This window comes from Tiliqua scincoides, chromosome 1 (assembly GCF_035046505.1).
Source record: "Tiliqua scincoides isolate rTilSci1 chromosome 1, rTilSci1.hap2, whole genome shotgun sequence".
NCBI classification, from domain to species: Eukaryota; Metazoa; Chordata; class Lepidosauria; order Squamata; family Scincidae; genus Tiliqua; species Tiliqua scincoides.
This window is the reverse complement of record NC_089821.1, coordinates 226,031,761-226,175,939: the sequence shown is the minus strand read 5'-3', so window position 1 is coordinate 226,175,939 and position 144,179 is coordinate 226,031,761. Positions and strand designations below refer to the sequence as shown.

The 144,179-nt window shown below is 44.4% G+C and overlaps 2 protein-coding genes and 1 pseudogene across 2 annotated transcripts; 1 reads left to right on the top strand and 2 right to left on the bottom strand.

Annotated features, from left to right (window-relative positions):
* Positions 1-42,489: 42,489 nt before the first annotated feature.
* FAM120B (family with sequence similarity 120 member B) lies at positions 42,490-76,492 on the bottom strand. The gene is made up of 10 exons (XM_066611385.1): positions 75,460-76,492; positions 74,928-75,111; positions 73,253-73,348; positions 66,218-66,390; positions 63,129-63,221; positions 50,495-50,701; positions 49,107-49,215; positions 48,300-48,434; positions 44,687-44,747; positions 42,490-43,555 (listed from the first exon to the last, which is right to left on the bottom strand). Exons 1-10 carry the CDS (start codon positions 76,468-76,470, stop codon positions 43,543-43,545), a joined length of 2,082 nt encoding a protein of 693 aa, XP_066467482.1. The 5' UTR covers positions 76,471-76,492; the 3' UTR covers positions 42,490-43,542.
* A 3,124-nt stretch (positions 76,493-79,616) lies between these two features.
* LOC136637191 (5S ribosomal RNA) lies at positions 79,617-79,736 on the bottom strand (annotated as a pseudogene).
* Positions 79,737-99,441: 19,705 nt separating this feature from the next.
* Positions 99,442-113,735, top strand: DLL1 (delta like canonical Notch ligand 1). Its single transcript, XM_066611384.1, has 11 exons — positions 99,442-99,611; positions 100,232-100,576; positions 102,188-102,248; positions 102,566-102,823; positions 106,035-106,095; positions 107,593-107,723; positions 107,834-108,003; positions 108,120-108,336; positions 111,289-112,081; positions 112,211-112,325; positions 113,297-113,735. The coding sequence occupies exons 1-11, from the start codon at positions 99,549-99,551 to the stop codon at positions 113,300-113,302; spliced, it is 2,220 nt and encodes a 739-aa protein (XP_066467481.1). The 5' UTR covers positions 99,442-99,548; the 3' UTR covers positions 113,303-113,735.
* Positions 113,736-144,179: the final 30,444 nt, after the last annotated feature.

Below are 144,179 nucleotides of genomic sequence, written 5' to 3'. Positions count from 1 at the left end.
TATCCATATCCCACATGGGTGCTAAATCCCATCAGTAGCGGAGTCAGGGAGGTGGGGGGAAAGGCAGATCTTTTGATCTCCAAAGACTCTTTCATGGGTCATTTGAGAGGTGATAGTAGTAGAAGGTGGAAGATTCCCAGTTCATCAGCAGCAATGTGTTGATGGTCTTCAGATAGTCTGGGAACATAATAGAAGGAAAATATTTACGAAACAAAGACCTGCACAGCATTAACATTGCTAATGGGCTCTGGGAAGGGTTGATGTGTAAATATATGTATATTCTACCTGGTTTTTTTTCAGAAATACCTGCCTGGTTCTTCAATAGAGAGAAGGATGACAATATTCGCTTATTTTTTTAACTCTCTAATGTTAGAATACACCTGGCAAGAATGTCAAGCAAAATGCCATTTTTATCAATGTGCCTTTTTATTTACTATAGGCTTAGTTCTCTGGGGACTTTTCTAGGTCCTCTCTTGCTCACTGCAGTAGGCTTGCAGGGAAGGGATTGCGCCCTGTGAATATCTTCTATAACAGTCACAAATCTGAGACATCCTTTGGCCCTTTTATGAGGTCAGTATAAGGGAATACCCCTGTCAGCAAGGCTCTGTCCCTGTGGCCTGAATCATGTGGAGACACTTGATATGTCTTCCTGTTTTGCCCCTTGCACAAGCCTCATCGCCAGAAATATCTTATGCCAATTTTGGTGCGTCTCCAGGGATGGGCTGAGGCAGATGTGCTGGGAGCCCTTTTGTCAGCAGAGGAAGGAGAAACTCTAGATCAGTGATTTTCAACCTTTTTCATCTCACGGCACACTGACAAGGCACTAAAATTGTCACTCCCAAATCAGCCTTTTCAGCCACACTAGACACTGTTCCAGAACCACCACTCAGAGCGCAATACCATAGTCTTCCGAGACTGAAGGTTGCCAACAAATGTCATGATAAAAGTCTCTCATCTCATCTCAAATCTGAGACACAGAACACAGTTTAACAATAATCAGGATATTGGGTCCCAATGAAGATGTTGATGTTTTCCAGCTTTGGTGGTGATTTTTGTGTCTTAAAGTCATACTTTGTTTTGAGTTTGTATGAGGTTTGTGCTCTTGGAACCTGTTCAGATTCATGCCTCCACCATCACCTAGGGAAGATGCTTACAGCTCAGCTAGTTGCAAATGAGGAACGTTCATGATTGTTCTAGAAGTTTCATTTTGTTTTTTAATTTCAAAGCAGTGCCTGTGGTCGATAACATGATCTGAAAAATGGTGCAGGGAAGATTGTGTTAAACCTTCAAGACACCACCACCTCGTTCCCACCTCATTTTGTTGCTTGTGCAGACCTGACCTCACTGAAGTGAATTTTAGTTAACAGAGAAGTGGTTTCAAAGAATTCTGCTCTTAGGGAGTTGCCATTCTTTGGACTGAAGCTCGGGCAGAAGAACGTTTTAAAAAAAACAAACAGCCAAGACTATGTTTTCATTGAAAAGAAAACTTTCTCATACATTTTTATATAAAAGAATAGCAAAAATGTAGAAGAACCACATAAAAAAGCCACAGATAGTTTATCACTATAATGGGACTTGTAAAATTCATTGGAGGTTTTCCAGTATACACTGGCTGGTTGCCTGTCGCGGTATTGAACCATTGCCCACACTTGCTAAGTGTTAGACTAGATGACTTCAAAGATCTCTTCCAGCTCTAACATTCTATGATGCTACGATTACAGCCCAATCCTAAGAATACCTGCATTGTGATGCACCCCTGCATGGTGAAGCTGGCACAGATTCCTCTTCATCCTGTAGGTGATTTTCAGCTGTTGGAGGTCCGTTCAGGGGTAAGGCGACATTTGTCCACATTGCTCCATGCAGCAGATCAGGGCTGGTCCCAGCACCAACACTTGTAGGAACATGAGCGGGCAAGTCCCCTCTGAAGCATCAGATACTGACTTGAGGGCTTTAGTTTTCTCATAAGCAATGGATTTGGTGAATTGCACATATATTTACACTTGAGACATGGCATACAGGTTTTTTTGGGGGGGAGGCCAAGATGTGAATGTTTTTCCAATGAAATGGTGATATTCAAGAGAATTAGGTAGTTGAAGACAGAATAATACTGCTATAACTAAAATATAAGGGCATGACCCAGCCCAAATTAAGCATGTCTGAAGTCTAATTGATTGAATATAGTGTTTCTCAAACTCTGGGTTGGGAACCACTAGATGGGGTCTAGTTCCAGTGGGTCCCCATTTGTTTCAATGTGTATTTTATTTTTGATAGACTTGATGCTACCATGGTATATGACTGCATTTGGGGAAATGTTACAGATCTTTTAAATGTTACAGTACTTTTAACAGGCTCCTATGTATATGCTTTTAACAATGACAGTCAATGGGGCTTACTCTTGGGTAAGTGTGGATAGAATTGCAGCCTTTGGGATGTTCAGGGTTTTTTTTTAAACAGGTCAGCAACTGCTTGGGAGGGTTAGGAGGGCTCATCTTTATTTTAAATAAAATTTTGAACACATACTTTTTGTAAACTTTTAATTTACTTAGAGCCCAATCCTATCCAATTTTCCAGTGCTAGGGCTGCTGTACCAATGAGGTATGCACTTCTTCCTGTGTTGGGAAGGCAGTTTCAGAGACCTCCTCAAGGTATGGGAACATTTGTTTCCTTACTTTGGGGCTGCATTGTGTCTGCAGCGGTGCTGGAAAGTTGGATAGAATTGGGCCCTTAATTGATTGATCGATTTGATTTTGTCGCATCCCCTGCTTGATTATGTCACTTCTGGCCATGACATCACTTTCAGTGGGTCCCAAAAGATTGTCACTCTAAAAAGTGGGTCCCGGTGCAAAAAAGTTTAAGAACCATTAATACATACTTATATTGTCCTAGTAAAACTGGTGGGATTTTAAAATGTTCAACTTTGGCTGAATCATGTAATCAAAATTTAATATTCCATTTCTTTTGAATGTCGCTTACAATAATAACATATTCAAGCTACAGCCCCCCTCCCCCCTCTCTGGTGGAATATGTGTGAGGACTGGCCAGGATTTTAAAATGTCCTAATCTCTGATTTTCCCAGCTCTCTACTGCTTGCTTGTCCTCATCTGGCAGGACCTCTCTCTCCTCCCCCTCCCCACCTTTGAATAAAATCCTATGGCAATTCCCTGTGTTTCATCAGATGAAATTATGCAAATTCCTCAGATTAAACTGCTGAACACCAGTTCTCCAGCTTTTCATGACAGTCTGCCATTCGATGTACAGGATTTGTATATGCTTAATCGTTTTATGTTTAATTGTTCTTTGCTTAAGAGGCTTATGAGAAGATTCACTGACTAGTATAGTTTCATTCAAGTCAAGAGAGTGAAAACATGGTCAATGGTTACTGTTATGGCACTACTAGATGACTCAAGTTTGGACTGACATGTTTAATGGGGTTTCATTTTTCATTATAACTGCATACTGTTTTCAACCTCTCTATGTCTGAAGGATATTTTAGGGAATCTACTTTAGTTGTAGATATATTAATAAGTTGTCAACATTCGGAATATACAGGACCCTACACCCTCACCTGATTCACAAGAACTTCAGAAAAAAACCTGAAAAATAAACGCTGATTGGCTCTTGAACTGTCAGCCCACAAACCTTCCCTAGCTATTAACTGAGCTGCTATAATTTCATAGCAGCCTGGAAGCCTCGACAGCAACTGTTACCCTCCACATGTCCGATCTTGTCTGATCTCGGAAGCTATGCAGGGTCAGGCCTGGTTAGTACTTGGATGGGAGACCACCTGGGAATACCGGGTGCTGTAGGCTTATACCACAGTCTTTCGAGACTGAAGGTTGCCAACCAACCAACCAACCAACCTGGAAGCCTCAGTTATTCAAACAAATGAGCATGCAACTTCTAAGCATGGCCATTCAAAGTAAAACTGGAGAGTCCTCAGGTGAGGACTAGGAATGGAATAGAGGAAAAAAAATGAAACGGTAAATTCAGGGCTGGCCCAAGACCTCATGAGGCAGCATCCTGACCTGATGATGAGCCAGCCTATGCTCCTCCCATTCTCCAATGATGTGCTCCCATTCTCAGCATTCTCCTCCTCACTGCATTTCCTCTTCGTCTGGTCCCCTGTTCCTTTTCCAATCCAGGGAGTGGAAGGGGCAGGACTCCTCTGTTTTCCAGTTTTTTGCCAATAACTTTTGATAGAAAAGAGATAGTTCACTCTGGCTTTTTTCACTGCATTCTGCTGGAAATTCCGCATCCAACAGTAGATAGCACGGTGGGGTTATTCCTAACCACCGCAATATTAGCGTGACAGCCCCCAGTGCGCATCACCCCCCTTGCGTGTCACCTGGTGCGGCCCACACCACCCGCACCCCCTTAGTGACTTTACGGGGCAGGAGGAAGAGTGGAAGCAAGTAGGACAACAAAAATTGCTCACCAATAAGCTGCCTGAGGCAACTACTTCCATTGGCCTCGTGAATGGGCCAGCCCTGTGCTAATCAATAGATACAGTTGTAGTAACTGTAAACAGTAAAAAAGAAAGCTCTCTTCTCATGGCCTGTGCAATATAATAGGCAAACGCTGATAAGCAGATAAGATTGTAAGCATTTATTAATGACAATTGTATCAAACCTCTCTTTCAGGAAGGAGCTGTACACAGCATGCATTTAGTTCCTAAGCAGTTTCTCATGCCAGCGTTGATCAGCCCTGGACCAGCTTGGCTTCAGCAAGGTATTCATACCAAGTGCCTTCAACCAGATCCTGGCATAGGACAGACTACTTTCTGTTAACTTAATAGACTCAAATTGTGAGTCATACGCAGTACATGTTGGTTTTGTATTGAGACCCATTTCTCATTGGAGGCCTTCGTAATAATAGTTCTTAGCATGTGTATAACTCTGAGGGTGCAAATTGTAGCCCTCTCCTGCTCTTGTTCCCCAATGACTGAGTTCTGTTCTTTGTGCTCAGGTTCTATTTGTGTTCAGGCTCCCATTCATTGTGCTCAGGGCAGTTGCTGCTTTTCCATCAAATGCTTCCTACATCTTGTTGTGTGCTCAGCTCCCACTTGGAAATATAGGAAGCTACACCCTGAGCTGCACATGGAATCCCATGTGGCTCATTCCTAAATCAGACACTCTGGGTGGAATCAGAGCAAGATACATCAGACCTTCTTGGCGAAATCATCATGTGAAACATACTGCTCTCTCCCCCCCCCCAACACTTTTCCTTCTGCCTCTTTTACTCTCTCTAGTTATCTGCTCTATTGTCATCATTGGCCTTTCTCAGAGGTGCTCTGAGAACTTTTCACATCCTTGTTAAATGCTCTGGGCCACAAAGCCTGCTCTGAATTCCCTTGATCATGTCATTGCTATGGTGTAAAATTGAATTACTTTTACAATGCAAGCTGTAACCAGCAAAGTGAGGATTTTTCCCACACTTAACAGAGGCAGAGGAGGAAGGCATGAGAAATAGATGCATATGTTTGAGGAGGGTGTCTTTGAAAAGGAAGAAAAATTGAGATTTTGAAAAGACAGATAGCTTGAAGTGGAAGAGTATGCTCCATTTCCTAACAAACAACACTAGTGCCATCTCACCCCCTCCAGAAACTCCTCCTTGAGTAGACTCTAAGCAGTTTGGGTCATTTGTTGCTGAATGAACAATCCCTGCATCTATGAGTATTAAGATCTAAAAACAGTTCTCAGAATGAGAGACAATTTACGTTGTCCATGGTCAATTGTGCATCCCATCCTCCTCCCCTACCTCTTCTTTCAGTCTGACTTGGAGATGGTTGAAGAAGTTGTCCAACAGTTGACAACCTTTTCAGCACTGTTCAGCACTTGGTGTGCTGTTCTGACCAAACCAAACCTGTGTCCAAGAAGCCGCCGTGGCAGATTGCTGTTTCTCCAGTTGTACTGAGCCACTTTTTCCCCATTGGCCCTCAGAGAGATGCTCAAACACTGTTTTTACATTGGCTAAGATCAGGGGTCTCTAAACTTTTAGACCAGAGGGCCACATCAAATATCTGGCATGGTGTCAAGGGCTGGAAAAATAAATTTTAAATATAAAATTTAAATAAATACATTACAAAGCCTAAGGTTTTCAGGAAAACCAGGAAGTTATGTTTTTAGGCCTTTAGAAGACATTCTGAGGGGAGGCGCATGGCCTCGCTGGTCTCAGAACACCCTCCAGACGCAATTGGAGCACAGCTCTAATTTCGTTCAGTTGAGCAGGCCAGAGGCTTACCACAGGCTGGATAGAAGCTTGTCGTGGGCCGCATCTGGCCCCAGGGCCAGGGTTTGGAGACCCCTGGCTAAGACTATCACTAGGGCTTAATAAAGTTTACTGTGTTTATGATGCTCTTCAGTGATTCCCAATCTGTAGGTAGTTTTTTGATTTTTGGTGGATTACCTAATTTTTCTGGACCTGATCTTTGGTGGATCACCAAAGGGTGATGGAATGATCAGATAACAAATTACCCTGAGACTATTGAAAAATCAGATACTGTAGCTGCTAACTGCCCTGCAAAGAGCTCAGCTCCAGCAGTTCGCAAGCTTGTGTAAATATAGAGAGATAAAATTTGACAAACTTTTCTCTGGTCATTATTACTTATAAATAAACAAATAAAATATTATTTCTTTCTAGATTCGTTTTTTTAAAAAGTCTGGTAAACCTAGTTTGGTCCCGATAGAGTGGTGTTTAAAAATGTGGGTTCTGGTGCTAAAATGTTTGGGAACCACCACTCAAATATTTTCGGGTTGAAACTGTGATAGGAAGGGGGGCCTGAGGCCAAAGTAAACCTGTATTTATTCTGCTGACGATATTCTGCTGTCCAAGAATGCAGAAGAACATGGTGGATCTTGAGGCCAGGCAAGCCAAACGGAGTTCCCATAAGATCTTGACCAGACCAAGAATTTGTATTTGTATTGGCAACCTTCAGTCTCGAAAGACTATGGTATTGCGCTCTGAAAGGTGGTTCTGGCACAGCCTCTAGTGTGGCTGAAAAGGCCAATCCGGGAGTGACAATCCCTTCCACACCGGGAGCAAGTGCAGTCTGTCCCTGGTCTGTCTCCCTGGCTATGGGCCTTCCTTCTTTGCCTCTTTGCCTCAGACTGCTGGCAAAGTGTCTCTTCAAACTGGGAAAGGCCATGCTGCACAGCCTGCCTCCAAGCGGACCGCAAGAATTAAGGGATTAATTTCAAGAAAGGGGCACCTGGAGTGTAGTCTAAGCAAGCACATAGAGAAACAGAGATGCATGCAGTGTTGAGGTGCAGTGGCATAGCTAAGGGGGTGCAGGGGGTAGCAATCTCACCAGGCATCAGGCTTTAGGGGGCAACAAGCTGAGCTTGACACTAGTGGCCAAAATGGTGAAATCTTGGTATATATGATTAATACCATCATGTTATATATCATTGGAAAGGTAATTTAATGCAGAATGCAATGAAACAAACAGCACTGGAATATCTGTTTTATATCAAAAGTCATGGCCAATTGACCAGAAAATGAAAACACAACCGCCTTATGGAACAAAAAGTGGATTTTCTTATCTCAGAACTGCCTTATGAGACTGATTGTTCTGAGAGTCAGTGACATATTATCATGTTATTGACATGTTGCAATGACATGTTATCATGATACAGCATGGAACCAACAAGGTGTTAATATGAGTCAGCTCTCACTTCCATGTATCATAGTACAGTGACCCCTGCTAACTGGGTAAAAGGCACTTTTTCAAGTGGTACCCCTCTTATATTTAGCAGGGGGAGAATAACCATCCGTCTTCACCCCAGCACAGTGTCTCGAACCTATTAGGGGCACACTTCTTATTTATTTACGTAATTAATTTGATTTTGTCTGGGCGGGGCTACAAATCTTCTTTCACCCCAGGTAGCAGATAGGTGCCTTAGCTATGCCACTGACTGGGGGGAGGCAGCAGAGCAATTAGGTGACAAGCTGCTGGGGGGAGGAGGTGGGTTTCTCCCAGTTTTTACTTTTTGAAAAGACTGGGTGTGACGTTACTTCCAGTTGTGACGTCACTTCTGGGGCACTATTATGAGCTTGGCACCAGGCTACATGATAATTAGCTATGCCACTGTTGGGGTGGGGACCTTATATAAGGTTTTGGGCCAGAGTCTGGGTCAACTTTGGCTCTGGACAGCTATGTAATGTCAACCCTATGTCCCCAGCTCTGCAGGGCTTTGGTAGTCTTAACTATTTCAGCTTGGGGTCTGCCCAGAGCAGCTGTTCAACTTAGGGATGCCTTAATACAGGCAGCTCACGAGGAATCTAGGAAGGATATTTTCTTGTACTGGGAAATGGTAGTGCACCTGAGGCCTAGAAAGATGGATGCTGATAGGTCAGAGCAGGTCAAGGTAGAAAGCAAAAAGAGAGACTTTTGAACCAGGAATGGCCAGGCTCAGCCCCTGTGGCACAACAATAGATAGCCTTGGAGCTTGTTTTTGCCAATTAGAACAAAAGGTCAATCAAGGCAATCAATCAAATGAAGCAATCAGGAGTGGATGGCTGAGAAGACTGGTGTGAGACTGGGTAGGGACCCAGGGCAGGTAACAAAATTCCCAAAGGCTTCCAGCCTCCCTTGATTGAATTAGCAAAGGCCGTGGGCTGCCTGTTTACACCTGGCTCTGTTGTCTTCTGGACTCATCCATTCACTGGGCTAAGGCAAGGCATTAATACAGTGGTTCTTAAACTTTTTTGACTCGTAACTCCCTTGGCCTACTGGGCCATTGGCCACAGCCTCCCATTAGGGCTACAATCCTATATATTGTGTAGAGTGATGGGTTTTCTCAAGGACTTCATGGCTCTCCTGGCTGATTTTCATGGCTCCCCGGGGTGCCACAGCTCAGTTTGGGAACCACTGCGTTAACCTAAAAACTCACTGAAGCTTTCAGTACGTGGCCTGCTCCATTGAAGCAGAAGTCTCTGCTACAAATACAGGCCTTGTGTCCATTTCATATGCACACTTCCAATGTGGAGCCAGCGTGGCCTCAAAGGTTGTGACTGGGTTGTGATTTGTGACAATATGGTTCTTTTCTCATTATTGATCATACTACTTCACTGTTGTTTTAAATCCAATGTACTTTGTATACATAATTTCAGTAGTCCTAAACTTCTTGGATCCTGGGTATGTTAGGCATTGGCCACACTAGGCACATTAGGTCGAGGGCCCACATGCTCCTGCGGGTCTCCAGCTGACCACTGACACCCTCAAGTTTGAAAAACTAGAGTTGCATTTTGACTCTAGATCAGGGGTGTCCAAACTTTTTGGTAAGGAGGGCCACATCATCTCTTTGACACTGTGTCGGGGGCCGGGGGGGGGGAAAATCAATTTACATTGCAAATTTGAATAAATTTACATAAATTTACATACATGACAATATTCGAGATGGAACTTACATGAATGAATGAAGGCCTTGCAATAACTCAGGCCCTATAAAAGACCTAGCACAAAGAAAGGCCAGCCTTTCCTTCATGCCCGCTGCTGTATCACAGATATAAAACAGCAAGCAGTGGAGGGAGCCCTCGTCCTGCAGCTCACACAAGAGGTTGAACAGTCACCCTCATGCTGAGAGCAGTTGCGGTGGGCCAGAGTGGGCTCCAGCAAGTTTCTGGAGGGCTCTTTGGAGACTGGGGGCTCCCCACAGGCAGGATTGTGAGTCCTCGAGAGCCACAAGCGGCCCTAGGGCTGGAATTTGGGCACCCCTGCTCTAAATGTTCACTTATAATTTTGAATATACAGAGTCAATACCCCACACTAGATTTTTGGAAGGAGTTGTTCCTAGGAACCCTTAACAGAGGCCCACAGGGAACAATCCTAGTTGGTCTCTGGGGGAAGGAGATCACTGCAGTCAGGGATGCTCCCAAGTCACAGGGCTTCTGCGGTTTGGGAACATCCAGTTGGTCTCTGTGGCAGGGAGGAATGAAGATGTGTCTGCCCAGTCACTTCCTCTTCCTCCTGTAGAGGCCAACGCAGCTGGACTGGGCCAGAAGTTGGAAGGGAAGGAATACCCACCAGCCAGCTGGATCACTGACACCCACCCCACTTGTGATCCAGCAGAGGTAGGCAGCTGCAAGGCATGGTGATGACAAAACAGGGGACTGGCCAAACTTTGTTTCCTCTGTCCCCTACACTTCCATTTGCTGTCCCATTCTCTCCCCAGCCCCAATAAGCAGCAGTGGGGAGCAGTGACGGTGCATGCACACGTATGGGACCCAGGACACCATGGCATCGCCACTACTTCCACAGGTTGTTCATTTGGCTCCCACACAGATGCCATTAGAAAGAGAGGTGAAGATAATTCTTCTGTTTTGGTTAGTGGATTCCTGCCAGTTCTGTTCATTTTGCTTGTAGCTGTATTTCTGTTATTGATCCTTTTGTTGCTGGACACTTTTAATAGTTTCTTTCATTTCTTTTTATGGGTTTTCTTTTTTAAAAAAAATTGTGTCCAGCTTTGGGAATATTGCTTGGAAAACAATGCCCATCTTTTGTAAACAGAAATAGCTTTACACGCTAGCAAGGTGCCTTATTTTCATCCTCACATTGCAGAACCTCCTGAATCTGTGACTGAGACAAGATTTGAACATAGAACTTTGGAGCTCACATTTTCAACTGCAGCACCAGCTCTCCCCAGAGGTGGATGCATAGAAAGAGATCAGAAGGAGCAGAGGTGCAAAGTTGCTCTGTGCCCCTTCAAACATTTTTCTCACCTTCTGCCTTCATTAAGAAATGGAGAACAATGAAACCTTTTAACTGGCACCTTTTGTAGTATTCTTGTCTTCCCTCCTCCTCCCCCACAAATCCCCTTTGGTTTTTCCAAGGAGAGCTGTGAATCCTGAAGTGTCATCAGCCTTCTCTCACCTCCAGGCTTTGCAGGTGAGAGGGTGTTACTTATTCACACTGGTATGAGAACAGCCCCACAGCAGGGAGCCAAGGCTCTTTAGAAAGTCATGATAAAGTTATAATGCACCCACACCTCTGTCTGTTTGCATCCCTCCTTCTCATGTCACTTCAAGAAGAATTGATGAAAGTGTGTTAAACTTCATTAGGCACTGAAAGGGGTGAAGCTGCCCCTATCAGGCCAGCATGAGGCTGCTTTAACTAAATTTAGCCTTGCTTGTGCTCTTTATAGTGGCACTGCATTATGCAGTGTTGGAGGGCCAGTTGCCTCTCATCAGTTTCTTTCCAGCTCCTGTACAAACTTTCACTAGAAAAACAGGTAGCTGAAACAGGTAAGAAAAGAAACCAGTGACCTGATACGATGTAAGACAGTACAGGTCTCACCTGGAAAGATGTGAAGCAGTTGCTTTGAGCAGCAGATCCGAGATGGAACATCATCTCGTCATTGATCATCTCGTCATTTAAAAAATTGAAATCTTGTCCAGAATGGAAAGTGTGTGCGTGAAAAGTATGTGTGTGTGCTTCTTCCGTTATGTTATGAAGCAAATACATTAACAATAGAGAAGAGATTGCTCTTCAGTATATATGTTATGCTATCTTACACACACACACACACACACACACACACACACACCCCATCATTGGCATCCTTCAGTCTCGGAAGACTATGGTATTGCGCTCTGAATGGTGGTTCTGGAACAGTGTCCTCTAAAGTAGATATGGAGGATAGACTGTTTCCCATGCAGCAAATCCCCCCTCTCCACGTCACTGAAATGGTCCAATGGAAAGGTAGAGGCCAATATGGTTGGTTCCAGCAGCGTCGCAGGAGTTGCCAGAACGTGACTGTGTTCAGCCATGAACTGCCTCAGGGACTCCAACTCTGGATTTTGCCTCGAGGTTGACTCCTGAAGCCTTTTCCATAACTGGATGTAGCCACAAGCCACAAGGTTTGGGATCAGAGTTTTCCTTCTCTCAGATGAGCTGCGTTCCCAGGCTAACACACACACACACACAAGCACAGTTAAAAGTGAATGAGTTTTGGAGATATATAAAGAACAGAATCTCCCCTACAATGAGATATCAGATGTGTAAGTTCCAGATGCAGCTGGAAGTCACAGACAATGGGGAAAATGCACCAGTTCCCACTTTACACACCACACAAGAAGCCCATGTGGGTCCCCCGTCCGTCCGTCCGTCCCCTCGTTGCCCTTCTTAGTATGTCCAAAGGCACTTATGGAAAGGAATATTAACAGTGGGTTTGATTTTCAGGGAAGCCGATTGGGTTACACATGGGCAGGGAGGGGACCTCCTCATAGAAGCAGCACTGATCAGCAAACCAAGCTGCTTAGGATAGTATCTTCTTCCATGGCAATTTTGGAGAAAGGTGTCCACAGCCTGCATCTGCTACAGATACAGAGCCTGCCTTAGGGTTATGACAGGGGGTTGGCCTGGATGGTCCTTTGGCCTGCTTCCTGCTCTAGAATTCTGTTCCACTTCCCATGTGTTGCGCTGAGCTCTCAACCAGCTCTGACTAGCAAAGGAAATTATAGCCAGAGGTGTGCGATTCAGTTCTGCTCTGTCACTTTTGCATTCTCTCTTTTGACTTCCACTGATCTACTTGCCATGTGTGTGATAGGAGGGGAAAGTGGGAGCATTTCAAAGTCTCGGAAGCCCCCTGCTTCATTGATGGGAACTTGGAGGAGAGAGAAGTCATCAGCACAAGAATGTTATCCTGACACCTTCCAACAATGGCGGTCAGCACCACAAATGTTTTGTCAGAGGCCAAGGATTGACCTGCGGATGTTGTGCTTTACGTTTTAACTTTCCCAAGTGTGAAAGGTGGGCAAGGGAGGCCCTTTACACCCTAAGTTTGTCTCCTGATTTAATGCACCTGAAAAATCAGAAAAAAGACAATTTCGCATTGGTTTTGTTTGTGAATGAGCAGTGGGTGCATATTTTAGGGATTAAGAGTGCTGGTTCATATATTCCAGTTCCTGTATTTTGTATGCTGTCTGTCCTCAAAGAAGCTCAGTACTGCATTTTAAGACTCACAGAAACTCCATGATATTGGTTTGGCTGATTTGCCAAACCAGCATGGCTACAGTCATTCATGCCATAGTAACTTCCAGATTAGATTGCTGTACATAGATTACCCAATATGGAACAGACTTTGAAGGATGGTTCAGAAACTTCAGATAGTACCAAAACGTGACTGCCTGATTCATGACCAGAGAAAGCCACCGCAAATATATTTTGCAGGATTTAAAATACTTCTTTGGGAATCAGCTTGCTTCTGAACCCAACTGAATGCGAAAATGTTAATTTTTAAAACCCTGAACAGTCTGAAGGCATTCTTGGAAAGGAATTTTAGCAATGGGTTTGAATTACAGGTTCTAGTTCTAGGTTATTTCAGAGACCTCTTTTTCTCATCAGTCCCCACCACAGTTTTAGCATTAGACAATGAGTCCTTGCTCTATCCTTGATGAATACCCAGTCATCAGCCTCCAGGTGCAGGACCATCCCATCCATGAGAATGATTTACGTGGCTGCCTCACACAGCAGATAGCAGGGGATGCCCACCTCCATCTGCTAGTCATATCTGCTGCTGCTGCTTTTCCTCCCATGGATTGGAAAAGGAAGAGGAGGGGGGTGGAGCCGAAGAGGAAGTTTGGAGGAGACTGGTGGGCTGCGCAGTATCCTCTCTTCCACACTTCCTTTCTTCCTTTTCCAATTCAGGAAGTGGGAGGAGCAAAGGTTGGCACATCACCATGTATAGATCTTCAGCATTTGGCACACAACCCCAGATGCCAGGTGGTTTTGGGAGAGCTGAATGCCAGGAGCCCAGGAATGTTCTCTGTAGTTCTGACATTCTGGAATCCAATGGAAGAGCCCATGTTCCTGGGCTCCTGGCACTGCGCTACTCCAAAACCTCCTTCCCCTTTGTTTCTTTCCCTTTGGAAACAAGTGACAATATTCTTACTTTGTGGTGCTTTGAGAGCTGAATGTTAATTTTTTTCTGCTGATGATACTTGGTTTTGTTTTTTGGGAGGGGGTTGTATTAATGTTTTTAATTATAGCTTTATTCTGAAAACCGCTTTAAGAACTCTTGTTGCTTTAATATATATGATATCAACAAACACAATAAATGACCTCCCCCCCACACACCTGTTCCTAGTAGTTTCCACAGTTGTCGTCCTGCTGAACCTTACCAGTTTGTGAAGACGTACCACATTTCCAGTCTAAACATGGCTCCCCGATTGCACATACTATTAAATATAACAGTATGGGGCAAAGTGGAAAGAATGGCCCACATGATGATTTCACCAAAATGACCCTCCAAAGCCAACATGGTAGACGGTTCGCTCAGCTGGCTGCTTGTCAGTGCAAAGAACTCTGCAATTACATTTTCTAATGCCATGTAAATGAGGCCGTCGTGTTGCGATACATCAATTAAGCTCTTTGAATAAATTAATCAGAAAATTCTCTGAGGATGTTTCTTTGCTTGGGGATTAGCACAAAACCAAAACAAAGCAAAACAACCTCAACCCAACCTCTTTTTAGGGCCTATTTTTGTGGTTTGTTTTCCTCGGAAGCTAATTCAGGGGTTGAAAATCTTTCCTGCGTATACATTGTCACGTGCAAATAAGGCATCAAAAGCTTCACCATTTTGTTTGAAAGGCCTTAAAACACTTCTCATAATTTAACTTAATAGACTTCAGCAATGTGCCAGCAAATCAAAGTGCCATGTGCAGATTGAGAGCAAGGAGCCCTCTGCAGCTGACTGACTCTGGCTTCATTATTTCTCTTGATTACATATTCATCCCGCCTAGCGGAGCAGCTTTGCCTCTGAGTCCGGTGAAAACTATTTGCGCTGTGCCAAGAGGAGCAGCTCTTCTGCAGCCTCCAAACCCCCATTTGAAGCGTGACTATAGGACCATACTGAGACGCAGAATGAAAATGGGCAGCTCCCTTCCCCCAAAGTGTATTGGAAATGAATGGGTGGAACGTATGTCACGTCATGTGATTAATCTGTGGCAGGCAGATCTGGACCTGCTCTCTGAATATCCGATATGGGCACAATCATAAATCCGGGTCCAGTTCTTATTATGTTCTTCATTACCAAACAGCTATTTTGCATTATACTTACCTCTGTGATGGATATTCCCTTCTTGTAAAGGTCATCTCATGTTTGTGTCTGGATAGCACAACCTCTCCCTCAAATCACATGAAAAGTCTCTCTCTCTCTCTCTCTCTCCCCCTCTCCCCCCCCCCTCTCTCTCTCTCTCTCTCTCTCTCTCTCTCTCTCTCTGTGTGTGTGTGTGTGTGTGTGTGTGTTCAGTTACATCTATAGCTATATATGGTGGGTCAAACCGGAATAAATGTGATGTAAGATAAAACTTGATTAAACTTCCTGGTTTCAGCAGTAACTTAATATAATTGGGCAGCTAAAAGAGATGGAGCAGGACATCCCCAGGTCTTGCTTCTGCCATGAACCCACCAGTTGGTAGCTCCAAGCAGCCTGTTTTTCAACCTCAGCATCTACATCTGCAAAACAGCCACAGCAATGCTTAGGACTGCAATATAGCCATTGTTGTATTACTGAGAACATTTGCGTGTGAAATGTTTTGAATACAAGTACTGTACAAATGCGATTACAACTTATAATTGAATACACTTTCCAAAAGATTCGGAACCTCCCTTGAATGCTAGGCTACTTATGTCCCAATCCTATCCCCTGCCAGCCCACAGTGTGTGGTGCTGCTGACAGAGTATGTGCTACATGGTATGGGGGGGGGGCAACCAGATGGCCTGGGAGAGGAAAGTAAAAAATTTCACTTACCTCCCCATAGGTTGCCTGGCCTCCAGTGGGTCTCCTTGGATCTACACCAGCTGGCATAGGTCTGAGGAGTCTCAGGGGGTGTATTAGGCCAGGAAAAGGGATTGAAGATCTTGGCATGCACCACTGCCACTGAAATCCTCCTCTGAATCGCCCCTCCTTTTGGTCTGCTCCCCGCCCCACTTCTCCTCAAACTACTCCCACCATCACCGTGCTCTGGTGGGAGGTGCACTGGGCGTCTGGACTATTTGTGCTGGTGGCTCCAAAGTCTACAAAGGTGGCACAGTTTTCATTCCACTGGAATGGGGCTTATGCTGAGGGATCACAGGTTATCTCAGTGTAAGCCCAGCATTGGACTGGGCTGTTAGTTGGCTTTTATATATATGCTAAATGTGCATAGAAAGGCAGCCTATACTTCATATTTCATTTCCTATTGCAGCAACACACCAAAACCAAAAGAGCCTCAGAAACTAAGCAAGTATGCCTTGGACTCTCAATCCTGCTTATTAAAATTTGCTTTCACGGATTAAAATTTGACCAGCTACAATTGTAGTACACTACACCTATTCTTGGATGGAGCTGTCCATCCCCACTGGCACCAGGAGCATCCACACAATTCAGTGCATGAGCATTGCAATTTGCCTTGCTTCAGCTGCACATGCAGGTTGCTGGCTGGACCAGGGTGTTTATATTTCATATATGCCGGCGCACTCAAGACACAATGGAACATATTCATTCTTTGGGAAAAGAATCACTACAAAGATTAATTGCCAAAAAAAAAACTCTTAACACATGAAAGGTTCCCTCTGGTACTGTGGCTCTGCAACACATTCTGGCAAAATAATAAGCATGAACATTCAGAAACAATGCGCGCTTTGGAGGAAAGGGTGGTGGCAGCAAAAGGGAGGTTGGTAAATATTGCAGACCAATTATTCAAATACCCTATTCACAGTTCGTTATTAAAGCCAGACTAAATTAGCAGGTCACCTCCCCACTCAAGTCATGTCTGTTTACTCTCAGTAATGACAAAACGTAGACAACTGTCTGCTAGGACTGGAGTAACATTGGCACATGCATCCCAGACAAGCAGAATGTTGTGGGAAACAGAGATGGAAGCATCTTGATATACGAGAAACAATTGTCATGGGAATTGTTGTTGCTCAATGCAACAGCTATAATAAATAGTTGCCATATGCTAAGCACAGATGCCTCTTTGAAAAGCATCTCGGGGACAGCACAGCCCATGTTCTCCGGAGTCTGGAGCCTTTTATCAAGTGATTGGCTTCTTGCAATCTGAGCTAGCGCCCCCGAGGAAAGGGATCGGGGGTGTCTTGAAAAGGCTCCAGCTATGCCCGAGTCAGTAGCAGCTTTGTGTGGTCATATTCTGTGGGATTTGTGGGGGAATTTGAAACCAAACCCCTTCCGCAAGGTAAGGGATGTCATATTACCAGGCTGAGAAAATGATCCTCTGATCTCTTGACAGTTTTTTGAGATAATTCTGAGAGACGCAACAGAAAAAACAGCTCAGCCTGGCACACTTTTTTTTCTTTTTGAATCCTGCCTGCTCCCAGTATATGGGAGAAGGAAATGTTGTTTACTTTCAGAACAAAATAATGAACTACAAACTCACATTTGCTTTCAGATTATGGAGGATGGAATAGTCAAGGAAAAAAGAGAGGCGGGGGGGAAGACCACATGTATTTAAGTCTAATGAAGGGTCTGAGAACACTCAGCGTCACATGATCCTACAAAAATACAGAAGTCAAGAGCAAGCACAGTTTACATGCAGAGGAATCCATTCCCAGCATCTCCAGGGAAATGGATCTGGGGTGGCAGAGCTAGAAACAGTCATTTCATGATACCCTAAAGAGTAGGAGGAAGATACCATCAGAGGAGACCATGGAGATGGATCAATCACCTGACTCTGTCAAAGACAGCTTCATATTTTCACATGATGGGAAAAGGTGGGAAACCACATTCCTGCATGGGTGGGAAACCACAGTGAGCCCTGTGTAAGCTTCTTTGAGATTTATAAACAAAGAGTGGGATATATGAATATCCGACAATACTGCAATATTGACAACCTGATCTCAAGTCGTGAAGTCCAATGGAACTTCACACCTTAAACCAGGGGCGTCAAACTCATTTCATGCAGTGGGCCAAATATCATTCATGCAGCCTGCTGAAGGCAGGAAGTGATGTTGTTACACAGGAAGTGATGTTATTAAGGTCCTAACCAAAAATAAGTGCTTTTTCTCACTTAGGAACTCATTAGCTGCAAATGACCAAAAAGAAAATATGCAAACCTTGATTATATTTCCAGTTATGGAGAATCCAATTTTCACGTGGGCTGCCTTTTCAGCAGTAACGCCTCAGCACTGCACCCCCGGGCTTTATTTTTGACACCCCTGTTGGAGACACCATTAGTCAAGTCAAGTCAACCTTTATTAGGCATAAACATTTGGTAGGTGAAGACTCTGTACGGAAACGATAGAGAGAATATAAACCTAGTAGTACACAAATATATGTATATGTGCACACCTACATGTACACACAGATACAAACGTAAAATACATTTTACATACAAACATGTATTATGGAGACACCATTAGTTGTGTTTCCAAAAGGCTGAGTCTCTGGACTTGATACAGAGGTTAATGCAAGACCAGGTGTGTGGGTTATAGTCTCTGAAGCTGATCTACAGATGTAGATGTAGAATATCTTTTCATATCTGCCAAGGAGCTCCTGTGCTTTAGTCATGGAACTCCAGTACACTGCAGAAGATTTTGAGATATGTTTTAGGATGAATAGTCAAGTTATGCCGGCTGCTGGCCAAGCATATTTGAACCTCATTGTATCCTAATGTAAACTGTTCCCAACACACCCTATACTATCATGTGCCTAAGCATTATAAGGAACAGCTGTATGGGATAAACATGCTTTTAGGATAACATGACCTATTTCATCCTGATTAATTTCCAATGAATCACATCGTTCCCCCAGATGTCGAACAGTTGAAAACTTCTGTTCTGAGGGTCCAGCAGGCATTTGTGGTGCCCTGACAACAATCAGTAGTACCAAATGTAGAGCCTCTATTTATTTAGAGAAGGTGTGAAGCTGAACCTCAGCAACAACTCCCTAGCCAAAGACGCTGGGAATAATGAACCAACCCAGAATTGGTGTTCCTATTTAGTAAAGGGCATAAAGCAGTGTTTCTCAAACTGTGGGTCTGGACCCGCTAGGTGGGTCGTGAGCCGATTTCTGGTGGGTCCCCATTTATTTAAATAATTTATTTTTAATATATTAGACTTGATGCTGCCATGGCATGTGACTGCATTTGAGGAAATGTTATAGATCTGTACTTTTAACAGGCCACTCTGTATATGCTTTTAACAATGATAGTCAATGGGACTTAAGTGTAGGTAGGATTGCAGCCTAGGATTGTGAAAAATTTTCCTGCTTGATAATATCACTTCCGGTCATGACATCATTTCTGATGGGTCCTGACAGATTCTCATTCTAAAAAGTGAGTCCCAGTGCTAAAAGTTTGCCAACCACTGGCATAAAGGACTTGGTAAAATGTGATTTATCGCATAGATATCCATGGAAAATGCTTGTATTTTTTAAATAAATTTCTGGTTTGCATTCTGTTCATGCCTTGAAGGTAGCCTGTACAATACCAGCTTCCTAGATAGACTTAAGTGACATACACAGGGGTTCCTTTTCAGAAAATCTCTGCAGATGTAAACATTTTAGCTTTCATAATGCCAATATGCCTATTTGACAGAGAACATGTACCCAGTGGTACATAATCTGCTAGAAATCTCTAGACCAGTGTTTCTCTGTGTTTGTCCTCTGCCATATCACTTCAAATTTATTTATTCACTTATCCATTTATCCACTTACTTTAAGTACCACTGGAAGTAACTGGTGATGACATCATTGCCAGTTACTTCTGGGCTGGGAGGCCAGATGCAACGTGACAAACACCAGTAAGAGGCTCAAGGTAGACAGGAGAGCTTTTTTAAGCATGGAAGAACATGCTTTGGACCTCCTCCTACTGCTCTTTGTTGTGTTGTGTTCTTGGATCTGTTAGGCGGCAGGTCCAGGGGTCCTGAGAGTACCACCAGACACCACCTCAAATACCACTGGCGGTACCTGTACCACTGGTTGAGAAACACTGTTCTAGACAAAGTTAAGTGGGGTCAAGAAAACGGTTACATAGCAGAGATAAGTCGATGTTAGAAAAAGGAGACACGCAGATGCAAGTACACATTCTGCATCACAAATACCAAGAGGTGTTGTGCAACAGATATTGCCTGGACACCCCATACCTTAATTCATGGACATGGCCTAAAGAAAGCTGCGATACAAGGACATCTGCAAGAGGGATCTGAAGGCCTTAGGGATGGACCTCAACAAGTGGGAAACCCTGGCCTCTGAGCGGCCCGCTTGGAGGCAGGCTGTGCAGCATGGCCTTTCCCAGTTTGAAGAGACACTTGGCCAACAGTCGGAGGCTAAGAGGCAAAGAAGGAAGGCCCATAGCCAGGGAGACAGACCAGGGACAGACTGCACTTGCTCCCAGTGTGGAAGGGATTGTCACTCCCGGATTGGCCTTTTCAGCCACACTAGACGCTGTGCCAGAACCACCTTTCAGAGTGCGATACCATAGTCTTTCAAGACTGAAGGTTGCCAATACCTGCACTAAAGAAGAAAATTATTGGCAACTCAAGGTAAAGGAGCCTGCTCTGTTTGTTTTTAACATTTAGAGAGCAAGCCAAGTTGATGAAACCTTAACCCAAATATCTTCTATTTCAATCTTCATTCAGAATATAGAAAGCAGAAATCTTTTCCTCAATAATCTTTTTTGGCCTCTCATATAACCATGTACTGGATAACATTTTCTCCTTTTGAAAATAAAATACTACCTGTGTGCTTTCTGGTTTCTGCAATCAAAATACATCTCCTGAGGCTATTCTACAAATGAGGGAAGGTGGTACCCTTTCTTAGGTGGTGGGATTTTGGGGAGGGGGGTTGCTTTTTGCTCAGTGGCATCCCATGAGCTGAATCTTTGCCCATTGTTTGCTTGCGGTGTCAGCCAGTCCATGCACACTGGCCATTTCTGGTCATTCTGGTCAGTCCATGCACACTGGTCATTTTCACTAGTGTGCTTGGCTCGCAGAATAGTGGAGCAGCCTTTGTGCCATTGGCCCAAGACTTATGGTAGAGGATCACAAGATCTGCCCCCCTTAAGACATGGATAGGATTGGGCTGTTAATTACATTAGTAAGAACAATGCATTCAAGAGCTGCTTTGTTACATGGCATTTTTGGCAGTCTTTCAGCCTTCATCCATAATGCTGTCCTACTCTGACAGTACATCTCTATGATGCTCAGTTCAGGAATTTTCACAGTTCACATGAATGGCTGATTTTACCTGATGTTCTTGAATGTATTTGTTCATTCCATTTATACCCCACCCTCCTTCCTTGACGGAGCTCAAGGCATTGACCGGATCTAGACCAACTTGGCTTCAGCAAGATGGCTACATCATGGACCTTTAGACCATATCCTGAGACCAGTGTAGACTATACAGTCTGCACAACTGATTGGTGATCCTGGTGTCCATGCAAAGATTCTGTGAAAAATAAGTTAATTCAACAGTTAACAGTTAACGGGCATCCTGAGCTGCCCTGCATGTGGGGCTGCAGCAGCACCGAAAATGGATGCCGCTGCATACTGTGTGCTTTGCAGGTACCGCCGGTGGTTTCTCAGAAGGGAACTTTTGTCCCCTTCCCCCAAGTAAGCTGAATATCCCCACAATGGGGCTACTTGACCCTTGGGTCAGCATAGAATTTTGTGCCTCCATATTGAACCCGCGGCCTGAAATGGGGGCTCAGGATCTGGTGGAGTAAAGCTCCACCTATCCTGCCTCCCTCCTACCCCACTCCCTCCCCCTGGCACGCCTCCTTCCTGCCCTCTCCTCACCCTCCCTCCGCCTCCCCCCTTCCCCTTCTTGAAGCACCTCCACCTACCTCACCGCTGCCCCATGGTCTGCGTGACCGCCAAGCGGCGGAGCCCCGGCGCTCGCCCAGTGCTGGGCTACCACCAGCAGAGCACCGGCATGCCGAGCTCAGGATTGGGCTCTCAGCAGTTAACAATTAACTCAACTGTTAACTCAAGATGATGGTCAGGTCTTGTCATTCCATCATATGTTGCAGCCAGCGTAACTAAATGTAGCAATTGGACTTGCAGATTTGCCGGAAGACATAAAGGAATGTCAGCTGTAGGAGAATGTAAAGACCTAATAGTCTGAATTAGGCCGAAAAAGTAGAGCTAATACTTCCACTGCTGTGAAAAGTGTCTTAAAAGTCTCTTGTAACAAATGGCCCAGACCACACCTCTCTTTTCAAGAAGGAATTAGAGTCATAGCTTGGTTCAAGAATAACAAAGATATTGAAGTTAAAGTGCGGTCAGGATGGCTAACGGAGAAATTAATTAGATTTCTGCTTGAAGTCTAATTTTTTGTCCCAGTGTGGAAATGACTGTACATTTTTAGCACATGCATACGTATGGGTAATGTCAAGCACACAACCCCAGATAGATTTGTGGCAGAGCGCTCTCTGTCATGTAGCTAAACAATTAGTGTGCATTGTTCCAGGTAAGTCTGGAATAATTTAGTGCTGATGGAGTTCACATCAGGATAATGGCAAAGCATCTGTGCAAGAGATGAGTTATGAATAGAGTCCCCCCCTTCCCCCGCTTCTCTTTGGAATTGACCAGATGGCACTGAATGGCCGATAGATTTGTTTTTGTGTTTTTTAAAAATTCTCTCAGATAGGCTTCATCTACTCTCATTCTCACCATCAGCAAGTTTGAATGTTATTTCTTTCTCTGTTTATAACATCTGAATCGAAGGCCAATTTCCGTGGACATTTTATATCAGAACATTCTGTGGACATTTTTATCAGAAGCTATTTTTGCTGTTAAGCTGTAATGTAAAAGAACAGCTATAATCTGGCTCACAGATACTTCCACTAATGGACATGGCATACTCATGACTTCAGGGTGAAAGCTTCAACACAGCATTGATACGGAGTTTTTACAATAAGTGACATATTAATCTTCATTTTAGGTTACAGATACCCATGTTGGGGGGGGGGTGGAAAGGAGGAAAGGCAGGGTTAAAAAAATATTTCAGATATATGGCAGGATTGGGCTTTAAATCTTAGGGCACACTTTCTCAAACTGTGGGTTGGGACCCACTACGTGGGTCGCGAACCAATTTCAGATGAGTCCCCATTCATTTCAATATTTTATTTTTAGTATATTAGACTTGATGCCACCATGGTACGTGACTGCATTTGAGAAGATCTGTACTATTAACAGGCTACTCTGCATATGCTTTTAACAATGATAGCGGGACTTATTCCTGGGTAAGTGTGGATAGGATTGCAGCCTAGGGTTGTTAAAAATTTTTCCTGCTTGATGATGTCACTTCCGGCCGTGACATCACTTCCAGTGGGTTCCGACAGATTGTCATTCTAAAATGTGGGTCCTGGGCTAAAAAGTTTGAGAACTACTGTCTTAGAGGGTGATCAGCAGTGCTGCACACACCGTATCCTTTCCCCCTTCCTAGGCCTGATCTGCCAACATGGATCAATGCAGGCTTGTGCCAAGGATATCGCTGGTGCAGGCCCAAGTTCACCTGTTGTAGCAGCTGGGCCTTATCCCAGGGCAAGGGGACAAATATCTCCTTACCCCAAGGAGAGCTCCAGCAGCAGAAATTCCCCTGTGGAATGCAGCCATTGCCACTTCATTGGGGCAGAGAAATGTCATTAGAATTGGGTTGTTAGTTCAGCCAGATAGACAGCATTATCACCTAATGATTGCCATACTTATCTCATGCACAAGAATAGTCACCAGCTTTCTTTCTCACATTGCATGGCCATGTGGTCTCTTCTTTCACAAGTCTGGATCCACCTCTGTGTGCTCTAACAGGAAACTATTGTTCCTGCCACAATACCCCAGTCAATGAACTTGGGGCAGCCAGGCAGGCTACTGTATCTGCTGTTACAGTTGTTGTGAATAATCATTGTGTTTTACATAACAATGATCATAGGTTGTAACGTATAAGAGCCTTTCAACCTAGCATTTCACAATGTCTCTTCTCCCCCTTCCCCAGCCCTGTGGCATTTGATGGTGTGAATAGTAGAACAGAAAAGCTTATGCTGAAATGCACTGGTCAGTCTTTAAGGTGTTACCTAAGAAAAGCTCTGCTGGATCAGGCCAAAGGCTGATCTAGTCCCCCATTCTTTTCCCTGCAGGGGCCCACTAGCTGCCCCTGGGAAGCCACAAACAGGAGAGAAAGGCATACTTCTTTCCTGCCATTTCTCCCCTGCAACTGGTATTCAGAGACATACTGCTGCTGACCAACAAGATTCTGCATTCAGTTTGGGCCCTAATGGTCATTTTCTCAGATTGTCTGACAGACTGGACATCAGTGGAGGCCACACTTCTTGCTCAGTATTGTATGTCATGGAAGTTTCAAATGTCAAGGTGCTATGCACACTAAGGACGCAATCCTATCCTGTGCTGGAAGAGGCAAGCCAAGAGGCTTGTGCTGTTTCCAGCACAGGATAGATGCCCAAAGTAGCTCCTGAATTGGTACAAGTCTGAGGACAGCAGAGCGACTTGAAGCCGCTCCAAACTCCCCAGGAATGGGGGTTGGGATCCAGCATAACTTCCAGATCCTAGCCCCGCCTTTTGCTCACCCACCCCCCCACCCTCTCCCCGCCCACCCCAGAGTCTTGTGTTGGCCGAGCTTGGCCAACGCAAGACTCTGAGCCTCTGTCAGCGCAGAGGCTTATTCCAGCCTCCACAGGCCAGTGTGCCTCCATGCGCTGGCCTAGCCAACTCAAGAGGAGGCACAAATGTGCCTTACAACACGTTTGCGACCCCCTGGGCCAGCGCAAGGGACTTGTGCTGGTCCAAGTGTAGCTCAGGATTGCATTTTAAGTTAGATTGTGCCTGGTCCCAAGAGTGTTTTCATGGGTGAATTGTACTTCAGTCATCTGGAAATTTTGATGCCCAGCTCATTTGGGTCAAATTTGTACATGAAATTTGTACATGAAATGGCGCCTTGATGGTCAGTTGCAGCACAACCCAAATTGTTAAATGATCAAAAACATGGAGGGAAGCAATGATAAGCCTTTGAATTCTATAGGTTGGTCTCAGAAGGTTGGGAGCGGTTGTGCTTTGCACCAGTTAGATATTATGGAAATTTGGTTTCATCCAGCTCTTTGGTTAGTAATAGGAAATGCATTTTTTTCTCCCATGATTTTTAAGTTTGTACTGCAAGCAATTTCAAAAATGGGTCCCTTTTTTAAAATAGACGAAGGAAGACATTTATTTATTATTTAAAATTTTCTATCCCACCTTTCTGGTTGAAAACACATCTGATAAACCTATCAGAGTAAGCATCTGCTCACCAATGGCAATTTGTCTTATTGCAGGATCATGAAAATGACATTCAAATCATGTTAACTACAGACACCAGCCTACGCAGTTTGCCTGTGTTCCCAAATTATGATGCATTTCATATGCGATGACCTCTCTGATGCAATAAGTCTGATAAGTCATTTGCCCTTATATCTGCCTGTTTCAATGTTATATGAAGTGGGCACAGTGTATCTAGGGGAGGGTGGGGGGAGAACATGAGCATACTGGCTAGCTCTGTCCCCATGTTGATGTGGTCTGTAGTCCCCTCACAACTCTCCTAAAGTACAGTGTGCGTCTGCAGCGGTAAACGCTATACTACCTGGGTGTTTCAAATTAAGGGGAAGAAATTCACCCTGGGCTCAGTGCTTACCTCTGCAGACAGACCTCTGTATTTTTTGGAAAGTCACAGCTGTGGCTACACAAACCAGTACACTCCTTTCCTCCCTGTACTTGGCTATACTGTACCCAGTTTGTATAATGTCTATACAGGGGGCCAGGCGAAGGTGGGAAATAAACAGAATCAAGGAGGCAGCAAACCAGATTGATTTGCAGGCTATACAAGATTCTAAATATACCCTTCCATTGCCGTGTCAAAGCAAAGGTATAGTTTTCAAACTGACTTGAGCAACTTTAAGGCCAGCAAGGCTTTCGCTGTTCTGTGCTGGATGCCCTGTTACCTAGTAGGCTATTCTTTGTGTGAGTACTTTAGAGGGAAATGTCATCTGATATTATATGGATCTTAGGCCACAGGAATCAACAACAAAAGTAATGTATTGCGATTAAATGGGGGTGATCCGCATGTCATATATAAAGATGCTTTCTGTCTTACAGGAGATACTGAATATCTTGGGATACCAGTCTGTGAAGGAGGATTAGAGAAGGTACAATGTGTTAGACTTAGGTCACAATCTTGGACACACTTTCCTGGGAGTAAGCCCCACTGAGTACAGTGGGTTTTATTTTTGAGTAGATGTGCATAGGATTGTGCTGTTATTTGTATAAGCACTGGCCATATATCAATATTAGCAGGCCATTTGTTTTAACAGTGAACATGACTTAGCAAAAACCTGGTTTATTAATACAGGTTGAGCATCCCTAATCTGAAAATCTGAAACGCTCCAAAATTTGAAACTTTTTGAACACTGGCATGACAACACAAGTTCCCTACAGGAATTTTCCACTTGTGGAAATTTTAAGCTATAAAATAAGGGTTTTTAAGGTAAAAAATTACCTTCAAGCTATGTGTATAAGGGATATATGAAAAATAAATGAATTTCAAGTTTAGAAAAAGTTCCTTTCTCCCGAGATGCCACCTGTGGTTGTCCGAGGCGTGCAGGATCTGGCGGCAGCCGTTCTCGGTACCGCCGAGGTTGGGCGCCCTGGGCAGCTCAGGATTGGGCTGTCAGTCTCTTACAGCAGAATCCTATGCATGTGTACTTGGAAGTTGGTCACATTGTGTTCAGCAGGGTTTACATAAGAAAACTGGGTTTAGAATGGCAGCATATACTACAGTCTATACTACTCCAGCTCTCAGAAATCTGTCTTGAAATATGAGATTATTTGCTCTCCTCTGAATTTCAAATGAATTATCTCTGTTCTTTGTAAAGTCCTTTTTAATAACTTTTTTATTACTCCTTTATAGTTCTTTTCAAAACTATGCAGACTGTTCATTTGCCAAGTCTCATCATATTAGCATGTGCTGAATTTAGGTATAGCACCATATTTAAGAAGCCATTTATATGGGATATGTGGCCCCAACCCAGTCCAGTTTAGGCTGGGCAAACCAATTCAAGCCATATCATTCTGCCCTTCAATGGCAAATTGGCATTTTCTTCAAAATAAATAATAATGTTTAATATTATTTAACAATAACATGCACATAATGGCATACATATCGAAGGATTGGGGGGCTGGGGGGTGAATCAGATGCAGTCTTTATCCTGAAGGATTCATTGGGGATTGTTTTGACATAAGTTGAAAACTGAGTTATTTGAGTTATTTGAGAACTGGAAGCTTCATGGAAGCTACATACATGCTGTAGCTTTGGTTTTTGGTGATGGGAATGAAAGGACACAGCTTTTGTTTAAAAGTGGGATATACAGAGACTATGTATGAACCTTACCTGGATGGGGTGGGGGAAAGAGACCTGCAAGAGGATGGCAGTATGAAAGGACAAAAAGCCAACAGACTGAAGGGCACCGAGCTAATAAGTGGCTCCATTATCAGTTAAAAGCTGAAGGTCTCTTTCAGCCTTGTACACCCAAGCCATTCATGCTCCCTATAATACTTACAGCCCATGTTCATACAGAAGCACATCTCCTTGTGTTCAGTATGGCTCACTTCCAGGAAAGTGCGTATAGGATTGCAGCCTTAGGGGTTTCTCTATTAAAAGGAAAAACCATTTTTTCAGACCAACCACTACTTCTGTGATCATACATAAATAACACAACAGTGTCCAGTTCATTCCTTTTAACTTTTGTGGTAGTTCTGCTGTGACCCAATATAAAGGATCATTAGTGCTAAGTGATTCCTAACCCTTAAATTCTAATCTGCAGTCTTTGGAAAGTAACCCCCTAGAATTGCACTGGGTGATCACTTACACACTGTTTCAGCTGTCCTGCTGGAGGTGCAGAGTCTAGCAGGGCATCCCACAGCATCCACCCAGAAGAGGGTCTAGTGGCAAATGGTGTTGCCTTTATGGGGGGAGACGGGGATGACAGACTAGGAATAACATTGAGCACCTAATGTGTGAAGGCAGCTTGAGAAGCCAGCAAGCCATTCGCAAAAAAGAAGCACGAAGGAAAGAGATTCCCCATAAAGTGGTTTCAGGAAAGATAATCAGAGCAGCCAAGGTCGCACAAAGGGCAGGAGTGAGATAGAGAAAGGACTGTGTTCATGAGGAGAACCACTGGAGAGTCAATGGAAAATATCTTCTAGCAGGTTCTGCGCGATCACCTGGGTCAATAAGCAAGACATGCTCCTTTTTCACATTGACACATACAGCAACTGTTACCCTGCACATGTCTGATCTCATCTGATCTCTGAAGCTAAGCAGGGTCAGTCCTGGTTAGCACTTGGATGGGAGACCACCTGGGAATACCGGCTTATACCATAGTCTTTCGAGACTGAAGGTTGCCAACCAGATATTGAGTCAACTAAGGACCCAATCCTATCCAACTTTCCAGCACCTATGCAGCTACCATTTGACCCTGAGGAAAGAGAACAAGTGTTCCCTTACCTGGAAGAGGCTGCCCCCTACCACAGGATGCAGTGTACGCCCAGTTGGCACGGCTGTACCAGCACTGGATTTGGCTCTAAGATGTCAATCCTATCTTTCCTGAGAGTAAGCCTCATTGAACAAAATAGGACTTACTTCTGAGTAGACCTGGTTAGGATTGTGCCCTTACTGCCGAGCAGGCATACATAAGATTGTGTTGTAAGGAGGACAAACTATTTCATATGCTTTAAGAACCCCTTTGGTTAAGTTTTAATCATAGGGAAAATTATTTGTGTCACTCTTATAACTACTGGTCTATTGATACACTGAACTCGACTGATACCTTCACAGCAATAAGAATGATAATAATTGATTCAACGCATGAGATGGCAAACAGTTAAGTCACCAGTCCTAAACCATCATTATAATAATGTGGTGCTGTATTTATAAACCGTTATTAATTATTTTTTTCATTTATAACATTGAGACTGGTGTATAATAAATAAACACCTACCCCTCTTATGGTGGAACTGAGTACAATGGTGATGGTCCCATTACTTCAAACTAGGGTTGTTGCACAGATCTGTAAAGCAACGGGGTGTGTGTGGGAGGGGGAGGAATTTCAAACAGTAGATGCTGAAAGGAATTTTAAACCCTTTTCTTGAACATAACATAAGAAGAGCCCTACTGGATCAGGCCATAGGCCCATCTAGTCCAGCTTCCTGTATCTCACAGCGGCCCACCAAATGCCCCAGGGAGCACGCCAGATAAACACACACTTGCCTTTGGCTTCCTCTCCTCAATAGGGCAGCAAAGGACTGGACTGTGGATTCTCTATACAGAAGAGATTATTGCCTGTGGGGCCATTCACATGTTTTATATGCACCAGTATAGAAGCCTACACATATACTCGTTTTTCTGTGAAAAGTCATTCACAATTCATTCTGAAAGTTCATTCTGAAAGTCAACCCAATGATTAGACCCCTTGAAATGGCAGAGTACTGATCATGTGTCCTGCTGTATGCATACTGAACATAAGGTGTGAACAACTGTGCACATGTTAACCGTACAGATCAACCATCATATGCAGTGTACATAAGTGGTATGCATGCTGAAAGCAGGGATGGTCTAGCCATGACACTGACTGAAGCACTGACTTTGAGTGGTGAGTTGGGGGGGGAGCATAGAACTGATGAGGGTTGTCCCCCATGTCTACCTGCTTCCCCTCTCCAGTCTACCACCCACCAAGCTTCAACCAGCCTCCAGTCTTCATCTTGCTTGCTGAGAGTGAACAGGAAGAGAGTTGGGGGCAAAGGCAGCCCACAGTGCAGTTCCTCCAGCACTGTTGGGGAGGAGGAAAACAGGGAAAGCCTTTGGGTGGGCAAGGAGAAGGGGAGTGCAGCAATCTGGAGCCTGCCCTTCATAAACAGGGAAAGTGGGTCATCCCACTATGCTTCACTTACCCCAGTTGTTTCAAACAGGACCACACAGAGGGAAGAGGCGGTGCTGGGGCTGAAGGTAAGGGGCCCGGGTACCATCCAGATCCCTGCACCTTGCTTCTCTCCTGGTTGCTTTCTTAAGGAGCCAGGTGGACAAGGCAACAGCAGCACCAACGGTGGTGTGATAGTGGGATATGCTTGCGTTTTGGGGGTGCATATTAGCAGGGGCAGCAGCCTTGCCCCAATTCAAACAGCAGATCTGTTCAGGCAGCTCCTGGCTGAAAGTAACACACCCAAGGCTACTGTTGGCCCTGTTCAGGGAGAAGTGGTGGTTTATAAGAGGAGCAGGTGCACCATATCCACACGTCAAGAAAGTGGATTTGGGCATTCCCCCCCCCCTCCCCAGTCTTTTGCACATGTGAACTGGAGTCCAGAAAACTGGTTTCTCAGAAAGCCCAGTTCCATGGAGGGAATAACATGCCTGAGTTATCATAGCAAATGATTCCAAATGACTGGACTGCATCTCAAGTGATTGCAACTACTGCCTGCTAACACCAGGAAACACCTCTCCCTCCCGCCCCTTTTAGATACCAAATGTTTTGCTACATCATCCTCACTCTCAGTGGCCCTTCCAAGCATATAACTCAAGGCACAATCCTAGGTGTGCATTACTCGGGACAAAGTCCCGGTGAGTTCCACGGAGCTAACTCCCAGGGAGGTGCACCTAGGATTGCATCCTTACATTCTTGCCCTTGTACCTATTTTGACCCCGGATCTGGACGAGGCGATGGCGGTGGACGGCCTGGGCAGTGTGTAATGCACACCACCCCTGCTCTTTCCTGCCATTCCTAAGCAGGGGAGAAAAGCGAAACCCAAGCAGAAAACGTTGGTGGTGCCACGAACAATTGCGGGTTCCGTTGCCACAGTAACCGGAACACTTCATCAGCTCAGCTAACAGATGGCCAGTGAGCAACAGGCAGCATATGTTCCAATAAGCACTGTCATCAGCCCAGATGGAGGGTGGGCAGGAGGCTGGCCCTGAAACATAACCTGACATTTCCTTCTCACTTGGTGCTGCATTGTTGTAGCTCACACAGGAAGATTAGCAGGGAAAAGTGAATGGCATTAGGGAATCTGCTCAAGAACCAATTACTAACACTTCAGTGCAGTTTTAGATTTTTCCTTAACCAGAGTGCAACATTGTTAACAACAGTCAGTCGCACAAAAGGAAATACAGGGAGTTTAAGCGGCAGGGGCTTTATTTTCATCCCAGGCAGGTTTTCCCAAGAACACTAATTAACAGTCCTAGATGTCCTGAGCTCTCCTGTTTTATTGATTACTCTTTTAAAACATTTTATTTGTCCACATATTGCCGCTCTCTGCTTAATTTTTTTCTCTCGTAACTAACAACAAAACAAAACTCAGCCACATTTATGGAAATCAGAGTTTGGAAGTGGCTTTGGCGGCTCATATTATTTTATACAGAAGGCAGCTGTAATTTGGTTTTCATTTTCCTGATATTAGGTCATGAAAATCCTCAACATGAATCCCTGATGATGATGATAATCTTTCTCTTAAGAGGAGGGCAATCAGAAACTTCCTTAGGATCAACAAAAACTTCACAAGTATTCCGAGAAGATTTAATTTATAATTGTGGCTCTTTGAACTTTATGTATAGGAAAAGATGTAAACAATTCAGATTTTTTATAACTAAAGTTCTCAAACCACCCAGCACAAAGCTGCAGAGAACCACACACAACATTACATGTTCCTTGATATTGGGAGACATCACTTGAAATGGGACAGACATTTTGGAAACTAATAAAATCTTGTATTTTAATGTGCAATTCTGAAATTCCAAAGCCTCGTTGAATGACGGGGCAGGTTGCCAACCTGACCAGCACTTTTTCTTTTTCCTTCCCAACATTGATCTAGATGCAAGCAACAGTTATGAAAATTCACACACTGATGCCCTGTGATGTGCTATAATAGGTACACAGTGCCTTTCCCCCAAAGATGCGTGGGAGATTTTCACAGGCACTTCTCTCTGATGCTAATGAGACTTCTATCTCCATCCATCTTCTGTATGTCAGTAGGAGAACAGACTTAAGGCACTTTCACACAGCTGAGTAATGGGCCAATGTGGGGCCAACTTGGGGTGAGTTCACTAGTGGCATGGTTAATAAAAGCAAAAGAGTCCATGGCTATGGGGGAGCAGTCTGCAAAAATCAAGCATGACTGTCCATACCTGTGCATCAGACAATTCTCATCTTATTCAGAAGTAACTTAACAAACACCAAACAGGCTGACTGCGTTGAGCCGATATTGATAATCCAAAAATAGCTAGCCAAACCGAAATTGTTTTAATGAGAAAAGAGAATCTGGTCTTGCAAACGCTGTTCAGAGAGACTGACAAATGCTTCCCCAGAAGCACCTGTCGTACCTATTCATAAAGTTGATAAAGGAGTGGGATGTTAAAGGCAGTGGAAGCTCTCCATTGTTAGTGTGGGTTCTGTGGCCTTGGTGAGAAAGGTCAACTTGGGGCAGAGAGAACACCTTACATTTCTTCTCCTCTTATTAGACAGGGCATTCTATTGGTTCGTTTTGTTTTTACAACCACAATATCTAGCCTACGGCTTATCTTCAGTCCTTTGGTCAGACCCTGATCTATAGACAATGGTAAGAAAGACCTTGCCAAATTCCAACAGATTTATAAAGAACTACAGAACCCCAGGGTGCCATTCAGCTATGAAAATGTTCATTGCACATTAAAATGTGCTCTTTCGGACTCAGTTCCAGCACCAGGCAGATTACAGAGGCATCAGACTGAATGCATCTCTTGAAGCTTAATGGAAAAGAAATGTGAATAGGTTTCCCTTCCAACTTGTATCCCCACAGGGATATACTTCCAAATGTATACCCACAGGGTGAGGTTCTCAGCTAGAGCATCCCACATCCAGTCTTTGATTCCTTTCCTCCTGGGCCATGAGTAAGCCAAGGCTATCTGGGTCAAGGGGGACCATTGGAATGCAAGGCCAATCTCAATATTGTTACTTGACCCCACAGGCCAATCTGGATCCACCAGACTCCAGGAAGTCCTGACTTTTGAGCTAGCTTCTCACTGTGAGCAACTTCATAATAGGTGCAAGAGTGAGGAGATGGGGTGGGAGGAGGGCAAAATCCCGACACCTGGGATTCCAGGGGGCCCAGGCCATGACAAAACAAACTGCTATATACAGTACAAAACAAATTTATTACAAAATAAATGTGGGTATTTCAATCTCAGCCTATCCAGGGCTGCATTTCCACTACTGTGCTCATGCTCATGCAAAGTTAAAACTGTCAAAAACTTGTTTTTAAAAAGGGACATCTGGTTTGTAGGAAAGTTTAGGAAGGGGGAAGCCCAATCAAACAACTTACCCCAGGGCCAATGCTAGCTCTCAGTAGACCTGAGTAAGGGTAGCCATAAGAACATAAGAACATAAGAACCGTCCTGCTGGATCAGGCCATAGGCCCATCTAGTCCAGCTTCCTGTATCTCACAGCGGCCCACCAAATGCCCCAGGGAGCACACCAGATAACAAGAGACCTCATCCTGGTGCCCTCCCTTGCATCTGGCATTCTGACATAACCCATTTCTAAAATCAGGAGGTTGCGCATACACATCATGGCCTGTACCCCGTAATGGATTTTTCCTCCAGAAACTTATCCAATCCCTTTTTAAAGGCGTCCAGGCCAGATGCCGTCACCACATCCTGTGGCAAGGAGTTCCACAGACCAACCACACGCTGTGTAAAGAAATATTTTCTCTTGTCTCTTCTAACTCTCCCAATACTCAATTTTAGTGGATGTCCCCTGGTTCTGGTGTTATGTGAGAGTGTAAAGAGCATCTCCCTATCCACTCTGTCCATCCCCTGCATAATTTTGTATGTCTCAATCATGTCCCCCCTCAAGCGTCTCTTTTCTAGGCTGAAGAGGCCCAAACGCCTCTTTGCCAAAGCAGACCCCTCCTCACTCCTGGCTCCTTGGGTCCAATCCACTCCTTCATTGGCCTCAACCTCATCCATTTAAACTATGATTTTTGTCTTGGGAGCTAAAGCGATCTCTGCTGAGGCCAAGCACCAAAGCTAGTGGACAGGCAGTCTTGCACAGAGACTCTGATTATATGAACTGGGGCATTTGGTGGGCCTCTGTGAGATACAGGAAGCTGGACTAGATGGGCCTATGGCCTGATCCAGTGGGGCTGTTCTTATGTACCACAGGCCAGTGGCAGACCTGCCATGAAATGCACAGGGCAAATGCCCTGGGCGCGGAGCCTTGTGCACCTCTAGGACCACACAGAAACCTCCCTCAGGCTCCCGACATGGCCGGAAGCTGTACTTCCGGTTTGCCAAAAGCAATTTAAAACGTCAAGGAAGCTTCAGGAAGCTTCCCCAAGGTGTCTTGGAGTCGCACACGGATCTGTGAGCTCCGTGTAAGTGGGGGCGGATTTGCATGCAGGGGGTGGCATCCCATGGGGGTGGACCTTTGCCCCAGGACTTGGGGCTGGGGAGGTTCATTACTGCCAAGGCAGCCCTCAGTGGAAATCAAGATCAATGTATCTTCTAAACGTGGATCTTCCATAGCTCATATGGAGCTTGAACTGGTTCATTTTTATTTCAGTCCTTTTTAACTGCAGTGCTATAGGGGTCATATTCCAAAATGTGATGAAAAAGAAATTATTCAGACAGTGAGTGGTATATTTTGCTTTCAAATGGTAGGCAACATTGATCTTAAGAAGATCAATTCCCTTTCCCTCATAAAAACACCTTCATTGAGGTTTTGCTGCATGCACACTCACGTATGCATGCACGTTTATCTACAATTGATTATTTAACAACCAAGAAATTGGAAACTTTGCTGGTTTGTTGATTAAAAAAATATAGGTTGCTTGACAGACCAGTGGTGTAGCTAGCGTGTTTTGCAGTGAGACTCAGTGCGGCCTGCAAGTGGCCCCTGCCCCTCCCCTTTGGAGCCATTTTGGGTGGGGGTAGCAAAAAGGAGGCGTAGGCCTCCTCATTTAACCCCTGAGGCGCTGGGCAGCCAAGTCTCAAAATCCACCAGGCTTCTTTAGTTATGGGGGGGGGGTGCAAAAAGGTTTTACCCTCACCATGATCCGGATGTGCTAGGATTCTGAAATTTTATACAGTTATAGGTGGGGACCTTTGTAATAGGCACACCATTTTTTGGCGCCACAGGTCTTGCTAAACTGGAGTTCGAACCATAAGAGTAGGAGAAGGTGTAATACTGGACAAAATGGAGTATCGAGCTGTGATTACAGTTCCTCCATCTTCAAAGGAAATCTGCGCAAAAAATCCATGAAGAGATGTCAGCTCTGTATGGTGAGAAATCTTCATCATATGAGACTGCCAAATGATGGAAACACCAGTCTACAGGATGACCCAAGAGAAGGCTGTCTATCAACAGCCAAAGAGGGTGGAAAAGGTTGAGCAGCTAGTGCTTGAAGACAGATATGCGATTGGTAATTTCTTAGCTGGGGAGGTGAACATTAGTCAGGGGTCAGTCTGCAACAGGGGTGCCCAAACCCCGGCCCTGGGGCCACTTGCAGCCCTCAAGGACTCCCAATGCGGCCCTCAGGGAGCCCCCAGTCTCTAATGAGCCTCTGGCCCCCCAAAGACTTGCTGGACACACTGGCCCAATGCAACTGGTTTCAGCATGAAGGCGACAGTTTGACCTCTCACGTGAGCTGTGGAATGAGGGCTCCCTCCCCTGCTTGAAGTGCAAGGCCTTTTATAGGCCATGAGCTATTGCAAGACCTTCATTCATTCATTAAGTTCATCTTTAGTATATTCATTTATGTAAACTATGTAAATTTATTCAAATTTTAAATGAAAATTAATTCTTTTTTTCCCCAGCCCCCGACACAGTGTCTGAGAGATGATGTGGCCCTCCTGCCAAAAACTTTGGACACCCCCAGTCTACAATACATTGCATGACATCTTACGCATGAGCAAGATGGCTGCACTGTGGGTTCCCAGGTTGCTGACGCCTTTCCCAAAAAAACAAAGCATGGAACGTGCACAAAGCATTTTGGACCTGTACCACAAGAATGAGGAGGACTTTTTAGACCGACTAGTGACCATGGATGAATGCTGGGTAAACCTATAAGACCCGAAAACCAAAGAAATGAGCAACATGTGGAAACATGCCTCATCTCCCACCCCCAAAAAGGCTAGGGTGTAAAGGTCAATGAGCAAGGTCATGTTGTCTGTGTTTTGAGACAACACAGGTATAATATTGACCCTTTTAGTAAGTAAAGGGTCAACAATAGCAGGGGCATACGACAGGAACTTGCTACAAAAGTTATGGGGTGTTATCAAGGAATAAAGATGTGGCTTGCTGTCAAAAGGTGTGTTGCTGCGAGCTGACAATGCACCTGCACACCAAGCTGCAGAAACAGTCACTTTTGTGAGCAGTTGTCTTGTCCTGTTGAACCTCTGCCCCATCCTCCATATTCTCTTGTCGTGGCACCTGGCACTTCTTCCTGTTTCCAAATATGAAGAAACAATTGCGGGGAAGAGGTTTCCATAATGATAAGGGGTCATTACTGCTGTGGAGAGTTGGTTTGCCTCCAAATCCGAAGACTTCCATGACTGTGGTACCTATGGGCTGCTTGGATCTGCGCCACCTCAAGAGGTGGCACAGATCTGAATGGCCCCATTGGGGCTGCTGCAGCTTTACACAGGGACACGATTCCCCTTGCTCTTGGCTGAACCGCTTTTGTCCCCAACTCTGCTCTGGATGCAGGACAGGCCTCCCAGCCTGCCTGCTCCAGGGCAGGTTAGGATTGGGCTGTCCATCTCACTCTTGTGGCTTAGTGCCCCTTTGATTTACCTGTTATATCTGCTGCCATTGCTGTGATTTTTTTTGTTCGGTATTATTGCTGGTTTAGACACAGAATACCATTCACGTACATGATGTTTCACAAAGGAGAGAGAGAAGGACTCTGTCCCAGAGAGCTTACAAACCAGTCATAGCTTGTGGAAGGGGAGAGAAATAGTGGAGCAAACAGGAGAAGAAGTGATTGCTCCCATTTCCTGCACTAAGTATAATCTCCCACCTAAAAAAAAAAAAATTATTTTGATTTGGGCTGAATGTTGCAAATTGCCCATCTTAAATTTGAAGGTGCTCATTTTTTTGACACAGGGAGGATCATCATGAGCTACCTCCCGAAAAATTTTGTGCAATAAAACACAGTACAGGGCACCTTGGAGACTTAGAGACTGCCAACGTAACAGAACTCAGTGCAAGCAGCCGAAGGAGCACATTTTGCTTTGCCTTTAAGGCTTTTGCCAGCATTGCAGGTGTCTGAAAGCAGCAGGGGCAACAACCCCCCCCCCCCACACACACACACACACACACACGCCCTTTACTGTAGTTGTAGGGCTAAGAGACTGAATGCTTTGTAATGAAGGTATATTGTAACATTTCTCACCAGGTGGTACTTTGTTAGCAACAATTAGATCCTGATTGATCTTTGAAGGGCTAATTCTTACATGTTTTGCAAGGGTCCTAGAAGGAGCAAGTGTTGAATGGGAGCACTTTAAGAGTATTAGTGGGGGGAGGGGGGAAAATAGAGCCTGAAGACATTTGCAATACAATGACCCTCTCTCCTTTGCACCCCCTTAGCAAGCATTAGTTAGCGCAGTAATTTGCTCTTACTCCCGTTATTATCCCCTCGGGCACTAATGGTCACTTTATTAATTAGCTGAAAATTGTATTCTAGGTCAAATGGCAGCTTTGTTCCTCCATTGTTGCAAATTGCTACTGGTGGGCCCGGATAAGTGGGAGCCAGGCCGCAAAATGGGAATGATCCTTTGCTTTTCAGGATAAAGGCCGTGGGCCAGCTGCATGCCCCTCAAATACGGAGGAGATTTCAGCATTTCTAAGCATTCCCAAGACTGGTTTTGAAGCAGTCACGGACACTTTGTTGGTAGAATCTCTAATCACAGTCTGATCATGTTATTGTAAGTGCTGGTTTGTCACAAAGCAAGCTTTCTCAGAGGCATTGCTGCTCTCCCTGCTCCTTGGTGACTGGGGGCTGGGTTGGCAAATCAACACAAAATTACATGTTTCTTCAAGGCACCGATACAAGTTCATGATTGGCTCCGACTCTGTAAGTGTTCATGTCAATTTTCACAGGGAGACATCAATTGCCTTCCCCCATCTTGCTTACAATCCAAGTTGGCCTTTCACAAAACGCTTCCTACCTCACAGTTTGAGTATACCATATTAACGTGACTCTTGTTGGCCTTGTTTGAAAGCATTCATATAGCAATTACACAGACTTTATAATTTCCACCGGCAAACTGAGGTATAATAATAATCTCCATTCAGAATCTGCAATAGCAATCTGTGATCCTGCCCTTTGCTTCAAGGCTGTGACGAGGCATCGTAGTGCATGAGCTCGGGACTCATGAATGCAGCCTTTTGTAAGCGACTGCATGTACAAATGGATATGCATTCTACCCTTTTTCGGGTGATCTTCCTTTGGGAGATGTGGAAGGCTCATTCATTTCATGCAAATTGCATATATGTTAATTTTCTTGCCTCACACAAGTCCTTGTTCATGTGAATCTGGACATGCATACTCCTGCAATCTGGTCCCAGCCAGAGGACATTTCAGGGCTCTGAGCCCAGAATGCATTTATTTTTATTTATTTCTTTCACGTTTTTTTACTGCCCAGCCTTCAAGGATCTTAGGGTAGTGTACATGGTTCCTTACCCCATTTTGTCTTCACAACAACTCTATGAGGTAGGTGAGACTCAGAGATAGTGACTGGCCCAGTCACCCAGGAAGGCTCATGGCAAAAAGCTTGCAAAAGCAAGCACAAAACATAACTAATTTCCTCTGAAGGAACCTGATTTTGTAAAGTGCTTTTAACTGTTTAACATGGAATCCCTAGACTGTCCAGAGGATAAATGAATATTTGTAGAAATAGCATATCCAGTTAAAAAGATTCAAAATGAGCACTTAGGACAACTACACTTTTGATGTTAGATCAGAGTAGACATAGGAAATTATTGTCCTGATGCACTCCAAGTTTCATGAGGGAAATCAGTTTCTGCAAGGGCTCACTATGACAATGACAATAGGAATGTTTTGAGTTTTTGTTTAGTTGTGGCTGCAATCCTATACACACACTTTCCTGGGAGTAAGCTCCCTGGAATACAATGGGATTTACTTCTGAGTAGACACGCATAGGCTTGCACTCTGTGCTATTCAGGTCAACGCATTTAAAGGATTACTCAAAGAATACAAATTGGACCTTATCGGACAAGTATTACAACTAATGTATCTTTACAAACTATGTCATCAGGTTTCTTCTCTTTATCCAAACAAAGAGTGAAGACTTCACTATCTCAGGAGGAACATTTGTGGTTGAAATGGTTATTTCAGAAAAACATAAACCAATTCCATCTCTCATAATAATTTTGTTTCTTCTCCCTTACTTCTTTCCTTGTATGAAACCTAACCAAGTGACTAGTTTAATCATGGGCCAGGTATTGCAGACTGTCCAGATCTTTTCAATTTTTGTGCTTTCGTCTTGCATTAATTATCAGATCTGTAACAGTTTCACGATGTTCCCTTTTCACGAAATCCTCCATATATCCAGTATAAGATGCATTAGTGAGATTGGTAACAATTAGGAGCTTATTTACCTAATAGTTCCAATCACATCTTTCCAGTATTTATGCGCTTTCCCACAACTCCACCACATGCGCATATCATTTGTGCTGGCTTGCTGACAACCCCAGCATAGATCAGATACTCTGCTATTACACTTATGTAATCTAATCGGAGTGAGGTAACACTTAAAAAGAACTTTACAGAGGCTCTCTCTTAAATGAGTTGAAACAGACTATCTGGCTGTTTGTTTTACAAAAATACATTTCCATTTATTTTCTGCTCTCTCCATTCCGGTCATCTTCCATGCATCTTTTAACCCATGAAAATTTTCCTTCTCCTACCTAGATCTGCCTGAAATAAAATGTCATAAATCTGGGATCATTACCCACTATTAAATGTGAGATACAACAGCTTTTCAAAATCAGACAAATTGCTTATACTATATGGATTTAATAGGATAAGGATGCCTTATTCAGAAATAGTGAAATAATGGAAATCAATTCCCTCCTATCAGCTAAATGCCATCAGTGTGTTTTGCCATTCAAGGTGCTAATTATTACCTATAAAGCCCTCCATGGCTTGGGATCTGGGTACCTGAACAGTCATCTTCTCTCATATGAACCTACTTATACTCTGTATTCACCATCAAAGACTCTGCTTCATGTCCTGCCACTGACTGAGGTATGGGTGGTGGGGACTTAGGATAGGGCCTTTCTGGCAGAGGCCCCCCAGTTATGGAACTCCCCCCCCACTAGCAGATTCTTATAGTCTTGTTCTCATTTCAACTGGCTGTTCCTTGAATCTTGGTTACTGTCTGTTCTGTTACTGCCATTTCTGTTTATTATTATTATTAACATCAAAATGACAACACAGCTGATAATGATTGTATATACACAAAAACCACAACATTTATCAGCTGGTAAATCCTCATCCACATGGGCATCTGCCTGACATCTAGGTGTTGATGAGGTACCAATGAAGGATGGACACTGTGCCAATTATGGCGGTCTTCTGTAATTCGACTGGTGTTATTGCAGGGCGTTCAGTTGTGCAAAGTACTCGTTAAATTGTGCTGATATTGTCCCTAGTGCACCAGTTACTATTGGCAGCCCTTTTACATGCTTCATCCAGATTTGTGTCAATTCTATGCAAAGGTCATGGTATTTGGATACTTTCTCCTGTTCTTCCTCCAAAATTCGCAAGTCGCCAGGAACAGCAACATCTATGATTAACACGTGCCTGGCTTCTATGCTGGTAATATCTGGAGTACTGGCCTCCAGTATTGGTCTGTCAGTTTGTATCCAAAAGTCCCACAGGATTCTGACCTCTTCATTTTCTACTACCCGTTCTACCTGGTGTTGCCACAGCTTTTCTGATGCGGGTATGTTGTACTGTTTACATAAGGCCCAGTGAACTAATTTAGCCACATTATTGTACTGTTCTTTGTAATCAGTGTTGGCTATTTTGGGACATTCGCAAATGAGATGATTGATTGTTTCGTCCCTATTATTATTATTATTATTGTGCTGCTCTGGTATTTTAAATTGTCTTAATACAATATTGTTTTTATCCAATGCTGTGAGTTGCCTCGGTGGCCCTTTCAATGGGGCTGAAAGACAGCATAGAATATTTTAAAGAACTGAGTGTTATGGATGCATCCAATAAACAACATACATATACAAGAGAATATAAAAAGAGAATCAAATATTCATTTAAATCCATACTAAATACAAACATGAAATGTATAGAGAATATAAAACAGCCAGCTGAGACACTGGCCACAAAGACTTAGAGCAAAAGGGCTTTTGATTAGATAACATTAATTACAACCTAGTTACCTTCAATTCAACCTACTGTGCCCAACATAGGAAAACAGTTTCTTAGTTCAGTTTCATTTTATTTTTTTAAAATCTACTTTTATATAAGCATAAAGATTCATCTAATAAAGTGAAAGAAAGAGCACATGTCATGCTTACATTCTAATGCTAGGGTACAATATACCAGGGAATGTTTCCTGCACAATCTCTACTGAAGCGGCATTCTGCAACAGTACAGCCAGAATAGGCAAGAAGGAAAATATGGCAGTAGAACGAAAAAGCGAAAAAGTGGCAGCTGCTCTTAATGTGTGCAACGGAGGAGTTGATGGCAGCATGGTGTATTACCTGGGAGCACTTTTCTCTGCTGACCCCGGCCACCCCGGTACACCAGTGGTTACTTGGGAGAATGCTACTGTGAACTCCGTGGGACTTACTGCTGAGTATAGGGTCAGCCTTTCAAGTGTTGCTGTGTATGAGCCCGCTGTATCCAATGGGGGGCATGTGTGTGCAGAATGGGAGGCTTTAAAGGGGAAAAGAGGTTCAGAACCCCTTAGCCCTCCATAAGCCTCTCACTCCACAATGGGTTTCTGCAGACTTGCAACAGCTCTTTAGCTGGCGCAAGTCCAAGGAAAGAAAGGGGGCAGGAAGGATAGGATCCAGCATGCACCATTGCTGAAAGATTCACCCATTCTGCAGCCTCCCTGCCCCCTGTTCTGTCTCCTCCTTGCATCCCTTGGGACCATTAGAAAAGGTATTGAGAACAAATGGCTAATATTATAATGCCGTTGTACAAATTGATGGTAAGGCCACACCTGGAGTATTGCGTCCAGTTCTGGTCGCCGCATCTCAAAAAAGACATAGTGGAAATGGAAAAGGTGCAAAAGAGAGCGACTAAGATGATTACTGGGCTGGGGCACTTTCCTTATGAGGAAAGGCTATGGCATTTGGGCCTCTTCAGCCTAGAAAAGAGGTGCCTGAGGGGGGACATGATTGAGACATACAAAATTATGCATGGGAAGGATAAAGTGGATAGAGAGATGCTCTTTACACTCTCACATAACACCAGAACCAGGGGACATCCACTCAAATTGAGTGTTGGGAGAGTTAGGACAGACAAAAGAAAATATTTCTTTACTCAGCGTGTGGTTGGTCTGTGGAACTCCTTGCCACAGGATGTGGTGACGGCATCTGGCCTGGATGCCTTTAAAGGAGGATTGGACAAGTTTCTGGAGGAAAAATTCATTATGGGTTACAAGACATGATGTGTATGTGCAACCTCCTGATTTTAGAAATGGGCTATGTATCAGAATGCCAGTTGCAAGGGAGGGCACCAGGATGCAGGTCTGGTGTGCTCCCTGGGGTATTTGGTGGGCCGCTGTGAGATACAGGAAGCTGGACTAGATGGGCCTATGGCCTGATCCAGTGGGGCTTTTCTTATGTTCTTATCACAGGCAGCCTAGTAATGTCCTGAGAGAGAGCACCATATCTCAGCAGGCTGAAAACCTATCTGTGTTGTAGTTGATCACATCACTAGTGGCTTCTCTCTTTAACGTATACTGATTGTTCAAAGCATCTGGTGCCTTAACTGGCAGTCATAAAATCAAAAAAGGAAAAGAAAACAAGGAACTGAGATAAATGGCAGTCTCTAGCTTGTCTTTCTCATTATAGGATATACACTAACAGGTGCACAGGTGACTGATACCTAGTTGTAGGTTTAAGCCATTTCTGCCCAACGTTGCATATACGCAACAGAGATCAAGTGCGTACACATGTCGGCTGTGAACAAATTTGCTAAGAAAACATTCCACTGTTTCATTAGTGTAAATACTGAATTATCCCTATAAAACACCAGTTATCCTGTCCTTTGACCAACTGCTATTTTTTGATTGCTGCTTTCCAAACACATTTGTACTTGCCTTAAGGGAGCATCTTCTAATTCATCTTCTAATTCCTGAGAATATATGTATATATATATATTGTGCAACAGCTGTCATTTCAAAAAGATTTATTGTTCTAAATTGCTCTTTCCACAATGTGAAACAGCAAACTAATTCTGAGGGTTAATCTGTCATACGTTATCAGAACATCTTGTCTGCTCATGCACTTTCCATTCAGTTCAGCTCAGAAGAAGAGTCATCGGGGCCATCTAAAAGAACAAAGAACAAACTGTGATGAGGCTAAAGTGAACAACCCATCAATATATACACAGAAAAAAGTCTTTGAAATGTTACACAAAATCAAATAAATTACATGGATTCATTTTAATCCAGCTTCACGCTTTGTTTGGGCATAGAAAGAGCCTGCCTTGTTTACCCCAATGGATGACCACTGAAAGGAAGGGGAAGTGCAATGCTACTAATTCTCTTGGACCTCTCAGTGGCTTTCAATACCATCTCTCATGGGATACTTATGAAAAGAACTCTGCAAGCAATGCAACAAAGGTATAGTGTCTTGGTGGCTCCACTCCTAGATGGAATGCCAGTTCTATCGTGTGGTGCTGAAGAACTACTTGGGCGTGTAGCATTTATGCCACACCACAGGATTCCATCTTGTCCTCTCTGCTTTTTAACATCTACATGAAACTGCTGGAAAAGGTCATTTGGGATTTGGACTATTCTCTTTTTCATCCAAGTCAGGTGAGGCAATGGAATCGCTGAACTGATGTCAGGTCACTAATGGGTTGATGAAGGACTGCCTTTCCCCCCTCCCCCCAATAGCTGCACCCAAGGCAGCTTACAACATTTTAAAAGCTCTATAAAAGCAATAAATACAATACAGGTATACAGCACAATGACAGGATTACATTCTAGTAACCCCATCTTTAAGTGATGTTGTTGTTAAATGAAAAATGTGTAAGAATGTACCTTAGGAGGCCTTCCAGTTTTTAGAACAGCTTCTGGTGGCTTCTGTGGGCTTAGAAGGCCTCTGGGGCCTTTTAAGGACACCATCAACAACAAGGTAAAGAATTTACCTTGATTTACAACTGCTTTACAGTAAACCAGCAACAGACCATTGTATATGCAGACTGTCGTTGGTCGGAACAGTGCTAAGCAACACCTGTACACTAACTCACAAAAGCAGCAGACAGAAAGAGTTAAAAATAATAAACAGTAAGCAGTAAAATAATAATAAAATCAGCAACATAAAAGTAAGAAAAAAATCTAATAAGAACAGAAAGAAACAAACAAAATCTCAAAGACAAAGGGAAAATCGTAACAAAACATGGACAAACAGAAATGGGGGGGGGGAAGCCAGACGAAAATGGTTCTTTATTTACCGAGGAGCAAGCCGAAATCCACGCTCCCTTCGAGGCTGGTGTTCAAAGGCGTATCCTGAACCTGAGGGAAACAGATTGCCTTTTAATATTCAGAGAACTGGAGAAAACTACCACAGTATTTGAGAATTATCTAACCTGTTTTGAAAATATAGTGTTTCACCAATCCTTACCCTGTTTCTTTCATATGTACCCAAACAAACTTTGTTGCATATCACAACACAACACAGGAATCTAATGGTAAGAGCAAAGAATACCTATGTGGTCTTTATCATTAACATCCAGTGGTTATAAAGCGTCATTTGATCCAGGGCCTGATGCTTAGGTGCCCACAGAGAGGAAGAAGCAGCATCCAGAAGGGGAGCCATGTTAGGGCCCAATTCTAAACTGGCCCACTGCTCAGTGCCCTTGCGCCGGTGCTAGGTGCTGTAAATGCACATTTATGGCACCTGGTGAGCAGGAGCACTGGCACTAGGCCCAGCACTGGCAGGGAGAGGATGCTTCGCCACCAGGGGTAAGTGCAACTGCCAGATGGCGGTGTGGTCTCTTGGGGGGGGCGGGGAGAGGGTGGAACAAGGGCAGAGGGAGGAAGGAACTGGGACGGGATCAGCAGAGCTCTGCTCCAGCATAGACTTGAGAAGCCCCATTGCGAACCCATTCCCCCAAGGTGACCTCTGGTTGTTTTCCGGTGCTCGCTGGATACAATGGTAGACAGTTTGGCACCGCTGTTCCAGCGGGCGCCAGGAAGCTTAGGATAGGGCTGCCTGTCTCTTGCAGCAAAAACAATGGAGAGTCTTGTAGCACATTAAACACTAACTTGTAAGGGGGGAGAGTTGTAAAAGGTGTAAACCTTTACAACAAAAAGTTAAATAACTCAGAATTACATCTCACTGAATTCAGTTGGACTTAATCCCAGAAAAGTATGATTGGACTGCAGCCTTAGTTCAGCAAAAAAAACACAAAAAAACACCTGTATTATCAATGATGGCAATGATCACTGTATGTATCTTATGTATGTATTTCATGCACAAGAACAGTCACCCACATGTGCAGCAGTTGTGGCTAGGCTGTGCAACAGGTTAGGATGAGAAACAGCCGCTTGCCAAGGCCACCTAACAAGTGTCATATAAACTCGTTAGGAAATCAAGGCCCAAATCCTAATTAACTTTCCAGCTCTGATATAGCTGTGCCAATGGAGCATGTACTGCATCCTGCAATTGGGTGGCAGTCACTGAGGCCTCTTCAAGGTAAGGGAATGTTTGTTCCCTTACCTCGAAGCTGCATTGCCTTTCCCTTGATGCTGGAAAGTTGGTTAGGACTGTGCCCTAACTTACCTTTAAGAAACTGACTGTAGGAAATTTCAGCAACATGCTTTCTCCGAGTACCTTATTATGATATCACCGTTTTAACACACTCCCCTCTCATAGCTCTTAGATATTTCCTCTCCATTTATTACAAAAAATTGTAACCAACTGCTACAAAAGCGTGAAGAAAGGCCCTACTACTGGCTGGGCTTTCTATTGGTCTGCCTTGATTAGCAGCGCAGGGATTAAAATGTGCAATAAGTTGTGAAATTCAACACCACCGTGGAGTGACAAAACGGGGAGCAGACAACTCACACCTTTGCTGCTATTTGTCTGTAGACATAAATTCTGAACTGCTGCCTCAAAAAGATGCAAAAGAAATGCGCGAAAAGAAAAGAATGGCAAAACAACAACATTGACATTTAAAACAAAAAGAGAATTCTGATTAATGCAGAGAAGAAGTGGAATAAAAAGCATCATGAACATCCAATAGCAGTGTCTTAGATGTTTGTTTACACACAAACAGAGCTATGAATTATCTAGCAATAAGGGTTTATTCATATCATCTTCAGGAATTTCAGAGGCATTTTAGATTTATAGCAAGGACATAACCAACCACTGCACAGAAGCCCAGATCTGGGTTCAAATGTGCATCCAAATGTTAAAACATTGCCATGCATTTGTGGAAGGTCAGAAAGAGATAAGGAAACTGGCCAGATTCTCCAAGGGAGTGGAAGATTAAATATTAGCCAACAGTGAACTGGAAGTCATCACATTTTCAATTAGTATCCAACCCCCCCCCCCCCGCCCAGGGCTGGACTAATCACAAGGTGGAGTGAAACTGGTGTTGTGTAGAGAACTAGCTGCAAATCGGAATTTTCCCTGCTTCAAATCTCACCATTTCTGTGAGCTCAGTAGGTGAACTCAGACAAGCCAACTCCCTCCCAGCCTCTGCTCCCCAGGAGCAATGTGGCAATAATGATTCACCTTGCAGGGTTTTTGTATGGACTACATCAGGACAACACATGTGAAGTGCTTATTATTACAGCGTGTGAATGAACTGGGTGGGAACTCTGTACACCCCCCCCCCAGCGCCTCTGTCCCAGGACAGAAGAATGTGAAGCAGCTTCAACTTCTTCCTGTTAGAAGATCAAACACTTCCCTCATTTAGAGGGTTCTAGTCAGCAGAGGGAGTGGGAGGCCCAATCCTCTGAGCAAATTTTCTGCACTGTTTGCTTCCTTCATGGGCAGAAGGCACCATCAGAAGACATTGAACTTCCTCTGAAATCTGCCTCTATCACTTCATCCAGAGGAGAAAGAGCAAAGAGAAGTTCAGGGCTCCCAGGAAGGAAGGAAGCAGCTCATGGCACAATCCTAACCAGGTCTACTCAGAAGTAAGTCATATTGTGTTCAATGGGACTTACTCCCAGGAAAGTGAGGTTAAGATTGCAGCTTTAGTCTCCCGTCTATCAGGAGCTTCAGTTAATGTAACAGATTGCTTGTGCAGGCCTTTACACTTCATGCAATGCTTCACCAACCTGCTTTCTCACCCTGCTCTGTTACAGTCCTCTAAATTATCCGAGCACGGACTGCATGGAGAAAGAAAAATGCTAGAAACACAGTTGTTTCAAATGGCAAAGTCAACTTTTCTCGTTTCAGCTGATAAATTAATAGATGCTCCAAGCTTGATGTTTACAGGAGGACTAATATAGGGCTGCCAAGCTGCGGTTGTAAGATGGAGGAAAATTACAGGCGATTAAGTGTGATATTTTAATTGTCTCATTGAAACACTGAATAAAAACTCAGGCCTGAAAGGGGAAAAACCTTCACTGCGATTGTCAGCTCACTTTCAAGTATGTCCAAGAACCATTAAAAAAGGATCTTGCACAAAAGATCAATCATGCCTTATGGAACTGAGGAACAAATTAGAATCTGAAACCACAGGCAATCAGCAGACATGCCAGTGAAATTCCTTAAGAAACTGACACAAAGTAAATATAGAACGCTTCTGCTCAAACAGGAAAATCTGGTGTGTGTGTGTTGTGTGTCTGTGGTGAGAGAGAGAGAGAGAAAGAATGGAAGGTGATATTGTAATTACATCTTTCTGTCACTGTTGCATAATTAAAATGAGCCTACACCTCTTCTACACTTGCATTTCATTGCATAAGTACTCTAGTTTGCCAGGGGTTAAAAACAAGTCCTTAATAAATACTTCACATTAAAAAAAAACACAAAAAACTGTGAGAGGATTTATAAGCAAGTCATTTCAGAATTACTGCCAATGGCTCATCAATAACATGAGTTCTTTGTACCTGAAGACTGGGATTCAGCCCAATATGCAGGTGGCTGGGGGCTTCTCCAGTGGCCTCCCCTGTTCTGATGATAACTTTGAGACTGAATTCTGTTCGGGTTCTGAAAGTGAGGATGCCCTCCTCTTTCGCGTCTCTCTGAAAAGGAAATGTATTTCTCTTGTTACTGAACGTGCACTCACAAAAAGGCAACTTGAATGTCTTATTTCCCACTTCCACAGCCGCTGAAAATATTTATATACAAATGACTATGCAGTGTTGGCTCACAAAGCCATCACTATTCTAGAGCCACAGGAAAATACTGAGGCATCTAATTACTACGGTACAGGTTTTTAAAAGCACAGAAGCAATTAAGATTGTGGTTACCATGGATATGCTTAGAGAAGATTCACATTTGATGAGTTTTCCACACAGACATTGCTCACATGTAGGAAATTATATATACCTGTATGTATGCTGTCATGTGCAAAGAGCCACATGAATTGCCAATCGAGGCTTCCTACGCGCATGCAGGGCACTTGCAATTTATAACATAGAAATAATACTTGCGTAGACCCATCATTGGCAATGCCTTTTTGTTTCTTGTGTCAACATGCAGTTTATATAGACACCATATTGCACTAGGTTCTCCCAAAAATGTAACTGTTGAACTTTCCATAATTTGTAAGCTTTTGTGACACACATACACCCAGCAGTTTCTCCCTGCACTCACTGCTTTGGCAAAGTACCAGAGGATGTTTTAGACCCACTTAGAGGTGATGAATACTGTCAACACAATGCAGTTCCTGGCAGAACCAACACGATGCCTACCTGTCATAAATCTGTTATCTCGCCGTCTGCTCTGAATTATTCTACCTTTCGCTGAGCATGCATTGCGTATAATGGACATCAGACTCTGAAATTTTGCAATCCAAGATTCCTGCAGAGAAGAAACAATGAAAACAAAGGCAATACTTTCTTTTTTCGACAAGCCTCACTGAAATGCTTAGCATAAGTAATTGAGCTTAAGTTCAATTCAGGCATAAAGGAAAACCATAATGCAAACTAACCATAGTTCAAAATCTAAACCCCTGAGAGGTTATATCCCACCCACAATGAACACTATGGCCTGGCTCCAGCATTGATCAGGAAATTCAGCAGTTGTGGCAAGCTTGCCACCCACTCTGCTCCAATTGCCAGATGCCCAGGGAATGGAAAAGTGAGTGGAAGCATCCTCTACCACTGCCCAGAGTACTGTCCCAATCCTATCTGGTCCAGCACTGGCTCTACACTTGTACTTCCAGCTCTAGTTATTGCAAATGTGCCTTAAGGCATGTCTGTGGCACCCAGTGAGGAGGGGCTGCCAGCGCTGGGCCCAGTGCCAGAAGAGGATGCTTCAGGAACAGCTGGTGTTAAGTTCTGCCGCCACCTGGCACTGAGATGTTTCAGGGCAGGGGAGGGTGGAAATGGGCAGGGGGAGGGGAGGATCTGGCCCTCCCTCCTGAACCAGGCAGCCAGGCTTGAGCCTCATCAACTCTGCACCCACTCAAAGGCAGGTGAAGAAGCGAGTAGACCCATTGGCACCACGGCAGCCTTACCCAGGGAAAGGGAACAAATGATCCCTTCTTCCAAGGAGACTCCCAGAGCTAGCCTGGTGCCAACAGCATCTAGCGGTAGCCCATCTTCATTCCAGGGATGCTTCCACACTAGAGACGTTTAGCATTTCTAGGACATTATTCTTTTACAATTAGCTGGAAGTGGAATTCAAACAGAGGTTCCATACAGCACTTAATGTAGCTCTTTATTATCCAGTAATGCCAGTCACAATTGTTAAGATATTCCTACAATATTAATTCAGAAATAAGTTCCATTCAGGAAAAGCTCTTTCCAATGCATTCCCTTTGAAGTGTCAGCTGATTTTACTGCTTCTCTATTCAGTGTCTGATATGCCCCTTGCACAGCACTTCTATGGCATGCATCAGGATGCCAGTGCATCCATGGCACAGCATCACTTCTACTTTGGCAAGATTTACTTCCCATTGAGCAAGATGTATTTAAAGAAAATTTTATTATTTGCCTTGATGTTTAGCCATACACTTCTCATATTGTTTTTCTGCATCTCTTTCTGTCAGCTTGCATTTATTTTGCGTTCAGAGTTTGTGTTCTCTTTGGTTCTCTTCATCTGGGCAAGTCTTTCAATTTTGACATGTCGTACTCACATTGCCTTCCAAGAGTTCATGCAAAGGGCATTTCCCATGGATCTGCTGGTATTTTTCTTGAAAAAGATTTCCATCAAACAAGTACCACGGCATTAAGTCTTCCATTTTAAAGGGGAAGCCACAAGCGCTGTTGGCCATAACCAAAGTGGCCAGGCCACGAATGAAGAGGGAGCCAAGCTGTACAGCTCTTGAATCAATTTGGGAAAGCTGTTCAAATAAAATACACGTATCAAAATTAGTAACTGTTTGTGCTTAACAATACAAACATGGTATAGGTGAAGAAGTTTCTAGAACATTTTTCCCCCCCACAGAGACTCTTTTCTGGCTCTAATATCTCTAATTCTGGAACAATTTCAGTGGCTGTCATGGGAATAAATATTACAATGACTCCACATCCACCAAATTGAGCTGGAAGGAAAATGAATCAGAGATGTGGTCACCTGTGTTGGTGGCTCTATCTATCTCGCAGGGGTCTGCTACTATTGCCACACTATACAGGAGAAGGAAGAGGAAAAAATCCTTCTAATCCTCACAAAGGTGTGGACAAGTACATCTTGAGTATATGACCCAGAAATGGAATTACAAGGTCAATGGAAGGGGAAAATAATCCATGCAGCAGAATTCTAAGATTCCACACCTAGCAAGCCTGTAGTCATACGTTTAGCAATGGTGGGGAGAGCCTAAGGATATACTGGAAGGAGGAGGGAGGCCAGATAGAGCAAACACTTATAGGTCTAACAGTGCTTTCCATAATGTATTAAATACCTTTAACAAAACTTTAGAGTTGATCATTTTTAACAAGCAAGTTCTTGTCCACCAGTATTTTTGCACTCAAAACCCTGAAAGGGGATCAGATTACACTATATTGAGCAACTAGATTGAATGACACTTGTGTCTTCTTGGTATCTTTGTAACGAAAGAACTAAACTTTCCTGAAATCAGAAAATGCACAAAAAAGACTGATTATCATGAGGTCGTCAAAGTCCACCCTCCCCCCCACAGCTATGGCCATGTTGTTAGTTCACAGGATCAGCCACACCAAACATGTGCAACATGGAGGACCTGCTCAGTGTGTGGCTGCCTACTTGAGGAGGCTGTGCGGTGCCAGCTGCAGTGGCCTCCCAAGAGAACAGAAAAGAAGACAAGGAACTGGGGGTGAAGGGAGTGGCAGTGACAGAGGCATCCTACCACCTATATGCAAGCTGCTTTTGCTGGAATACTTTTGAACGGTGTCTCATGTAGCCCATGGCAGTATGAGAGCCAAGATGCAGTCCCACCTGGCAGCTCTTGCTGTGAGGTGTTTTCCTTTTGTCTTTGATGGATGACTTCATTACTAATGACCGACAGTCCCATTAATTTTAGGTGCCACTCCTGCAGTGCAGATACCAATGAAGTGGATGGTTCTCAACTTTCTGCTTTTATAGCCAAGAGAAGTCGACTGCTTTTGTTAGGCAGGAGGGAAAATTAATATACGTATTTTTCTACACAAGGGTGTAAAAAGCATACTGCCTGTTACCCTGTGATTAATTCAAATAGGCTAAATATGATTAGATTTTTCTTTTTTTTCTTTTCAAGCTTAGTACGTTGAAAACTGAACTTATCTTGCCCCCCTCCGCACACTCTTTTCTTATCTACTGACAATATCACAATGTCTATGTCATCCACCCTTTGGAACAACTCAAAGCACCAGTTTCATCTTTGATTCCTCTTTTTTTTTTTTAGGGGGGTCCCCATGTTCAGTCTGTCATCAAATTATGCCACTTCGCCCTGCACAATACACCAAGAATGAAGCCTTTCCTCATCTGTCACCTGGTTATTCACACTCTGGCCATCTCTCTCCTTGTCTACTGCAACCTCTCTCTCACTGGTCTTCCACTGAATCATTTTAGCCACTCTAGTACCATGTCCTGATTGTAAGTTTAAATAAATGTACAGTATTTCAAAACAATTGAATGTACTTCCGTCGTTTGGCTCTCCTGTCATCCTGCTTCCTATTCCAGTTTTCCCCTTTGTGTCATTATCCAGACTGTAAGACGCTTGGGGCAGGGACCTGTATTTTCACTCTACAGAAAGTACCGTGTTCAGCAATGACATTATAAATAATTATAATCATGACACTGCCCTTTTGGGGTTGAGGTGGTAATAGAACCCTAGGTTCAAGTGTATGTAGGGCATACAGTCAAATTTTAATCTCCCTCTTGGCAAAATATAAAGTTTCAATTATTCACTTTGGTATGGCTGGTGTACTTCATTTTTTTCCGTGAGGTGATCCCACGTAGCAAGGGCCTGTGTCTGAATGATGCAGCCACTTGAATAGGGCCAATTGCATGGGACTTTCCCAAAGAATTGTCTTATGGTGCTGACTCAGGGCCCAATCCTATCCAATTTTCCAGTGCTGGTACTGCTGTGCCAATAGGGTGTACGCTGCATCCTGCGGTGTAGGTGCAGTCCTGAGGCCTCTTCAAGGTATTTGAACATTTGTTCTCTTACATCGAGGCTGCATTGTGGTTGCACTGGTGCTGGAAAGGTGAATAGGACTGGGCTCTCAGTGGGAAAGACTCGTGATTGCTTGAGTCACTTGATAACAGGTATCCCTTGAGCCAAGGGTGCATAGGCAGTTATGGTCATGAGGCCATATAGAGAGCTACAAGTGAATGATGAATGAGAGCTACAAGTGAATCCATGGTTTTTGGGAATGGGCTATGATCACTGGTAACAAGTTTACTAATAACTGAACACTTATGAAGTATATAATCTCTTTAATTTTTGGTGGAAAACGATAACCATAGTGAGCATCACCATTTAAATAACTTAAAAAACTTAAGATAGTTAAAAACAGAAAGTGTAATGAGTGCTTTCTAATAAACACATGACTCAGCAGACTGATAGCGACACCAAGGTGCTTAAGGAACTTACTGGGTTAAGGCAGCGGCCTACAAGAAAAAACATCTGGCTTTTGATCACGAAGTTTGGAAGCATTTTAGATTTTTAATGCGCTCTTGAATTATCTTCTTGTCCCTTTGTGCAAGAGGACACATGGGCAACATCTGCCAACAAAGAAATGGAGGCAAGTTCTGGGTGGGATTAACTCTGGTCTGAGAGCAGTGCTTCTGAATTGCCCCTTCCCTTCCTCATATTCTCTACTTTTTGCATGCGCTTAATGCTTCTTGTGCGCCTTGTGCTCTCTCAATCTTCTCACCTCAAAAATCTAAAGAAACAAACTGACACTCTGCTTTTAAAGATGATGCAATAATAAATGTTTAATAATTTCAATATTACTATGAAATTATGGATATTTATACATAAATGTGTATAAATATAATTATAAATAACCCCTGTCTGGGTAAGAGGCACTTTTCCAGGAGTGGGTGCTCCTCTTTTATTTAGCAAGGGGAGAGTAACTGGCCCTCTTCACCCCAGCAGTGTCTTTTCTAGTGGCTGTCTGCTGCTGTTCTTTTGCATCTTTTTAAGATTGTGAGACTTTTGGGGACAGGGAGCCATTAGCTATTTGATTTTTCTCTGTAAAATGCTTTGTGACCTTTCCATTGAAAAATGGTATATAAATACTGATGATGATGATAATAATGATAATTTTAAAAAAGTTTCTGTTTTGCATTATCCCTTCCTTTTTCCAGACTTGGTTCTTGGTTACACTCCCTAAAAGCAGCTACCAGTGGTGCTGGTATCATGAGAAGTCAGACTGACAAACAACATAATCCTGCTGTTTGGGGGACGTGCTATAGTGCTGAGGTGAGACTTAATGGACATTCATATTTTGCATTTTTGGTAAGGGCTACTTTATTTTGCTTCTCAGAATTAAGATGCACTTACTAATGGTATGTTCATAGTAAAAGTAGTTAGCACCACCCATGTGCAAGCTGCAGCAAAAACAAGAAATAAGGTGGCCGCTTATGAAGAAGAAGCTTTCCTGGATTAGAGCCCACTTCCTCAGAGGAATGAGGTGATGCGTCTGATGAAATGGGCTCCAGGCCACAGAAGCTTTTGATTCAATAAATGTGTTTGTCTTTAAGGGTGCCACAAGACTGTTTAGCTTGTGTCCTAAGGTATTATGGAACGCTGCTCCATCATCAGAAGTGCCTTCTGTTCCCGGAAAGCACATTTGGAGCTTTCAATGATGGTGCAGCACTCCATGAAACTTTCGCTCCAAGTTGGCTTTTAGGCCACAGACAAACACGACAATCCCTCTGAAAGCTGACAGACTGTGTTTCATTTTAGGCCTCCCTTCAATAGGAATTGTCAAGGGCGTTAACCGCAATTCAAGCACTCAAACAGTCTAATGAAATATGAAAACAAGCAATTTTAAGAACAGCAAAACAAAAGTAGAACAAAGTTACAAAGCACTATAATCCATTAGTTCAGGAATGAGTTGTCTTTTTTCACTGGCCAAAAGAAGTACCACATATGTAGAATATTTATATTTTGTATATATTCCCACTGCTAATGATATTTCTTGAAGTGACTATCAATGTATTCAATGTACACTAAAAAAATAAATATGTCATCAATTGTCTTGAACTAAGACGGTAGTCAGAGTGGAAAGTTGCAGCATGTTGATAAACCTTAGTTCAAATAGCCCCTCACAGAGGTGGAAACTTCAGTTGATACACCAGAGACTATGGAACAATGACAGCGTTGCCCACTTTCTCAGCTGGCCAAAATGCAAAGTGTCATTTATTTTGAAAACACACTTAAGATGTATTCTGGGGGAAAAAGTCAAAAGCTTAAGCTAAGCCCTTCCTGCTTAGCCAAAGTAGGAGCAAAGGTAGCACAGCTGAAAGGAGGGAGGTTCTTACCCACTTGGGCATCTGCTGGGAGAACAAAACTAGAATAACCAGTTCTTAAATGTCTCTAATGCTTCACAGTAAATATTTAACAGTAAACAGCTCAGTGGTTTGGGGTTGATATGCTCAGAAAGGTTTATTTGCTGTGCTTTGCAGGCAGATTTGTGTAAAGTGATACTTCTGTTGAACAAAACTGATATTTACTGTAAGCCAAGGCTCTGGAGTGAAGCTAAACAAGGATCCCCCCTATCGCTTTACAATTTTGTGTCCTCCTGAAAATCAAAACAGAGGAAGGAACTCACTACAAATACAGCCATGTTTATTAATCAAACCCAAGCCAGTCAAATTCACTTCTGGAGTTCAAATGGGCACATCCACAGAGCAGTTTCCCGCGCTCCTGTTTCAGCACTGAGTAGTGCACAGTGGGGCGTGTGAGAATGATCCCAGGAAAAGGTGAAAGCCAACCGTTCAGGCTGCATAAGCTGCCATGCGGATGAGTACGAGCATGGCGTGAAAACATCCGGCCCGTGAGAACTATCAGGATCAGATATGCTTTCCATCTGATCCCCTAATTAGAACTACATGGACATGTCTTTAGGCCAGGGATTCCCTTTTTGTACTTGGGTGTCCATACCGAGGAACAAAAAGAAAAAATAAGGCTGGTCTTTAGACTTTTGGGACTTCTGCTCACAAAATATCCTTTATGAAATGTTCTTAGCAAGACAAAGAATATATATTGTCAAGTAGTTTTGCCTTGGAACTGCAGATGGTTTTTGCTGGTACAGGGAACACCTGATTAAGAGTAGTGTACTTGCTACATAATGAACATGTATCTGCACTTGCAGGGAAAAAAAGCTTCCTCAGATCTGTTCTGAAGTTAGAGCTAGAGGGAACACCACTCTATCTCCTATTAAACATCCATAAAACACTCATAAACTCTCAAAAGTTATCCCGAGCAAGGTGACCATCTACTCAGGTATGACATACCTGCACACCTTACACAATGAGGTCAATTCTATTTTATATTTTACATCTATTTTAAGGTCAATTCTATTTTACATTTTATAATGACTTGCTAATGCACACGATACTGTACTTTTTGACTCAGGAAACATTACAAAGGGGGCAGCATTCCTAGAAAGGAGTCTGAACTAGTAAAGCAGCCATCAGGCTGAGAATTTCAAATCACTCTAGTCATGTCATAAGGTGGGTTTCAGATACATTTTCTAAATAGATATTCTAAGTATTAGTCCGGTCCTAATTATTGTCAGTCCCGCTAGACCTCTCAGCTGCCTGCAACAACATCAAGCATGGTATCCTAGACCGACAGGCTGTGTTAGGGGTTGAAGGAACTGTTTTGCAATGGTTCTGCTCCTTCCTGACAGATCAGACCCAAATGGTGAGACTGAGGGACACCTGTTCGGATCCCTAGACATTGACCTGTGGGGAGCCTCAGAGATCTATTTGTCCCCCATGTTGTTTAACATATACATGAAGCCACTGGAAGAGATCATCTGGGGATTTGAAGTTGGGTGTCACCAATAAGCAAATTACACTCAGCTCTGTCTTTTCTACCAGGTTCCAAGGGGGCTGCTGAAGTTCTGTCTAAGAGCAATTGGGGCCTGGATGAGGGCTAATAAACTGAAATTAAATCTGGACAAGACATATATTCTGCAGATCACCTGCGGTTATCAGAAAGGGCCCTTCTTAGGATACCGCCACCATCTGAAGCCAGGGGGAGGGGGTGGCGGCAGGGTGTAGGGCCTTCTTGGTTGTGGCACCACACCTCAGCAACCAGCTTCCAGAAGATCTGAGGGCAGCCTCCTCAGTATATGGTTCCAGGCGGAGTTTGAAGACCCTTTGCTTTGCCTGGCCTTTGGTGAGAAAGATACTCCCTAGGGACCCCTTTTTAACTTTTATATGGTTTTACATTTTATATGCTAACCTGCTCTTTTATTGTTAATTTTAAAATTGTTTTAAGGGTTTTTAGTTTAACATTTTATCCCACTGTTTATCTCTATGCGTTTATGCTTTTGTTGTACACCACTTTGGGTTTTTAGAAAAGCGGTATAGAAATCATTTGGATAAAATAAAATAAAAAATAAATTATCTAAATAAATATTGCCATATTAGATATAAAAATACTTGGACCAGAGGAAAAAAAAAGATGTAAAATATTTTGTCACCTAGCCAATGACAGACAAGAACAAACAAGCATTTTGGTTCCCATGAATCTTTCTACCCTTAAGCATTAACTGAGTGATATCAGCACAGGGTGACTTAATTTATAGGTCTGAAAACTTTAATCGGCTTAATCAATCTAGTAATCAGCTAAAGCTTTAGGTGATAAATCATTAAGACAAAATTAATCAGTGATGGCAAGTTTTAGCTAGCAGGGTTGGGAATTAAGGACAAATGTTTTTAGTTTTGTTTGTTTAACTGATTTTGCTTTGGTATGATACTGCAAAAAGGAATGAAAATGAAATTATGAAATACAGGCTTTCCTTCTAATAACAGGTGGCGGCTTTTCCTTACAACACTGTACAACTACAGGTCCCCCCCAAAATCTCAAAAACTCACCAATATGTAAATTTTAGTAAGATACAAATTTATTTAAATTTAATTGATTAATTTGCTTGAAGGCAAGTACTTTTTCACATGGTGACCAAATTGAGATGACTGCCTAAAAGGTTCTGCGTCAGCTGCTGCCTGTATAACCAGTAAGAACACTTAACCAGGAGATTTAAAATCAAAATAATCTGCAAATCATGACTCCTTCACTGCCTTTTCTCTGCATCTACCCCAGATGACTTGTCAGAATGGCCCACAAATATGCTTGGTTTTCCTGTTATTTTGCCACCTGCCTTCTTCCTGAAAGCCGAGGCAGATGTGAAAATGTGCATTCCAGCCCTGCATAATGACAAAGGGCATGCAGACAGGTGTAGGGGAGGGGGAAGGGGCAAAAGCAGGTGACAGGCAGGTGCAGGTGCCGAGGCTTCCTTATTGCACGTTCCCTTCCCCTGGTTCACAGCCTAGCCTAGGCAGCCTCTTCCACTTACGGGTGCAGGCTGCCTCTGAAACAGGCCAGAGTTTAGAAGGATATAATTAGAAAACATGATCTTCTTTCTCCATACATTTCTTGCCCCTTTAAATTATTTGCTTTTCTTTTAGATTATCCTAAACAAAAAACACTTTTCAGACTTTCTATTACATGTCAGTTTTATCTTCAAAGCTAGCCATTGTACACCAGTCTGTTCACATCAGAAGTTAACACTTCTAGTCTCCGTTCAATATTATCCCAACTATTCTGCAATTGCTCGTTCCTCCCTTCTTGTGTTCTGTATCATAGTCTTCTGGTGCTCTCATTTCTAATATTTTCTTCATATCATTTGGCAGCAGCAAAATTGTCCTTATTTTAAATATTGACGTGACACAACCTTACATTCTTAACAATACATAGCGCACATCGTTTTTCAAACATTATTCAATCAGAAAGATCCCTTTCTCCATTGTTAAGATAAAAGAAAGGACAAGATACAATGAGACATCATAATAGTGTATCCAAGGCCTCATGTATGTCTTTTTATAGCCCAATCCTATGCTTCTCCCCCTCCCACCATGCAAATGTGTAAAATGGTCCACACTGCATCTTGAGGAGGGGGGAAATTCCGAGAGTCTCCTCTGGGTAAGGGAACGTTTGTTATGTTCTGAAGATACTCTGAAATTCCTTGAGTCACTATAATTAGTGCGTATATAGTGATTTTCTACATAATTTATTATGGTCTGCCCAGTCAAATAATTTGTAATTTTCTGGCTAGAAGTGTGGGGAGGTTGGAAGGAACAGGGAAGCTGAGATATGCTGGAGTAAAGATACTAGATACTCACTGTATTTGCACAATCATTTGGAACTACTTTGGTATATCTGACTAGTACCCTATCTATTTTTGAGTGCAGTCCAAGAACAGTAAGGCACATTTAAGTCCTCGTACAATCAATGAAAGCAAAGCACTTCAGTTCCATCTATTTTTATGGGATTTAGGAGCATTTGTCATTTTTGTCTGAGTTTGGTCAGTGACATCCAGTTTCTATTTGTGAAAAGCAATAATTTTATGAGACGTAGTTATGGCTGTTTTCTACTTGGCCTCACCTGCTTCTCCACAATACCAATACTGAACTAAGGAGGTCCTGATTCTCAGCTCCATCACTCAGGACTAGACTTCGGGACAAGGGACAATCAACAAAAACACTCACAGTGTTTATTTTCTCACAGGGAAAATTTTCTAATTTTTCTTTTTAATGCTGTAGTTGATTCAGTGGCTTCTTAGAGTTGATCAAAAACATGTGAATGATCAGTCATGATAGATGACATTTAAATAAGTCAAAGACCATGCGAGTTCTGGTATGTACAGAGTTGATTCCCCCCACTTGCTTTCTTGTTCTAGCTTGCTGGGAAGGGAAAAGCAGAGCAGAACTAAAATAATCCTGTGCTTTGCGATACTTCTATCTGTTATTTTAAACCAAGTCAGTCATTTTTATATGGGGATTTAATGGGCTTTATCTACAAAACAGAAATTTTTTGCAATTAAAACTGAATATACAACACTTTTTACAGTGCATTGAAAACAGGAGCGTTTTAGTCATATTTCTGGGCACCAGTTGGGATGTGACAGCCGTGCAAGTGCAGACCTGTGTGAGCATGAGAGCAGCCACACGAGGAGACCCTAGAGTGGAATCTTGGCAATCGTTCCTTCATTTTTGTTTCAGAAATGCACAATAATTCCTGCAATCCCCCATCTAACTCAGCAAAGGAGGAGATTATGTTTAGCAGGGGAGAGCAACTGTCCCTGTTTAGTCCAGAATAGTGTTTCTCCTTGTGGGAGCTACTCTGGTGACTCCTTTAAGAGCATGAGCCTCTTTGGGTGAGGATATCATCTTGTTATTACTTTTTTGCTAGGGAAGTTGCTTCAAGAACTTTTTCAACCATTGTGCCACGGCATATTGGTGTGCGGCGGATGGTCTGCAGGTGTGTTGTGGAAGTTTGAGGGTGGGCCATATATTAGTCCCTTAGGGAACATGAGCCTCCTGCCAGTAGCAGACAATCTTGCCAATTGTCAAAAACCTGGTGGTGTGCCTTGACAATTTTATCATCTTCTCAGTGTGCCATGAGATGAAAAAGACTGAAAATTGCCATGCTAAATAAAGAATGATCATAATAAGCATAATAGCACAAAAACAGTTTTTTCCCTTTAATTCTGACCGAAATGGGCAGCATCATCCAGAATGTAGAGAATACAGAAACATTCATTAAGATAAATATTGCTTCAAAGTAGCTCACAAACCTGCCTAAATCTGCTCATAAACACGCCCATAAAATATGTCCATGTTTCATGTTCAGGCTCTGTTTGTTTGCTTTACATCTTTTAAAACGGCTCTAAACGCAGGCACTCAAATGGTCACAAATGTAAAATCCTGTGCTATGTGTCACATGCATCATTTTTCTACTAAGACAAACATTTTCTTTTCGTTATGAGCCACAATGATTTAATTACAGTGTTTTCTTTTCTGCCTGACACCATGCAGATGCAATGCTAATTCTGTAGGGCACTAAAATTCTTTGATGAACCCAGCAGCCGTGAATATCAAAAAAGAAAGGTCATTTTTTTCAGCTGTGGGGGGAACAAGGCAGGTACAAACAGGACACAGAGGGCAGATCAAGCATGCTTGAAATTCCAGTGTAAAATACGCCAAGGAACAATGGCAAATGGCGCAGACACACGACTTGCAAGTGCCTCATTTACCTTGTTTATCAAGAGGTGAAGTATTCAGAATAAAGCAGGGGTCTGTTCAAAGAAACCCGACATTCCATAAGGACAGATTGTAGGGAGAGAAGCCCCACCCACTTCCAAAACTTTCTTCCCCAATCTGCAGCTTATGCCTGAAGCCGCTAAATCTGCAGACATCAAAACACACCCTGTTTATCACAAAATAAAATCATGTGCCCTGGGCAAACACTAAATAATTCTGGCACAGACTGCGTCCCAAGTGAAAACTGCTTCATCAAATCCTATACATAATCCTTAAAAGTTAGCTCTTGCTACAACAAGGTGATCTTCCATTGAAGACTATAACTAACTAAAGGTAAATTGTTCTTGCATATGCTGAGAAGAAGAAAAAATTAACTACTGATGGTTTTGATGAAAATGACACGATGAGTTCAAGTTATCAGTAAAGCACTACTAGGATATAAAAGTTCTACATAGAAAATACTACAAATGTAGGTATTTGTAAAGTTATACTTTACACTTTAGTAAGTCTTCTACCCTAGAAATTATTTGCACGTATTTGTGTATTTGCTCAGAACAGTCATGTTCTGAGCCACAGAAGTAGCCCATCAGCATGGCAATTTCGTACAGAAGTGGAGTGACCCCTTTAAGAACTTACAAAGTTGTGTGGGAGGGGAGGAGTGTGAATGGAATCCTAGGTTTTCAGCAGCAAATTTGTATGCCAGGTATATTGCACTAATATTGCAGAGCACGCAATGCTCCTCGTTCACAGTAAACCAACAAACACCAGCACAGATTACCCAGAAAATGAAATATACCACATGGTGTGTTAGATATATTTTGCCTTGCATTACAAGACTTGGAAAGTCCATGGACAGAGATTTTCTCTATGAAGAAATAAGACCATTTGTGACCCAGCTCACAGATTTGCACAGGGAAGATCCAGGACCGGTATTCAAATGTTGCGTGCCTGAGACAAAAGTAGAGCAGGATGGGGGAGTGAACCACCAAGCATATCCATCCCAGCTGCTATACCAAATCCTTTGGTGAAAGCTCTTTTGCTTCAGAGGTAAGGGTGTGAGTGTAAGAGAAAAAAAGAAGTATGCTTCACTCAGGGCGCAATCCTAACCCACTTTCCAGCACCGACTTAATGCAACTCCAAGGTAAGGGAACAAACATTCCCTTACCTTGAGGAGGTCTCCATGACTGCCCCCCAACTGCAGGATGCAGCACATGCCTCACTGGCACAGCTATGCCAGTGCTGAAAATTTGGTTAGGATTGCACTCTCATTCTCGAAAAAGGGGCTGTGGCAAGCAGCTTCTCTCCAGTCTGGTGGTCATAGATCACAATGGGTAACCATCTGCCTCTGCTCGGCAGAAGTCTATGCCTAAGCTAGGAAGGGCCAGGGCAGGGCTTGTGCCTCTTCCAACAACCACCCATTAAACTTTGAGTAGGCCACTGTCAACCCACTGACAACCAAGGATATAAGGAATTTGTGGGTGAATTAGTAACTTAATTTTCAAAACCCAGCTCCAGTATGCCATACACGACTGACCTTTCTTCATTCCATTAAGACTGTAGGGAAAAGATTCAGTACAATGGATTGCTAGACATTACCAGATCATCCTAAGGGGATGTTTAGGCAAGTGATGCCCAAGGCAGAAAGAAAATGAAGCTGTCTGGACCTTCCATAGCCCTCAAATTTGGTTGCAAAAGGAAGATGGGCGGGCAGATAGCCACAAAAAACTAGGAGATCCAAGGCTGAATTAGATCCTGGCTGAGTGGACAGACAGATAATATGCAATTACACCTGGGTGGCAGACATTGCTACAGCCAAGTCTGGGCTCCAGTGGGACCTACCCCTGGAATTTATTGCCAAATTGAAGTAGGACTCCTAATAAAATCAGGATAATCAAATTACGTATCTGGACTCTCAAATCTAATCTCTGGAATACCTTTGAGTGAGGGAAAAGGTCAAAGCAAAAGCCATCTGTCGTTCACTTGGGGTTACCACTGGCATTAAGTTAGTAGATGAGTCATGTCTGTACCTGCACGTTTGCAAGCTGAGTAGCTGACTTCCCCTCAAGGCACAGTGTCTGAGCTATGAATGCAGTCAAGTCTTCCAAAGAGAAGCTGTCCGCCTACGAGAGATTTTTTTTTAAAAGACACTTAGCTCAGAGCCACAAAAAGAAGTTCATACTTTTCTCCATTATCTAAATTCCTTGTTACCTGAATGTCAGTCTTGCACCATTCATGCATATTTGTTCAAAACTCAATCAGCAAAAATAGGGGCTCTCACAACTCTATCTCCTTTACCCTATTTCCATTGCCTACACCATTCCCCACTCAATATTCCATTTAAATTTCCCTTTATACAAGCTTAATAAGGAACTGTGCCAGAACATCCACAAGTAATCCCAACGCCTGCTGTTCTCCCGTAACAATGTATTATCTCCTTCATATATTACGTGTATTTGAGGAGACACAGGATTTACACACACGTTGAAAGAGCTTATTGAGGTGTGATCCAGGAACTTGGCTAGTCAGTTACACTAGTGACTATGGAGCAGCAACAGGACTGCAGTTGGTAGGAAATCAGTATGGCACATTCTTCTTAACCAACAGATATGTGACAATGTTCCAAATAAGAAGATATTGATGCGAAAAGTGGTTGAGATGTTCCTCAACTGACTTGCTAAGTTCTTGGTGATTTCTGGAAATAGTGAAGAGATGACATGCTTGCTAGCTGTAACGTGCTTTAAGCACTCTAGGTGCAATCTATCAAACTGCTCCTCAAATGTACTATTGCAAAGCAAAGGGTTGCTTCTTAGCTCTTTGTTACCCAAGGCTGTTTTTTGTGCAAGTTGGGGGGGGGAGGAGTCTTACTCTTTTTTTAATAACTTCCTTAATGTTTCAGAAAGAATAACTGGATAAAAAAGTAATGCAACTAAAGCAATCTGTCTGAATGAAGGGTACAAAGGCAGGAACAAAGACTTGTGTCGCAGCAATTTCCTCAAGTTGCCTCTCTTGCTGCAGGCTATGGGAATTTATACTGTTAGAAAATATCTTTGACTTTTTCTCTGTTTCTTTTCATGTTACCACTTAGTTTACAATTTAAAAAAAAAAACCGAAGAGGACTTCAGTTCTGCATGAGCTGTCTTCAATATTATAGAATCTGAGGTTCTTGCAGAGCTTCAGGTATGCATTGGATAATCTCATCAACCTCTGCCCCTGCCAAAGTGTTCACTGGAGCCAGGAAATTATGGCTTATAGTGACCTAAGGAAACAGTCCAGTCCAGTACATCAATAATTCCAGGTCCACAACAGGATGTTCAAACAGCAGCTGTTATACAATAATCTGCTTTTAAAATGTAAGGGAGTTTCATCTCAAGTAGCTCCCTAAAAATCCAGATCTTGCAATAAAACGGAAGCTTAAGAGGGGAAGGGGAACCCTCAGATAATATTTCTGCTAATCTTTCTTAAAAATTATTGCTATGATATATTTATCACATAAACATTTCATTATAAGATACAGGCACACTTGGTATCTCTTTCCAATCATATTTGGCTACAGCAGTGCCCTTTGCCACTTAGGCTGCAATCCTATACACACTTTCCTGGGAGTAAGAACCACTGAAGGCAATGGGATACATCCCTTTGCTCCAAAATTAGAGCCTTATCGGAAGAGCAGATGAGGGGGAAAGGTAGCCTGATAATGCCTTTCAATACAAGGAAATGTCAATCCCTCCTTCCAATGTTTATACAGCATTCTTTTAGCTACCAGAGGTGGCTTCTTTTACCAAGCACATGTCAAAAGCAGTCTCTGCCACTGCCCTGGCAAGGAATTTTGAACTTGTAATGAAATATCCAGCAGCAGAAACAAAATGTGTGGCAGTATATCCATCTTCAATGTTGCAAATCTAGTAATTTATTATGATTGTAAGATATGACCAGATCCTTTATGTTCTGAATAATTCAAATTCTAAAGTTGTTTTTGTGGAGCATCAGTCCAACATTTTTGCTATTTTTCATTAAGAATTTTGTTCCAGAAATCTAAAATCTCTTTCCACAGCAGTTTAACTATTAAAATAATTAACAGCCCAATCCTATTGGGTTGCCCTGCTGGTGGAACTAACATCCTGCCAGCACAGACTGCTTTATGGTAGTTGCAAAGCTCACTCCAACAGCAAGTGGAGGTGTGCACTGTTGGAAGGAGGGCTAGAGTCTTCCCACAAGTGCCAGCGGATCCCCCAGGACCCGCTGACAGAAGTAAGTTGGTGGGGGAGATGCAGGTCTGCGTAGGACACCCCTGAGCCATGGAGGCTTACCCCCAGATAAGCGAACACCCCTTCCCAAGAGGAACCTTCTGCAACTCTTCCACCCCACCTCCCCCGCAGGACGCAGTGGTAGCCATTTCAACACTCCTGCGATGGCAAGGGGGTGGATTGGGCCCTAAGGCTGCAAACCCCAATGAACTCAGTGGGACTTACTTCTGAATAGACATGCCTAGGATTACAGTTAATGAGCAAAACAACCTAGATCAGTGGTTCTCAAACTTTTAGGGAGCATTACTCCCCAAGTAAGTCTTTATGGGGGAGAGGCGAGGGCAGAGACATGATCCCCAGGATCGCATCACTAAGTGGGGGGGCAAGGGGACTGCTTTTACTTACTGCGGGCTTCTGCAAGTAGCAGGAGGTGCAGGGAGCCCCACACAGCCCTCCACAGGGCTCCCCAAGGCTTGGACTGTTGAGAAATAGCATGCACAAACCATCTCCTGGTTGCAACGTGAAACTGGAAGTGGTTCTCATGTGCGGTTTCTCTACATTCCAAGACTCGGGGAGCCCTGAGGCAGGGGCTACGCGGGGCTCCCCACACCTCTTGCTTCTTGCAGAAGCCCACAGTAAGTAAAAGCACCCCCCTCGCCCCCCCTTAGAGACACAATCCTGGGGATCACATTGCTGCCTCCCCCTTCCCCACCCCTCAAAGGGATAGGGGAAGCTTTACACAAACTGGTGGGTTGCAATCCACCAGTCTGATAACCACTGACCTAGATATTTGTAAAGAGAGACAAAATCCATACAAATCTGCAGCAGGTACAAACAATAAGAGAGAGTTACAAAATTGGGGTTTTCTTTACTTGCAGAATGATGTATAGTAACAAGGAGCAGGCAGCTGCAAGAGAAGCGTCCAAAGCCTGGAGCTCCTCTGCTACGTCCTGAAGTTGAAAGCAAGCCAGAAATGTGCAACGGCGTTGTTGGTCCGCCTCTGCTCCCCTGCTGAGCCACAATGTTCTCAAACTAGGAGTGCCACCTAGAAAAGAAACCCACGCTTTTAATTGCTGCAGAAGCAAGATGTGACAAGTGAGCTTCAACAGGAAACAGCTGCTCACCTCCATACATGTTCCATACAGTAACTAGGACATAAATACCCATTGAGCTCGTGTCCGGTTTAAGAAATATAAAGACACTGCTTCCCTGGTCCTAAACAACTTTCCTGGCTCTTTGTAACATTTCATACACAGAATGAAAACAAAATGACACATCACAGCAATACAGGACTACACTGCTGAAAGGTAGTGCAACGTGTAGTGGGTTTGCACATTTCACAAAGATCAAGAGGATGAGAGGCCTGACCCTTTCAGATCCTTCTCATAAACATTTGGAGCTGTAATCAAACCACTTACTCGGCCATTCTCAAAAGGCCCAGTTTAATCTCTCTTCCCCAATGTTCAGTTCTGGGTGCTTGCAGCTACACTGAGCATGCTGCAATTCAGCAGGCCAGACTCTACAGGCCCTTAGGTGTCTCACACGGCAACATCCAACATCCTGTTCTTGCCCAGACCCCTGCCTACATCTCTTTTCCTGCCAATCATAGAGGCAGCACTGCAGGGAACAATAGATGACACTGAACGCTTATGAGAGTTGGCTCTGTAATCTGCTCATGCACAGTATAGAACTGCAGCCAACTGAGGCATTTGAGGAGTGCCATCATATGTATCTTATTAAAAACAACAGTCTTTGTGGCACCTTAAAGATTAATCAATTCACTGAAACACAAGCACATATTACAATAAATTTCAGAGTCTTTGAGGTGCCACAAGATTCTGTTTTGCCACTTGAAACACAAGTACAACTCTGGAAGTTGTGATCACATGGTCTAATTCAGAAAAATTTGCTAGCTGCTTACCTTTTCTTTACTCAACTGCTAATACCAAGTGGGAAGTGCAAGAAAAACACTGAAAAAGCTATGACTGAAACTAGTCCTTAGATACTTCTCTTGCTGGAAAATTACTTTGCCTTTGTCTTTCAGGTAAACAGAGATGCCAATTTTAAGAAAAGATGGATTAAGTTGCATTTGGTAACACATCTTTCTCTTTAAAAAAAATATTACAAGACTGAGCAGCATTCCTTAGCGTGAGCCACTTGGCTACCTTAAATCATTATAGTGTTGAGGTGTCAAACAGTGGGTGAAAGAAGTGTTTATTTGGAAGAAAAGAAAAGAAAAAACCTCATCAACCAAATGGTACTTTTGCCCATGGAGACAAAACAGAAAATATTTTGCCTATCACCCTAAAGAAGCTTTCGTCCGTATACTGTCGGTATGATGCTTCCTTATATTTGTAGAGACTGAAAGAGCAAGAAAAGACTGCTCTCTTGACAAAGAGTTAGTTACTTTACAAACTAAATAGTTGACCAAATTTTTTCGTGGGGGTTGTCCTTGTTGTAGTTTTTTTTTTTGAGCCATCCTTACTGGATCCTTAAATCATATTGGATTATTACTCAAATAATATTAAGTAATAATATTACTTAAGAGGAAAGTGTTGTTTGCAAAGCCCTATTGTGTGCTGTACAAGAACAAGCTTATATTTAAGGAGAACCAAGATGGCCTCCCTTCACAAACTCTTCATATGACAAGTTCTGCAATAGTTCGGAATTACTCTCACAGATAAATAGCTGATTCACAAAAGAAGAGACGAAAGAGGAACAGCATGTTATACTCACATTCTACTTATCTTCCCAGAATCCAAGTTAATGAATCATGGCATTTTTAATGTTAGAAGTGGTAATAACCCCTCCAAATCTCAGAATGTTGATCCTCTTTCATCAAAAAGTAGAGGTGGGTGAAAATATTTCAGTTTCAACTGTATTTAATTCCATGCTTCATTTTCAAAAGGTCTACATACGAGTTCCAAATTTGTAAAATTTTTCACATTTTCCACCTAAATTCCTACAGCAAAGGCAATACTACAGAATCATAGAGTTTTTAGATTGTGAGCCCTTTTGGGACAGGGAGCCATTTAGTTATTTGATTTTTCTCTGTAAACCGCTTTGTGAACTTTTAGTTGAAAAGTGGTATATAAATACTGTTAATAATAGAGTTGCAAGGGGCCCAATAGTCATCTAGTCCAACCTCCTACCTTAGGCAGGAAAGATAGAATACAAAGATAAATTTTTCACAACATTTCCACATTTCAAAATTCCTAACTTCTTTCTTTTTTTATTCCTTCTGTAACCGCAAGATAAGGTCATGAGCATGAGAGAGAAAAAATGAAACAAACTGGAAAAATTGACAAAAGCACAATGAAGACCTTGAGTCTCATCTAGTCAGTGGTACTGGAAAAATTGACCACCATTTAAGGGGCTTAGGGCCCAATCCCAAAGTTCTGTTGGGCTGGCACAAGTTCCTTGTGCCTGCCCAGATGGGTCACAAAGGCACCTAAGGCACTTTCATGCCACTTCAAGAGTTGCTGGAGGAGAGGTAAATTAGCGCCGGCTGTTTTGGGCCGGCGCGGGGATCTGAGGAGAGCAGGGGGAAAGCGGAACAGAGGCATTCTGGGGCGGGGGTATGGCGGGCGGCCTGGGGCCGAGGGGAAGGTGGGGCCAGGATCCAGCACTTAGGTCAGATCCTTACCCCACTCCCAGGCGATGTGGTGTAGCACTGGGCTGCTCGGATCAGCACCACCTCTTTAGGTGGTACAGATCTGAGGAGCCCTATTAGGACTGCTGCCGTGTTACTGGCAACCCCACGCTGGATACAGGAGTGGCCAGTTGGCCTCCCTGTTCCAGCAAGGGTTAGGATTGGGCTGCCCGCAAGTTAACTTCCCTGTTGAAGGTGGGCAAAACACATCTGTCTCTAACAAAGCCTTGATTCATCTTTTATGTTTCTGCTGCAGTGGTATCCTCTGCCCATAATCCTGCTGTGGTGGTGGTAGTGAGCACAGCTCTTCCCAGAAGTTTGTTTGAGGCATGGAGAGAAGCAGACCGCCAAATGGTCTACATGAGATGCAGGCCGGGACTCTACTTAAAGTGCATTTCCTGGCTATGCTGGAGTGTGCAGTTCACAGCAATGCCCGATCATAGCTCGCCCAGTATGGTGACAGCTTGGAGGAAGTGGGTTTTCCACAAAGTTCTCATTGTTTTCATGAACATGGGGGAATCTTGTCAACACTCTGTAAATCTGACTAATCACTCTGAAGGTAGTCCCAATTGCTCATGCAAAATGTATTACAGACATGTGCCACTTAACAACCATTCGCTTATGCATATATGAAAACCATTCGCAAATGCATATAGGATGGTAGTCAAAGCATAATAAAGATGCTCTTGATGAGGCAATTGTGTCTCCCATAGCCTGCAGCAGAGTTTGTGTTTACACATCAGAAAGGGTCTTAATGGAAAGAAGAGGCAATCTACCTCTAGTAGCCTGTGCAGCCAGCTACTGGAGTGGTAGGGAGTGTCTGTTGACACAATAGGCAATAGATTGGACTGAAAGTTCACTTAATGACCTAACTGCATAACAACAGTGATAGGAGAACATATTCCTGTCATTAAGTGGCACACACCTGTATATTTCAATTGCCTGTGTCTAGATTTTAAAACTCTAGTATTAGTTACCAATACCTGCACTCATCAAAGTGAAAACATATTTTCAAGTATCACATTTTTGGAGAAATACTACAAAGTGATAAAAGGTAGGGAGTTAATTGCGACTTTATGTAACTCAATGGCAAGTCGTTCACTTTGATGGAGCAAGATTTCATTCACAATTTTAGAGCAAAAGAGGAAGAATACGAATGAGAGTGGCCCAAATTTATGCACATTTCAAAAATCCTCTGCAAATGAGTAAACAAGTTAAATATTTGTGCCTATCAATATTTGTTTTTACTAGTCTGACTTTGACTGAAATATAATAAACTTCCAGCAAAGCTTTTTCAGAAGTAAAAACGACACACTGCCAAGCTCCTTATTTGGTGAGCTACAGATTCATGCTGTGGAAATAAAAGCTTCATGAGAGAGCTTGAGGCATACAAATATGGACTTCAGACTTTTTAGAAAAATATTTGTTTTGGAACAAAACACTCTAAAAATAAAAGTCTGAAGTCTTCCTCTCCTTCTCCACTAGTCCGCACTGAAACAGAATAAATCAGTCTTTCATTACTGAATTAGTAGCAAATAAGGTTGAAAAGGAATGTATAAGGCCTTGCTTCCAGGGCATTTTTGGCTCAATTTCCTCATGCTCAACTCGGAGATCACCATTTATAAGCAAGTACAGACAGTGACGAAACAATGCCATGGCATATGCTCGAACAGGGCACTACTCCATTTTATGAAATCCAAAATTCTTCTGCCTAATGCTAGGTCTACAGTGTTGTCAGTTGAGAAGCACCTTATGGAATCATGGTATCCTTTCACCATATCTGACCCTGCTCTTGACTTGTGGCGTGCACTTGACCTAAAGTTGCTCGTGCAATACTACCCACCTGCAGAAGCCACACACAGGTTGGATGGGCATTGTAAGGTATGGTATACACAGGCTCAGCTTTTCGCTCCCAGCTATTGTGCCGAGACTGGCTGCAGACATGGGCGGGTAGGTTCTCCTGCCCAAAACCCCCCAGAATCTTGCTTGGAGTGAAGCCAGCTGCTTTAGAAATGCTTGCAATGATGTCATCACAACACCACAATTACTTCCTGGCCTCGGGGTGGGGTGGCATTTGGAGGTGTGTCCAGGGCGGCACAAGCAGCTGCTACGCCGCTGGTGGTACTCTTATATTTAGCAGGAGAAGAGCAACTTTCTCTATTCCCTCCAAAACAGCAGCTTTTCCAGTAGAAAGAGAGTGTGTGCGTGCGTGTTTTAATTATGAGCCTCTGGGATAGGGCCCCATCTTTTCATTTCTTTTGCTCTGTAAACCACTTTGTGAACATTTTTATTGAAAAGACATACTGTAAATAAATAAGTAATAAGTAATAAGTAATAAGTAATAAGTAATAAGTAATAAGTAAAATAATAATAATAATAATAATAATAATAATAATAATAATAATAATAATAATAATAATAATAAACTTGGCAATTATGCAGGAAAGCAAAGATAACACAGGCCAACACACATTTTGCCTTCTTAAAAGTTAGACCTACTCCTGGGTATATTAGGGGTGCCGATTCCAAAAACGGCATCGGTTTTGCCCTATCATGTCTAGCTTTGGAGATACAGCACAGCCTCATTAGTGAATGGTTCAAGCAGGTTCCTCGTGAGGAAACCTATGCCATGGTTTCCAAAGCTAGGTGTGATAGGGCAAAACTGATGCCATTTTTGGAATCAGCACCCCAAATTCATATGAAACCACCATAAATTTTGAAAAACACTTTTCTATCCCTTGATTTTGCATGCTTGTGAATTACTGTATATTCTAAGGCAATCTACACTGCTGTATTGGTTAACCTGAGGATACTAAAAACTACTAGGCCTTGGCAAATATATCAAGCACAATACAGGACACCGTTAAGCCTGCTTAAGCTCCAGAAAACCAGGGGCAAAATTCAGTCACAAGAAAGCACTTTCACATTGCATTCACAACACCTAAGCATGCAGGTAGCAGCTTGGCTGAAAGAATGGGAAACGCTTGACAAAGTAGGCTTCACCTAATGAAAGTTTATTTCACAATATAGTTGTGTTAGTAGTTAAGGCACCACAGGATTCTTGCTTTTACAACAGACTATCTGTCCAGGATCTGATGATTCTGCAAACACCTGCCTACCAAACAACGTTTTACATGTGAAACTGTGAGATGAGACAGGTAGTAAACATGCTGAATAGCTCTAGGTTGTTAATGAGAGAAAATACTAAGCAAGGGCAACTCCAAGTATTCTTTGATTAAAAAGCTTCTGCTCAGGATGGGCCTATCCTTGCCCTTGAAGGAGCAGGTGTGTAGTTGGGGCACAGCAGGTGGATAGATCCAGTTCTGTTCCTAGAGGCCTAGACAGCTTTTCTGGCCCCTAATCAGCTTTGGCTCATACATCAGCTGCAGCCACTCCTACAGAAGGACAACCTGGCCACTGCCTTGGTTACCTCCAGGCTGGAAAAACTGTAGCATTACGTGTAGCTGTCTCTAAAGACCATCTGCAAAGTGTAAATGGTTCTGATCAGAATGCAGTGAACCACTCATTCTGAAGTGTAGGATGTGGAGAGCATATAATACCTACCCCTAAAGAACTGCAGAGGCTTCCTGTTGGTTTCCAGATGCAATCTGGTGTTTAAAATCCTAATGCTCAGTTTCATGGAACTTCAGAGATGCCTCTGCTAGAATTATGTCCCAGAATACCTCTTTCTATGCTCCAAGATCATCTGGGGGGCTCATGCTCTGCATGCTGGCACAGCCTAGGTTGACCAGTATAAAGGAAAGGCTTTTTCAGTAGCGATACCCTTGCAGTGGAACAGAAAGGTTCAAGAGGTCCACTCAGTTTTGGTCCCCAGTAAAGTCGGCAAAAACAATTTTATTTCAATGACAGTAAGAGAACTGGTTTTTAATACTGTCTAGTTCTTTTTTTTTTTTTTTTTTTTGGCATTCTATTTGGAAATGTCATCTGCCAGGGAATTTGACTATTGTAAAGTGGGTCTTCAATTTTGGCTTTGTGCACTTGTGTGGAATTTTAATGGTTGATGTTGTTGTTTTCAATGATGTAAACCTCCCCAAGGGCTTTTTAAGCCATACTCCCAGGCTACAAATTTGAAAAATAAATACATTTACGCAAGTTGACTTTTCAAAGCAGCCTTGATCTCCAAAACCAAAACATCACAAAGAATATCTAATCAACACTGCATATTTTTAAACAAATATAGCAAAATGTGTAACATTTACTTCAAGTTTAAATATGATATTATGTCTGAGTCTACCTGGGAGTTGTTTGGGTTGCACTAAGTCCGGGTGCTGCAGGGAATTCCCAGCATAAACAAACCACTCCTTTACGAGGGGACATTCTCCATGGACATCTGAGGTACAGACAAGAGAATCAGTGAACGAAATGTGAGAACAGCCATTTTACAGCTTGAAGTTTTAGCTCTTTGAAAAGAAGAAAAATACAGATGTACAAGCAAAGTTACATATCTTACACCAAGACAGACTATTGGTCAATCAAGGTCAGTATTATCTACACTGACTGGACCATTCCCCACGATTTCAGACAGGGGTCTTTCCCAGTCTTAGAGGCACCTGGGACTTTCTGCATCAAAAGTAAGAGCTACCTCTGACCTGTGGGCCCTATGGCCAAGCATAGTTAATCAATTTAGAAATGGCAAAGAAAGTAACTTCTGGTATCCAAACTATAGTATGCAGAGAACAAATATTAGTGAGCCAAAGATGATTATGTGCAGGGAATGCTCATGAATGGTGTAACTATAACTGAATCACTTTTCAGGTAAAAAAAACAAACCAAAACCCAAAAAATAGTTTTTATGGACAGTCATACCGCAACTGATAAAAATACATCTGTGTTACAATCTGCGTGCATACATTTGCACTATGCCCACGGCACATAAGATGATACGTCTATACACATTTTGGGCAAGTTGGTTAGCCCAATCCTACATCAGTTTGCTTGTAACTCATAGCACTGTGTTTAGTGGGACTTAAGTTTGCTCAGGATTGTAGTCCTGCAACCCAATCATACACATGACTTCTCAGAATTAAGTTCCACTGAGTTCAAACCTCCTCCCAAGAAAGCATGTATAGCAGTGGTTCTCACACATTTAGCACCGGGACCCACTTTTTAGAATGAGAATCTGTCAGGACCCACCAGAAGTTATGTCACGACCAGAAGTGACATCATCAAGCAGGAAAATTTTTAACGATCCTAGGCTGCAATCCTGCCAACACTTACCCAGGAGCAAGTACCATTTACTATCATTTTAAAAGAACACACACAGTTGCTTGTTAAAAGTCTGTAACATCTCCACAAATGCAGTCACATACCGTGGAAGCATCAATCCTAATATACGAGTATTAAAAATAAAATGTTGAAATGATTTTGGACTCACCTGAAATTAGCTCGTGACCCATCAAGTGGGTCCCAACCCACAGTTTGAGAAACAATGATGTACAGAATTGCTACCAGGCAGCTCATTGTTATTTCAAACTCGGAGGGGGGGGCATCAATACCATATTTTTTGTTAAACTACAAATTGTTGCTGTACTGTTGGGGGGGGGGGGGAAGCAGAATGGTGTTTGTTTTTTAACAAGCCTATTCCAAACAGAACTGTTTTACTCTGTCTTCTGATCATTAACAGCTTTCAAGGGTATTTTATTACGGCTCTTTAAATAAAGTAATTTCCTTAAAAGGTTAAAAAATGCACAGGCATGCAAGCATACACCGTTCCAAGTTTAATGATTTCTAATGATCTGCCCCTTACTAATTGCATGTAGATTACCCACAGCATCTAGGCCTAAATTTAATACGGCTATGAGGCACCCAAGCTTGGAATCAAGAGATTTTACAATTCACAAATATGTTTTGAATAGCTCTTTGCTCCCAAGCATACCCCAATTTAAATGTGACACAGCACAAATCCCTACCTTTGACAGATTCCAACAGGACATAATAGATATGCTGGCGAGCTGGACGATAGATAAGTGCTTGTCCAGGGAGTTCTGTATCACTTTCATCTTCCAAAGTGTTGCTGCCTTCATCTTCCCCATGACACAGGACACAGTAGATGCTGTGAGAAACTTCAGATCTCACATGTCGGTCTTGAGCAATCTGTCCACAGGAGAACAAAAATGCTATTTGTTCTAGCTAGCATGTATCATTTTATAGCCCATCCTCTCTCAAGGACTGGGGAAGCAATTATAACACAATATAAAGAGGAACCTCAAGGGGGAAAAAAAAAGACAAGCTAAGGGCATAAGATGAGCTCTGGAAGTTCAGAGCAGAAGTCCAAGCATTATCTTTCCCACAGTGCCCCACCAGATTCCTTCAAGAAGTCCACAAAACAGAGCTTGAAGGTCAAGAGCCCTTGCCTGCTTTTGCTTCTGCAGGTTGCTGCCGAAAACAGAGCTTTCATACAGCATTCATGATTAAAAGCCATACATCAACCACTAACGTTACCTGAAGGATCTCCTGATCTAGACACAGGGGCACATCTTGTTGGAGCGGTCCTTCTGAAGCATGTGAAAAGTCACAAGGAAGCCACGGGGACTGTTGCCCAGGAAGAAGATAAGACTCTATTCCTCTGCAAAGTACCAACTTGTCTGTTCCCAAAGGCAACTTTTCTGTCAAACTATTATATGAATGTGGAATAAGTGAAACAAAATTTGCTACAGCTAGAATGATGGCAGTACTTTTGTTAGAACCCTGGCTTTGAGCATGATAGGAAGCTAGGCACTGATTCCGAAAACGTTCCATAGTCTTTTCTGGAACAATATCTGTGCCCAGGAAGCAGGCAAAAAGGGGAAGATCTGTTACATGGAGGCCCAACCTGCTACAGAAGTCTTGCCTTGAGAACATCACAGTTTCCAGCCTATCCAAACGGAGACTACTAATAGAAAAATAAGGAGAGGTGTCATAAATCAAGTAGTCTGTGTCTTCCCCAAGAATCCCCATGCAGTTGTTGCGCAGTCCATAAGAGGCCACTTCATAGTCTGCCTCTTTCAATGATGATATTACCTCCTGACCAAGGGCCTTCAAGGCATGGTGTGTAAAAGTAGCCAGTCCAGATGGAATAAAAAACATTCCTCTTCCAGGTTGTTGTTGATAAGTCTTGATAAACTGAAAAATCTTGGCTATCTTTTTATTATTGTTCAGTCTTCGCCTGACCCATTCATTTCGCTTCTTCTGCTCCACCATGCCATCAAAGTAGAACACTAGCCTGATACCAGCTGCTTTAAAGGCGTTTATGAAAGCTTCCAGATTAGAAAGGTATTCTCGCCACTGGCCACCGCAGACCCAGGATTCTGGTGTGTACCACCTTCGTAGGCAGCACATGGCATCGACCACAATAGTGGGAACGGTCCTAGGGAAACGGCTGCGGTGATTTTCTGCCAGGTCTTTCAGATTTACCACTATGCACACGCCCGGACAGGCATTGGTGATGAACGACTGCAAGCCTTTAACACCCATCCTTGAGCACTCTTTCAAATTCAGTCCCTTCAGCAAAATGAGAGAATGAAATAGAAAAATTATTCTGAGAACCATTTCAATCAGAAGAATAGTTGTAAGAGAGTCACAGTGTGGATTTTGTCCAATGAGTGTCCTACTAAACTGACATCATGTCCCTTTGTATTGGCCAACTTTAAAAGGTCTTTTCACAGTCAGGTTTTTCTGCTTTGACAACATAATCTGTTGTGCCACAGATTCAGTGGAATTCAGCGGTACTGAATCTGTATTGTAGTGATTGTGCTGTGCAGATACAGACTTGGTCATGGTGACCCTGCATTTTAGAAAATATTGCAGTCCCAGGCAGAATATTGCATGCTTGAAACACTGTATGTTATACCTGAGAAAACGCAAAACCTGCTCCATATGGTGCAATTGCAAAGAGGAACAGGTTTGCATGAGATCACTAGTGGCCGTTGCTTGTGATGTAACCAAGTGATGTATGCATAATTCTCCCACCCTTCCCTATCAATCCTATTCTGTTCTTTGCTCAAAAGTAATTGACAATTTTGGCGGGGGGGGGGGGAGGGAGGAACTCTTCTGTTAGTGATTTGAAGAGTGCATGTCCTGCTATTGCACAAACCCCGTTTTTTTACAAGCTCTTTAAACATGCTATGCTAGGATTTTATTTTTCAGGGACTAGAAGCTTGTGTGATTTTCTCCATAATACATGGATATAAGTGCAGACACCTAGACTGATCTTTCTATTTTAGGTGACAGACAGTAGACAGGTTAGTTCCCCCCTCCCAAAAGCATACCTACAGAAGGATTATTAGGCTCTCATTACCCAAAGGTAACTTTCCAGAATGCAATGGAGAAGATATAGTTCAGGTAAATGATCATGTAGCAAAGTCCTTCAATGACCTGGCCTACTGCTTGTTCTGCCAGATTCCCAGTCCAAGCTCCGCCTGGAGAATTATGCCCACTTTTGGCTAATTAGCTCCCCTTTTTTCCTCAAAAAATGACCCTGGTTCTGTCCTGCAGTACTGCTGGACCCCACCACCAGGGTAGCTCGCTGGATACACAGCAGGCCACTTGGGATTAAATTCACGTTGAAATAAACTAACCCCTATCAGAATGGTTAAAAGGTGGGTTCTGCCACAGTTAACTGTTACTGAAATCTAAATAATGCAAGCACAGCAAGAACATACGTTTTCAAACTACAAGTGAGATATCAAAGAAACTAGCATCCCAACTAACCACCATTTCAAGAGGAACTCCAGGTTTCTAAAAAGGAATGCTCTCCTAAAAAATCAAATATAACCATTTTGATTCTTAATTATCCAAGACTTCCTTTTTCTTGTTTTACACTATTGAAAAGAAATTCCCCACATTACTTACGCAAATAGTGAGTAAATTTACTGCACGTTTTAATTAGGCTGGTATATCTTGTTCGCACTGCTGATTTCTCACATTTTGAATTACAAACTACCTCTGAAGTGTTACATTCAGTATGCTCTCAAAAAAGGTGATTACAAACTCTCAGCTTGCAATTTTCAAAGCTGCCTATGGGTTTACTTCCTAATTCCATTAAATATTCCTGTCCTTTCTGTATAATTTACAAGTTCCTTTTCATTATAATGCAAAGAATTGTTTTAACATCAAATTACTTTTCAAAGCCGCAAGTAAACACCCCTTTTTATGTGCACAGATATAACAGACAGTTAGTTACCTTCTTTCCAATTGTATGAATACTCTTCTTACAATTCTAGGCTTTGCTATAACAGGTTTAACCAAACACTAAGGGAGTAATCCAGACCCATCAATGGGCCGGTGCATGTCTCTTACACCGGCCCAGAAGCGTCACGTTTGCACCTTGGGGAGAGCTGGCTGAGCCAGTGCGCAGATGTGCACTGATTCGCAGAGGCCATATCCAGTCTCCAAGCCACCAGACGCGGGTAAGGTGACGCCGGCCAAAAGTGGGTGGCGCAGGGGGTTGGGGAGAGTGGGGGGGGGGAGGGCAGAACAGGGGCATTTTCAGGCAGGAAGGGAGGGTGGAGGACAGTCTGGTGGATGAACAGGACCAGGGAAGGGTTCTGACTGGCCTGGGCAACCTAGGACATAGTCTAACCCCTTTCCCAGCCAGCCTGGCATTACACTGGGCTGCCCGGATCTGCACCAGAGAAAATAGCTGGTGCAAATCCAAGTAGCCCCATTGGGGTGGCTGCCACGCAACATGGGGTAAGGAGAAATAATTCCCCTTACACCAAGTTGCACGGCAACCACCTCCTATCCTGCACTGGAGACACTGCAAACTAGTCAGCCTGCCTGTTCCAGCGCAGGATAGGATTGGGCTATACATCTGTGATGCACAAAGAATCCCTAAAGTTTAAATGCTGTAGAATAAGGAGCATGTTTCTCAAAAGTTTTGGAAGATCAAAGAGTTCATAAAGCCCAGTCTACTGGTTCAATTTGCCATCACTAAAATGGTTTCATATGCTTAGTAAAACCATAACACATGTTACCATGAAACAGGGAAAACATAATTCCTTCCTCCCTACCAGTATGTCATAATATGGCTGCTTCACAAGAAACAAGAAGGGTCTTTTCTAGACAGCCCAGTTTCAGGCCCCCAGTCTAGTACAGGAGGCTACTAGATCCTTCTCAGTAATGTCACCATCCCTAGGGAACTCTTTGCCCAGTGAAGCTAGGGCTGCCAACTCTAACTGGTGTGAATTATATATATATTTTTCTAATATTATATAACGCTATTAAACCAAAGAGGTTATGTTAACATCGCCAGAATTGTTTTAAGTAGTCACTAGAGATTGATGCTGATTCCTAGAGACTCCAGGAAGGTTGAAAAGCTCAGCCTATTTTTGCACAGCCCACAGGTGTACACATTTGGTCCCTGTTGCAGATATGCATATATCTGCATATACGTTGGGCAGAAATGACTTAAAAGAAGTTCACGGCCCAATCCTATTGTAGCACAGCACAGGCAAAGTTACAGCTAAAAATACAAACATTGGCCATTTCTGCTTGAAATAACTCCCTAAAGTCCACATCTGTACCTCTGAAAGGAGCAAATCATAATTCAGATACAGACACAACATAACAGCTTATATGCTGGTGGTTGGCAACCTTCAGTCTCAAAAGACCATGGTATAAGCCTACAGCACCCAGTATTCCCAGGCGGTCTCCCATCCAAGTACTAACCAGGCCTGACCCTGCTTAGCTTCCGAGATCAGATGAGATCAGGCATATGCAGGGTAACAGTTGCTACACTTTTCACATGCAACAAGATTCACTGTCTTTTTTTCTCATGACACTCATTTACAGGAAAGATGTGAGAGCACCAGCATACTTGGGGGGGGGGGGGCAGGAGCACAAATGTCCTGGGAGGCACCCTGCGGGGGGCAGCAACACAACCCTTTCAGCCACCATCTTTTTCTTTTTTGGGCCCATTTCTGAGGCCTTAGACGGCCTTTTAAGTGCTGGGGAGGGTGCCTGTGTCCTCCCTAGCCCCCAGAAGGCCTTCTGAGGCCCTCGGAATGCAGAAAAATGGCACTTCTGGAAAATCAGAAGTGACATTGTTCAGGCGGGGGATGTGGTATTTTGCGGTCCTGTGCCCCCAGGTGGCACCAGGGCCAGGTCCACAATTGCAACAGAGTGATTTACAGAAAGCTCTATGCCAAGTCCAGAGTCATGATGAGACTTGGAAGTACGTCTCCCTGGTTCAGTCTTAACTGGTCCACACTGCCTCTCAAAACTGAAAACTAGGGACCAATTATGAGTTCCTACTATTAACACTACTTCTATAGCCACTTGGTGTTATGAGAAGAATCCCTCATTCTTCCAGCTCACCTGCCTCTTTCCCCTGATATTCTGGGGAAGAGGCACCTCAGATCTGATATAACCTGGCATAACGTTTCATCAATAACACATTGCAACCACAGCGTGAAGTGACTTGGTTTTAAGCCCTTCGACAATTCCCCTCCCGTTTGCCAACACCCCAACATTTCTTCTCTATAGGAACTGCTTTCTAAAACTGGACCCGCTACTCTGTCATTGCCAAGGCAAGTCAGGGTTGGAACCACAAAATGCAAAAAGACACAAGGATCACAACCCATTCGTTGTTTTTTTTTATGGTTGGTTCAGTCTGGAGGCTTTGTCCATAATAGGTAGAAAAACATTATTATGGATGGAACGTGCACATATTTCTCATCAAGAACGAAATCCCACCAGGCAGCATTCACATGAATCATAGTTTATGCCTTTGCTGCTTGGATAGGCCGAGTGGAAAGATCGACACAGTGAGCCAGTGTGGCGCACAGGATACAGGCACTATCAGCCTGGTGATATCAGGTGGGGAGCCCTGAGCAAAAACCTTGCAAGAAACTGGGAGTCTCTTTGCTCTCTGGAGCTCTGAGCCTTTCCTTACTGCTGTGGGGAAGCTGGGGAATTGCTGCGCATGCCATGATTTGCTTGGGTGCCCTTTCCTTTGAACATAAGAACATACGGGCTTAAGCCTTAAAGAAGCCATGCAAAAGCTAGAGGTCCTTCTAACCCGCTGCCACCCTCACCACCCACTCCCTCCCGTGCACAGACAGCACAACTAACCCGGACTGCAAGGCCTCTGCAGCTTCCTTGGGCAGACCGACACCTAGGGCTCCAGTCTTCATGGTTCTCCAGCAAGACTTCCAGCTCCTGATTGCCGTTCAGACATGGTACAGGGCAGGAGTGGTGGCAGTACTTTGGAACATCCCGTTCCTTCTTTGCCCAAACATATTTTTACTACACATTTTGTCCCTGTTGTGTATATGCAACATTGGGTAGAAATGGCTTTAAAAAGGACAAAAGAAGTTAGACATGGAGGACTGCATTTTATTTTACCACAGGGTCCACCTCTGTCCCTCTTCCTGCTTTAAAGCCTCAAAAATGCAACAGGTGGTGGAGATCAAGCTGTGAGAAAGACTTCATCTGTTGAATTCCTGCCTTTCACCTGAATTATAAAGGCACTTCCTTCGTAGACCAGAGCTTTCCTTTTGCAGTGCTTTGAATGCATCATTTTAGAAGTAGGCTACCTCAGAAGGCAAGGGAGGGCATCAGGATGCAGGTCTCTTGCTGTCTTGGGTGCTGCTCCCTGACAGCCCAATCCTAACCTATGCTTATTCAGAAGTAAGTGCCATTACAGTCAATAGGGCTTACTCCCAGGAAAGTGTGAATAGATTGGACTTTGAGGCATCTGGTGGACCACTGTGAAATACAGGAAGCTGGACTAGATGGACCTATGGCCTAATCCAGCCAGGTTCTTGTTATGTTCTTATGAGCTTGTTTCTTGGTGTAAATGGTCAGTGGAACTCCTTGCCACGGGATGTGATGATGGATGGCATCTGGCCAGGATGCTTTTAAAAGGGGATTGGACAGATTTCTGGATGAAAAACCCATCACATGTTACAAGCCTTGGTGGGCATGTGCAACCTTCTGATTTTAGATGTAGGCTACCTCAGAATGCCAGATAGAAGGGACAGCACCAGGATGCAGGTCTCTTATTGTCTTGTGTACTCCCTGGGGCATCTGGTAGGCCACTGTGAGCTACAGAAAGCTGGCCTGATTCAGCAGGGTTCATCTTATGACTTTGACTTGCCTAGACCCCCCAACTCCAGAAAAAACTACAGGCCTCGTAGGTTTTAAATATGGAGGGTGGCAGGTTCCCATGTCTTGAAAGGACGCCTGATAGCCAGAAATGCAACAGGTGCAACCCACCCTCCCCCACCATTGTGGTGATACAGAAAGGGATGGAAAGGAGGTTTCCCCAGCTGAAGCCCAGCACTGTGCCTTATTTGCGCCCTGGCAGAACAGAAAGGATCAGGCATCCTTCCCAGGAAGGGTTACAGCCCAATCCTATGCATGTTACTCAGAAGTAAGTCCCATTGTGTTCAATGGGACTTACTCCCAGGGAAGTGTGGCTAGGATTGCAGCCTTGCTCCTTCCTAGACGTGTCTGGATTGCAGCCCCAGCGCGTTGACTGAAAGTGACCATTCTCTCCCATGCACTTCCACAACCCCTGCCCCGCAAATGGATGTCCACATGGAACCGGAAATCAAGTCTACGTGGAGCTCTTTTTGTGTGCGCGTCTCTTTACCCAACGCTAACAGCCCTGGGGGAGCCAGCGTGGAACTGCGCATGCGTCACATCCCTGCACTTCTGCGGCTGGGGTCTGAGTCCCTCTGGTTCTCTTTGGACCAAGACGGTGCCGGCGTGGATCACGTGACCCTCCCACCAGCTGCTCGAACATCCTTCTCGGTGCCCTCCTGGCCGGGCAGGGAGAGAAGAGCAGGGAAAGAGGGAGACACGCAGGCAAGGCTGCAGTGGGCACAATCGCACACAAAACACACGCACCAGTGTGAAAACATGGGAAGGCTGACAGCCCAAGCCTTTGCATGTCTACTCAGAAGTAAGTCCCATTATATTCAATGGGACTTACTCCCAGGTAAGTGTGCATAGGATTGTGGCCTCAGCCTCCTCCCCTGACAGTAGGCTGGCTTGCTGTATGTATAATACTGCACAAAACAAGAACACAAAAATACATGTGATGTGCCCTCCCCACATAGTATAAAAAACACACTTTCTGCTACAATCCATCTCAGCTACAGTCTTTTGCTTTGGATCTTTCTCATCCTTTACTTCATGTCCCTGCAGTAGTTTTGTTTCCCATAAAAAAGCTAGCTCATTTTAAAAACATTCTTACAGTGTGTTACAGCTCAATCCTATCCAGTTTCCTGGGAGTAAGCCCCATAGACTCTAATGGGACTGACTTCTGAGTAGACATACATAGAATTGTCCTCTTATTTATACAATTTCTACCCTGCCTTTCCTCTGATGCCTTTCTCTTCCACAGAGAATTATTTATATGTGTTTTTTAAACCTCTTTAAATGTTGTAAGGCTTGAACTTGTACTTTCCTGACACCAAATACACCTAACAGTTAATGACCAGAAACACTGGACAAATTCCATAAACCGATCTTGTGTGTGTGTGTATGCTGGGATGGTATTCACAAAGGGTGAGGTGAGGAGGAAAGGGTAATATTTTAAAAATATTTTCTTTAACATGTGTAGATCATTTTGGGAATTTTTTTTTCCCGACTTGTTTAAACGTGTCCCCTTTTTCCAACAAAAAACCCACTATTTTTGCTTTTTTTTATTGGGGTTCTTTTCTCTGTGTCCCTTTCTTGGAGCTGGGCTTTAAAAAGATGGTTTCCTAGCAGCAGAATGCAGAAGGCCCATTCATATTACAATAGGCAGAGAGGAAAGAAAGAGGCTGGTTTGTTTAAACTGCTTCTGTCTTCATTCACAGCCTGATATCCATGGGCATTGTGCTGGCTACAATGGAACTAAAGGATGTATTGTGGCCAAAAACAAATCAAAACAGAAGAAGCCATGATCAGAGAAAAGAGTCCTGCAACAAAATTGTCCCCAAAATCGAAGTCTTACATCTGAGATTTATGTTACCTTTTGGCAGCTTGGCCTATTGACCAGTGTTTCCAATAACCACTAGAGTTTAATAAACAAAGCCTCACATGGGAATTTTCCTGACCATTTGCAAAAGGCAGAAAAGGTGGAGCCAGGGTGGTGTTTTGTTTTCTGTACCATTGTCCTCCTGGCCTTGCAGGAGTTTGGATGGAAGGAACATCAGTGGCTAATTTGGAAAGACAGGAGATCACATCTAGTTTAAAAAATATCCTTGTTTGGGCCATGAAGTTTCTGCTCTTTCTCCTCCTCACCACAGATTTGAGTGATGAGCTCCTCTCCAAAGTTTTCTGATGATCACATAACCTACTTCAATCCAACAGGCAACAGGTGGAAGCTTGAATAACTTCACATTTTTTTCCAGGGGGGGGGGAAGGGGCACAATGGGGAGCCAATTGGAGGATTAGATCAGATGTTATTGCCAGTGAAAAAATTAAACAGAGCAGTGCTCTGGGGAACACAGATTAATATATTTAGTGACTTTGCATACACAAAGGCTTACCATTGTAGCCACGTCTGAATGCCTGTGAATAGGATGGAACATATGCGGCCTGTCACCGCAGGTGCCCACATCTGTTCTTCGGGCAGATGCTCACAGAAAAAAGGGGGGAGCCTGCTTGAAAAGCAGGGGATCTGCCTCCTTCTCCGGAACTCCTCTTTTCATAAGCACCTTCTGGAAAGGAGTTGCGTTAAATAATTTCTTCACAAACTAAACAGGAGGAAAATATTTAAAAGAAAATGGTATCTCTGAGGGTGGAGAAAATGACAGGAGAAAGCAAAGGAGAGAACCACAGAAAACAAGCAGCAAAACAAATGTGGCTTTTGGAAGGCTGCAATCCAAAGCTCATGAGCTATGAGCTAGTTCCACTGGATCCCATGGAATTTGCATTCAAATAAATGCATTTAGAATTGCAGTGCTTTCAACAAATGAAATCAAAGGCATGGGCAGGCAACGTGAATGATATGTTAGTGTTCTATTTGATAAGATTATTGATAATCTAATAGTAATACAAGAAGCATAATTTATCATGAAATTCTTAATGAACTTTTCCAGGTTCCTTGTAGTGGGAAATTGAAAGTAGAAATAACTTTTTACCCCCCTACAGTGATTTTTTAAAAATCTGGATACCATGTTAAGAAAACTTTTTGACAATGATGATCCATATTCAAGCACTAGGCAAATGTTAATATTAAAAAAAGAAATATTTTTGTTTGTTCCTGACTCATCCTTACTATTTTAGAGAGCGGATCATTGTATCATGCCAGGCTTCAAATCAGATATCCTGACCTACAAGACCTAACTCAGATATATGGGGGTCAGTGGCAATTATTTAGTGTTGAAGGAAAGATACTTTATACATGCTTGGGGAATTACTATTGGTAGTCACATGTTCCATGGCATTAACAACAGGTTCAAGAGTCAAGGCCTTGCCCAAATTACAGTTGTAGCTTGATGCACGCTTGTTTGGGAGGAAGCCTCATTGATCTCGGTGGAATTTACTGGACCCTAGTAACAAGAACAAGGTTGGGCTGCATGCCTTGTTTGTTCCCAAGGAGAGAATACAACTTTGTTCCATTGTATTGAACTTAAAAGTCTGGTCTTAAACACGTTTACACGAAAGCAAAGGCTAAGGTTCTGAGTGAGGAAAGTGGTACTCTTCCTGTACTGGGCTTGATTGCATTTGATGTGTAGTCATCCTGTATCGGGTTTGGTTGCATTTTCCATTCATTTTAATTGAATTTGCCTGTACTTTCACTTAATCTTAATAACATTTCTGTCCCACCCTTCCTTCAGACGGAGCTCAGAGTGACATATAAACTCCCCTGTCCCACTTTATCTTCAACAATAAAATGTGGGGTTGGGCAAGGGTCATCCAGTGAGCTTCATGGCTGAATAGTGATTTGAACCCTGGCCTTTCTGCTCCTAGTCCAACACTAACCACTACATCATACCCTAATGGCAGAAGCTCAGTCTGCAAATTGTTTTTCCCCCAACAAATGTGCTGACACACTCTGAACTGTGAAGAGCTTTAAAGCAAAATTCCTCAGCAAAGCACAGACTTGCCCAAGAGTTAAATGTCCAAAGTAGGCATTATGTTTTCACTATACAATAGTCACCATGCGCTTCGGATCTGAATGGGTGGAGAATCAAGCTGCACATCACTTCATTGGTTAATGTGTTCTATTACATCACACTGTTCTCTGGGCACTGAATGGCTGGTTTTGTTTTGGTTTTTTTCCTAAGCATGTTCCCTTTGCTTCTGGTTAGTTTTGTGTTGAAATGAGAGTGAGAAAGCATCATTCCTATACTGTCACATTCTACAACCATGAAAAGTAGCAACACACAATTAAATGTAGCACCAAAAAAGTATAAAATAAAATTATTGTGTTACAGGTGAGATTTAAATATTTGTCATGAACAACTTATTTCTGGAACATGTACATGACAACAAACAAGACTCAGGACCCAATCCTATCCAATGCCAATGTCATAGTACCAATGGGGCATGTGCTGGATCAGTCATAGAACCCTCCTTAAGGTTAGCAAATGTTTGTTCCCTTACCTCAGGGCTGCATTGCAGCTGTATCAGCACTGGAAAGTTGAATGGGATTGGGCTCTAAAATTACTTGCATGGTTGTTTTTTCTTTTAATGCAAGGAGTTTTGCAAAATAATTTTATTCTTTTATTGCCAATCCTAGAAACGGAAGTGAGTCCCACTGATATCAGCCAATGGGAGTCTTTTGCAGATATGTATGACATGCTTACATGTGCATCTTAAAATCATTACCTGTGAGGCATCCTGAGCAAAAATGCCTGAGCTTTTCCACATATGACATTACTGTGCCCTTTGAGCCTCCTGAGCACTGTTTATGTGTACATAGTTAACATCAGACAAAAAGCAGGAGATCATAAGAACATAAGAACAGCCCCACTGGATCAGGCCATAGGCCCATCTAGTCCAGCTTCCTGTATCTCACAGCGGCCCACCAAATGCCCCAGGGAGCACACCAGATAACAAGAGACCTCATCCTGGTGCCCTCCCCTGCATCTGGCATTCTGACATAACCCATTTCTAAAATCAAGAGGTTGCGCATACACATCATGGCTTGTACCCAATAATGGATTTTTCCTCCAGAAACTTGTCCAATCCCCTTTTAAAAGCGTCTAGGCTAGACACCAGCACCACATCCTGTGGCAAGGAGTTCCACAGACCGACCACACGCTGAGTAAAGAAATATTTTCTTTTGTCTGTCCTAACCCGCCCAACACTCAATTTTAGTGGATGTCCCCTGGTTCTGGTATTATGTGAGAGTGTAAAGAGCATCTCCCTATCCACTCTGTCCATTCCTTGCATAATTTTGTATGTCTCAATCATGTCCCCCCTCAAGCGTCTCTTTTCTAGGCTGAAGAGGCCCAAACGCCGTAGCCTTTCCTCATAAGGAAGGTGCCCCAGCCCCGTAATCATCTTAGTCGCTCTCTTTTGCACCTTTTCCATTTCCACTATGTCTTTTTTGAGATGCGGCGACCAGAACTGGACACAATACTCCAGGTGTGGCCTTACCATAGATTTGTACAACGGCATTACAATATTAGCCGTTTTGTTCTCAATACCCTTCCTAATGATCCCAAGCATAGAATTGGCCTTCTTCACTGCCGCCGCACATTGGGTCGACACTTTCATCGACCTGTCCACCACCACCCCAAGATCTCTCTCCTGATCTGTCACAGACAGCTCAGAACCCATCAGCCTATATCTAAAGTTTTGATTTTTTGCCCCAATGTGCATGACTTTACACTTACTGACACTGAAGCGCATCTGCCATTTTGCTGCCCATTCTGCCAGTCTGGAGAGATCCTTCTGGAGCTCTTCACAATCACTTCTGGTCTTCACCACTCGGAAAAGTTTGGTGTCGTCTGCATCATCTTAAGTCACTTTGAATGCTTTGTTGGAAAGCCAGTTATAAAGTTTAAGGGGTCATTTATCTGCAATTAGTACCACCCTGTCTAAGTTATTCCTGGCTAAGGGCCCAATCCTATCCAACTTTCCAGCTCAGGTGCAGCCCCGAGGTAAGGGAACAAATGTTCCCATACCTTGAGGAGGCCTCTGTGACTGCCTCCCCACCACAGGATGCCGTGCATGTCCCACCGGCACGGCTCCACCGGGACTGGAAAACTGGGTAGGATTGGGCCCTAACAGATCTAAATGGTGTGATGTGCAAGTGGTAAATTTCTGAAAGCCAGGCGTCAAGACGTTCAGGAGGTTATACGCTCTGCTTGGAAGCTCACCTTCTATCAGGGCAGCTTGTATGTTTCCATGTTTCCCCTCACTGTCACCATATCTTGGACTTAGAGTGAGGGAAAACATAGGAGCTGCCCTGGGCAGTCTGAAGAGGGTTTAGTTTAGACTGAACTAGCCCATCAGGGAGAAGAAGGCTCAGCTAAACTGTGTCAATTCACACCAGGTATTGTCATTTCCAGTGGCTGTTGCTGGTGTCTCTTCTGTATTTTTTAAATTTTAAGATTGTGGGTCCTTTGAGAACAGGGAACTGTTTACTGTATTGATTTATTTGACTCTTTGTGAACTACTCTTGTTGAAAAGTGGTATATAAGATGATGATGATGATGACGACGATAAGAAGATGACAATGATGACAAGAAAAAGATTATGATAATGATATGATTTTAATGTAAGGGAGCACTGAAAAATTCTTATCTCCCCCCACCCGTTACCTCATTGCCTTTAACGTACAGAATAGCTCACTCCCTCCTCCCCCCCATGGAGGAACTCGGGTGTAAGAGGGAAAGCAGTGCGAACGTGCACATGGAGCACACAAGTTCCTCCTCACCAGGGAAATCTTGGCGGCCCAGCGGGCAATCCGTGGGGCGGAGGGGACAGAGCAGGAGCTCCCCCCCCCCGCCTCTCCTGTGCCGCCTTCCTGGGCCGGGCTTGGTCTGGGCTGCAGGTCTCTCTCTCTGCCTGCAATGCCGGCGGCCCAGGGGCGCGGCTGGTGCCTTTGCTGGCAGATGTTCCTTCCCTGGGCAGACATCGGCACGCGACTGGCCCCACTCACTCAGCCCCTGGCAAGACTCTTCCCCGACACCCTTCCCAGTTTCAGGAGGGAAGAGAGAAGCCGCTGCTGCGCCTGCACTCCCCTTCCCGCCACGTGCAAGCTCTTGGGCCCCGCAGGCCGCGGAGGGCGGGAAGCAGGCGACCCCCTTGGAGGTCCCTCCCGCACCCACCCCCCGGTTTGCAAGCAGGCCAGCACACGCAGGGGCCCCGGTCAGCTTTGCGCGGGGCAGGGCCGGCAGGAGCAGCTGGCCGCAGCAATCTGATGGCCGCACAAAGGCCTGCCCCGCCGCCGGGGCTCCCAGGTAAACACGCCCGCTTTGTGATGAAAATGAGCGGCGAGCAGGAGAGGGCCCGGCAGATGATTTGCGGTGGGGAAGGGGGGCGGGGCAGGGCAGGGCGGGGGGAGCCGCTTCCCTCCCTCCCTCTCTATCTATCATCTGGCTTCTGTGCGTGCCAGCTGAGCCACGCGACCGGCCTTTCTCATTCTAATCAGCACATGCCTTCGCAACCTGCCCCAGGAGCAACTTCTCCCGGGCCCCGGTTTCTCAGCGTGTGTGTGTGTGTGTGTCCTGGGGGGGGGGGATTGCAGCAGTGCGGCTGTGCCCCCTCCTTCCACCGCGCCCCCCCACCTACCACCAGCCCCCCCCGTCCCTGCTTTCCACCCATCCCTGGGGGGTGTGATGGCCGGAGCTGCGCCGGCCCCGGTCTCAGGAGAGCAGGGCAGGAATGCTTTCCCACGTTCATTCTCACCGGCCTCCAACTGCTCAGCAGGGGAGCGAGGGAGGCGCACGCGGCCCGCCGCAGCCCAGGTTCTCCACGCAGGCGGCATCGCCGCGCATCTCACCCGCTTATCGCGGCTCGAGCCTCGGCATGCTTGCCGGGAAGGAAGCCCCGTTCTCGCTCGCCTCCAGGGAGGCGTGCTTGCTCCCACTTGCCCCAGGCAGACTTCCTCGGACTCCGGGCCCGGGAGGGGCTGCTTGCTTTCCAGGGAATGGGAATCAGGTCGGGCTTGCACGTGTGCAAGGGCCTTGCCACGCAATCGTTTACAGACCTGACCAGCGCCCGCCCAGAGCCTCCAAGTGAATGCGTTGGGGGGGGAGGCATTTGAACCTTCCCAGAGGATTTGGCCTGAGAGCCCAATCCTGTGCATGTCTACTCAGAAATAAGTCTCATTATATTCAATGCAGCTTACACCCATTAAGTATACGTAAGGGTGCATAGGATTGGGCCCTGAGTCGCCCTCAGGCTCCCCCCCCCCGAATTGGGACCCAGTCATGCAACTACCCCAAGTCCCACGTTTCTTGTACTGCTTCTTTTCAAGATTTGAGTGACCCCTTTCCCTCCCCTCAAACCCCAGTGTGCACCACAAACCTGGACCCACGGCCCCTGGACGCAGATGCCCTTATCTTTCTCGCAGGCAGGCTTAGAGGGCTGCTGGAGTGGCCAGGTGTGAGCCCCCCCCTTCCATCCCACTAAATGCCTCTTTTGGCGAAGGTGGCCATTCTGATCTGAGTCAGGAGGGGGGTGTGTGGTGGTTGTGGTGGGGAGGTCAGTGGCATCATGAGCTGGCTTGTGGCCAGAAGGATCTTTGAAGCACCCTCGGGGCTGTTCCCATGCCCAATGTTAACTAGCTGGGGAGAGAAAGAGCATCTCTGCTAAGATCTAGAGTGCCACTGGCCTCTTCAGCTTTTCAGCTGAAGTTATAGCTTTTCAGTTATAGCTTTTCAGCTATAACAGTCTAAACCTGCCTCTGGCTCTCTGTAAACCTGCCTTCCTGCTTATCAGACCAAGGGCATCCAACAAGTGTTCCTGTCACATTGGGGTGAGGCTGCGGCCTGCCAGCCAGCAGCTGAAGTGTAACCCTTCATCACAGGTTGGCCCTAATATCTATCCACCAACTTCAAGTTTAGATAATTTACACCAAGATCCTCCTGGGCACTTTTGCTTGCCACTCACATAGATGCCCACAGCAGCTTTAATGCCAAGTAAATGAAACTGGATTTGGTGCCTTCTAATATGGACATCTACACAGCTAATCATTTACTCAGAAGCAGGTTCAGTTGCCGATAGAGAGATGAATTTATTGAGGCATCAGTAGCAGAGTGCAAGCAAGCCCTGGCTTTTCCATTCATTCAGTCAGGGACTTCAGCCAGTCGTGAACTGAACAGTACCTGGAAAACTACAAGAGTGACTCAGCTGGGCTGGCACTGGCAGCTGTTCAGAAGCAGCTCAGACTGTGAGCCAGTGAACTGATGTGGAGCCGGATGCCCACATGTGGAAAGACCTCATTAAGATATTCTTTTCTTCTGTGTGGACACATAACAATACATGCAATCGCTTGCTTACAAATGCCATCAACACATCAGCTCACATTGTGGCCTTGCTTGCAACATCACAAACCTTTAGAGTGATGAATAAGCAAAGCCCTTGATTAAACTGATGGCAGCCTCGCTCTCACACACACCCACACCCACTTCTGACATCTCCCATCCAATATGTGGTCCCAGCTTGATGACCAAAGGCTGCAATTTCAAGCTATGGATTTGGAACAGAAACCATGGCAATGGATGGTTAATGGGTAGCAAGCCAATTCAGTTCAATTGGGTTTACTCTCAAGTAAGCACAAAGAACTGCAGCCTCACTTGGAAGTGTGGCTTAAAGAAAAGTAATGGGACTTTCTTCTAAAGAGGAGGCATAGTCTGAAATTTTCATCTGTGTTTCTGACTGTGGCGAGTGGCAGCTTCTTTTGCCACAGGAAGTGAGTGTATCCCTATGTTCATGGAGGAAGGGCCCTTATTCGCCCTCCCTGAGTTTTATTCACTAGCTTTGCCCTGACCTTGGCAGGTGTGTGGAGCAACTCTATTTCATTTCCATAAAGTTTCTTTCCTGGCATGTACAAGACTGTCTTAATCTGGCCTGATGTTATGGGGGTGGGTGGGTGAAAGGTTCTCTGGGGATTCCCAGACATACTTGGGGATCCAGAGATTGAACCTGGGATCTTTTGTGTGCCTTGGGGTAGGTGCTGTACCACTAATGGAGGCCCTACCCCTCATCTTCAGCCTATAAAGTGACCCTCCCAAACTTAAGGTCTAGGTCTAGGGACAGAAAACTAGATAAAGATACTGTGTATATGGGTTGATATATCAGGAACTATCTCCTCCTCTTGTGCATTTGGTGCAGGAAAGGGACTAGGCAGCCTTTCAGATGAGGCAGGCAGACTTTCCCCATGGAATGTCATCAGGGTACTGTGCAACCTCAAAGCACTAATTATGCCCCCAAATAGATTTCAATAATTCAATACTGCACCTTGCACCCCTTTCACTGATAAGATATGGGGACCCTAAATGGTTTGCATAAGTGCCCTTTTAGGGGAGCCACATCAAGGGATGACTTGCATGTAAGACATAGGGCACAATCCTATGCATGTCTACTCAGAAGTAAGTCCCATTATGGTCAATGGGGTTTACTCCCAGGTAAGTGTGGATAGAATTGCAATCATAGCTTCAGTATCAAGGCCAGACCTCTGTCAGAACCTCAGATCACCCAGTGCTTTCAGTGGTGTCAGTTCACAAATTCCATGGCCGGATATCAGGTGAGTGGGTAGAATATTCCTTTCATAGCCAGCTTTCATGGCCTTTCCAGAAGCTTCTTAGTGACCAGGGTGGCAAAGAAGGCTGAACTAGATGGACCTTTGGACTGCTGGAGCAGGGATTTCCTCCTTGCATGCTCTTATGGCCTTGGCTGCTAAGTTTGCAGTGGTCTAGAATTGAACAGGAGCCTCCCAGCCTTTGGGTCCAGCCTGCCTGGAAGATGACAACCACTCTAGTTTCAGAGTGCCCTAAGTTGTTTCACGTGAAGCTTTTCTGGGCTCCTTCCAAAGCAGCCAGAGGTCTACTTGTAAATGGATCATGCTTCTGAGGAAGCCAGAGATCCAGTTGTAAACAGATCAAGGAAGCACAGGAACAACAGCTCCTCCTCAAATGTCTGGGGGGACGACGACGACGACTAATGTCTCTTCTGCTGGCTAATGAGCCCGACGTGGTACAGTAAATTTGCTGAGGAATCAAAAACTATTTAAAAAGGGGTTGTGGCGTGGCCCTAATGAGGAAAGTAAGGATTTATGGCCTCTTGGGCTGTGGGCTTCCCAACTGCGGCTAAGAAGAAGAGCGGGGGAAATCTATTCAACATACTTTAACTTAAGCAGCCTTGGGGGGGGGGGGGTTGGATGATGGGAGAGAACTGCTCCTAGGGGACCGAGCTGGAAGTGTGTGTGTGTGAGAGAGAGAGAGAGAGAGAGAGGTCCAGAGACACGCAGGAGCTGGGAGTGCAAAAACGCCATTTGGCTGGGAGCAGATGGCTGGCTCGGGGGTTGATCGCGTCTAAAGGCGTGTCATCCCCCTTCAGCCCGAATCCCCGAGGGCTCCCCTTGTCTTGGGAATCAATGAAAATTAAAGCGCAGAGAAAGGATGAATGGGCAGGCCTCGAGTCCCTCCTTTGTTCCGCTCAGCTACTGGTGGGCAGGAGTTAAACTACAACAGCCTCCTATAGAAACACTTAAGTTAAACAGTCTCCCCGTTAGCCCAGCAGCATTTGCTGGAGGGGGGGAGGAGGACGACACAAGGAAGGGCTGGGGAGAGGGGAGGAGAGGGGAGGGGCGAGGCCCGAACAGGAGCTTTCTGCTTGATTTCCCCAGGACAGAATCGCGTGGCATAAATTAACCGGGGGGGGGGGTTTGATGCGCGCTTGGGGCAGGACTGGGGGGGCTCGGACGGGGTCTTTCAGTTCCGCTTGGCAGGCCTAATCGAGAAAGCTGGGCTGCGTCAATTGAACAGATCCTGGAGGGCAGGAGGGGGTGAGAGATTTGGGGAGGCTTGGGGGGTATCCAGGCAAAGGGGAGGCGCGCGTGGACTTGGGGGGGGTATCCAACCCCTGCGCGTGTTCACTTGGGATGCCCACTCTCCGGAAAGGGTTGCCCTCCAAGGGCTCCATCCCACAGCTCACATCTCCGCCACGCCCAGCCGAGCCACCACCAGCTTCTCCTCCTCCCAAGAGTGGTCGCTGTCAAGTCAGGTGCTCACCAAACCCGACGGGGCGCTTTTCTTGCGCAAGGCCCATTGAATGAATGGGGGGACGCCGCCAGTGGAAGGCGGGGCTCTTGTGTAAGCCCAATTCAGGGCACAGCGGCTGGTGTGAAGGACAGGGGCGGATCCAAGGGGGGCCATGGTTGTGTGCCCCCCCCCCAATTGTCGTGCCAGCAGGGAAGGGCGCCTGCCTGGGTGGGGCGCTAAATCAGGCACCAGGGGAACGCCCACTGGTCAGGACGCTGGAGAGATTGGCTGGATTGGGAGCCCAGGTTTACCCAGCAGGTAAATCTGGCTTCCAAGTCCGGGCAGGAGAGCAGTCTACCTGCCCACAGCAAACCTGGCCAGAGAGGTCACAATTTCTACTGGAAGCCAAGGTCTACCCGCTTGGTTGGCCGGAGCTCGAGTTGGTAGTGACCCCATTCCCCCAACACAAACACTGGATCCACCCTTGGTGAAAGGCTTGTGGAGGGATTGGCAAGCCCAGCTAGGCGGCCAGAGGAATGCTCACAGCTCCAGTTTGCCTCCCTTTCTGAGCATGGGACAGTACAGCAGCATCCCCCTGGAAGAGCCCTGTAGAGGCCAGGGTATGTGCAGGACCACCAGCTTTCCTGGGGCTTGCCCGCACCTGCCTCTCTTGGTGGCTGCCCCAAGAGATCACTGATGCAATGCCCTCTGTGCAGCTACCCTGTTACTACAAGGTCCTATATGCAAGGAATTCCAGGGAGGGGATTGGGGAAAACTGGCCAATGATAAAGCTGACCTAATCCAGAATGAATGGTATGAAACCATAACATCCTTCCAAGCCCTGTGAAGAAGCTATTTCTATACCATACCAATCACTGAACATAAAGGAGAGAGTACAGAGTTCTCACCCAGGAGCTCACAAATGTTGAGGCAAGAGGATAGCTGTGTTTCCAACCCCCAGCTTTAACTTTATGCAAGCATATTCACACACACTCTTGCAAAAATGTGTCCAGAGTGGTGCTCACACATGAAAAACAACATTCAAAATGGCTTGTTTGCATGTTTTAGTTATGCATTTCCATGATGTTCAATGATTTATTCTACTGTTCAATGGCTAAATACCACAAAAAGAGGCGTGTTTCAGGATAACAATACACCGTTGCAATACACTGGATCATTTCTATGACTGTATCACAGAATACACTGTAAAAATACACAGATAAATAATTGAGCTCCACCTTACTGTTTACTTGTTGCTGGGAATGACCTATTCTACCTAATGAAGAAGTCTGCATCTGTGAACATTTGCCTCCCCTTTTATGCCCAACTTCATTATTGATTGCATGCAGGTTTCATGCTCCAGCAGCACAGTGCTCATGTTCAGCCCTGGTTTTCCCTTTCATTGTGTCCTCACTCAATTCATCTGGGTTGGTCTCTCTACCCTACATGGTATACCTCAGCCCATGTGAGACCTAGAGTGGTGGCATGGCTAGAGACTCAGGTTCAAATTCCTGCTGATCTCTGAAGTTAATTGGCTGGCCTTGAGCCAGTTAGTCTGTCAGCCTAGTCAACTTCCTGTAGTCTTGGGAAGATAAAATCAACCCCTTAAACTTCTTGGAAAAAGAGCAAAGTACAAATGTGACTTGTAAATGAAACCCACTGACCTCTCTGTCCTCTTCTATCTGAAGAAATAAGGCCACGCTTCAATAATCTGCACCATCTCCACTCTGTTTTGGGGTCACTTTCATTTTCTTCTTTTCCAGGAGCAAGCAAAGGAACCAATATCCCTAAGAGACTGAAAGAGAAAAGGATAATTTCTTTAACAGCATCTTAGAAAAGGGAAAAGTGGCCTTCTTGTAATGTGAAGCCATTGATTCTTCTCTTAGTCACAGTTGTGAGTGAAGAATTGTCTGTCTTAGAAGGATTCTCCTAATTGAGAATCTTTCTTTTTAATTCTAGGGATGTTGTCCTTCGCAAGCATGGTATGACAATGGGGAATGGCTGTCTCTGTGACCTTCCAGAAGGCATCTGCTGGAATGCTGTATTGGATGGGTCTTGCTCTTGGGAAGGAGTTCCAAAAATGGTTGCCTTGGCATTTGCTGAGGTTGACTGGACACAAGAAAACGAGGGATATTCTGCCTTCTACTGAATCAGATCATTGGCCCATTATTATCCACTAGGAGGAGGCTCCCTGAGGTCTCAGGAAGAGATCTTTCCCAGCCCTGCTACCTGAGATCCTAGGGACAGACCCAGAGGACCTTCTGCATCCAAGCATATATTTCACCACTAAACCTTACCTCTTCAGTATGTAATGCATCAAAAGTTTGTCACTTTAGAAGGCTGATTCAGGTGTTTCGGGCAGTGCCTTCTGCAGAATGAGTCCCGTCCGAAAAGTGAAACTGGGAAATCTTCAGCTTTGATGGTGCCACAAACAGCCAGGGAAGATGGTCTGTCTTCAATGCACATTCAATTAGTGATTTTCTTTTAATTGGCCTTCACCACCAAATGAACTGGAGGAAGTGTTTCAGATTGCTTCCCCCCCCTCCTCCCCACTCTCCCTCACCCCACCGCATTGTAAGGTAATTTGTGATCAAGACATCTGCTTCAATGAAAGTCACATTTCCTCATGCAAAAGCACGTCCCCCCCCCCCCAATAAAGTGGCCATAAAGAAGACTTTGAGTGGGTCCACACCTACAGGGTGTTCACTGTGGCCAAATCCTCTCCCTTGCCCACTCTCTTAAGCTGCCCCCTGAAAGGCTCTGTTGCAATTCAAATGACATTTACACAGACAGTTACACCTTGCATCCCAATGAAGCCCTAGGCCAGTCTGTCTGTTTACAGAGGTGTTTTGCAACCAGGCCTGGAACCCAACTCTGTGGCCTGCTCTCTCCACCCCCTCTCTTCCCCATCAACTCCAAATTAGTTACTTTCAAAGTTTTTTTTTTTAACTTCTATTTTTCTACCATCAGGAAGAAGACTAAGAGGACATGATCAGTGGCAAACTTTTTTTTTATTAAACCAACACAAAAGCACCAGTGTCTGATGGATGTGTAAAAAATAAGAATAAGGGGATGGTTGGCATCAAGGTTTCTTTTTTTTGGAAGGTAGGGAGGGGAAGGAACTGGCTGGAAGGGATTTCTTTAAAAATGTGTGCACATTGTTGTAGAGGCAGTAGCGTGCGCCGAGGGGAGCTCTTTCTCTCCTTTGTATTGTGCAGGGAGCAGGTGCTGCCCGCATTACCATACAGCTGAGAGCACAAAGGGCCAACTGATTCAGGCCTCACATAATAACAAACTGCCTTAATGACAGCCACGCGAACGACACACACCAAACTCACTTCTTCTTCTTCTTCTTCTTCTTTTTTAAAACTGAGCTTGAAGGAGGAAAAAGGCAGAGAGAGAGAGAGAGAGAGAGAGAGAGAGAGGGTGATGATGATGATCACTACCACCACCATCATCATCCAGGGAGGGGGGCAAATCGAGATGAGCAGGCATGAGGTTTGCCAGTTCAGGAAGAATTCAGGGGAAAAGGGGGATTCTTTTCCTTTTTTTTCTGGCTTGGAAAAAGCAAGACTGTTTACCCAGCCAAGCTCCCTCCCACATCTCCCCCGCCTGCAACTTAACACATGGGTCTTTCCCGGATTGTTTGAGCATGAAAGTCCTGGGGGTGTGTTCCGCATAATGATCACCAGAGGGATCAGCGAAGAGTTCTTGACACTTTGGGAAAACGTCGCGATCCCTCCCCCCCCATTTCTTCTTTTAGCCTTGTTGCCACTGAACACCTCTCTCTCCCCACACGGAGAGAGAGCCACGTTGGAAGGGACCTTCAAGAAAACACCCACACCGGTTGGAGTCCATGTGTGTGTGTCACACACACACACACCCGTTTCTTCCTCCTGATAAGACCTCCGAATGAGAAGGTGGCCCCAGCGGGTCAGGTTCACGGGATTGGATTTCCAATGGGCGGGATGCTGATCTGGTTCCTGCCTTCAGTTGAAGGATATCCTGAGCGGCGGAGGGGCATCCGTGTCAAGGATGCCTCGTCTGTTCAAGCGAAGGGTGGCGCTGGTGGCGGCGCTGCTGGTGTGTGTGTGAGAGAGACTTTTGCACATTTGAAGAAGCCCCTAGATGGAAGCTTGTTTTCTTGCTAGGGTTCCCCTTGTTAAGTTCCCACTGCTTGTTGTTAGGGTTCCTAAGCTGATACATTCAGGCAGGAGCTGGGTATGTGAAGCTCTGAGTGTGTGTGTGTGTGTGTGTGTGTGTGTGTGTGTGTGTGTGAGAGAGAGAGAGAGAGAGAGAGAGAGAGAGCATCCCCAGAAAGCAGAGAGGGGAAAAGTGTGTGTTGGAGCGGGGTGGGGTGGGTGGTGATTCTTGCGGTTACCAAATTTGCTGGAATGTAAATGAGCCCCTTCTTCTCTCTCTCTCTCTCTCTCTCTCTCTCCCCCCTTGTGAGAGCCGCAGGGGAGGGGAAGAGGAGGAGGGTTGCCCATTTTACAGCTCACTGACCATTTGGCGATCCATTGAGAGGAGGGCTTGGAAAAGTGGTTCCTTTGTGGCCGCTCTCGCCAGATTGGGGGGCTGCTCATTTGCATCTCATTAGCCATGCAGGCGGCCGGCGAGATATAAGGCAGGCAGGCGCCCGACCGCAGGCAGATCCGTAGCGCTACAGAGCCAGCCAGCCAGATCCCAGGCGAAAGCAAAGATCACCCCACACATAGACTCCGAAGGAGAGCCGGGAGCCCCCAGCCACACACGGGCGCCACCAGCCCGTCACTCTTGATACATACAAACAGACACTGCCCCAAACCTGACTGCTGCCCTGGGCTTGGATTTCTTCAAGAGCAACGCCGCGATCGGGGCTGAGGGCGATCAAGTGGCCACCAGCAGCAGCAGCCCAGGGAACTGGAAGGCGGCCGCTTGACAAGCAGGCAGCTGCAGGCACGCCACCGAGCCCCTCTCGCCCTCCTTGCCTGAAGCCACCGGGAATTATCTCCTCCTCGCCCCCTGAGGGATTGATTTCCTTCCAGATCGTTGATTGTTTTAATCTGCTTTGGGGGGGAAGCCTTTTCTCCGCCTCTGGGAATTAAGTGGCTTTTCTCTCCTCCTCCCGCCCCCGGTTGGACGGAGAAGACCCAAGAAGCTCCAGGGAGCCGCGGACGAGAGGCAGAAAGAGGAGGGCAAAAGTTGTGCTCCGGGACACGATTCTCCTCTCTTCCAAACAATCCCTCCCCGAGAGCCGCCGGGCATCCGAAGGGCGTCCCCAGAACCGCACTGAGCGGCAGGAGACCGACAGAGCCTCCCCCCAGCGCCCGTCCAGCCAGGCAGGGAGAAGAGATTTCTCCAGCCCTTTCTTCTTGACAGCCACGCATTTTGCTTGGGCTTCGGAAGGCTGAGAAGGGACAAGAAGAGGAGAAGCCCCAGTACCTCCCTCCCACTCCCCCCCTCAAAATGGGAGGTCAGTCCACGCTGACTGTAGTTGTCTTCTTGGGGGTGCTTCTGTTCCCCTGCCAGGTAAGCACCGAGGCGCGTGGTGCATGCGGATGACGGCTTATACTGACACGAGTCTTGGCTTGCATACGTTGGCTGGGGCAGCTTCGGGGGAGGGGGGAAAGTTGAAGTCCCCTCTCCCTCGGGGGATGATTAGGAAGGGGATCTGAAGTGAAGGGCTGGCTCGAAACCTCGCCCCCCACCTATTCCCCTTCCCCGCTTTGAAGTTAGCGAATGGTCTCGCAGGCGCACGCGTCCGTCCATTCACACGCACACGCGATAGACAGAGAGGACGATGGTGCCTTCTTCAGTGCCTTGTCCCTGCCCCACTATTAGTGGAAGTCTGGTACTCTGGGAGCACGTGAACGCCGGGTCGCAGCGGCCCCCTATCGGAGTGTGGCGGAGGGAAGGAATGCGGACTCGATGGAAGCCTCGCCATTGACAGTCCCGCCGCGTTCGAATGTGTATGAACGTTCCAAAGGGGGGGGGGAGGTGGAGCGGGTGCAGAGGTTCTCCTTGCAATCAGCTGCAGAACGTCCACGGATGGCATCGTTGCGCCCCCCCCCGCCGCGATCTCCCCCACTCCCTCTCGCCTTCCCCCTAGAAAGCCCCTAATGGTCTCTCCCTCCCCCCTCCCGTTGCAGGTGCGGAGCTCCGGGGTGTTCGAGCTGAAGCTGCAGGAGTTCGTCAACAAGAAGGGTCTTCTGGGCAACCGCAACTGCTGCCGCGGGGGTCCCGGCGCTGCCCTGCCCAGCAGCGGCGGAGGAGGCGGCTCCGTGCCCGGGCTGCAGCAGTGCGACTGCAAGACCTTCTTCCGCGTCTGCCTCAAGCACTACCAAGCCAGCGTCTCCCCGGAGCCGCCCTGCACCTACGGCAACGCCGTCACCCCGGTGCTGGGCGCCAACTCCTTCAGCGTGCCCGACAGCGCCGCCGGCAGCGACCCCTCCTTCAGCAATCCCATCCGCTTCCCCTTTGGCTTCACCTGGCCAGTAAGTTGACGGACCATGTGATGGTGCCAGGGCTGGGGGGAAAGGGGGAGGAGGGAGGCTCAAGGTTGTGGAGAGGAAGGCTGCAATCCCATGCATGCTTTCCTGGGAGTTAGCCCCACTGAACTCAATGGGACTTACTTCTGGGTAGGATTGGGCTGGAAAACTCTATGCATGGAAGTCCCCCCTCCCCCATTGGATGGCCTCTCTAGCTCTGTTTTCACCAACACAGCTGTGATCTGCACTCTGCAGGCAGCAAGATCACACGTGAAGGACTCATGGCCACAACACTGAACAGAGGCACTACCCCACATGCACTTTCTAGAGCAGCAGTTCTCAAACTGTGGGTCCGTGGGACCCACCGGTGGGTCGTGATGCAATTTTGGGTGGTTAGCAAAACTGACAGGGCAGATGAGGCTATGTGCACAAAGGGTTAAACAAGCTGCTACTGGGGGGAGGTCACTGCTGCCCAATCACTGTTCTAGCCACACCCCATGGCATTTATAAATCAGGCCACAGCCTTTGCTGCCTCTAAAAAGTTGGAGAACCACTGCAGAAGACTGAGAAAATGCACCTCTCACTGGTCCTTTGAATCATTCCAGTGTCTTAATTGGTAGGGTGCTCAAAAAGCCCCCATTGGGGGGAAAGAGAGTGTTCTCAGGAGAAGAGACGTTCTGGCTGGATGAGATGATTGTCCGTGCAGAACCACTGGTTGACCTTGATTCCAGATGAAGTAATCCAGAACAGTGAGGCTTCCTTTTATGTAAACATGCAGGGGATTGGGCTGTGTATGTATTTATATCTCTACTGTAGTGTTTCCCCCTCCCACCCTGTGCTAGCCAGCTCCTCCACAGGTTTCCAAGCCAAGATTCTATGATTGTTGTCCTTAGTTTTGTGTCCTGTGATTGAGTCCTTGGTTATGCTGCTGCCTGGTTAATGGGCAAGTGATTCTTTGCACTCCTGAGAATGAAGGTTGCCAGATCTTTTGTAATGTCCACATTTTAAGGGAGCATCCTTTATTTCCATCTCTCATTTTTCCCTTAGAAGTGCAGAGGAGAGACATTAGTGCTCCAGAGAGACTGACAGGAGCTGGTATCTCATTAGCAGGCTCAGCCAGTCAGTTGAAAGGATGGCTAAGCTCAGCACACTTTGCTGTGATTCCATGTCCCTTGTCTTCTCGTTATGGAAATGGCAATTGTCATTGTCAGTCCTGCCTGCAATTCCGCAAGGCTGTTTCATCTTCCAGCCATCCAGACCCACCCCCTCCTCCCATCGAATACCTCTCAGTGTACAAAGCTGGGCGGCAAGCAAAGTATGGAAACTGACAAGGACACTCCTCCTCCTCTTATTCTCCCCCCCCCCTACTTTCCCCTCTTTGCTCTTTTTAACACCACATCCTGTATGAACAGGCTGAAAAAACAGGCCAGGAAACGACTTTTCAAAAAGCTTTGCCATTTCCTTGAGGAAAGTGAAAACAGGTCAGAGCCAGGGATCAGATTGTCATACTGGCTAGGCACACATATTCCTGTCGTGGGTAAAGCCTGTGATCACATTATTCTGCTGACTGTAGATGTTTTTTTCCCCTCATTGTTCTTTTTCAATCTTATTTTCCAGGGCACTTTCTCTCTCATCATCGAAGCGCTCCACACGGACTCCCCTGATGACCTCAGCACAGGTAACTAGCTTGGCACCAGCCTTGATCCAAGTTGTACTCAAGGGCGTTCCTTCATAGGTTCCCTTGATGTTATCTTGACATGCTGCCCTTCCCACTTATTTATCAAAGCAGGTAGCTTTTGTCAGAGTCAGTTCTGTTGGAATCGATGGGGACATTTCCACCTATGTTCACAATTTGGGGGTTTGAAAGATACCCTTGTCAACCCAGGGCTTTCTCAAACCTGTGATTAAAACCCACGCCCCACTTAGAGTCTAGGTTTCATCATCCATTCCATTTCATTCACTTCATTGCTTTTCCTCTGTGTCTCCCCTTTACAGAGAATCCAGAGCGCCTAATTAGCCGCTTGGCTACCCAGAGACATTTGACCGTTGGAGAAGAATGGTCCCAGGACCTGCACAGCAGTGGTCGCACGGACCTCAAGTATTCCTACCGTTTTGTGTGCGATGAGCACTACTATGGAGAAGGCTGCTCTGTTTTCTGTCGCCCCAGGGATGATGCCTTTGGCCACTTCACTTGTGGAGAGCGAGGGGAGAAGGTCTGCAATCCAGGCTGGAAGGGGCAGTACTGCACTGACCGTGAGTATCTGTAAAGCAAATCTCACCTGTCTTTGTAATGCTCTGACAGTGCTACCTGTTCTCTTGCGCGCACACACAGGCACAGGTGCTTACACACCCCATGCAGTGCCTCCTAAAATCAGTGATGTAGTACCATGTAAAAAGGATGATGCTAATGAGAATTTAAAAAGCAGCAGCAAACCAACAATAATATAATGAAATCTGGGATCAGAAGTCATGAATAAATGAGATAAGATGAAATGAGATTAGACTTGTAAAATACATTGTGCATTGAGAAAGACTACTGAAACAAATACTAGTAAGCAATAAGAATTACTCTTAATATTGCTAGAATGAGTATTCGCCTAGGAAGAGATGCAAGGGACTGACTGGGCACTTCATGTCATTTACTAATTATGGGCATGTTCCAGAATCTCTGAGCCAATGGATGAAGTGAGATATACCTCAAATAAATAAATACATCACCTGCCAAACACTGATTTCAGTGAGAGAGCTGAGCACGTGCTTCTTTCTTCTATGGTTTCCATTTCTCAGCTTTCTCATTGAAATTAGTGGGACTTGAGACTTGCAAGTGCTTTTAATATTTGCTAGGCCGAATTCGCTGTAATTGCAAATCAATTTCTGCAAAATGTAGGATTGTGATCTAAAGTCAATATGGTCTACATGACACATCAGAAAAATCATCTTGGGAACTGTTTGGTTTGAAGAAACATGAGAAAAACTCTACCCTAGAAAATGAGCAGTCAATAGGTTTGAACAGTAAATCTTTTATTTTAAACTAATGATCAGTTCACTGGATTTTCTTTCATGTATGTGCCAAATGTAAAAATAAAAAGATATACACCTATATAAATGGAAACATTCCTACACAGTAGACATACATGACCATTTGTCAAGAGTAAAAGCCAGATTATGTAATTCTCTCTCTTATCTACCTAATGTGGAGCAGTCACAGCAAGTCAATACAGCGAAATAGTTCAGGCACAGCAATTTCTGGCCACATAGTTGTTTTACGAGGAGTTTCCCTTCTTGGTGCCTTATGTAAGGGACATATTGGCACATATAAGGGACATATTGGCACATAAGCATATGTACCTAGTATGCTTAACTTGCATGAGCATTTCCTACTTCGAGTGTATATTCCGTTTCATTCATCTAAAAACTCTTGTTCTCCATGAAATTTGCAACTGAATACACCTGAGGGTTGCTGAGGGTTTGCATTACAGTATTTCCAAAACTCATTCTAGTGACAGAATGCAGGCATTGCTGCTGAAGAGAGTTTGCTTCTTGAACTTTTTAATTACTCTCCACTTTTCTCAAACACCAGGCCAGCATAACTGTGAGAGGAAAAAAAAAATCATATACATAAGTAAGGAAGCAGCTGAAGCGGATTGATATGAAGGAAAGAAACTGCAACTCCCATCCATAAAGTCAGTGGAAGTTTTGCCCTTGACTTTGGTGGGACCTGTGTTTCAAGAGAGATCAGTTTTTGAAACTCATCAGGTTTTCTGTCTAGCAGTTCTGGTAGTGTTATTGATAGCAACAATGGCAGTCTTTCAGAGCGGAAAGTCTAACAGTTAAAGGTATCAAATGAAAAAACCTTGTCACTCACACTTGTGTATGGTGACTTAGTTAGACATCGTTTGAAGGGAGCCCTGGCCAGGTGCCAAAAAACCACACTAGTTCCTCATGCGCAAAGGGACTTTGGGGTTGCATTTGATAAACAGCTACCCCTCCCCCCACGCCACGTGTCTAACCTCTTCTGCACTCCAGGGGACTTCCAAAAAAGCAGGTTGTGATATGGAAGGTTTGCTGTTCAAAGGAAGTCATAGTCCTACTGGGCAGGCCCAAACCATTGGGTGTGCTGAAGGCAACTCTTTGGATCCCAGCCAGTATGATTAGATTTGTCACGTATGACAGCTGTGGTTTGCTCTATGGGCTGCAGTGCCCAGGCCGACCTCAGGCAGGTTGAGTGCTTATGCACTGGCAGAAAAGGCTGAGTCTGTGACACAGGTTGGTGTTGCAAAGAGAGCTAGTTGTCCATGAGAATGCTCAACACTGAGCAGTGTTGCTTTCTATTTCATTAGACTTGGGGGAGAGAGAGAGACTCTTTTTCAGATGTTTGCAAGGAAGCCAAGCCTCTGAATCTATGAATATTGGTGCCGTCTGCAGCAACAGGTCACACAGTTCCTTTGCATCACCCACTGGTGTGGGCAGTCCTTTTCACTCTTGAGTTTTATGAGCAGAATACATGACACAGTGTTTGACAGGGGGGAAAAAGCATAACGTGATGTCATCCTGAAAGCTAAGCAGAATTTGCAGGCTTTCGTCATAGGCTTACTTGCCCCTATTAAGTCCACTTTTTGAGACAATCTGATTACCAGCCCAGCTTTTCCTCGTCTTCTGTTTTTCCTTCTTCAGGGCTCATCATTGTCTCTAGCTTGCTTTGTTGAATTAAAACTTGCAGTGCCTGCTTAATGAGTTCCATAGCCAGGCAAAGTAATGAGCAGAAGTCTTCCCTCCCGCTTGCTCCTGCTGGCCTGCTTACCTCTTTGCTATGTCTGTGCATCCCAGCCTCCACTCCCCCTCCCTTTTGGGGTGTGTGTGAAAGAACTTTAGACTTATTTATTTGAATAAGAAAAAAGGGTTTTTTTTTTCCAGAGAAATCACACGCGTGCCATAGATTAGATCTGGGCAGGGATAGGCTGCTGAGGAGGCACATCTTGGCCCTGATTGGCTGCAAGAGGTTGGGGGTATTGTTGCAGTGGGGCAGCTGCTGGGAGAGAATAGACAATAGAGCAGCTGTCCTGGCTGGCACCCTGCACACCAGCTGTCCACCCTTATCTGCACGCATGCACACACACATGCAGGCTCGCACACTTTCTGAGGGTAGCAAGAGGAGGAGCTGTGTGCAATGAATTGGGGAATGGGGGGAGGACTTCTGACCCTTACTGGGAAGAAAAGGCGGATGGGAGCTTTAGGGAAGGGAGCAATTGTGAGCTCTCTTTTGTCCATGTGCAACTGAATTAAGAGGAATGTTCATCCCTGGTGATAAGTAAAGCACCCAGTTACTAAGCAAGATCAATATTCACACCAGGCTCCAATGATTATTTCAGCTGCTGTTACCAGCTCAGCTGTAGTGACAGAGTTTGTGACCCGATCCCATAAAACCCCACAACTGATGTATCTATTTCTCTTTTTTCTTTTGCAGCAATTTGCTTGCCTGGCTGTGATGAGCAACATGGATTTTGTGACAAGCCTGGGGAATGCAAGTAAGTTTTCAGAGAACCCTGCCCTTCTCCTTTTGCCTGTAAACTTGATTGGAGAATCCTGTACAGATGGTTTTACGTGCCTCTGTTACTTATCTGATGTCAGCATGGCAAATCTAGATATAATACAGCATCAATGGCAATCCAGAAATCAAAGCTTGTTGCCATGATTCTCCTCTCACATCCCAATTTTTGTTCATGTTTATGGAAGAAAGAACCTAACAGGGCTTAGGACCCAATCCTATCCAATTTTCCAGCCCTGGTGCAATTACAATGCAGCCCCATGGTAAGGGAACAAATGTTCCCATACCTTAAGGAGGCCTCTGTGACTGCTGCCCCACTACAAGATGCAGTGCATGCCCCATTAGCACAGTTGCACCGGCACTGGAAAATTGGATAGGATTGAGGCCTTACTCTCTAGCAAGTGCCTAGGATTTAACAAGTTCATCACAGTGCTCTATAACCTGTGTTAGTTACCCTGCTAACTGGTAAGAGGCACTTTTTCAAGTGGGTGCTCCTCTTTTATTTAGCAGAGGAAGAATAACTGGCCCTCCTCACCCCAGCAGTGTCTTTTCTAGTGGCTGTCCGCTGGTGTTCTTTTGCATCTTTTTAGATTGTGAGCCCTTTGGGGACAGGGAGCCATTAGTTCTTTGATTTTTCTTTCTAAACTGCTTTGTGAACTTTTAGTTGAAAAGCGGTATATAAATACTGTTGTTAATAATAATAATAATAATAATAATAATAATAATAATAATAATAATAATAAAACTATGCTTGAGAAGTCATGGCAGGATTACCATTTGATCTCCCATTGGCTGAGTGACACCAGTAATAATTAAGGTGGGCAGTTGTTATTGTAAGTAACAAATCAAGAAGAAAGCCATTGTGTTGTAGAATCTAAACTTGGAGCAGTGATGCCTTGATTCAAACCACTGCTGAACTGTATGACAATGTGTCATCCTAGGGAGGTTGCTCTTTCTCAGGATAACCTACCTTACAGGATGGTTGTGGAATCGGATGGGAAAACCCCATGCGTACCATTCTGAACCTCTTGAAGGAAGGCTAGAGGTGTGATAATTAATAAACTAACTGTGCAATCCCATGCATGTTCACTCAGAAGCAGGTCCCATTCTGTTCAGTGAGGCTTACTCCCAGGAAAATGTGCATAGGATTGCAGCGCAAGGCCACTGACCTAGGCAGTTTGCACTTAGAAGTAAGTTCCACTTAGGCCTGATAATATAGTTGTGAGTGGATTGTAAAGTTATTGGAATCAGGTAGTGAAAGAGGGAGACTAACATAAGCCAGTGCTATTGTTTAGAGTATGATACTCCTTGTTTTAATTGATTTATGTGTTTTGATTTTATGAAACCTCTTTTGGTTCAATGACACTTTGTGATAGGATTTTGTTTTGCAGCAGGATATTACTGTTTGTGATAGGATTTCTGAATCTTCTTAGAAATCCATACCTGTGCTAATCATTTGTTTTCATCATTTGCATAGATGCAGAGTTGGTTGGCAAGGACGTTATTGCGATGAATGCATCCGGTATCCAGGTTGTCTTCATGGTACCTGTCAACAGCCTTGGCAGTGCAATTGCCAGGAAGGCTGGGGTGGCCTTTTCTGTAACCAGGGTAAGTCACCTGTAATTGTTAATACAAGAACACCTGAACCATCCTTCAACTGGGCCACACAAAGCCCTGTGCATCTTTACAGATGTGTCTCTTATTTTCATTTCCTGTAGATCTCAATTACTGTACTCATCATAAGCCTTGCAAAAATGGCGCCACTTGCACCAACACTGGCCAAGGAAGCTACACCTGTTCTTGCCGTCCCGGTTACACGGGCTCCAACTGTGAGATTGAAATAAATGAATGTGATGCCAATCCTTGCAAGAATGGAGGAAGCTGTACTGTAAGTTTATAAAAACAGTTCATTTTTCAGTTTTAACCATCTAGAGATAGGTGAAGCCATTTCGATAGGCTCTCTGTAGTCTGTATCTCCAAATGTTGTGCTTTCCTTTTCCACAGGATCTTGAAAATAGCTTTTCCTGTACCTGCCCACCTGGCTTTTATGGGAAAAACTGCGAGCTGGGTGCAATGACTTGTGCTGATGGTCCATGCTTCAATGGAGGGCGATGTACAGACAACCCAGAAGGTGGATACAGCTGTCGTTGCCCAGTGGGTTACTCTGGATTTAACTGTGAAAAGAAAATTGACTACTGCAGTTCCAGTCCCTGTGCGAATGGTAAGCCAAACTAGTGCTGTACTCATCTGTTTAAATTAATGGGCATTTCAACATGAATTTCAGTAAGAAATGAACAAACTTTTCACTGAAGTTTTCTTAACGTCAAAGAGAAGGGAACAGAGTTCCTAGTGAAGTTCAATCCAGTAGTGCGAAGTCCCATTTCAACTGAAGCAGGGCATGTTTCAGCCAAAGTTAAGCACTTTTAAGTCATGTTGATTTCTGTTGGAGAAATGTTCAGTACTTATGTGTGCTTATTCCAAAGTAAGGCCCACTGCATTGGGTCTTATTCCTATTGGCAGTGTGCCTTTTACATTCATAGGAGGCTAATCTTGGCTTGGCACTTGAAGGCACATGTGTGTGTTTAGTTTTGGGGGGAATCTTGTGATAGCCATTCCAAGGAGTGATATGATTATATACATTTCATTTGTATCCTGCCTTTCCAAATGATGCTCAAGGTGGCTCACATTAGGAAACCTAAATACAAAGTAGACCGAACGTTACCATTAAAATCACAGTTGGCATAAATGTCCTTCTCTGAGGATAGGGCCCATCGACAGAGCTAGGGCCCTGCAGCCCCAGGACTGTGAGCTTAAGCTGCAGTTTCCATATCCTGTCTTCAGGAATCGTCTCATCGGCTTCCATGGGACTAAGTTTACATTGAAGTTATATGGAAAAACTGGCCTGTGGGCTGAGTTTTTCACATACTTAAAACTGCACTTGGGGAACTTGAAAGCAGCTTTTGTAAATCACAGTTATGCAGTAAAAATACCATGTTTATGAATGTTACTCCAAAACAGTCCACTTACTATTTTCAGCTGACTCAAAATGGTAAAGCTTTTCCTGGACTGCACTGTGTTGGGGTGCAGGTGGAAAATTGCCTGAATGACAGCTGCTCCATAAAACAGAAGCTATCTACCCACGAAAAGCTGACATGTCCAAAAAGTTCCATCTGGCCTTCTCTCTGACATGTTGATTTTGTATATATAGGGAGTTTTTAATAACAGGAAACATTCATACCCATGAGCATATATGAAGTTGCTTTATGTTGCTCTAAGCTGAACCATAGGCCCATTTATTTGACTGGCAGCCATTCTAAAGGGTGTTGGGGGGAGGGGGTCTTTTCTATTACCTAAACCTTTTAGCCAGTGATGCCAGCAACTGAATCTAGGACCTTTTCCATGCAACACATGGGCTTTTATTGCTAAACTGTGAAGTGTGCCCCAGTAGTGGTACAATCCCTGAAAAAGTTTATGCCCTTGATTCTGCTGAATACTCCTTGCCCTTTTTCCTCTCCTCCTTGCTCTTCTCAGTCATTTGTGTAATGTGGCAAGCTGATATAAGGGTAACCAGGAAAATGTGCTCAGTTTATTCTTGCTGCACAGGGTAGATAAAATGCAGCATGTAAAGAGTTGGCAGAAGTAACAGAAGACTTTGAGAACCTGCTCAGTTTTTAAAGCTTGTGCAGACTGAGCAGTCCAGCCAAAGTCCAGCCAAACTTTCAAGTCCTGTACTGCTTCACTATGGCTGACTCATCTCCATTATTAATTGTGCCAAATAACAGAGATAACATGGAGAACATAACAGACTATATTCTCAAGCGTTCTCTCCATTGGAACAATTGTGATTCAGACAGGCTAGTAGTGTGTTCATGTGAGCAGCTGCACTGAAACAGTTAACTCCTTGATTGTTTACCTGGGACCATGCTGGAGATCTAGGTCACTGTAAGCAGGCTGTGAAGGCTGAAGTTCCCTGAATGAGCTGGTACCCAAGAGTATATGTTCCCAAATTCCTAATCTGGGTTATGGGGTTTTTAGAAAAGCAGTATTAAAAATCCTTTAAATAAATTAAATAAATAATCATTGACCTGGAATTCAAAAACATGCTTTTCACTGAAATATTTATCATTGAGATCAACAGTTGACAAATGCAGAGAGCAGAAGCAGTTTGGTCTCCTGCTTTTAAGACAGTTTGAATGAATGGCATTTAGATTGCTTCCAATGCCATTATTGGGGGAAAAAATGATTTGGGTTTGGTGCATGTTTAAGAGGTTATGCTGGTTTTGGTGTGTTTTTGTTTGTTTGTTTGTTTTTAAAAAAACACATCTGTGCAGTTTTAAAACTCAGGCTGCATGTCTGGAGCAGGAAATTGATTTCAGCATGGTTTTTTATGCACATGATGGGATGTGCACCTTCAAAATGCCTGAACAGCCAAATCTGGAACTTGCTAAGCATCTCATTTATTTCTTTTAAGAATTCATGTTTTGTCCTGCTGGTGATCCAAGCCAGCTAACAATAATAAGAAGCAACATCAAAATGTAAAATACCCATTAAAATCCACAAAGCATCTTGTCAACAAATAGCCATTATAAAAGATTCTGAAAACTAAATATAGTGAGCACCATATAACCTACTCACAGAGTATGTTTAAAAAAAAGTCTGCACACCTGGTTTATGGTGGACATCTCCCTGAGCAATATGTCTCTTGAAGGCATCTACCAATTGAGCTGAGTTGGATTATTTTCCTGACTGTTCTGACAAAGGTGTACCTCTTTGGCTGTTGTCTCCCTGCTTTTCTATACAACGTGAATAGGTAGAAGTAACATGTGTATTATAGATTTTGAGGCACCTCTTTTGCAAAACCCTGGTCTTGATGGTGCTCCTTCAAGGATGCTATCAGAAGGGAATAGGAAAACTGTGTATTGCATTGAATAAATGTTGAATTGAAGACAAATCTGGGTTCAGATACCCATGGAAGCTATGAAACTTAACTTTGGGCCAGTCCCTGTCTCCCAGCCTGGTCTACCTCACAAGGTGGTTGTGATGATGGAACAGGAAAATTGCATATCCTTTTTGGAAAAAGCACAGGAAACAAATGTAATTGTGAAAAAATAAAACTGTGACCCTCTGTGCTGGGACTGCTCACTTACCATTTATCCTGTTCAATATCTGGCAGGAGCCCAGTGTGTTGATCTTGGGAATTCCTACATATGCCAATGTCAAGCTGGCTTCACTGGAAGACACTGTGATGATAATGTGGATGACTGTGCTTCCTTTCCTTGTTTCAATGGTGGGACCTGCCAAGATGGAATTAATGACTATTCTTGCACCTGTCCCCCTGGATACAGTGGAAAAAACTGTAGCACTCCTGTCAGCAAATGTGAACACAGCCCTTGTCACAATGGGGCAACTTGCCATGAGAGAAACAACCGCTACGTGTGTGAGTGTGCTCGAGGATACGGGGGCCTCAACTGCCAGTTTTTGCTCCCCGAACCTCCTCAAGGGCCAGTCCTTGTTGACATCACTGAGAAATACACTAAAGGTCAGAGTTCCCAGTTTCCTTGGATTGCAGTGTGTGCCGGAATTATTCTGGTTCTGATGCTCTTGCTGGGTTGTGCCGCCGTTGTTGTCTGCTTCCGACTCAAAACACAGAAGAGGCAACACCAGCCAGATGAATGTAGAAGTGAAACGGAGACCATGAACAACTTGGCCAATTGCCAGCGGGAGAAGGACATTTCCATAAGTGTCATTGGCGCCACCCAGATTAAGAACACCAATAAGAAAGTAGACTTCCACAGCGATAGCACTGACAAAAATGGCTACAAAGCCAGATATCCGTCCGTGGATTACAATTTGGTGCATGAGCTCAAGAATGAGGACTCTGTTAAAGAAGAGCACAGCAAATGTGAAGCTAAGTGTGAAACATACGACTCTGAGGCAGAGGAGAAAAGCTCAGTACAGCTAAAGAGGTATGTTGGTCACAAATGTGCTGATGGGTATACTGGGACCTTCATTGCAAAGCACAGGGGACATTTTCTGGTTGGTCACAAAAAGCAGCCACCTGATCCTGGTCTTCGGGTTTTCTCTTTTTTTTGCAGTGAAACATCTGAAAGGAAACGGCCAGAATCAGTATATTCCACTTCAAAAGATACAAAATACCAGTCGGTGTATGTCATATCAGAAGAGAAAGATGAATGCATCATAGCAACGGAGGTTGGTATAGTGCTGGATAGGTTCGAGATGCAGACAAATTTATTCAGATTCCAAACCAAGCCAAGCTAACCAATATGGCCCATTCACTTTTCAGTGCTGTGCCAGTTTAAGCCATTCAACACTTTTTTCTTCTGATGAAGCCCAGTTCTTTTGAACTGGGGTTTTGAGTGTAACCTTAATGAGGGTGATTGGTTGGCTTTGTATATGGGGTTAGACCTACTGAAGGTCAAAGGAACTGGCCCAGAGTCAGTAGGATTATTCCAGAGTAAGGCTGCAATCCCAACCACACTTTCCTGAGAGTAAGCCCTATTGAACAAAATAGGACTTACTTCTGAGTAGACCTGGTTAGGATTGTACCCTAAATGCCCACCAAACCATGCTTAGGAAATATCCCCACAGGTTGTACACTACATTCACCCGTTACTGAAAAGCCTCCTATTGATTCCAGTGTATTGTATTCACTACGGGATTAGGCCTAAAGTACAATCAGAGGAATGAACTCAAGAAGGATTATTCTGTTAAAAGAGAAACACATTAAATCTGAAATGTGATGTTTGCTAGCAGCAGACATCACAAAGCAGCTGCTTCTGTTCATGGATACAATTATATACAAATAGTTGTACACGGTTTATTTCTCACTAGAGAAACATGACCTTCCTTCTTTCATGATAGGTTGATCAGCCTTGCAAATAAGTCTACCAAAGTTACTAGCTCACAGAATTTATTGCTAACCGATCTGAACCATTCATATCTTTGTGACTATTTCTTGCTGTTGAAAGGGACAAAAAACCCTCAACTTCCTTGCTGATTGTCTGGGGGGAAATTCCTGCTCACCATAGGTGATTAGGCAAGTAGTTATTTATAATTCTGATATGGCACTGGTAGGTCTGGCCCTATTTGATTCCAGTACCATCATCTGCCATCATTCCATCAAATAACCCTTCTCTTTTTTTCCCCCAACCTCTCTGCAGGTGTAAAGGAAAGGTGATATGACAAAATTGTTGTTTTGAAACAATTTTCAAAGGTGATATGCCCCAATGAATGCTGCTGAACAAGGGAGAAAGATTCCTTCACTGACTGCTGCTGAGAAACTAAATTCAGGCTGAGCTGGTTCTCTACTGAAGTTAGCAAAAGTGACTGCAAATAAAACACGGTGGACACTAGGCCAGGGTCTGTGTTCAAGGATACCTGTTGCACTGCCTTTTATGAATATTTATCATTGCACTATGGTCAGTTGCTTTTTTCTATATATATTTAAATGAACGGACTTAAATTCCTACATAAGAAGCATGCACTGCCTGAAGTGTATATTTTGGATTCTTATGAGCCAGTCGTTTCTTGAATTAGAGATATAAATACTGCCTTTATTCTTTTTTTATACTAAAATGTGTTTTTACTAGGTGAACAAAAAGTGTGTTATTTTTTTTAATTTGTAAAGAATTATTTTCAGGATATTTGTAAAGCTTGAGTATTTTGTGATGTTTCTTTTTTATAATTTAATTTTTGGTAAATATGTACAAAGGCACTTCGGGTCTATGTGACTATATTTTTTTGTATATAATGTATTTATGGAATATTGTGCAAAATGTTATTTGAGGGTTTTTTTTTACTGTTTTTGTTAATGAAGAAATTCATTTTTAAACTATTTTTCCAAAATAAATATTATTAATGATACCCAAAGCATATCTTTCCTTTGCAAAATGCAACTTGACCAAATGCTTTCCGTATGTTATTGGAAGGTAAGATGAACATGAACGCGAGCTTAAAAGGGAGGGACATTGCTCAGTGGCAAAGCACATGGCCCGGCTGCAGGAGGTTGCAAGTTCAATCCCTGTCAGATTCGAGGGGTTAAAAGAGCTCAAGTGGCATCACCAGGAAAGAACCTCAGTCAAACAGCTACCATGAGTCAGAGTAGTCACCCCCGGACTAGATGAACCTGGGATGTTCTTGCTCAGTACAGTGCCACAGCCTATCCAACTATCCAACTGCACCAGTGCAGCTGCAATGCAACCCCCAGGTAAAGGAACAAATGTTCCCATACCTTGAGGAGGCCTCTGTGACTGCCTGCCCAACACAAGAAGCAGTGCATACTTCATTGGCATAGCAGCACTGGCACTGGAAAATTCAATAGGATTGGGCCCCCAGGCATTTATATGCAGTAGCGTAGCTGGGGGGGGCACAAAATGGTAAGTACTGCAGGTGCTGCAACAAGCCATGTAAGCGACCCCTCCCACTCATCATTGGAGACATTCCGGGCAGCGATAGCAACATATAGGAGATGCCGTTTGGTTTGGTGAGCCCTGTGCGCTGCCATTGCTGCCTGGAATGGCTCAGACTGTGAGTGAGGGAGCCACATATAGTGCATTGTGCCTGCAGTACTTACTGTTTTGCCCCCCCCAACTATGCTACTGTTTATATGTGAGCTAGAGGTCATAAGATGCCTTGGAGCAGATCTGCATCCTCAACTGGGACATTCACACTATTGGTTGTTGAAAGTGAAAGCTTCCTGTCTGTTTCTGGAACTTTGTCTTGCCATTCTTCACGAAGCTAGCAATGGAAACCTTGTGCTTTTATAGAATTTGGGCTCTGGCCATAATTATAGACACATAGTTAAAGGCTATGAATCGCAGAGTGCCAGACTCATACTAGGGCTATTTCAGTGCACAAGGACATGCTTAGGAGCTGTGCTTGGTGGACTGAACCCGTTGCTGGAAAATTTGTATCCCTTGTTCGCTTGTCGATTTCTAACATGAGAGGAGCAGAAATTCAAATATATCTAGAAGCCACACCTCTGCCTGGAAATCCCAGATGAGTGATGGCAGATTGGATTTCCTGAGTAATGGGCAAAAGACATTCTGCACATCCTTTTGTACATGCTTAACAGTCACCTCCCATGAAAACTGTCTCTTATTTTTCCATACTGAACCCTGTGTTGAAAGCTGGTTCTGGGGTCTAAGACCCAGTGAGTACAAATTAAGCCTGCTCTTCTTGCTTTGGGCATACTTTTAAAATATTCTCAGAAACTAAGTGGTTCCCTTGGTTGAAATCACATATGTCAAAAAGTAAATCTTTGTTTAGAAAAAAAAATACATTTAGGAGGCAGCCCAAATTTGTTGCTGCATGCAATTCAAGTAACTGCAAAAGCCATGTCAAGAGGTCCAGATTCTTTATACACTTTTACACATTACTTCTACTTAGCCGTATCCACTTATCGCAAAAGATGAGCCCAAGAAATGCTGAATCATAGCCAAAGGCTGCAAATCTGCGTACAGCCAGGCTGCTTTAAATCCTGTAATGTAAACGGAATGTGAACTGTGCTGGATTGCAGCCTAGCATATTGAAATCCAGGAGAACACAGCTTAATCCTATGCATGTCTATGCAGAAGTAAGTCCCATTATAGTCAATGAGGTTTACTCTCAAGTAAGTGTGAATAGGATTGCAGCCTTCTAAATAAAAATGCACAAGATCTTCATGCTAAGCACTCAGCTCTGAATATGTGCCAATGATCTTGCTTCCCTTCTTTGGAGAAACATTAGTAAAAGCATTTCTGTGGCCTTTTAGAAAGATGGTGGCAGACATATCTATGTAACCCTCTGATAGGCATTGCCTCTATCTTCAACCAGTCACAAAACTATGAAGTGGTGGATAAACCATTCCCCCCCCCCCAAATTGTGATAGGGTTGTTTTTACAGAAAGAGCTGGAGTGGCAGGAAGAACATATGACAAACTCCAAAATTGCCCCATTGTTGTTGACTTTTGATTACTCAGCTTATCTCTGAATTATTTGTCACATGGTTTTTTTTTTGTGTGTGTGATGGCTTTGGTTTTGAAGAGGTGAACATGACTGATAATTCCTGAGGGCCCTCCCTACATAGACCTGCCCCTTTCTTGGTCACATTAGAGCAGTGGTTCCCAACCTTTAGAAACCTATAGACCACTGAGGTAAAAATTGGAATTGTCATGGACTACATGCAACCCCCCCCAGCACACAAAAAATACAAATATATTTGTAATAAATAGAGATTTATTAGAGATTTAGGGTGCAATCCTAACCCCTGACATAAGCACTGACATAAGGGCAATGCAGCTCTGAGGTAAGGGAAGAAACATTCCCTTAGTTTGAGGAGGCCTCCGTGAGTGCCACCCAACTGCAGGATGCAGTACATGTCCCATTGGCATCGCTATGCCAGTGCTGGAAAGGGTTAGGATTGTGCCCTTATTCAATTTCTTCATTTTAGAGGAGATACAGTAGTTGGGTTGCTGCTTTTGTTGCTGGCTGTGGGGAGCGCTCACTCTGCAAGATGCTGGAAGTGATGGAAGGCTATTTTTGGAAGGTCATTTTTGGATGGAAGGAGGGGACAAACTTCTGGAGGAAAAGTTCATTATGGGTTACAAGTCATAGTAGATAAGTGCAGGCTCTTGGTTTTAGAGGCAGGCTGCCTCTGATTGCCAGATTCAGGGGAGGGCACCAGGAGCAAGTTGTATCTGTTGTCTTGTGTGCTCCCCTGGGGCATTTGGCGGGCCACTGTGAGATACAGGAAGCTGGACTAGATGGGCCTTTAGCCTGATCCAGCAAGGCTCTTCTTATTTTCTCATGTTCTTAGAGACTGTGACATAATGTAGTCAGAACTGGTGAGTCCACCCGAGTGGAGGAAACAGTATTAAAATGTCAAAAAAATTCAATCACTTGAAAGGGCCAAAGATCTAATTTTGTTTCAAACTTGTGGTTGCATCTCTACATTAAAAGTTATTCTAGCTATAATATGACTTTGCTATCATGTTGTATGAGCATAGAAAATTAGACACCACTGCAGTGCAATAAGTACTCCAGTCTTCATAGAAAAAAAAAGCCAGTCAACATAAATAGCCAGATCTTTAACAATGGCTGCATCAGCATATCCTGTAATCCTGTATTAATCCAGACAAGAGGGAAGCACTTTCGGTCAGCCTGAGAGCTGATTCAGGATTGAGGATACAGCCTGGTTTGGATCAAGTCACACTTGCTGTGAAGAACCAGCACAGCAGCTTACTGGACGCTCGTGGACTCAGTGTTAGTGCTGGACATTTACTTAGTGGCTGCAGGTGCCTTGACCCAGTGGTGTACCGGCTGTGGCTTTCCTGGAGGAGGCAGACCTGGTCATTGTCACACACGCCTTTGGCACATCCTGTTTAGGCTACTTGAGTATACTCCATGTGAAGCTGTCTTTGAAGAGTGTTTGGAAATTGCAGCTGGTCCAGAATTCTCCTGCTGGGGTCTGCTACTTGGAGGATGCAACTCCAGTGTTGTTTGGCCTGCCCTGGTTTCCAGTCTGTTTTGAAGCCAAATTCAGAATGCCTTTAAATCTCACCTTTAAATCCCTAAATGGTTTGGGTTTAAATACTTACTTTAGAGTATCTCAAGAATATTCAAAGGTCTTCTCCTACATGATCCTTGACATCCTTGCCCATGATCTGCTGCATTCTGCCTTAATCTGAATACACACAGCTGGCCAAAGCTCAGAGCTCACCTGATGCAGGATGCATCAGTGACAGATTCTGAGGGATTCCAGGGGGCAGCAGATTCGGGGTGCTTTTCACCCTGAATCTGTCACCGCCGCCTACCTCCATCTTGCCATCAATGCAAAGTGTAACAATCTGCTTCTCAGGAGGCCAGACACAATGTGACAAACACTGTCAAGACGCTCACGGCTTTTTCGATTGTGCGAAAAGTGTACACTGGAGCTCTGCCCACCAAACCAAGCCTCTGACCGCTGCTAGTTGCACTGCATTGCTGGTCTCACTAGCAAGTGGCGGGGGTCTGGGGGTCCCATGGGTGTCCCAGTGGTGGAATGAGTACCACTGGTTGAGAAATAGGGCCAGGAAAATGGAATTTTTCCATTCCTTCCATCTTTAGGTCACATTTTCCACAGGCCCATCAAATTGGGGGTGGGAGGGTCAGGGTTCTGCTCACTTCATGCCTTTCCAGCATTACTCCAGCATGCCCTTCTCTCAGCCTGGTCATCAGCTTCCACTTGAGTGTCCTCTTTGTCTCATCGCACTCCCTTTTGAAGAAAGCAAGTCAAATCACGCAAGGCTCTGAAGTGTTTTGCAAGACTTTACCCAAAGGATATAGAGGGGTTGCCACCTCCATCAATTGGGAACACAGCAGCATTGCAGTTAAGGCCTCTTGATCCCCATGAGAACAGTTCTTGGGGGTCTTGCTCTCTGCTGGTTGTTCCAAAGCCCCTCTTAAGGAGCTCATCAAAAAGATGTGCAAATTGCGTTCATCAAAGCAATCCAACTATGTATGCTGTCTAGCTCATGGCATACATTTCATGTAGTCCTTAGTGCTGAATATCTCCATGCTGGCAATAGAAAATGAATGACTGTAGCCCAACACCAAGTGAAGCAAGCATCCTTCTGTTTCTTAATTTAAATAGTTTAACAGCACAATCCTACCTTGCGCTGGAACAGGCAGGCCAGTGGGCCTGCACTGAATTCAGCACAAGTTTGGGGCTGGCTGTGGCTCAGCCCAAGACAATGGGAAACTTTTCCCCTTACTCTGGGGAGAGTTGTAGCAGCCCCAAAGGGGCTATTTGGATCTGCACTACCTAAATTGGTGGTGCAAATCTGAGCAGCCCAGGACTGTCCCGGGCTGCATGGGAACAGGGCTAGGATCTAGCATAAGTGCCGGATTCTGGCCCCACCTCCTGCTCCCTCTTGCCCCTGGGAACACCCACTGCCCACCCTCTCCTGCCCAAAAACACCTCCCTCCTGCCTCCTCCCTGCCCCCCCCAGCTGAGCTCTGCTGGTACAAACTTACTGGGCTCTGGGACGTGCATCGGCGTGGGGCTATCTATCCCTAGAGTGGCGTGAAAGTGGTTTATGGCACTTTTGCAACATTCTTCAGCCAGCACAAGGGACTTGTACCAGCCGAGTGCGCCTTCAGAATGGCGGCCTGAGTTCACTTCACTCTGTGCTGAATCGTGGCCATTTAATCTGTGTTGTGTTTGATTTAGGCTTGATCTTGCTTTGGCTGCTTTCTGAAGTTCTAATGAAAGAAAAACAAAACAAAACAATGTAACCTTAGATACCAGCATGCTATTTGTGTAATGCCGCCTAGGTTGTTTTTGAATTGATTCCAGGAAGTGTTATCTACTAGAATAGCAGTTGTGAGCATCCAGAGCTGGGCAGATTTATCTCAGTTATCTATCTTCCAGAAGATAAAGTTCTTTTGACATTTCCTCTTGGGAAATACAATACTCTGCATTGTTGAAATGTTGCTGTTGAAGGAGTAGTTGTCCACTTACATTTGTCTTGCAGAATAAGTTTGTAACAACATGTTTTTATAAAGTTTGGAAGAATCAAAATGCTTCCACAAGCTTGAAAAAATGTCAGTAGATCCTCTTTCCTTACCTTTGTTAACATCTGCCTTCATTTCAGCCATAAAAATAGTGGAGTTGACTGATCGAGGTATACTGATAGAAAATGCTTCACAACATCTTTAGCATTTAATATTTACAATTCAAGAAATATTTAATCAAACTCTCAGTAGTGCTAAACTATGAAAAGAGTGCTCCTATAGATTTATTAATAAAGCTATTAATCTCTTTTTAGCTTTCAATCCTTTTAAAACTGTTTTAAACTGAGTTTTAATTGGAATTTTACATATATTATTCTGCATATTTTCATTTAAAATCAAAAAGTTGGGGTCTGTGAAATAACCAAACACATCTATAAAAGTGATAGTTCCTTGCCAGATAAGACCATAAGCTGCACTTTAAAGCTAGGTTAGCTGGCTTCTGCGTTATCAAGACTGAGCTGTGCTATTCTCGAGAATAATATTTCTCAACATTTGTCCCCCACTGTGACACTTTGCATGGTCCACCTATGGGAAGTACCACTGGAAGTAACTGGTGATGATGTCATTGCCAGTTACTTCTGGATTGCGAGGCCAGGTGCGACATGACAAACACCGGTAAGAAGCTCAGAGTGAACAGGAGGGCTTTTTCAAACGTGCGAAAGGTGCATGCTGGAGCTCTGCCTGCCAAGCCGAGCCTCCTACTGCTGCTTGTCACATTGCATTGCTGGCTTCGTTGGCATGCAGCAGGGATCTGGGGGTTCTGTGAGTACCAATGGACACCACCTCAAGTACCACTAGTGGTATGAGTACCACAGGTTGAGAAACACTACTCTAGAAGAATCTAACCTTCTTCTGAATGTCCAGGTGTTAAATAGAAGTGGCATCATCACATACAATTATGGAGTACATGGAGTGAGGGATAAGGCTAGCTCGTCTGTTCTTGACTTGTGAATGCTGCCCCAGGCAGTAGATGATCAGTAGCAAGCTTCCACTAGCAAGCAGAGATGGAGAATGGGTTAGTGGGACACTGTAGATCAAGTCATTCACACAGTAGTTACAGTTTCTGAGTGATGTATATGGTTAGGCATTAACAAAGCTGCTTAAACCCTGAAGAATTCAGGCCTCATCAAAATGAGTACTTCGTGGCTACCAAAATGTTTACTCAGAAGTAACAGTCCATTGGTTTTAATTGGACTTTTGGACACATAGGATCACAGCCAAAGGATGACGATGGCCCTAGAAAAGTCGCATCATTGGGCAAGAGGACTCCCTGTTTATAATGAAATTCTATTTCAATTCAATTTTAAACCAACGTGAACATGTTTAAAATATAATTTTTTTAAGAAAGTCACACTTTTCCCTAACACCCTTTTATGCAAACTTGATGCCTTGATCAAAGAACTCCCCAGAATTCAGCCCCACCTTCCATAGCCCCATGAAGCAGCATTTCATGATCCAGTGGGAATCATTCATACTTTTGATGAAGACAGATGTAATGTATTAAGACAAGGCCCTTTTGTCACAAGAGTAACCTGGTTTTCTTTTGGCTTCACTTCTGCTTCTCTTTTGTCCGGATCACTTACAGAATACAACAGCATGAATGTTATTCAGGATCAGGGCCTTCAGTCTCCAGTGGCAAAACCACATCACTTAGGTTATTGGTAGCCAAGTCTGGTTTGTGGCTTCCATGTCTTTTCTTGCATTTTCTGCTATCAGATTGAGGTTTTTTCAAACCCTGAACATGCTTGAGATGAGAGTGAACTTTGCCCACACGTTTACTCTCTCTCTTTGGGTCACATCTCATAATGCAAGCACATTTGGAGGCCTATGTAATCGCCTCTGGTTGGCGGTTGCTTCCTGTGGTGAGCCATTCCATGTTCACTGGTTCACCACAGAGTGGCCGCCATCCCACTATGTGAGTTATTTGTGCCAAACATTCCTGGTGATAATTTCATGTGGCACGGAGACAAACCATGAGGGGGGGGGGCTGATCTGCGGAATGAACACGTACGCATGAAATAGCTCACCACAGCAGCCACATGGATGCAGTTTTGTAGCAGCCTCTCTATGGGGACTGTATCATGAGAAGATGTCTTTAAAGTCGCATGAGAAGACTCAAGCCATTGGTAATTTGTTGTGGGAAAGGCTTGCTATGAGAAACATTGAATCCTTGTCATTGCTGAAAACCAGTCAACTACATGGAAATGCCATTCTAAAGAAACTGTTGCCTTTTCAGAAGAGAGATCCCCTTTGGTTTTTGCAGAAACATGACAGGAAGTGTAGCAATGGGAATAAATAACAGGTGTTTTGAGCAGCTGTTAGGGCATCACAAGTCATCTTTTTCAATTGGTTTTCTGTTAGGGGATAAAGCATTTTTTCCAGGGGTTCCTTCATCAAATATTCAAGGAATGTCCCCCAGTATGTCATACTAGCCGCAAAGAAGGACATAAGAACAGGGTGGTTAATAATCAACCTTCAAAGCAATACATTTTTGAAGAAAATCCACCATTTTAACAAGCTGTTTATGGGTCATATTTGCATACTGATTTGTGCTATTTGCTACAGAAATGTTAGGGAATGTCTGTGAACACTGTCTCATACTGAAATATCAACCAGCAGAGCCGAATTTTCCTGTATCTCATTACATATGCCCCCGCTGAACTTAGGTAGCTGTGGCAAAAGGCGAAAAGGAATAAAGAGAACTCTTTATTCTCCCAGAGGTAATTTTTTTTCTGTTATCCTTTGCCCCAGTCCTATTGGTGCTTAGCGCCACTGGAACAAGCACTCTGGCAGTGCCAGGCACTTCCCAGCTGTCAGGACACACCAGAGTGTGCAGGTTGGCCACCACCATATGCAGTGACATCAGATGATGCCAGTGGACACCAGATGCCTGCTGGGCCAGGTAAGATTGTGTAGGGGGTGGGAGGGGGGCCAGGCAGCAACAGGAGGAGGGCTGATCAGGACTGGGCAGTTTCAGTGGCAGCAGCACACACCAAAACCTAAACCCCTTCCTGGCCTCATTCCGCCTTCCAGATCCATCCAGACTTTCACCAGTGATATCGCTGAGGTCTGAGTAGACAGGGCAGCAGGGGCTGGAGCAAGGGACTGGAACAAGGGAACAAATGTTCGTTTGCCCAGTGAGGGTGAGAAAATACCTTGAATTTCTGGAAGACAAAGTCAAGGGCTCTTGTGGGGAGAAAACTCTTGCAATTTCAGGCACATTCCCATGTGTATTCTTTCTTCAAAAACTGCCTAGTATATGACAGCTATATTGCTGAATTGTGTAATTGGACTGGACTCCTGGTGCAATGCTGCACTACACTGTGGAACCAATATTGAGTATCTTCAACCGGCACATGTGTAATTCCCACAGAGTTTCTTAGAACACAACCAACATTTGGCACCGTGCAAGTATTAGGATGAGCTCTAGAAATAGGCAATAGTGTCTCCTTACCTTGATATCTGTTTAGATTGCGCTTCTCCAACTTACCGTGGTCACAATGCCCTTCTTTCATGGTGGCCTCACCTTCCCTTTCTTCTGGATGTCACCCTCTTGGGATAGCTTGAATCTCCTGCAATCCAAAATGACAGCACTTGGGAGAGTCAGGAAGAAGAGGCTGCTGAGGACATCCCACAGTGCCTCTGTGAGTTTGCATTATGGCACACAGTTTGGAACTACTGGTTTAAAAGATGGAAAATGAGGGGTATAGCTTTTTTACCTGGGCAACATTATGCCAGAATGTCCTCCTTTTTTTTACATGACTATTAAAGGTGATAAGTTTTTATTACTTCTGGCTATCAAAGAGCATTGCCATTCTACTCTTTGCACTAGGGAGGCTGCTGCTGTTTTAAATTGCACAGAAATATAGCCACTAGTTCACTAGTATATAAACTGTGGAGAATTTGGAAGAAACCTAACAGATAAAGTAAAATGACCATCTTTTCAGAAAAGGGAGTTCCTAAGTAATGCAACATTAAGGGGCCTAGAGCAGTAAGGGCTTTACTTAACAGCCTACAACTTAGGGCGCAATCCTAACCCCTTACGTCAGTGCTTTCCAGCACTAACATAAGGGCAATGCAGCTCTGGGGGAGGGGAACAAACATTCCCTTACTTTGAGGAGGCCTCCGTGACACCCAGCTGCAGGATGCAGCACACGTCCCATCGGCACTATGCCAGTGCTGGAAAGTACTGACATAAAGGGTTAGGGATTTCGCCCTTGGGCTGCAATTCGGTATGCACTTACCTGAGAGTGAGCTCTATTGCATTCAACAGGAGTTACTTCTGAATAGACATGCATAGGCTTGTGCTGTTATAATAAGGATTAAACCAGTCTTGCTTCAAAAAGAGTTGACTCATCCTAGAGGCCTTGCATTTCTGCATGTTGCTACAGATTTATTTCCATTAAAAATAATATTCTGCTTTCAGCATATATGAAACCTTAAAGAGGCTAACATTTCTCTGTGACTGTAGTATTTTAATTTACTGTTGGAAAATAAAATTTGTTTTAATAAAGTTTATGTTTTTAAAACGGATAACACAACAACCCAGAAAATACACAATAAAACCAAAGAAAAATTTGTACAGTAGTGAAATAATAAATATAAATAAATAGATTGGTTCCACAAAGACATGTCAGGCAATGGTTCAAAGGTTCCACTGCCTTCCTAGGGTCTGTTGAAAATCAAACTGATTACTTCAGCTCAGATCTCTGGATGACTTCTCCCAGAAATGGTAGGTAATGTTAAGCAGTAAGAGGGATAAGATGGAGCATTGTGGCACTTTCCAAGCAAGTGGTCAAGGGCCAAAGGAATGGTCCTCCAACACCCACCGTCTGGGACCTGCCCTCCAGGAATGAACAGTCACCTAAACTCTGGGGTTTACTAGTCTCCGGGCACAATCCCAAAAAGGAGATGGGCTGGTACAAGTCCCTTGTGATAGCTCAGAGGTGTTGCAAATGTGCTGAAAGGCACATGTGCGTCACCAAGTGAGGAGGGAGGCAGGCCCAAGCCCCATTGACTGGCACAAAAGGTAAGCCCATGCTGGCCAAGTCAGGCAGGCATGACAGTGTAGGCGGTAGGGGTAGGGCAAGAGGCGGATGGACCCATGGGTGGGCTGATGGTGAGCAGGGGGTGGGGCTAGAATTCAGCACAAGTGCCGAATCCTAACCGTGGTCCCAGGCAGCCCTGATCAGCTCCGCATTACTCATATCTGCGCCACCTCTCAGTGGCTATATTGCTATGCAGAATTGACTGGGACTCCAAGCCATTAACACTGTGCTTGAAACTCAACAAAATACCCTGAAGCAGCCAAAACAAAATCAAATAATCTTGTTGGGTCAACTTTGTCTGAATTTAGTATAACAAAGGAAGGGTGCTCTTGGGCATTAGGGTGACTGATTTTGTGCACATTCATCTTCCTTGGTGGAATGGAGTCTACCATGTTACCCCCCCAACTGTTTTCTGAGAACTTGCCTTATAAAATCAGCCTTGGTATTGGGCTGTCTTATGGATAGCCCACATCACCTTTGTGATGTGTGAAAGGCTGGCAAAAAAAAGTTCTCCCAGCAAAAAGACTTCCAGGGACAACAGATGTCAAATCCAAAGGGCCAAGAGGTCATCTGGATGTTCTGTTGGTCACTATGGAAATTATCGGCCATTGGTTAATGATCTTAAAGAAGTATTCTTTTTGTGTGCAAGAAATCCATCCCATAGTTTTTGACATTCCCCTTCTGACAAGCAGGATTTCAAATCCCTTTATCTGGAGACAAACAGAAAGAGTGTACTTGTGGTGAATAATTTGAGTTGATATTCTTGCCAGCTGTTAGGGGGGCACTTGCAAAAAAAAGGGGGGTTGATGACATCTGGTCAATAGTGCTGTTTCCTAACCAAAGTATTTGTTTGGGATGGGGTTGAAGGAGATAACAAGGGATGCCACCTAACAGCTTTCCTTTCCCCATTTGAAAAGTAAAAACAACATGGCATCAAAGTGACAGTAACAAAAAATTAGAATGTACATAATGGGGAAATGGTGACATTATATTTGGGTGTATTAAACAATAGCTGGGAAGTTGCTTTCACGCCCTAAGCTTTTGAGTTTAACTTTTTTTTTTTCAAGCTACACAATGGATATTTTGCTGAGTTGGAAAATATCAGAAGACAGGCAGAAAAGCCCCCCTTTTGTTCCTTCATCCTACATGGCTGTTTTGTTTTTTTTCTTTGTGTGTTTTTCTGTCCAGCACCTAATCATAAAGATTTTCATCCTTCTGCTCTGTTTTGCCTTCCCTGTTTCCTTTCCACCGCCTTCCCTCTTTGGTAAATCATGCGGAGTAAATGTCATTAATTAATACTATGAACTTTTCCCCCCCTTCAGATTGTAAAAATCTTTTCCCCTTAATTTCACCAAGGCCACAACAGCACTGCATCCTGGTCTGGCTATTCTTGTTCTAAGGGACTAGAACTCTATTTGGGGGAGGGGGGGGAAGCATGTTTCACTTTAATCTGTCTTTTCCTCCTCTGCTCTTAGTGGAAGGTGCGTTGACTTTCGCTCAAGAAAACATTGAACTCTGTCTTTCTTTCTTTGGTCATTCCACGGAAGTCTACACAGCTCGAGTCAGTAGATAATGGAAGTCCCAGAATGGAAACATATATATATATTTTTTTCAAAAGTTGTTTCCTGGGGTCAGCAAAGGACAGGAAAAGAGTTGACAATTACTTAAATAAACAGTAGGCAGAGAAACAAAAATCAATGTGCAAATGAAGCTACAAAGTCACTGAGCTGTGATCACAGAGGGGGAAGCAGCAACCCATTATTGCTCATTCTCCTGGAACTTTGTATCTTCAGCAAAATGCACTCAGTCCAGTGGTAGCCTCCTTTCAAAATACCACTAAGCCTTTCTCTGTCCATCTCAATTCTTATCTGAATAACTCCAATTCTAATAATAAATAAATAAATAAATGCAACTCCTTCCTAACACTTTTCAACTTAATAGCAATACCGACCTTATGAAAGGGCACTTCCTGGGGATTAATGACTAAGGGCTAATGACCTCCTGACGTACCTCAGACCGTTAATCCTTAGAGGAAAGGACCTGCCGTTCAACCATTATTGCTTATTAATAACAGCGTTCTGACGGGAGAGTTGCTACATCGGCACTGCCTAAATTATCTGAACTTCTTCAGACAAACATGGGATGCATGTGACGTGGAAAAGAACAGAACTGAGGGGAAAAGCAAAACAAAGTTATGTTCAAAAAATTGTTTTTACTTGTTTGTTAGTTATGTACTAATATAACTGTGGCATTTTAATGATTTTACTGTAATGGTCAGAGTGCCTGTATTGCCCTCGACGTCTGCCATAGTATTTTCAGGCCTAAAGAACCAGTATGGAACATCTAGAACATCTTGGTCATAGGGTTTTCAGGATGGAAATACACCTCTTCACAATGTAGGGCTCCTAAAGGTTCATGCTGATGCTTTTGGGAATGAGGACCATACTCAGTAGGTATGATCAAACACTATGGTAGCCACGATGGGCCTTTCCTCCCACTACCCTCTCAAAAGCTCTATGCACATACACCAGATCTCTTAAATTCTATAAACCCACCAGGTACAATCCAGAATTCAGTGGATCATAAGAATCAATGTGGGACTTTCATCCTGAAACAAAAAGTGGTACTCAGGCTTAATAGTACATTGGGTCCCAAGAGTTACAGACATCTGAGTTATTGTATGGATGTCTGGGTCACAGGCGGTTACTGCATGGTTGTCTGGGTTACAGTGCTTTTGCATAGACACAGACCATCCATTGTGGTTATTTTTCATAGGCATGATAGCACTGGGCTGGAAGCACTGGCTGTTTCAACATACATATGGTCCAACTTCCGAATATACCTCTAGAACAGAATTAATATGTAACTTGGGCACTTGGTGTACTGTGTAGCTATTGTAACCCTCTGGGCAACAGCCCACTGGGCCAGATAATGGCCAGCATACACGTGTCGTTCGCTCTCAGTGTTCATGGGCATGTAGCTGCAGAGCTGGAGCTTCTGGATCTGTGTCTATGGTTTCTTCCACTGAACAACTTGTGGCTGCAGACTGAAATGTTCCCAAGGTTATGATGTTCTCCCATATTCCAAACTGACACACACAATCTATTGATTTCTCCTGACCTGGTTAGATTTCAAAAGCTTCTGGGTCAGCTACAAGTCTTTACAAGGCAACAAATAGCTATACCTGACTCTTGCTTATGTCTACTCAGCTCTTGGGGAGGTGATCATAGTTCTAGAGCAGATGCTCTGCTTGGAGAAGGTCCCAGGTATCTCCACGTAGAGCTAAGCCTGAAATTCTAGAGAGCTGCTGTTAGTCACTATGAACCATACTAAACTGGATGGCACGCAGACACTCCACCACAACAGCCCACACCTTGGTGTGCTTGCCCCATATATACCAGGGCCAGCCAATAGGGCGATCTCATAGGCACAAGACAGTCTTGTTACCCACTCTGCACACAGCTTCCCAGAGTCACGTGACTCCCACCTGCAACAGGTGCAGCTGATTGCATCAGCATACATATACAGTGCTGCTGCTGTTCCTTTAATTACATTTTATACCAGGCCTGAACATCAAGGCCCCTCCTGCTACATCCTGGCTTACAACAATTCAGGGCCTGGGAGGCCAGAGATGTCATCTCTTTAGGCTATCTATGGGCTAGCATCCTAAAAATCTTGTCCTCTCTTGCTTTTCAGAGTCATGGTTACAGAGGGGGCTTCCTTGAAACATCTGGTTGGCTGCTGTGAAAAACAGGAAGGCAGACTAGATGAATCTTTCCTCTGATTGAGCAGAGCTGCTCTTATGCCAGCAGTTTTATAATATTATAAGGCTGAAGTTACAGCTTACACAGTTCAAGTGGCTTCAGAATCTTTGAGTGGCAGGAACAATCGCCTAGTCACAGAAAGATCAAACTGCAGTGTCAGGGTTCCTTCAGGAAATGAGGACATGAAGACATGTCCTCATAAGAAATGAAGACAACCTTTCAGACCATTTCAGTTAGCCTTCTTCCAGCCAAACTGATGACACTCCTAGAGGCAGATGCTACTGTCTCTACTGAAAACCTTATGTAGCATCCAGCACCTGGAAGCACTCAAAGAGATGCAAATGAAATACGTAAAAGTATAGACAACTGGAGACCATTGGAGACTACCTCTCAAACTTCACCAGTCATGGGTCAGGTGCCTTTTTGTCTACTACAATGGCCCTTAGAAGGGGCCCAGAATGAACACTTTAATTCCATGGTGGTTCAGGTTAGTTCTGGAATGCTTCTGTCTCTGCGTCCCTAACTCTGCTACCTCAGATAGGTTACGTGTTTTTGCAGCAGCAGGATTGCCATTACATGGAGCTATTGAGAGCCGAAACCCAATATCTATGTCATGCTCCACTTAAAGGATTTTTGCACACCAAATACAGCACAAGCTACTACTTCAAATGCAGGAGGGACAGCGGGGTTGAGAGTACACTGCCTGCTTTCTCTTCAGAGAATGGAAAGCAATTTGATTAATGAATATTCTTGCATGCAGTGGAGCTCCACTCTTGACATGGTCACGTTCACGGGGGTTTAATTTAGTATTATGAGAAAAGGATTTACACAACTATTACCATTTTAAAAACTCTTGCCATAGGGCCTGTTCATATGGCAATTTAAAATGGTAGCAGCCATGACATTCAGATAGCCGACTTCCAGCTGTTCCACCATGGGCTCAACTCATCGTGGCCATGCTGACCTCCCTGGGCACACTTAGGCTTGCATCTGCTTTTGACATCCAGTTGCATCTGATGATAAAAGAAGCTGTAATAGCAGAAGGACAATGAGTCTAGAACACTGTCCACGTTTTCCCATGTAGAAGCTGTTGGCCACTGTGCCTTTTGTATCAGAGCTGAAATTTGGATTTATACTCGCTTCAGGGCCCAGGCTGCAGAGCAGGTAGGCATGGCGAGGCAAATCTGTTTAGCACAGGACCATTTGTGTACTGTATTTTGTTTATATATATATATATATATATATAGGGACTGCTCCTATGTACAAAAACAAAACCAATCCTATGGTCACCCTGCACGGCTGAAACTCGCCAAAAAGACACACACACTGCATGCTGTGGTGGGGGGGGGGAGGGGGCAACCTGGAGGCAAGTTAAGTGAAAACATTTTTACTTACCTCCAAGTAAGCCATAGGCTGTTTACAAGTCTGCTTGGACATATGCCAGCCATTTTGGTGGTGTATGTCCAAGGAAAGAAAAGGAGTGGAAAGGTTTTAAAAAGAGGGGATAAGATCAGCATGCTGCCAGATCCGCCATCTCCCTCCCTACCCCTGACTCCCCTCCCAACATGCCCTGCTACTACCCCTCTCTACCCACAAATTATCCCCACCCCTGCACAGGCCTACCTGTACTGGAGTAGATTGCCAGCTGCGACAGCATGTTGCTGATGTTACTGCCGCTTTGCAACAGTGACTCAAAAGTGGCTGCTAGTGGTGCCCTCCGTGCATCATCTCCTTATGACAGTGGGACAGTGCCCTGCTGCTCTAAGGGGTGTATGCGCTGCAAAGCAAATCCAATTGTTTCCATCATTTGTGAAGCTGCCCAGTCATGTTTTATGTAGCCTATGAAGCCCATCTTTCAAATAAGATCTTGCGTACTTTCTGTTAATTAAGTTCCCCATCCTGTGAAGAGAGGAGAATGGAGGTGCTCTTGAATAAGAAGCTGAAGCAATCTCCCTTTCCTCATAAAGCACTGTTCTGAAATTTATTCAACTGGTGACTCCCTTGGCCTACTGAACCATTGGCTGCAGCTCCCCATTAGGGCTACAATCCTATACATTGTATAGGGTGGCATGTTTTTCACACAGATCCTGCAACTCCCCTGGCTGGTTTCCATGGGTCCTCGAGGAGCCATGGGTGACAGTTTGGGAACCAGTGCCATAGACTATTGCGGGAGAATGGGGCGATATTAGGTATATTCTTCATTTGGTGACACAAAAGCCAGGTGACCATGGAACAATCCCAGCACCGCTAATGTTTTTTGATTGAATGTATTTATGGAGTAGCAAGATGTGACTGACAAATGCTGCTTTCTGCCCTACAGAATTTCTTGCTCAACTTTACAGTACGCAAGGGCTATATTTTCAAACCATACAAAACAACTCAGATTCTAGGACAGATTCTGTCAAGAAACAAGGACACAAATGCAACAGGCACATAAGATTATCCTGGGGAGAAATGTGGAGCATAGTGATACTTTGCTGGAGAAGCCTGCTTGCAAGTGTGCATTGCCCGGGTAATAGAGTGTGGATGTTGTGCCTGGAACAATACACACTTACAATTAGTTGAATTTCACTGTGGTGGAGATGTAAGCTGACAGGCTGCCACACAAAACCGCTCTGCAGCCAAACTCATGCTGAGCTTGAGAGTGGAAACAAGCTTTTAAGTGGAAACCTTTGAAGCTTTAAAACATGGAAGCACCAAATTCAAGCACTGCTTACCTTTAAAAGCCAAATTCCAATTTTTGCATACCTTTGTTTGATGAACTTGGTGGTCTCATTAATGCCAGCAAAAGATTCCAAATATAACATATTATAAAAAGAAGGTACAGTACTGAATGGGCAAATTCTAGAGTTTACATACATTCACCAGTTTGCATTGCTCAATTTATTTTTATGCTCTTTATTTCATGCCCTTTCTCCTAAGGAATTCATAATATTTTAGCATCATAACTCCAGAAGGAAGAGTGGGCCAAGAGATGAATGCCATGCAAACATCCTGGAATGCTCATATAACAGGATGTTCCCAATCAAACAGACAGGTGCACATGTATTTGTACATGCACGTGTGTTGCAGATGTGCCAAGGAATACATTTATGGTGGGTAGTTGAGCCTACTTTCATGAAGCCACTCCTGCACCCTATGTGTATTTATTCAATATCAGGAGATGAGTCTGAATGCGTGGAAAGGATATGGCAACCTAAGACCACCCAACAAACCTCATTGCGGATCAAACATTTGAACTTTCCACTTTCAAGCCTTCTAGCCACCATACAATATTGTAATTAGACAAAAATAGAAAGAAAGCAGTAAAATAAGAACATAAGAACATAAGAACAGCCCCACTGGATCAGGCCATAGGCCCATCTAGTCCAGCTTCCTGTACCTCGCAGTGGCCCACCAAATGCCCCAGGGAGCACACCAGATAACAAGAGACCTCATCCTGGTGCCCTCCCCTACATCTGGCATTCTGACTTAACCCATTCCTAAAATCAGGAGGTTGCACATACTCATCATGGCTTGTACCCCATAATGGATTTTTCCTCCAGAAACTTGTCCAATCCCCTTTTAAAGGCGTCTAGGCTAGACGCCAGCACCACATCCTGTGGCAAGGAGTTCCACAGACCGACCACACGCTGAGTAAAGAAATATTTTCTTTTGTCTGTCCTAACTCGCCCAACACTCAATTTTAGTGGATGTCCCCTGGTTCTGGTATTATGTGAGAGTGTAAAGAGCATCTCCCTATCCACTCTGTCCATCCCCTGCATAATTTTGTATGTCTCAATCATGTCCCCCCTCAAGCGTCTCTTTTCTAGGCTGAAGAGGCCCAAACGCCGTAGCCTTTCCTCATAAGGAAGGTGCCCCAGCCCCGTAATCATCTTAGTCGCTCTCTTTTGCACCTTTTCCATTTCCACTATGTCTTTTTTGAGATGCGGCGACCAGAACTGTACACAATACTCCAGGTGTGGCCTTACCATCGATTTGTACAACGGCATTATAATACTAGCCGTTTTGTTCTCAATACCCTTCCTAATGATCCCAAGCATAGAATTGGCCTTCTTCACTGCCGCCGCACATTGGGTCGACACTTTCATCGACCTGTCCACCACTACCCCAAGATCTCTCCTGATCTGTCACAGACAGCTCAGAACCCATCAGCCTATATCTAAAGTTTTGATTTTTTGCCCCAATGTGCATGACTTTACACTTACTGACATTGAAGCGCATCTGCCATTTTGCTGCCCATTCTGCCAGTCTGGAGAGATCCTTCTGGAGCTCCTCACAATCACTTCTGGTCTTTACTACTCGGAAAAGTTTTAACTTTTAAAATAAGTTTTAACTTTTAAAATAAGGAATTTTAACTTGTGACCAACCCTGCTAGATATAGGCTACTGTGTTGGATAGCTCATCAGTTAAACCCAGTTTGAAAAACTCTACAAAAACTTTATGCATCAATATGAATAATTTAATGTTTAATTATGAATTGAGTGCTACTTTATTTCTCGATATCTTTCAGTAATGCTAGTGCAGTATAGGTGTATGTTATTGAAATGGTTATTATATTTTTATTTTGAAGTCTTGACAGTGCTTAATTACTGTCTGTATACCTTGTATTCTTGTGTGTGTGTGTGTTCCTTTGGGAAGGAAAAGGGGTTTAAAAGCAATAAACAGAACTGGAAATTTGTGGTTAAGCACAAAAGGTTATAAACCACATCGCTTTTAACTGGTTCACACACAGAACATCAGAAGTTCCTCCCCAGTGAACAATCTAATTACCACAAGGACAATGATACTGCCCCAGATAAGCTGTATTAGCTATACCACAAATATCTACATCATTCTAAAGGATTTTGTGGTGGTGATTCTGGTGAGGAAAGCTTTGGAAATGATACACAGAGCCTCCTCAATGCCACAAAGGCAGACGGTTGCAGAACTGATTCAGAGAGTAGGTGGCCCACAAAGAAGCCTATGGAGGGAGCAACTGGCTAGGAAAGCAAGAAATCTGGTAAAGCCACAGGCCAAGGGAAGCACAAGGTCCTAGAACAGGGGTCACCAAATTCTCTGGGAGTTCAGGAACCGCGGGTGGGGAGATGGTGGTGATGCGATCACCACAATTGCGCCACTGCTGGGGACAGAAAGGGGGAGGGGTTTACTTACCACAGCCAGTGGCCGCCTCCGGGAAGTGTGGGGAGCTCCACATACCCCTTCTAGTTTCGCGATTGCAAACTGGAAGTGGGTCATGATTGCTATGTTTAGCTTTTCTGAGGTGAGGGAAGCCCAGCGGAGGGCGCTGTGGGGTCTGTGGGGCTCCCCGTACCCCCTGTAAGCCAGCACTGGCTATGGTAAGCAACCCCCCGTCTGTCCCTGGTAGTGGCGCAATCATGATGATCTTGTTGCCGCCACTCCCCTGCCCCACCCCTTAAGGGGCCAAAGGCAGGGCTTCCCTGGCTGGGGTGTCGCAATGCCCCAGTTTGGGAACCTCTGTCCTAAGAGATGATGTTATGGCTAGAGGTGTTTGAAAATGGTGTTATTTATTTTACTCCAGAATAAGCCCATTGTGTTCAATAAGACTTAGGCGGTAATCCTATCTTATTCACTGGAAACAAACACCTCTACTGTTGCTTTTAGATGTATGCCATATAGCTACTGCTAAAACTAGTACATTATATTATATGGCCCACTGCCTTGCTCTGACACAGAAGTGTTGATGCACCAATGTATCAGTTGATGCAAGGCAAGATGCCTGTCTTTAAAGAATAATTTGGAGATACTAATGGGGAAGGTATCAGCTGCTTTCGGAAACACTGATAAAATTCATAATTAAAACTGCACTCCCCAGGGCACTGCTCTTTGATGGCCTCCTCTGAGTGTTGATTTTATTTTCTTTTGTTTGAACATAAAGGACTCTTTTTTTTTGTTTTTTTTGGTATCTTCATTAGAGAATGAACATTTTTGTCTCCATTGCTGCCCATGAGACAATTTCATTTAAATTATCCTTGTATAAACACTGTCAATTCACTGCAGTGTTCAAATCCAGATTCTCCTAGGCTTGACAGAAGTGTTGGCGCCATCATTTTTAATTGAAAAGAGTTTTTTGTTGCAAAGAGATCTTGAACATAATGAAGTATCTATGCAGGTGGCTCAGGTCTGGAAAGGGGGTTTGAATACAGGGTGTGCTGGTGCCACCAATCCCATCCCCCTCCTGGGCCCAATCTACCTACCCCACCCCAGTGATGCCCTCCCACTGGATGTTCCACCCTCACACTGCCCTGCTCACACACCTACCTGCCCTCTCCCACCTCTGTACTGCTGGTGTGGGCCTCCCAATGACAGCTGGCATCAGTGAGAAGCTCCAGCCTTTGTGCTGGTGCATCTGGACTTTGTGCAGTTGCAAAGCTCTTTACGGCGCTTTTGCGACAGTGTGTGCTGGTGGAATGCATATTCTACTGGCACAGGCCTTCCATAGAATTGGGCCCTTAAACTGCTACAATAAGATTCAGCTTGTATAGAACCAATAGTGGCTTTACAGCAGCTATTTTCAACCACTGCGCAGTGGCACACTGGTGTGCCACGATGGTCTGCAGGTGTGCCATGGGAGTTTGGGGAGGGTCATTTATTAGTAGGGCAATTTGGGGATTTTAGCAACATGGTATGCCTTGTCAGTTGTCAAAAGAACTGATGGTGTGCCTTGACAATTTTAGCGCCTTGTTAGTGTGTCATGAAATGAAAAAGGTTGAAAATCACAGCTTTAGAGTGTCGGATGATTCTCAAGATTAACCACAGACACTCACCTATAAGCCAATCTCACAGATAAGCTGAGGGCAGGTATTGACACAAAAAACATGGAATGTTCTGTGACCCTTGGATAAGTCAGGGGTTTAAACTTAGGGGGCTGTCTGACTGTAGTTTTGTTTGATTTTTACCAGAGGCCAGATCCTGAAAAATAAACTACCAGTAATCATTACCTAAAATCTGTACAGTCTCTAATTTATTAAAAATATAGTAAAAGATCATAAGATACATTTTTATTCTTTAACTTTTAAAATTCTGGTCTTCACCACCTTTTTGTAAACAAAATCAGAGTAAGTGCACCGTAAACAACATACCAGTAGAACGGTGATTTCCAAGCTGTTGTACATGTACCCATAGGGGCACTTGACAGGACCTTTAGGGGTGCTTGAAAAAGAATTGAATAATGGCAGAAAAAGGCAGGTAATGCTCCAGAATGCCTTGAAGGGCCAGCAAGGCAGGCAGGAAGGTAGCTATCATATTTCCCCAAAAATAAGACCTACCCCGAAAATAAGACCTAGTTGTGATCAGGGCCAGGATGGGGGGGGGTAGAAGGGGTCCTCGGGCGGGGGCGGGTGGACGACGTGAAAAGGAACGCTGCACTCCCCCGTGTGCCACCTAGAAAGTGCCTGCCGTGCTGCCTTGGGCAGAAGATGCTGAGGAGTATCTGAAGCGGGAAGCAGCAAGTGAGGCAATCCTGCCTGCTGGGCTCTGAGGCTCTCCACACTTTCCAGGGAGTAAGTCCCATTAACTATAAAGGGACTGACTTCTCAGTAGACAGGCAGGCAGGGATCCTCCTGGGTGCTGAGAGGACACCCTCGCCACACCTTCCAGGGAGTAAGTCCCATTAACTATACAGGGACTTCTGAGTGGGCAGGCAGGCATCCTCCTGAGCTCTGAGGGGATATTTTTGTACGGTATATTTTTGTACATGAATAAATGTAGACTGTTGTACATGAATGACTGTGGATTGTTGTACATTAAAAAAAAAAATAAGACCTACCCCGAAAATAAGACCTACCCCGAAAATAAGACCTACTGTTTTTTTGACCCCCCCAAAATATGTCTTATTTTTGGGGAAACACGGTAGTTGGCTGTGAAAGCACCATTAATAGCTAGTTTTTGGTCATCAATTCGTGTATGAATCAGTGATTGAAAACAAATACAGTAAAAAAGCTGAAACATAATATGGAAAGTGATCAGTCACCAAGAATCTTTCAGGACATTTCTGGTGCAAAACAGTGCAAAGGCAGAGTCTTCTCTTCTTCGGACAGATAAAAAGAGAAAATACTGTGATGAATACATGAAGTGTGGGTTTTCATATAGAGGACACGAGGGCTTATATTATTCATATTAATTACAAACATTTTGCTAATATGAGGAGTATGGTTTATGGAATTGCCTGCCTCGGGGTATGCAAGTGAAAGAAGGTTGGGAACCACTGCAGGAGAACCATGAATTAAATCCTTCTTTAAGGTGCCTGATGTGTTAAGCCAGAGGCTCTACATATAACATAAACCTTATAACACATAACTGGGAGTGTGCAGTTCAATTCACAGCAGAGAGACAAGCAACAAGGAATTACTGTGAGCAAGAGCAGCTGCACATAGTTGCAATCCTGTTTACTCAGAAGTAGACCCATTGCTTTCCATGGGTATTATTCTTAAATAATGGTACACTGAATTATAGCCTGGAGCTTTGTTTCAGATGGAAACGAGGATGACATCCTGGTACTGAAAGAAAAACCTCTGCAGAATGCAAACATTTGCACAATGAATGAGTCTTGCTTGATTTAAATGGAAGCCTTGAGCAGGAAAATAAAAGGTTAACTTTGGCTGAAGCTTGGCCATTGAGGGTTGCCTTGGAGATTAACACCCCTCTAATTATCTCTGCATTGCTTTTGCTTACAAAAGTTTCTTGAAAAGCCTTGACAAAAAGCCCTGACCCCTGAGCAACCTTGGAGATAAGGCGAAGGATCTAAGCTTGATTATTGACAAAAATTTCCCATCATATAGGCAAGTATCTACAGTATACAGGCGGAGTCAATTTATTTGTGGAATTTCTATCCGCGAATCGTTCTCAATGTGGGTCCCCAGGACCTGCATGGAGCCAGACCTGGCCTCACCTGAGCCCTCCAGAGCCCTCTTCTGAGGCCTGTAGAGGCTGCATGCAACATCCAAGAGCCTCAGAAAGGCCTCTGGAGGTCCTAGAAAGGCACTTCCAGTTTTTGGGACAAAGGCGTAGGTGCCCCTCTAGGACCTACGGAGGCCTTTCTGAGGCTCATAGAGGCTGTGTGTGACCTCTATGGGCCTCAAAAGAGCCTCAGAGGTGACTAAAACTGTGCTCCAGTCACTTCCAGAGAAATGGTCTCTGAGGCTTTGGGGGGCTTTTTTGAGGCCCATGGAGGCTGCGTGCTGCCTCCACGGGCATCGGAACAGCTCTGGACGCGACCAGAGGAAGGCTCCGGTTGTGTTCAGAGCTGGGTAAACCCCAAACTTTGTGTGACTTGGTTTCATGCAAAATTCAATATTTGTGTGGGTTCCAGGAATGGAACTCTCATGAATAACGAGGGTCCACCTGTATTCACTGCCCTTCTCCATCATTTCCTTAGAAACCATGTCCCATGTTACTCAGTTATTAAACATTCCTCAGATGATGCCAGTTGTATTACTTATTTTCATTCATTATGCAAGTCTCGTATTCTGTCAGGGCTAAGCCCAGAGTGTAAGCTATACCCAAATCTAGTCCTGGGGGTCCTCCCTTTACGATCTTGAAGTCAGTGGCTTTAGCTGGAGGAACTGAGACTTGAAATACAGCAAGCAGAATGTACAATTATGTTTAACTGGCAAAAACAGAAACTTCATGGTGTTATATCAAAGGCTTTGAACTCCTTTTCAATCACTGGGGATAACCATGTTGCACACCCATATCCCCTCTTGCTTCTGAAGTGGACTCTGAGGCTTGAGCATGCACAGTCCATTGTGGTTTACTAGGAGGCTACATTCCCACCTTAGTTTGATTCACCCTCAGAGTCCCTGACACTTCATAGAGATTAAGGTGTTCTTCTGTTTTACTCACAAGGTCATGATCCAGTTGTACTCAGGCACACATAGTCAGAAACAGTATGTAGCCATTGCACGCATCAAGTTGTATCTGATGTTGACATGAAGGGGGAGCTCACACGAGAGCCTTGTATTTCAGTGATTTTTTTCCATTAACGTGTGTTAGATAAAAGTAGAAGAGTAGTTTTCAGGAGCAAACAAATTGTTTCTATGGTGTCATGCAGCTGGAAAATTCCCAATAATTAAAGAATTTTGGAAATCCTCGCCTTTAATATCTACAGGTGGAGACTATTTATGCATGTGAGTTCCGTTCCTGTTTATGCACGTGATTAAGACAAAACACCTGGTGATAAATTCAATAGTTATACAGCCTGACACTTGGGGCTGGAAGGAAACTAAGGCAGCTGTTATCAATCCCCTCCACACCGCCCCTGTACTCAGCCCTCCCCATTGCCAGCTGTCCCCGCTTCTTTCACAGGTGGGATGCTGAGCTTTTAAGAGTTCAGTCCTATGCATTTCTACTCAGAAGTAACTCCCAGGAAAGTGTGGATCGGATTGTAGCCTGAGAGCCCAGTCCTATGCTTGCCTACTCAGAAGTAAATCCCATTCTAGTCAATGGGGCTTACTCCCAGGAAAGTGTAGATTGGATTGTAGCTTGAGAGCCCAGTAACAGCTGCCTTAGTTGAAAAGCGGTATATAAATACTGTTAATAATGATAATAATAATGATAATGATAATGATAATAATAATAATAATTAATAATAATAATAATAATAATAATAATAATAATAATAATAATAATAATAATAATATCAAGTTGTTTTGGCAGGTCTCCCCAGGAGCATCCCAAGGTTCAGGAGTACACTCCATTATCTACTTATTCCCCAAGTGTGACCACTTATTCCCCAAGTGTGAAAACTATGGCTTGGTTTTGGTACCTTATTAATGACACCACAGTCCAGACGGCAAAATTATCTCTCCCCAGAGATATTATCTGAGATGTTTTTCTCAGAACTGTTGTTGAAAAGAATACGGCTAGCCAAGAACCTGCTAGGTATGACCTAGGTGTGTAGTGAGGCTTGTCTGAGTTTGGGGGGATTGAGCTAAATGACCCCTGTGCTCTATTTCATGGCTATGATTCTATAATGATCAGTAGGTTTGCTTATGAGGACAGTTGTCAACTGAAAAGGTGGCTGAATTGACCATTTCATTTCATGTAGGTCAGCAAGCAGCCATCAGAGGAAAATGATTTTTGTTCCCAATCGACCTGGGTTAGATTGAAACCAGTGACCCGGAGATGAAAGGCTCAAAGGGAAAGGGTTCTACTTTGTATATGGTCAAACACCACTTCTGTCTCCGCCTCACTCATTATCTCATCCAAAGCCCACTCCTCCCCTTCCTCCATCTCTCTCAAAAAATTATTAATCCACCCTGTGCCCTCTTTTTTAATTGCAAGGCACCATATGGAGATCTGTTGAGGTTTTGTTATGGCCCCAGTACTCTTTCCTTTTGTGTGACAATAGATTTATCCTTCAAGAGGGATAGATTGACTCCAGCGCTTCTGCAGCCTGATAGATTTTAGAGGGGACTTTGTGAAGCAAAGCAGGGCTTAGTCAGAAAATCAATACTAACGGCCTGCCATCATCTGAAGGAGTCGGAATGATCAAAGAGCTGTTCCAAAAGGCAGGAGAAAAATGGATTTTGCTAGTATTATACTAGCAATAGCCTCTTTCCAGTATGCTAGTGCACAAGTCTGTACCTCACAGTAGATGAGGGAGGGGAGTGGCCTTGTGGAGAAGATATCACCTGTTCATTAGGTTGTTGTTTTTTTTTTTAAAAAAGGCTATAGTGAGTTTCCAAAAGGAGAAGAAAATAAACACACACATACATATAATTTTCACAGAAAGAGGAGGGATAGCTTTGTGTAATATCATAGGGAACAGTTACTTTGATGTTCATGAAGGAATGTTCTCCCCTCTTACCTTAAATGGATAAGCACATGTTTTTGCATGATACTGGTACAATGGATAGCTTGGAGACTCTGAAGAAAGCAAGAAGCAACTGTCTCCCCCATAGCTGGGAAGGGCTGCTCATCACTAGCCAATAACTGCCCCAATAATGTTGGTAGAAAGACAGGATATAAAAGGAGTAAGCCAGCAAATAAAGTCAATATGTCTAGATTGGATCTGATTCAAAGTGCAGATGGGCAGATGTGGGGCTTTTAGGCCAAGTGTTGAATCTAAGTAAGCAGTGTAACTGAGAGGGGCAGAAGGTAAGTGTTGAGTTGGAAGCAGTGGCTAGGTCTAGTGAGGTACAACGGGAAGGAGTTGGATAAGTGACAAGAGAGGATTTTGGCCCAGAGAAAGAGGTATATGAAGAATCAGTCTAGCCACCACTCAGAATAAAAGCTCAGTCAATGAGACCAGGGGTGTCAAACTCAGTTCATACAGACGGCCGAATAGCATTCATGATGCCTGCTGAGGGCCAGAAGTGATGTCATTAGGCAGGAAGTGATGTCATTAAACAGGTCATAACCAAAAATAAGCACTTTTTCTCACTTGGGAACTCATTAGTTGCAAATGACAGAAAAGAAAATATGCAAATCTTGATCATATTTCAAGATATGGGAGAGCCCAATTTTCATGTGGGCTGCGCTTTCAGCAGTAACTCCTTAGCACTGCTCAGCAGCTGAGCGCCTGAGGGCCGGATAAAAAGTTTCTGGCCCCCAGGCCTTATGTTTGACACCCCTGAATTATACTATCAAAATAAGTTGCTGGCCTTCCCTCAGCTCTGCTGTATGGAAGATTTAACAAGACCTTATAAGTCATTAAAAACATCACTTCTAATTAAAAAAAAAAAAGAGAGAAGTGACTTTTTTGACTCTAAGAGTCAGTCTGAGCCAGGCAGAGCCTGCAAATGGATGCATGCGGCCTCTGCTGGGCTCAGAAGACCCTCCAGAGGTGTGGGGAGCAGAGTTCTTCTAGCCTCTGGAGGGTGGGGAGTGTTCCCTGGTATCCGCGGTTTCACAGTTGTGGGGTGGCCTGGAATGGAACCCCCGTGGATGCTGGGGCATTCCTGTATTCTGTCCCAGGTAGTCGCCACACACAAACAGCCAACTGGAACCTCCACTCCAGCAGGGGAGGGTCAATGCACCTGGTGACCCAATCCTATGGGCACATTATGCCAGCAGAATGTGCTTTATGGCAGTTGCAAATGCAACTATGCCAGTGAGCTTTGCCTGGCCTATGCCACAAGCTTGTGCTCCAACAGACTGGGGACTCCTGCTGGTGCAGGTGAGGCTGTGCAGGGGATGGAACAAGCAGGAGGAGGGTAGGGGTGGGCAGAATGGGGAGGAGATGGGGCGGAGTGGAGGGCAGATCAGCCAGGAAGGTGATATTTTAACAGCAACAGCACCTGCGAAATCCTAACTCCCTTCCTGGGCCCAATCCACCTTCACAGATCAAAGTGGACTTGCACCAGTGATAACAATATTCCCTTATCCTGAGGAGGCCTCAACATGGCGAAATCACCCCCACTGAACACATGGAAACCATGTCAGCACCACTGCATGGTGAGTTAGGTAGGATTGGTCTGTGACACAGGTAAGTGGGGGGGGGGGAGGAAACCCACCCAGCAGCTGATTCTACCTCTTATGTCTCTACCCATCCTGCATTCTGACCCCCCAGGATTGCGTCTCCGCTATCAGCTGTGTTGCCTGATCATCCCTTCCTTTTCCAACAGCTAAGAGCAGGGGGTATCTGCTCCCTTTTGAGGAACCCGTGAGGGGCTCCAACCAATGCTACTGCTGGCCACGCACTCATTAGCACCCAATTTGTTTTTCAGGACTGGACCATTGCCATAGGGGGTTGAATACTGGATCTCTGCAGAATTCAACTGCAGCCCCCACCAGAAGAGGGGGCAATGTTCCAAGCTAGTGTACTCTTATCCCCCAACATGTAAAAACCTGTACACACTGGTGGCATCACTCTCCCTCACAAAAACTGAGCATGCATCTCAAGCCAGAGAACAGACGTGGCTGATGCTGTGGTCGATTCCTTGTTACTTTCTCTGTGTTTCTCCTTTTTCCCCACAGGCAGCTGTCCCACGGGGGAGGACATCATTCAGACCTCCAAGGGATGCCCGTAGCTTGCCTGCCTGCTGTGACCAGTGTGAGCCCAGCTGCGTCTTCACAAGGTGGTTGGCCTACTCCTTCCAATCAGGCCCGTGTGGCTTTGCAAACTCCATGGCAGACAGTGAACCAAGTGGTGCAGCCAGACCTCCTCAGGCACCTGCTACTTGGCTGGCTGTTGGATAACTTGCAATGGCACAACAGGTCTGCTGGGAGGAGTTGGTTGGCAATACCATTTGTTTGTGTCTCTTTCAGATGCTGCTCTTAATACTATTCAATAAAAAAAAACCTGGACTACATCCACACTTGTGTCTTGTCTACTACACACTTGTGTAGTAAGGTTCTCTTCTTCCCACTTTAGTTGTTTCTTACCTTAGTAGCCCCAGAGCCTCCAGGGGAGCCCCTCTGCTTCCAGGGCCTGCAGCATCTTCTCTCTATAACTTCATGGGCTCCAAGGGAACAATTTTCCTAAGTAAGTATGAGCTCCTGTTCTCTACTGCCATGGTATAAGGTCGGCAGTGCAGGGAGACAGGAGGAGCAGCAGTCTGAGAGTCATGATGGTAGGTGCCAGCAAAGAGCATGGAGAAGGGGTGGTTATCTGGACAGATTGCTTTGGACAAGGTTGGGGCCTCAATGTCTTCCACTTCACCTTGCTCTATTTATTTGTATGAGATTTCAGCATGCATATCTTGTGTAAGGATCGCATGGGTGCTCAGCTGGATTATGGAACTGCCCATCAACCCAGTCCTACAGAGGAATGGGCTGCTGGACACAGCACTTTGCGACAGAGGAAGGCACTTCCACTGATGAAAACCGGTTGTCAACTGCATGCTCTTTTGACGGCCATTTTGCATGCAATGCTGAAAGCTGCAGCAGCACTGCTATGCTGCTGATTCCCACCACAGTTTCTCTCTGTTGAGGAGCTCCTCTGCCCTTTCTTCTCCTCAGACTTGTGCAAGCTGCAGAGCTGCCCCAGGTCTGTGGAGACCATTTGTGGAATGGAAGGCTTATGGAGGAGTAAGGGGAAATAATTCCTCTTTCAAGTCACTGGATCTTCCCCTTGGCTAGATGTGGCATGCACCTTTGGTGCTTCTGCATCGGCTGGGAGAGGGGGAGGATAGGCTTGGACTCAGTGAATGTCTTATGTGGTTTCCGACTTTGAATTTGGGGAGAATTTTTGAACTCTGTGTTTGAGCTCTGTATTATCTGCTTTTGGATTCGGCACAAAAATAATGTGCACTAAAAGACTTTGAGCTCAATCCAGAGCGCTCTTTCGGCCAGCGCAGGTCCCTTGTGCTGGCCTGGAACTGTCACAAATATGCCGTAAGGCACGTCTACAATGACTTGGGAGTCAGCAGGGCCAGCACAAGGATGTGTGCTGGCCCATGGAGGCTGAATTCAGCCTTCATGGCACCTGACTCAGAAAAGTTGCACTGGCCGAGGTTGGGGTGCTGGGGAGGGTGGAATGGGGGTATTTGGGGGCAGGGGAGGTCAGACAACAAGTGGCGCAGTGGGTGAACCAGTCCTGGGTGGGGGTGGGACTGTCCTCTGGCACTTAGGCTGGATCCTAACCCTCCTCCTGAGCAGCCCGGCATTAAACCAGGCTGCTCAGATCTGCATCAGCAATTTAGCTGGCACAGATCCAAGTAGCCCCATTATGGTGGCTGAGGCATTAGTTGGGGTGATGGGACATAAGTCCCCTTACATAAGTTATGTTCTGTC

Coding starts and splice junctions, on each gene's coding strand:
- DLL1 (XM_066611384.1), top strand. CDS start 99,549: ATGGGAGGTCAGTCCACGCTGACTGTAGTTGTCTTCTTGGGGGTGCTT. Junction 100,577..102,187: donor CCTTTGGCTTCACCTGGCCA/GTAAGTTGACGG, acceptor CTTATTTTCCAG/GGCACTTTCTCTCTCATCAT. Junction 108,337..111,288: donor TTCCAGTCCCTGTGCGAATG/GTAAGCCAAACT, acceptor AATATCTGGCAG/GAGCCCAGTGTGTTGATCTT.
- FAM120B (XM_066611385.1), bottom strand. CDS start 76,470: ATGGGTGTTAAAGGCTTGCAGTCGTTCATCACCAATGCCTGTCCGGGC. Junction 66,391..73,252: donor GCAACCCAAACAACTCCCAG/GTAGACTCAGAC, acceptor TTTCTTTTCTAG/GTGGCACTCCTAGTTTGAGA. Junction 44,748..48,299: donor GGCTGAATCCCAGTCTTCAG/GTACAAAGAACT, acceptor TGTTTCCCTCAG/GTTCAGGATACGCCTTTGAA.